This window comes from Rhinoderma darwinii, chromosome 8, assembly GCF_050947455.1.
Source record: "Rhinoderma darwinii isolate aRhiDar2 chromosome 8, aRhiDar2.hap1, whole genome shotgun sequence".
Classification (NCBI taxonomy): Eukaryota; Metazoa; Chordata; class Amphibia; order Anura; family Rhinodermatidae; genus Rhinoderma; species Rhinoderma darwinii.
This window is the reverse complement of record NC_134694.1, coordinates 92,262,373-92,406,551: the sequence shown is the minus strand read 5'-3', so window position 1 is coordinate 92,406,551 and position 144,179 is coordinate 92,262,373.

Here is a 144,179-nt window from a genome sequence, read left to right as displayed (position 1 = left end):
ACCCCTGCTGTACAGCTCCCAGCATGGCCCAAACAATGGTAAGTATCTCACTGCAGATTATACAGTGACTACAATACTGATTAGAGGCAGAGTAAACATTTACATTAAGTAACTCACCAGTGACGTCTCAGATTCTAGTTCTTTTTCTAGACCTCTATTATGGATTTCTCCTGGCCACGACCCATTTCTGCAGTTTTCCGCTCAGATGTCTTCAGCTTCTCACTTTTAAAACATTTCTGCACCTATAAACAAAGATAAAATTCTCAACACCTCTAAGTATAATAGCACCATACACTGTATCCCTGATTATAATAGTACCATATACTGTGTCCCACACACACACACACACACACACACACACACACACACACACACACACACACACACACACACACACACCGTGCCCCCTGTAGATAGTGATCCACATAGCCCCCTGTAGATAGTGACCCCCATAGCGCTTCTGTAGATAGTGCCCTACATAGAAGTCCCTATAGATAGTGCCCACATATGGACTCCAGAGCTGCAAGGCATAGTGCTAACCACTGAGCCACCGTGCTGCATTACATATAGCTTCTCCTATAGATAGTGCTCCATGAATAGCCCACCTCTGTAGATAGTGCCTCACATATAGCTCCCCCTGTATATAGTGTCCCACAGGTAACCCATCCCTGTATATAGTTTCCCACATATAGCCCACCCCTGTAGATAGTGCCTTACAAATATCTCCCCATATAGATAGTGCTCCACATATAGCCCACCTCTGTAGATAATGCCTCACATATAGCTCCCCCTGTATATAATGTTCCACATATAGCCCACCCTTGTAGACAGCCCCTGTAGGTAGTGCCCCACAGGTAATCCACCCCTGTATATAGTGTCCCACATATAGCCCACCCCTGTGGATAGTGCCCCACAGGTAACCCACCACTGCATATAGTGCTCCACATCCCCACATATAGACCCCCCATGTCGATAGAGCCCCCACTATAGATAATGGCACTCACAGTTTTAGTCGAAAAAAACAAACTTTATCTACTCACCTTGATCCCATTTCCTCGCCGGCCGGTGGCAATGCAGATCTGCTCTCTTCTGACCAGGTCTGCTGGAGCTGAATGACATGTCGTTGAAAGGCGCTGGTTGGCATGGCAGAATAACTTGCCCCGTCAATCAGCGTAATTGTAAGTCGCTGAATGCTTGGGCACGGTACATGCCCGGCCATTAAGCGCTAATGCATGTATGTGTACCTGCGTTCTATAGACGCAGGTACAATTACTGCAAGAGGGGGTGGCTGTCGCTAGCATCGTGGCCCCCTCCGGTGCTAGCGAATCCATCGGGCATGAGAGGGCCCGTGCCGCCCGTGCCATAAATGTTAGGGGCTCGGCAGCGCGGGCCCTGTAGCAGCATCGCTACCGCTGTAGCAGCCATAAAGGCTACTAGCGGCGCCACCGGGCATATGTGATGGTGTCCGGGCGGAACGGGTCCCCTCATGCCACGGGCCCGGTAGCCGCTGCTATGGCTGCTACAGCGGTAGTAACGCCACTGGTCCTATATAAATAGGCAGGGCATAAAGCTGAAAATGCTTGCACAATGCGCAATATGCCTGATGTCCCTCCTTCAAACTTATCAAGTATGTCTTTATATAAAAGACAGCAGCTGCAGATTGGGTATGGTGGTCGACTGCACAGACCTATGTATAAATACATAAACCGGCTTAAAGTATGTATCTATACATAAGTCTATGTAAGCCTCTGCACTGATGCTTGCTATATACAGGGCCGTTTTTAGAGTTGGTGCTTCCCTAGGCACTTTTACTGCTGACGCCCCATAACTTCCAAAGTTATGGAAACAGCATAGCTCGCTGACCTTGCGGCTTCAACGCTACATCCAGGAAAGGTAAGTATGATAATTGCTTTGCTTTTTTATGTGTTACTAATGTTTTTTGGCCGCAGGCTGGTATTATTAGACTGGGAAAGCCCAAAAAAAGTGTCCCTTTCACCCTGGTAATGCTAACCTGATGCTGCTATGTTGTATCTGGCTGGTTACAAAAAATGGGGTGGGGGGGGGGGACCCCATGTTGTTGTTTTCAATTATTTATTTAAAAAAAAAAACAATGTGTGCCCCCCCCCCATTTTTCATGACCAGCCAGATACAATATAGCAGCAGTAGACTAGCATTACCAGCGTGAAAGGGCCACGTTTTTTGGGCTTTCCAAGCCTAATTATACCAGCCTGCGGCCGCCCCAGTACCTGACCCTCGCTGCAGATGGTTGGGTACTGGATCGTACTGTTCTCTTCTCGGTACCCCTAGTGGCGGTGGGTACTGCCTTAATACTGGACGCTGTCTATCAGACGGCGGCTATTACTAAGGCAGTAGTAATCATTTTTTAAAAAAAAGCACCAACACATAAAAAATATTTTATTGAAATAAAACCCCCCACACAACCCTCATTAATCATTTTATTGAAAATAAAAACGCTGTCATCTAAGTAATCCTCGAATCCGAAGCAGTCCAACAACCGAACTAGTAAAAAAACAGCAAAACAATTATCATACGTACTTACCTTCCTGGCTCCGTAAAGGGGTTATCCGGGGACCAAAATTGCTTTGGATTTATATTTTATTGTGAAAACAAGTCACTTGCTAATGTACTTTCATTTTTAATTCTGTACGGAATCGTTCAGTTCAAACCCGGTGAATTGGTGTCGGAAGTTTTGTAGTTTTTCTAATATTGATGATGCGCTGACATGAGCCTGAGGGCTTGCTTCCTTTTCTGTTTGTGTCGGCACGTTATCAAACCATGACCAAAAGGGGCTGGCACATTGCCTATCGCTGGAGAGCCCGAGCATCATAAATGAACTACTCCATACTGTAGGCAACCGTAATCGTTCCCTGCCAAAACCCAGATTCATCCATCAGACTGCCAGATAGTGAATTTATTATTTCAGAGAACACGTTTCCACTGCTCCAGAGTCCAGGGCAGTGTGCTTTATACCACTTCTGCCGATGCTTGCCATTATGCATGGTGACCTTAGGCTTGTGTGTGGCTGCTCCACCATGGAGCTCCCGATGCACAGTTCTTGTGCTATTGTCACTTCCAGAGGCAGTTTGGAACTGTAGAGGTGATTTTTAAGCACCACGTGCTTCAGCATTAGGCGATCCCTATACGTGGTCACGTGCTTCAGCATTAGGCGATCCCTATACGTGGTCTACCGCTTCATGGCTGAGTTGCTGTTACCCCTAGATAGCACTTGTAGCAAAGCTGGCATCCTATGACATTGCCACGTTTTAAGCCACTGAGCTCTTCAGTACGACCCATACTACTCGTAATGTTTGACTATGGAGATTGTACGGCTGTGTGCTTGATTTTATACAACTGTTTGTAATGGGTGTGGCTGAAACACCTAAACTCAATAGTTAGGAGGGGGCCACATACTTTTGGCATATAGTGTAGCTGAAATGTGTGCACTCTGACACAGAACCATGTATGAATGAATTACTAGCAGAGAATAACAAAAAAATTAAGAATTCCTTTCTTTATTAAAAGGTGTTGTCATTGTCAATGATATGCCAATATTGAAATCTAAGATATGAGATTTTTTTTCTAGAAACATTGCCACCCTTGTTCATGGGCTTTATTTGATATTGCAGCTCAGTCCCATTCAAGTAAATACCAGACGATGGAGGTTAGGTGAAACAGTAGCTGGCACTTCTCCACTCGCCAAAACTAGGAGATGGGGTAAGATTCTCACAGAAGTGACGAGAAGGGTGGTGCTCTGCTCAATAATAGCAATGTAAAAACTGGTATGTGTTCAGGGGGAAAAAAGCGCCACTCACCCAGTAAGTCGTCTTGAAAAATTCCTTTGTTGCGATCCCTGTGGGTATAACAGTTGGAGAATGTGGGACTGCACATAAGGTGAAGGCCGTTTTGCATGAAGCACGCTTCGTCTGGCCTGGCAACGTCATTGCATAAGCACGCCATCTTTATGCGTAATGATGATTCTCACAATGGTAACCAAGTAACAAGCAATATACATAGTACAATTGGTATAAAAGATGTGAATAATGTAACATTTACAAAAAACACTCGTATTATTTCTATCATTAAAACCAAAAGCACTAATTGCATTGGTATGCAGGATCCATCTGGTCTCTCTTTGCAATAGAATCTTGTGATGATTCCCCCCCATTTTTGGGTCTCATAACCCATTATATGCCTGCAAATTGCAGTACCTTAGGGTTACCCCCATGTTCCTCTCCGAAGGGGCGTAGCTAGGGGGGGGGCAGACGGGGCATGTGCCCCAGGCGCAACTTAGAGGGGCCATTCAGCACTTTTCTACGAGTGAAGCGGTATCTCGCTTCCGTCGTTGAAATCCGCTGACTGACAGGGAAAATCATTCTGTCCAGCCAAATCGGCGCCTTTCATAGACGCTTCGTTCAACCCCAGGAGACCTGCGCAGAAGAGAGCAGGTCTCCATTGCTGCCGCCTGGTGTGGGAACGGGATTAAGGTGAGTTTGAATAGTTTGTTATTTTATTGTAATAAAAAATTGTGTGGCTTTTTCTATGGGGGTGGCTTTATCTACAAGGGGGGCTTTATCTACGGGGGTGGCTTTATCTATGGGGGGCTTTATCTATGGGGGGCTTTATCTACAGCGGGGCTTTATCTACGGGGTGGCTTTATCTACAGGGGGCTTTATCTACAGGGGGGCTTTATCTACTGGGGTGCTTTATCTACATGGGGGCTTTATCTATGGGGGGCTCTATCTACATGGAGGGCTATATACTGGGGTGGGCTATCTATGGAGCACCATATACAGGGGTGGGCTATATCTACAGGGGGGCTATATACAGGGGTGGGCTATCTATGGAGCACTATCTACAGGGGGGCTATATACAGGGGTGGGCTATCTGTGGAGCACTATATACAGGGGTGGACTATATGTGGAGCACTATATACAGGGGTGGACTATATGTGGAGCACTATATACATGGGTGGGCTATATCTACAGGGGGCTATATACAGGGGTGGGCTATCTGTGGAGCACTATAGGGGGAGCTACTTGCGGGACACTATATACAGGGGTAGGCTATCTGTGGAGCACTATATACAGGGGTGGACTATATGTGGAGCACTATATACAGGGGTGGACTATATGTGGAGTACTATATACATGGGTGGGCTATATCTACAGGGGGGCTATATACAGGGGTGGGCTATCTGTGGAGCACTATAGGGGGAGCTACTTGTGGGACACTATATACAGGGGTGGGCTATATGGGGGAACTATCTACAGGGGGCTCTATGGCAGGCACTATCTATAGGGGGCACAGTGTGTGTGTGTGAGACACAGTGTATGGTGCTATTATAATTAGAGGTGCAGTGTATGGCGCCATTATATTTAGGGGCATAGTGTGTGGTATAATGAGAACTTTATCTTTATTTGTAGGTGTAGAAATGTTGGAAAAGTGAGAAGCTGAAGACATCTGAGCGGCAAACTGCAGAAATGGGCTGTGACCGGGAGAAGTCATCATAAAGGGTCTGGACCGGATGAAGAAAAAGAACTAGAATCTGAGACGTCACCGGTGAGTCACTTAATGTAAATGTTCATTCTGCCTCTAATCAGCACTGTAGTCACTGTATGATCTGCAGCGAGATGATGGGTGGTATGATTATGATATGATTTATTTTTTGTGAAACAGCATCTCCCAGCATATACTTATCATTGTTCGAGCCATGCTGGGACCTGTAGTTTTACGCCGTACAAACCTATACGGCAGGGGTTGCACCAACTTGAGCTGTATTTGTGCTTGTGTTGTATTTATGTACTGAGCTTGGTTCTGGTGCTGTATTTATGTACTGAGCTTGGTTCTGGTGTGTATAGAACTATATTGCTTGTAAAATGTACAAATGTTTTTATGCTCGAGTTACATAAAAAGAAATGTGGAAAAGAAATGACACATCATTGATTGGTAGAGAAAACAAACATGTCGAGGGGGAAGGAGATGTCGGGAAAGAGGTTGGGGGGCGCCAAACTGAATCTTTGCCCCGGATGCTGGAGAACTTAGCTACGCCTCTGCTCTCCAACATGGCAAATAGGTGTGGGGAACCTTCACCTATAGTGATGGATTTAAATGTTCCCTGATTCTTTTATATAGGCAGCACATAGTCTTGCCTATATAAAAGAACCCAAACAGTCCAAAAAAATCACATATGTTGCAAACTGTGTTTTACAGCTGACAAACTGCTTGACCTGGTGTGTTACGCCCCCTTTTTTTCTTTTTTTTTTTCTTTACAAACAATCGTCTATAGATCTGGACCATTCTCAGTGATATGCCAATATTTAAGTATGGCAGTTTTTATGGCTTTATTCATAGGGCCATGCACAAAGCAAAATGGAAAGAATTTTGTTTGCGTTTTTATTATTTTTTTAACTTTTCTTCGCTTTTTATTCAGAATATCTGGAAGACTGATATTGCAGGAGTTTTCTAGTGAAACCTGAAACTGCCTATGAATTAGAGTGGGGCTGTTTTGGGAAAAACAAATCAAGGATAACTGCTTTAATTTTAATGTTGAGGAAAGGGCACCACTAAATTAGCTAAACATGTCTTCAAATTAGATATATAAAATGTTTGCCCAATTGCCAACAATCCCTGGTTAATATATATTTTTAAAATCTTATTTTTCTTTTGGCATATTTGTAGAATTTTATATAAAACAAATTTGCATTATCTGACACCTATTGTTAGTTATTACTATCAGTACCTTAATTACAATGGCAGATCCCAAATTTGGGGTACCATCCCTTTCTGAGAATACATAATTTAGTAGCTTTCACTACATACTGACAGCTGACTGGCATATCATGTGACTTTCTCACCGGTAAAGAATGGGATATGTCAAAGCACTCACTGAACATGTCTACAAGTTCTACCACATGGACTAATTTATAGAAAGACAAATCTCTATTTAAAATTTCCAGAAACATGGCACAATGGGCTGCTTCAAAATAATTTGCAGTGATAATATATCTTTTTACATTTTTTTTGCTTCCCTCTGCCCCCCTTGGTGCTACTGCTAATATGTGCTGCACAGATTACTTAAGTCTTCACCCTGTGGCTAAATTGTCACTAAACTGAAAAAGTGCAAGAAAGTTTGATAACCCAAAACCATGTCTTGTCATTTCTTTTTTTTTGCCAAATTGGTCATAATTTTCCAAAAATAAATTTATTGCAAATCTGCTTTCGGGCTCCAGCAGTGTAAATATAAACTTCAAAATAGCAACCTCTATTGGTTTATGGGGAAAAAAAACCCTTTAGTTTCATGTAAGTATTTAATTTCTTAGCCTTGGGGGTTGATTTAATTTATCAGACTCATTATACATCTACACGCATATTTCGCTGTTCCATATTTGAATATAATTGAGAACTGTCGTCTATCTCTTCATCAGCCGAGGTAAACAATGACACCTCACCAGTTCACTATAAAAAATGAGGCAAGTAGTTTTTTGTGCTAATCACCACTTTCAGATGAGTTGTCATCAGTGAGCAATAATTGAAATTATGAGCGTGTAATCATTCTACCATAAAAAGACATGTCTTGACAGATAGTTTGTTTGCTTTAATAGTTCAAAACCAGAACCATTTCTGTCTGAATCTTCTCTCATCCTAAATGTTTAATTAAGCACTGTGAGACTTGTCACTACTGATATACTTCTTTCCAGTACATTAAACAGCCTAATCCTTTACATTCCTTCTCTGTCTTCACTGCCAAGTCAAAAATCTATCCTCTAATACCATATCCAACTTCCTGTTTCATCACGGTCTAAAGAATAAAATGGTAATAACAGGATATATTATGCGGCTTCATCATTGCCAATTACATGTCACAGAACATTCAACATTCCAAAGCTTTAAAATTAATACTTTAGTAAACTGTGTGACACCAATAAAGTGTGTCGACGATTCACAGCGAGCAAGTGGAAATGAAGGGGAAGCAGCACTTGTACAAGAGCTGCACCGCCTACAAAACAGCTGATCGGCGGGTATCTCGGGAGTCGGACCCCGACCCATCAGCTATTGATGGCCTATCATGAGGAGAGGCCATCAATGTTTACTGGCTGGAAAGCCCCTTTCTCTGTGTCTATGCAGGGGATTTGGAGCTCAGTATCAGAAATCTTAGCTCTGACTTTTATAAAGATATTTTAGTAAATTAACCAGCACATAACTTAGGGACCCATTTTGATTAAAACAACCTAAGTAATGTTTCAGGGTGGACTTTATTCCTTTAGCACTTTCCAATACAGTAGAAAATACTGTGTAACCAAAAAAGGATGATGTTGTTACAAAAAGTTTTCTGTCTGGCTCATTGAGTGGTCCAAAGGATGCAACTGACCATTCCAGCTGGTTTTAATCCAATGCAGGCAGTAATGACAGAGAGGGTAGAGAGTAGAGATTCATTTTATGGCAATAGTTAAACAGATGAATAGTTAACTGGCAAAATGTGACTAATTTTATAGACTGCCCACACCTTAGGCTCGCAATTTTAGGGTATATTCCCATGCAGTCGAGTTAAGAATCCCTACATGTGCTGCAGAAATAGCACCATTCACATGAATAAACCCTAAATACAAGGCCATGTTCAAACTTGACAGATTTGTTGTAGATTTTCACTGAAAATTCCACACCGAAAATCTTTTAAAAAATTGAGAACATGCAGTATGACTTGCAGCTGTACTGTAGTTTTGATATTGTAATGGAGGCTCTCCAAGCTCATGTCTAGAGAGGATACTAAAGTGGTAAAAGTGACTTAGAGCCTCATAAGTTTGTAGAACAGTTCTTACCTCCCTTTTTATATATATATCAATAAAGGGGAATAAAGACCCATCAAAGCTCGACGTGGCTCCCACGGCAAGTTGGCCAAGAAGATTCTTGGGACCATGAAAATATTTGGAGGCGATTTTTGAAAATTGTATGTATTTATACATACATTACTTATGTAAAAATGTTTGCTGTAAATATTGTAAATATTTATTAGTGAGTACCCACCATAATGAATAACTATTTGTCCCCATTGTTTGCTAAGCAGCAAAGAAGGCATGTATCCCACATTTCTTGTTTTTATGTTTTTTTGGACAACTTAGCCAAAAATCATAGACCGTTAAAAGTATTACAGACAAATTGTAAAACCAAGGATGAATGATAAAAACTATAATTAATGTTTGTCTGTATCTCAAAATGCTAAGATGAAATACTTTAGCAGCATATACCGTATAATGAGAATAATTACTATCGCAATAACCTGCGTAAACACCCCCAGCACCCAAAAAAAATTAGGGACTATTTTTTATTCTGCATGCTGGCTGAAAGTTGCCTATTTTTATGAACTGTCTGTCTGTGAATTTCCAGTGACAAACCTGCTTTCGACAGGAGCAATGTTCAGTTTATCTTAATATGTATAGTATTATTGCCTTTTTCTTCTAATGTACAGTAGTTCTTGGGGGGAGGTTGGTGGGGGGGGGGGGGGGGTTATGGTAGGGATCTTGATGTCATTCTTTTGGAATTCTCCTTTAACATTGCTGCTTCCTATCTCCTAATATTACTACATACAAGGTAATTTGAAGAGTTTATAGAACATGTCCGTGTTATATTAAGTAATTTTAATGTCATGTTTTTTGATAATTTAAATATTTAAATATCAAGATCCAGTTTTAGACTATTACCAGTCAATATTGATGGCAGATGCAAATTAATATGATAATAATTTACCAGCTACATTCCTCATAGTAATGCAAGTGAATGACATCTCTCATCCACTTGCCAAAAGCAGCAGCCTTTCCAACAGAATAGGCACAACATTTCACATTAAATCAGCATTCACAGCATTTGCCAGCAGATGCTGCTGACATGAACCCAATGTAATCTCTTTAACCTTGTCCTGTAAGGAGTACACCAGCCATGACCACGTAATTCAGTTTAAATTAGATTTCATTTGTCATTTAAAAGCCTATGTTCAAGCTCAGTTCAATAAAACTTCTATACACTCTGTATATAATAACTGTTAACAGTCTCATAGACAATATTGCTTTGTATAAATGTCCCGTCTAGTCTGGTACTTTGCTGATTAAACACATTGGCAAGACAATAAAGCTCCCCAAAAATTACATTGAAGCCACTACAAGTCCCAAAAGTGTAACCACTTCAGGACCACCCATTGTAAATTTACGTATGCATTTGCTGGGCCGTGGGCCGAATGACATATATTTACATCCAGTCTTCTGATGATGATTGGGTCCCCCACAGCGGCCCCAATGCTCCGATCGTTCTGTTACTAACAGCCTTTGATCCTAGCGACAGTAAGCATCTGGCTGAAAGTAATGAATTACTAACCCTTTCCGCAAAACATGTAAATGAAGGCCTAAGGGTGCAGTCCCCGCCATTTAACATGTTCTGTTTGATGATACTGGTTGATCCTGCTCAACTGGGACTTTCATTTTGACAGCCCAATCTTGTACTGTGACAGCGAACCGAAATATCAGTTCCTTGTCGTTAAGATGTCTGAACAGAGCACTCATCGGAAGCTAAATTGGGGTCTTTGCTTTTCATATAACAGAATGTTCACATATTTGACATCTCTTTGCACGGGAGATTGAACAATTTTAGCTCAAATTTGAAAATATAAAAAGTTCTACGTGTGCTTTGAAAAAAAATAAAAAAAATTGGATACACTAAAAATCCGATACAAGAAAATTACCTTCAGAATGCAGCATTCCAAAATGGGATATTTTGCTCTGGGCACCAACCCCCACTTATGAAATAGTTAATAAAGCCACATGCTACCTACCCCTGTCCACAATGATTGTCAATACAGCAATCAAGTACATGATCCCAATGCAAACCAAAAATTAATAATGCTTTATTTATATTACTATTTAATATAGAAATGGTTACGTATGGATGGAGAGGGTTTTCAATGGTCCAATATTTAGCAAATGGGACATTATTGCTGTAATAGGAACATGACTTTAAATTTATAGGTGAAAACCAATAATCCTTACTGCCAATTGAAATTTAAATTGTGACTTGTCAAGGCTATAAAGATCTCAGTCAGCTATGGCTATGCTTAATGAACAGACCTAGATTGTTTGGAAGCAGTTGTCACCTTCAGCCCTTCCACCCACATGACCAAAGGTAAACCCACTTTCCATCATCATGGCATACATTCGGCTGCAGGTAGCATTTACCAGTGCCCAACTGGATAGGGGCACATAGTGATGCAAAAGTATTTGCTATATTCTCCTATGCAGGTGTCCACGGATGTGCAGGAACCTAGATGTGTCAAAGAAACACTTGTTATAGGAGGGATAAATGTAATAAAAAATTAATGTAAAAAAACTGTAAAAAAATTATGGGCCACAGTTGTCACACTTTAATCTTTTTGGGAGAAGTGGCCAATTTTCACAGTCCCATCTTAACTCTATGAGTCTGATTATTTTGTTTCGAACACTATGGTGAAACTAGTTATATTGTTTGTAGCCTCCAATGAACTTGTGTACCGCTATCTTTGGGGAATCTTTTAAGTGATTTTTCCAACTTTTTTCCATTTCATGATATTAATCAAACTTGTAGGAAGACTTTGACATGAATAATAGAAAGGAATTGTTATCATTGTCTGTCACCAAAATTAATACACAAAGAAACCTTTGTGCAAATTAAAAGCATAAAGGTAACATGGCTATGTATTGCTGTATTGCCTAATTAAAACCTAGAACATATTAGGTAAAATATGAAAAAATAACAAACAAGTCTAATTTCTTCCATTAATTTAGCAGGCTGTCCCAGTTAATCAAATGATAGCTTTTGTTGACAGTGACAAATCTCTGTGTCATGATAGGTATGATATGGAAGATAAAGGTCATATATTTTCACTTCACCAAAGGTCTTACTGAAAGAACCTTAATTACACAAGGTAGTGATGAAACATTAATTAAGTTCTGTCAAAAATAATTAGGTTCACGTTAAAAATGATTTAATTAAACATTTTCCCCATCTTTAGTTAAAAAAAAAACTAACGTTACTATATCAGAGTGCTGACAGGAAAATGTATAAGTCCAACTGTAACCTTGGTAACATTTTTATATTACACAATAGAAGGCATAGTTTAGCATTAGGAACATTTACTTCATTAAAAAAGAAAAGATGAAACATTTAAAAAAAATAATAATAATATATAAAAAAAACATGTGCATTTGGATTTTATCATCCAGATATTGGCAACAATTTTAATATTAAATATAACCTAAAGATTTTAGATTGAATATAATTATTTTTATTTATTCAGAAATTCCAAATTTTATATCTATTTAGATCTAATTATCTATCTAACCTTGCATATTATTTTTATGTATTTTTTCTAAATTAAATATTAAAAAATACTTGAGATATCTAATATGTAATATTTTCATGGTCTGTGAAAATAAAGACAAATACAATGACTGCACTAATAAGCTTTCATGGTATGATATGTGGTTATGCTGAATTTTCTGAATTTGAATTTATGTTAATAATTTCCAGCTTCATATACAATAAAACATGTCATGCACTATTATGACATATTTTAATAATAGAAAGTAAAATGTCAACGATACTATTTAAACTAATATTAATGTTCTATGTAATACTATGTATTGGTATTATTGTAAGATTTTTCTCATTTAGAAAATATTTAAAATTTGCATTAACAGAAAAATAAAAACTGCATTCTATCATTAAGTGGACAGATCATCTCAGGTACACGTGCTTAAAGCTGCACTTACCTATGTGTCACGCTGTGGTTAATATATGTCCTAGTAGGTTTGGCCAGTGCTGCAGCTTTAATCTAATGAGAGAGCTAGAAATTTGCCCCATTATCAGTCACACGCATTGAAGCAGGGTCCTGTACAGCACAGTAGATACAACCATAAGCTCTGGGACCTTCTCATTGAGCTAAGATTGCTTCATACAAAAGTTGACAATACACTAGTGAAAGCCATTGTTGATATTCAACATTTTTTAAATAGCTCAACAGAATAGACAATAAAGCCGGCATGAAAACTTGGTCAGGATAGGATGAGAACTGGAGTCTGGGTTTCAAAAAGAAAACATTGATGAAAATTTGTACAAAGCATAACATTAAAAGATTTAACTAAATCTCTAGAATTACTAAACTAAGTAAGGTTTGGCTGGTATAATAATAATAAAAAAAAATCTAATAAATGCAAATGTAATTATCTACTGTTATATGAAATGGACATGACAAAAGAATGATGACATTTATAATAATATGTATAATTTGAAATCATTTAAATTTCACAAAGAATAAATCAGACATCTTACATTTTAGTGTGCCCATATGTGTTACCAAGACATTTATTTAGAAATCTCATACATTTTTTGTTTCTTCATGTCAATGTATGTTTATTTGGAGAAGTGATTGTTTTATATGTATGTATGTAATTTATACTGAACAGGTTGTTACAGTTATATGATTATCAGGTAGGTTATAATATTTGCTGTCATGTGACTAATGTCAAAATGGAGCTGTAATACAGCACCTGTAGCAGGCACAAAATATTCATGCACACAATGATATCTTACCACAGGGATCATAAACACATTGATCTCGCAGCACTAGTGTTTAACTCTTTCGCGCAAAATGACGTGCCAGGTACGTCATAGTGCAGGTGGTGATGCATGGAGCGGACTCATGCGCTGAGCCAGCTCCATACGCCAGGAACAGTGACCGCGCTTTTCCTGGCCGTTCAAACACTTAAACGTGATCGCAGGGTTCCGATGTTTGTCATGGCAGCTCGGGGGCCTAATGAAAGACCCCAGGAATGCCTTCTTTCTGCCTCTGATGATCGTTGGTTCAAGTCTCCTGGGAGGACTAATAAAAAAGTGTAAAAAGAAGTTAAATACATTTTACAGTAGTGAAAAATAAATAAAACATTTTTATAATAAAAATTATTTTTTTTTCCCTTAAGTAATGTTAGAAAAAAATAAAAGTTAACATAACTGGTATCGCCACATCCGTTAAAGTCCTAACTATAACAATATAACAATATTTAAGCCGCTCGGTAAACAACCAAATTGCTGTTTTATGTTCACCTTAGCTTCCAAAAAAATGGAGCAAAAAGTGATCAAAAAAATCGCAGAGTAGCAATAAAAACGACAGCTTGCGCTGCAAAAAAAAAGCCCTCAGACAGCTCACTCGACAGAAAAATAAAAGTCACGGCTCTCAGAATGTGGCGACACTAAACAATTTTATTTTTTAACAAATATTTTTTTTTTTATAAAAGTGGGAAAACTTTGGTATAGCTGTAATCATATCAACCAATAGAATAAAGTGAACATGTATATTTTACTATACAATGGACGCCGTAAAAATGAAACCCCTCAAAAAAATTACGCAATCACTGTTTTTTGCCTATTTGACCCCACAAAGATTTTTTTTTCCAGTTTCCCAGTACATTATATGGTACAATAAATGGTGACATGAAGAACTACAACTTGTTCCCCAAAAATAAGCTCTCATATGGCTATGTCGGTAGGTGGGAAAGAAAAAACGGTGGGGAGGAAAAAACTAAATGAAAAAATGAAAATTGCCTGCGACGAAAGGGATTAATAAACACTAGTGCATAGTAAACACAATGATATCCCACCACAGGGATCATCAACACAGTGAAGTCACCGACCATGACCTTACAGTACAGAGATAAATGCAGTGATATCTAAGTACCGAGAGAATAAACCGTGATATCTCTACACAGTGATAATAAAGACAGTGATGTCACAGCACAATGGTAATGACTAAAGTGAATTCACAGCACAGGAATAATAGTCACAGTGATGTCACAGCACAGGAATAATAGTCACAGTGATGTCACAGTTCAGTCAGAATGTACACTGTGATGTCACAGTAAGGGAACAGCATACACAATGATGTCACAGAAAAGCCATAATGTCACAGCACAGGTATAATAAATAGTGATTTCACAAGTAATGACTATGGAGTAAGGTGATGGACAGCACAGGGTTAATAAACACAACGTCATCATAAAAAGATTGTACACAAAGTGACGTAACAGTACAGAAGAAATGAACAAAGTAATGTCAGAGTACAGGGATAATTAATGTAGTGATGTCACAGCACAAGGATAATAAACAAGGTGATGCACACAGGGATGTCACAGCACAAGGATAATAAACAAGGTGATGCACACAGGGATGTCACAGGAGAGGGATAATAAACAGTGGTTGTCATTGGTGATATGCTGCAAATGGCTTTCCTTGATTTATAGGCACCACTTAAGACATGGCATTCTAACATTTCTATTACAATGCTCAAGCTTGGACTTTGTTGCAAATGTAATTTGTGTCCATCATATATTTGACAAATTTATCAAGGCAGGGGGGGGGGGCATTATTTGTAGGCCAATTCAGGCTATTTTCACTATTTAATCATACAATAGTTAAAGGGGCATTCCCATCTTTGATATTTATGGCATATCAACAGGGACCCGAATCTATCTCTAGAACGGGGCCCCCTAAACCCTGTTCTAGTTTACTCTGCTCCCGCTGCCTCCCGACCACATCCTGGATTGGGGCTCGGGAGCTATGGAAACAGCTGAGCTCACTGAGCTACTCTGTTTCCATAACTCTATAACGTAGAAGTGAATTGGAGTTACTGAAAGAGCATAGCATGGTGAGCTACGCTGTTTCCGTAGCTATCGAGTTTCGGAAACAGCAGCAATGTAAAGGCTGAAATCTGCTGCAAATCTGCTGTGATATCTGCAACGTCTGAATTACCTGTCAAATATGCTAATTTTGCAGCGGATTCGTTGTGTAATTAGCGCAAATTTGCTGCAAAATCTGCCGCGGAAAATTTCTGCCATGTCTGAACATGGCCTTATAGTACTGATGTCTTAATGAGGACTGGGGTTCCTTGGGCCCACAGGAGATCAATGTATAAAGTGGATGTACAGTCCATGTCTTTTTCTACACTTTGGCGTACTTGCATATTCTGTCCCGCTCATTTATTTTATTTTGACTTGGTACCAGCACTTTACCTATATTGGTCCAGGTGCTTTCAATTAGGAGGATACTGCATAAGAGTTTCTAACTATTTGCTTTCAGTTTGTCCACTATGACCACATGGAAAGGTGAGACTTTTCAATCGGTTTACATGGTTGTGGTGTTGTGTGTTGGTTTTTGTTGCTGTGGTGCTGTACCTGTGGAAGGATGCTGTTGGGCTTCTGGGTTGCTCCCCCTACGGGTGCTGTGTTTTGCCAGCGCCCGTCATGCAATTTGGCACCTAACAAAGTAAGAAACCACCTAAAAGAGGTCGCCATGAATTGGCAAGTGGGTTTATACAGTTTGATTAAAGTATTAACAAGAAACCTCAGGTTCATTTTTATAAATTTTGCTTAGTAGCAAAACATCAATGTACATAAAGTGGATGTGCGGTCCATGTCTTTTTTTACACTTTGGCCCACCGAAGAAAATGATTCTGCGGGGCCATCCTCTATCTATACAGAACTTGTGCACATCCTTTTTTAATTGCTCTGTGAATGCTGCTGTTCGCATTAAACATACAGTACGTAAAATATGCTGATTTGGCCACTTTTAAGTTAAAGAGCCATTGTAAAACAACCCTTTAAAGGTTGCCGCTATTTTGGGACACAGCTATTTTTTTCGAGCCATAACTTTTTAATTTTCCATCAAGCTAGATGTCTGAGGGGTTATTTTTTTGTGTAACTGATTCAATTTCTTTAATGGCACCAGTTTGGAGTACATATAAAGTATTGCAAAATGATTTTGTGAGGGAATAGAAAAAAACAGCAATTCTGCAATTGTTTTTTTGCGTTTTTACTGTGTATACCGTGCGGTAGAATTGACATTTTTGCTTTATTCTGGATGTCATTATGATAATGGTAATACCAAATTGATATCTTCTTTAAAAATATTTCCTAGTGTTGCACAATAAAAACTATTTTCCGTAAAACCATTTGTTTTGTGTTACCACATTTTGAGAGCCTGGTGAGGCGTGCTGCTTGCATTGCTATGAAAAAGCACTGTTTTTATTCATGTTTGTGAATATAATTAGAACCCCCCTGTTTTAACTGTTCATCTGAAGTTGCAGAGTTACCCTACGTTTTGGCCATTTTAAAATGTGTTGCAGTGAGAGGCTACGGAGCAAACAGGAAGGAGATATGGCCTGAAAATAACATTTCTCTGCACTGCTAGAATAAGATCACTTACACATTTACTACAAGCTAGAGTTGAAGGGAGGACAGTGGATCATTTTGCAATGTATTAGTGGAGTGTAAGCGGAGGACCTCTTTTGCTTTTATTTTGTTTGGACAATTTTTGGACTATGTCTTTGGACATCGAACTCCGTTTTGCTTTTTTGCTTTTTTTGTGGTGTCCCATGGTTACTGGTTGCATCATATTGTGACCAGCCTATTTTAGGCCCTAATGACCAAGCAATTTTTTTCATTTTTCTATAGTCACATTCAAAGAGCTATAACATTTTTATTTTTCCGTCGACATAGCAGTATGAGGACTTGTTTTTTGCGGGATTAGTTGTACTTTTTAATGGCACCATTTTGGGGTACATATCATTTCAAGGCATATTGGTGGTCACTAAGGGGTTTTAAAAACACAGCAACATACGAGATTAATAGGTGCCATTCTCTCAAAGTTGCCCGACTACTGCACATGAAGACCGCCGGTACGGCCTAGTCTCTGGATTCTGGATCTAAGAGTGCACCTGTATATAAGGCTGAGGCTGCACATTTTTTATATACTCAACTAGCACAAAGTAACCTTTTCCCGCGGTGACTCCTCGCCCTTCGGCCAGAGGAGGATCGAATCCATGGACATCTGAAGCAACACTAGTGCTGTGCACAGTCGGCTCTTCAGTTCTAGTCGCTGTTGAATCAAGAATCTCTGGTTCCTAAGGCAGGTTCGGAGGTGGTGAAGGCCACCATTTTGTCCAGTAGCCCATTTGCATGCTGGACTCTTTGGGTTACACCAGCTGCCAACTTGTCATGTATCCCTTTGACTATCGTATATTCCACCTGCGTATCTGTCCTTAGATGTGGCAAGGGTTCAGGCATCCATATGTTATCATATAATGCGCCTACCTGTGTTGTAGCTATATCCACTGTCAAATTCTTCTATGCCATATTTCAAAGCTTAACAAGCTTTTTTTTTTACATAACATTTTTGTATAACTTAATTCACCTTTAATTTAATTCACCTTCTGTAGAATTAATTACTAAATTAATCCTGATCAAATCCCCAACACCATTTGTTCAAATGCAGCCCCAAACTTGCAATGAACCTCCACCATGCTTCACTGTCGCCTTAAGACGCTCATTATTCTACTGCTCCTCAGCCCTCCGGTGAACAAACTGCCTTCTATTACAGCCAAATATTTCAGATTTAGACTCCATCAGTTTAGAGAACCTGCTGCCAGTTTTCTGTTTCCACGTCGAAGGTATGGTGTTTTGGCCACAATTCTTCCATGGAGACCACTTCTGGTCAGACTTCTTCGAACAACAGATTGGTTTACCTAGGTCCCACTGGTTTATGACAATTCCGAGCTGCTGAACATCTTCCGATTTTGAAGGGAAGTAAGCATGATGTGTCTCTGATCTGTTGCACTAAGTTTCCTTGGCCAACTACTGCAATTACTGCCCTCAACGTTGCCCGTTCTTTGTGCTTCTTCAAAAGAGCTTAAACAGCACATCTTGAAACCCCAGTCTTCTTTAAAATCTTTGCCTAGGAGAGACCTTGCTGATGCAATATAACTACCTTGTGTCTTGTTGCTGTGCTCAGTCTTGCCATGGCGTATCTGTGACATGAAACGGTCTTCCACAATCTCACCTTTGTAGAAGAGTTTGGCTGTTCCTCACCCAGTTTTAAGCCTCCTGCACAGCTGTTTCTGTCACAGTTAATGACTGTTTTAAACTAGATATGAAAATTATGATGATTATCAACTTTTATAATTATTTAATCATACACCTGACTGTAATCCTAAAAAAATCCATGACTTTGTGCAAGTGTACCTAGAAGAAATGATGATGTTTTGAAGGCAAAGGGTGGTCACACCAAATATTGATTTGATTTAGATTTCTCTTCTGTTCATTCACTTTGTATTTTGTTATTTGATATTCTTACTTTGCAGCATTTTTACACAACTACCCAAAACTTTACTGTATATATATATATATATATATATATATATGTATATATATATATATATATATATATATATATATTATACACACACAGAAGAATCTATATGCATCTACCCTGTCACTCTATGGGCACCTCTGGGGGTTGTACTCTATCGCTTCCTGGAGACTTTAATGGTCTATGGTATTTCTTGGTCATTTAACTCTCATTTGTTGCAACTGCCAAAAATTACACACAACCTGCTGCACTGTCCATACACACAATACAGGAAGGATGTGTTTGGCAAGCATATTTTTCTTATACATACCACATACATAAATATTAAAAATACAAATAAATACATGCCGTTCCCCTTAAAACATTTTGACAATTTGTATTCATGTTTGTACTTAAAGAGGCTCTGTCACCAGATTGTGCAACCCCTATCTGCTATTGCAGCAGATAGGCGCTGCAATGTAGATTACAGTAACGTTTTTATTTTTAAAAAACGAGCATTTTTGGCCAAGTTATGACCATTTTTGTAATTATGCAAATGAGGCTTGCAAAAGTCCAAGTGGGTGTGTTTAAAAGTAAAAGTCCAAGTGGGCGTGTATTATGTGCGTACATCGGGGCGTTTTTAATACTTTTACTAGCTGGGCGCTGTGAAGAGAAGTAACATCCTCTTCTCTTCAGAACGCCCAGCTTGTGACAGTGCAGATCTGTGACGTCACTCACAGGTCCTGCATCGTGACGGCCACATCGGCAGCAGAGGCTACAGTTGATTCTGCAGCAGCATCAGCGTTTGCAGGTAAGATCGACTTACCTGCAAACGCAAAGATCGACTTACCTGCAAACGCTGATGCTGCTGCAGAATCAACTGTAGCCTCTGGTGCCGATGTGGCCGTCACGATGCAGGACCTGTGAGTGACGTCACAGATCTGCACTGTCACAAGCTGGGCGTTCTGAAGAGAAGAGGATGTTACTTCTCATCAGAGCGCCCAGCTAGTGAAAGTATTAAAAACGCCCCGATGTACGCACATAATACACACCCACTTGGACTTTTACTTTTAAACACACCCACTTGGACTTTTGCAAGCCTCATTTGCATAACTACAAAAATGGTCATAACTTGGCCAAAAATGCTCGTTTTTTTAAAATAAAAACGTTACTGTAATCTACATTGCAGCGCCTATCTGCTGCAATAGCAGATAGGGGTTGCAAAATCTGGTGACAGAGCCTCTTTAACAACAACGATTTGTGAAGTTCAGACAGTTCATCCGTCACTCTGATCAGCATTTTCATGAGAACTTTTGAAAGGGGGTTTAAAAAGATTACTCTATTTACTGAACTAGAAAGCTGGGGAACAAAAAGCTAGTTGTATTTAACATAAACAAGTAGTTACGTATCTATCCAACAAGTGCCGTTATTTATGTAGACAGGATATAGCAAAAAAATATGTATACATATACATACATAAAATGCATGTTTTATTTAGCCTTTAATTTTTTGTAATTCATTTCTTTCCACTCTTTCAGAAAATATCAGTTTGATGCTTACACATAAGGCTTCTTTCACACTACCTTGGTATACGTTTACCTCTCTTCCGTCAAAGGAAGAGAGGCTCAAAAGATCAAACGGAAAGCAACGTTTCAGTTAGAATTACCATTGATTTTAATGGTAATTCTTTTGTTTCAGTTGCTTTCCGTTTTTTCACAGAAACAAAAGTTCTGCCAACTGCACATTTGCTTCCGTCAAAAAAACGGAAATCTAGCAAACGGAGACAAACGGAAAGCAACTGAAACAAAAGAATTACTATTGAAATCAATGGTAATTCTAATGGAACCACTGCTTTCCGTTTAATCTTTCGATCCTCTCTTCCTCTGACAGAAGATAGGTAAACTTATAGTAACGGTAGTGTGAACTTAGCCTAACATGACTGGTAGAATAAATATTGTATGCTCACCTTTACAATTGTATTTAAATAAATTGTATCTATTTATATACCAAAACTTGTTTATCCCCAACATAGGCTTATATATGCAAAACCTCTAGAGCCGCAATTCAATTTGATGCTGACTAACCATGGAGCAGAGTCACAGAAGTATAGACTTTCCCTGTCAAAACCCCAGGTTGCCGTTCCTCGGAGCAGTCATCGATTTGTGGTAGTTGTATGCCGTCAGTATTAACACAGATGTGAAGCTCAGGATAGTAAACAGTGAATATTAGAAATATGGTCAGAGATGGCAAAAAGTACCACGGACAATCCAAGACGTAGCCAGAAGATAGAGCTAAAGTCATCATTAGAAAAGCCACCAGGTAAGGGGCAAGGCAGGAGTAAATAACAGGACTTAGTGAAAGTTCCTAACCAGGATCAAAAAAGATACTGCAAGCAGATAGGAATACTAATCAGAGTTTCAGGCGAGTTCTCTGCCATTTCTTGGTTCGAGAGATCTCTTTAAGAGGTAGAACCTTACTGCTGTTATGATGGTAGTTCCACTACTGGGTAGAGCTCACTTACTTGGGTCACCTGATTGGCACCTTGGAGGGTTTCAGTGGATATAATTGTTATAACTAGTGCAGCTTTGATATGGCACAAAAAAAACATCCTAACAGATTAATCTTTTAGGATTTGTTTATATCTTGTCAAAGCCTTTTTATTTAAAGGGAACCTGTCACCAGCATTTCACCTATTGGACTTTACATATCCCTCACTGTCCGCTGCTATAGAAAGTTCATTGCCGTTATCCCCTCTCCTAAACTCCTCCTCCGACTGTAAATAACGGTCTGCAAACATTTTGCGCCTTTTATCGTAATAATCCGGTGTCCCTTTGTGCGTATCACCAGAAGAGGACATCAATGCCCAAGCGCGGGATACTGTGTGCTGGGGAAAGGCGAGGAGCTGTCAATCAAAAGTAAGGAGGCGGGGTTAACTCGGAAAGACTTGAGGAATGAAGATACGACTCTTTTCAAACGAAGATTTGACTCTTTTCAAATGAAGATATGACTCTTTTATGCTCATTAGCATACGGTGTGGGAACACTAAAAACTGAATACTAAAGCTACAGAGCCAACTAAGAAGAGAATTATAGGTTATATAGAAATTATTTTTCACCCACTACCACCAGGTATTGCTGGTTTAATAGGTGAAATGCTGGTGACAGGTTCCCTTTAAGGTATATGGCAGGAGTATTTCCTGATGTATACCTCTGAAGAAAAGACTCTGATGTATGCCACTGTATAGACATATACTGCCAAACTTTGCCCATATGGTCCTATTGTAAAAAAAATAAGTATATTGTGTGGTAGTCTACTACAATATTCCATATAGAAAAAAAGGTATGCCGACGTATATCTCCACGACGTTTGCAAACTTCAGGTCATTGGGCCCCATGGATATGTTCGAGCATAGGGGCAGATTTACTCATGCAGTCTAAGATTTAGTCCGTGTAAACTTAGACCAGGCAGTCAAAAGTCAAGTAGTGAATGCTGTATGATAAATTTGGGGCATCTTACTTGACCTGCTAGATACTTTTCCCCTTCTTATAGAACCTTTGATTTGGCTTAGGTTGAAACAAAATTTTGTGCCTGTTTTTTTGGCGCAAGATGGCGCATCTTAAGGCATGCCCCTTTTCAGTTAAGCCTTTCCCTTTTTCTGAACACATTAAAAAAGTATCTAGTTTAACAAGAAATGTGCCAAACTGCGCCACAATGTGCCAGATTTTGGAGCAATGTACAACACATTTAAGCTGCAGACACATTTGTCCCAATGTTTTCAAACGTGTTATGAACAAGGCCTTACACTATTATAATATGGCATTTTGGATGACCTTCACATATGACTGGGATCGTGGTAAAAATGTCATACCTTATCTATGTGGATCTTACCATCATCCTTTTACATTTATATTCATTAAGGATTTGGTAAAATGCAGTTTCTTATGATCTAAATGTAATGTCAAATACTTTTGTGTCAAAAAAGAACAAAAGTATAGTAGTTATGATACCATAATACACAAGCTTTCAGAGCACACAGGCTCCTTCTTCAGGCATTTACAAATGAATGACTTAGAAAAAAGCACAACATTTAAGATGTTTGACAAAGACAATTAGTACATGAGGTGATACATCATTAAGATAAGCCGGGGCAATACAACTGAGGTTATAGGGGTGATATTTTAGGAGATAAGGGATCTGGAGTTAGATCTAAATAAAGACTGAAAGCAAAATACTGGCTACATGTTTCTCAGGAAAAAACACCCCAAACTGGAGGAAGTATACTGAATGGGTTAACCAGACAGCAAGTTGAGTGTTTGAGAATAGCATACAATGGGTTAACCAGACCAGCAGATGTGTTTGTCAGAGCCATCATAACCGTGTTCTCCATATCAATTTTATGATAATGTTACATGGCTTTCATTCTGCTTGTCTTGCTTGGAGCCTGTGGATTTGTGGGAAAGAGACATTCAATACCAATGTATCCCAGAACAAAGGAGAAAATGACAGATCTGCACTAGGACATACACACCTTGGTCACATTTCACCTGGATTTTACTAAATAGCTGCCAATTTCACCCTCCGTTTAAGTGTAGGGAATTGCACATATTGAATAGCAGTTTATTTTATTTTGCAGTTTTGGATTTCATGGTTAATTACAATTTATGGTAAAAGTGATTTCTGCCTATTGTTCAGATATCAGTTTGATGATTTTAGCTTGAATTAATGTCTGAGTTCAGATACTGCCGGAATCACTCCACAAGAAAGAGAGTAAGGAAGTGAGCTTTCAGGGATTAGGACTATATTGCCTATTTGGTTATATTTTGAAATTGTTATGAAAATAAAACCAAAAACACAATACCTAGACATAGCGCTTTATCAGCAAAATTTCTGTTTTTCTCTGCAAATGGCTGATTGATAGATTACGCATTAAAGTATATTTCTGAATGCAGACAAGACAAGATGGGAGTAGATTTTAATAGTGACTATTACTTTTCTATGTATGGCCGGCTCTAGGTGTATGTTGGTCCTTGGGCGACAGAGTCACAGTATGCCCCCTATCTTTGACCCAACACTTATTGGCATTGCTTACCAAGGTCGCCTTGCTCCCTTCCTTCCTCCCAAAGCTCAGTAGATTGGCATCTTACCAGGTTTACCTAGTTCTGAAAATAACCCATTTTTTTATGCTTACGAGCTGCAAAGAATTGTGAAGTATATTTGTCACCACTGTGCCTCCTATTAAATAAACTTAACAACCAACTAACTAACTAACTAACTAACTAACTAACTAACTAACTAACTAACTAACTAACTAACTAACTAACTAACTAACTATCTCTAAACAATACAAATCATTACATTTTATTTTTAAAGTGCCTTATATAGGGCAAACTGCAACTCGAAAGAAACTTTCCCGCAACACACCTACCGTTTATAAACAGAGGCCATGTGCGGAGTCTGGCTATTGATGTAACTAGCTTAAAAATAATGAAGGTAACAATTAATGATGTCTGTTTTCTGGAGATACTGTGGGGGCATTTCTGTCTTTTTCAACTACTGTTGGCTAAAATCTGGAGAATTACTTGGAAAATTGCTTTTATTTTGCACTGCCAGACACTATTGCACCTGTTGGATGAGGATGCTGACAGCAAGTTCTAGTAAATAGGAGGACAGCGTTAACAAATGCTGAAGTGCAACAATTATTGCTGATGCTGGGAAGTGATTATTTAATCCCTCATACATGCCATGGGACTGATAAAAATGCTGAGAAGGGCAGGATTGGTGGCACACATTGTTCACACATCACCAGTGTTACATAGTACACACATAACTAGTGTTAAACCAGTGATACATATATCACCGGTCTTGCATAGTACATACATCCCCAGTGTTACATAGTACACCCATCACCAGTCTTGCATAGTACACACATCACCAGTGTTACATAGTACACACATCACCAGTGTTACATAGTACACACATCACCAGTATAAGACCAGTGTTACACATATCACCAGTCTTGCATAGTTCACAAATCATCAGTGTTACATAATACAAACATCACCAGTGTTAGACCAGTGTTACACATATCACCATTCTTGCTTGAAACACATATCCGCAGTGTTAGACCAGTGTTATACACATCAACGTTCTTGCTTACTACACATATCACCAGTATTAGACCAGTGTTACACATATCGCCATTCTTGCATAGTGACACTGTGACTCTAGTTACAGGGGTCACTGTGGCACTATCTACAGGGGCACTGTGGCGCTGGATACAAGGGACACTGTGGCAATAACTATAAGAGGCACTGTGACACTAATTACAGAGGACTCTGTGGCATTAGTTGTAGGGTGCACTGTGGGACTAGCTACAGGGGTCACTCTGGCAATGGCACACCTGACGTAGCAAATGATCTCTGTATTTGTGCTGGTGCTATATTTATGTACCGAGCTTTGTTATGGTGCTGTATATATATGCACTGAGCTTGGTTCTGATCCTTTTATTTATTTATTTACCGATCTTCATTCTGGTACCTATATATGCACTGAGCTTGGTTCTGTTGCTGTATTTATTTAAGTAGCTTTGTTCTGGTGCTGTATGTACTTTATATATATATATATATATATATATATATATATATAATGTTATGAGCTCGGTACTGGTACTGTATTTATATACTGAGCTTTATTCTGGTACTATATATATATATATATATATATATATATATATATATATATATAAAATTATGTACTGAGCTCGGTTCTGTTGCTGTATATATGTATTTGTACTGAGCTTGGTTCTGGTGCTGTATATATTTGCACTGGGCTTGGTTCTGGTCCTGTATTTATGTATGGAACTTTGTTCTAGTGCTGTATTTATTTGCTGAGCTTCGTTCTGGTGCTGTATTTATATACGGAGCTTGTTCTGGTAGTGTATTTATGTACTGAGCTTGGTTCCAGTGCTGTTTTCAGGGCCGACCTTAGGTTGGATGGCGCCCTGTGCGGGATTCTCTATTGTTGCCCTCCACTAACCAAAAATTAACCACAAATAAGATACTGGAACATATATACTGTACATACATATAGTCACATATAGACATACAGGCCAATATATACATATATATATATATATATATATATATATATATATATACATATACACGCAAACGAGGCATGTACACACACATAATGGGTCATATACAAATACATAAAGGTAAATATATAGACATACAGGCAAAAATATACACAAACAAAGGCACATATACAAATACAGACCCATATATACCCACACAGGCACATATATACACAGTACAGATAATGTAGTAGTGTTACCTGCAGTCCTATGTAACACCACAGATAACATAGTGATAACTCTCTGATTACAGATAATGTAGTAGATGTTATCTGCAGTCCTATGTAACACCACAGATAACATAGTGATAACTCTCTGATTACAGATAATGTAGTAGATGTTATCTGCAGTCCTATGTAACACCACAGATAACACAGTGTGATAACTCTCTGATTACAGATAATGTATTAGTGTTACCTGCAGTCCTATGTAATACCACAGATAACACACAGTCGCACGTGCCATATTGTTGGAATGCACATCCGCCATAAATACACGGATAGCGTTAAGAGGTTAAAGTGGTTGTCCGGGTTTAAACTTTTTATGTAGCAGTTGGAGAGGAGGGCTTCAAATACAAAAGCAGCCCATACTTACCTCTCTTCTCCCAGACGTTCCTGCGCTGGGGACTTCTGTCATCTCTGTTCTGTGTGTACAGTGGTGGTGTACTGTCTACATGATGCCACCGCTGTATACAAACAGAGAACAGAAATGACGGGAGTCACCAATGAATGTACGTCTGAGAGGAGAGAGGCAATTATAAGTAATTTTTTTAAAATTTTAACAACCCCTTTAAAGGCTATGTAAACCTTTTGAATATTTTTTTTTATTAAAAATTATTTTAACTTTTTGAGATACAGCTGCTTTGTATTCTGTATACAGAGCAGCTGTATCATGCACTGAGACCTGTATCCGTCAGATCAGAAGCACTGACGGGTTCAGCGACAGCGGGTCCTGCGTTTCTCTGTATCTCTGTGTCTCGGACACTCAGGACCCGCTGACCTGACAGATTCAAGTCTCAGCGCTGGATACATCTGCTCTGGATATAGGATACACAGCAGCTGTAGCACAAAAAGTAAAAATAATTTAATGAAATGTAATTACAAAGTTTCACCAAACTCACAGATACCATTTTTTTTATAAAAAAAAACCGAAACAAACAATTTTAAAGGTGTACATAGCTTTTAACGTAATCTGAACAGGGTTTAAAAGGGCAAAAACTAGTCAATGTGCACTATGAAAACACTGAATTCCTTTCCCATTTGTCATTTATTAACAATTTAGCGTCATGCAGTTCCACCATGGCGCCCATTTGCCACTTATTGCCACTTTAGCGTCCTTCTGTTTGGTGGCCCCTTGATGCCCATTTGCCATTTACTGCCCCTTTAGCACCTAATGTCACTGCAGAACATTAAATGGGGAAGAGAATAGCAAATGGGCATCAAGGGGCATCAAACACTGAACTTGACACAGGCACCGGACACGGATATGGAAGTCATCACAAACACTGGACTTGACACAGGCACTGGACATGGATATGGAAGTCGTCATGGACACTGGACTTGGCATGGACACCGGACACGGATACTGAAGTAGTCACGGACACTGGACTTGACACGGACACCGGACACGGATATTGAAGTCATCACAGACACTGGACTTGATACGGACACTAGACACTAGACTTGACACCGTACACGGATACTGGATATAGGATACAGGATAATGCTAGGGAACCTTTGCAGACTAACACAGGGTTAGACACAACACCGCTCAGGCAATGTGGAAGTGGACAGAGCTCTTCTCAAAGTCCCGGGCGTGCTGGGATTAGCCAGGGGCGATGTTCCCGGCACCCCACGGGCATCAGCCAGAGGAGAGAGCAGCGTGCGCTGGTGTCTCTGGGGAAGGAGACGCCGGCAGGGCCTCAGAGTCCTGCAGTCGCGGCTGCCGGTAAGTTGGGAATGCCAATTTCACCGACATTACACTGAGCTTGGTTCTAGTGCTGTATTTATGTGCTGAGCTTGGTTTTGGTCCTGTATTTATGTGCTGAGCTTAGTTCTGGTGCTGTATTTATATACTGAGCTTGGTTTTAGTGCTGTATTTTTGTATTGAGATAAGTTTTGGTGTTGTATTTATGTACTGAGCTGGTTTCTGGTTCTTTATATATGTACTAAGCTTTGTTCTGGTGCTGTATTTTTATACTGCGCTTTATTCTGGTGCTGTATTTATATTTTGAGCTTGGATCTAGTGCTGTATTTATGTTTTAACTTTGTCCCGGTGCAATATTATTTTTGCAGTGTTTGGTACAACTATTTGCGTATTGTAATTTGTAAACTCATGTTACACACTTTGCCAGCGTTACAAACTACACACAACACCAGTCTTAATAGTACAAACTTCACCAACGTTACACACATCAACAGGATACATTGTGCACACGTCACCAATTTTACATAGTACATACATAACTCATGTAACCTTACACACATTACCAGTGTAACACAGTACATATCACCAGTGTTACATGGTACATACATCACCAGTGTTACATAGTACATACATCACTAGTGTTACATAGTACACACATCACCAGTGTTACATAGTACATACATCACCAGTGTTACATAGTACATATATCACCAGTCTTACAGAGCACATGCATGTCCAGTGTTACACAAGTGTTATACACAGTGGCAGGTCCCCATAGGTCCGTTATGGGCGGCCACCCAGGGCCTGAGGCTCCCGGGGGCCCATGGCCGACAGAAGACCACATCGAGTTTTGTCACGTTTCTGCGGTAAATCATGGCAAAAACTGCGTCAAATCTGAAGGTCGCTGGACTCAATTGTATCCGCGTCCTTTGGAAGCGGATACAATTAACTTCGCTGGCACGGCAAGGGAACATTCCTCTCCCGCCATTCAGCCTTTTTTGTGGTGCAGGCTGCGTGATGGCATCATCACGCCGCTTGCGTCACTCCGCTGGATGCGGCCTGGTCAGAAGAGACCAGGTCTACATCATCAGAGAAGAGGAGGTGGTGCTATCTACAGGGGGGTGGCGCTATCTACAGGGAGTGTCTGGCACTTTTTACAGAAAGGCTGTGTGACACTATCTACAGGGGGTTGTGTGGCACTATCTATAGGGGGTGTGGCACTATCTCCACGGGGGCTGTGTGTGGAGAAATCTACAGGGCTGTCTGTAATGCTACCTACAAGGCTGTGTGTGGGGCCCCATCTACAGGGGGGGGGGGTGTGGCACATTCTACAGGGAGCTTTGTGTTGCGCTGTCTACAGGGTGTGTGTGTGTGTGATGCTATCTACAGGGAGGGTGTTTGTGGCGCTATCTACAGGGGCTGTGTGTGGCGCTATTTACAGGGGGCACTGCATATGCGTGCTTTGCTTTACAGTGTTTGACACAATTATTTTCAGGGGCACACTGTTTCGTACTATTTCATTCAAGGGCACATTGTATGGTTATTATTATAATCAGGGGCACAGTGTGTGGCACCATGAGAGCCGAAGATATCTGAGTGGCAAATTCTACAGAAATACGTCATGGCCGGGAGTAGTCGTCATGAGGTGTGGAACGGATGGAGAAGAAGAAAGGAAAGAAAACTACTAAAAACTGAGAATACGTCACCTGTGAGTCACTGGATTTATAGAGAATGTAGCGTCCATGGCCGTGGGCCGTCGAGTTTACTCACCTCCCGACGCCCGCAGCCATGGATTCGTGAGCGCCGGTCCCCATCTCCTTCCTAGGAGACGCCAGCACTCACTTAAGCTCCGGTCTGCTGTGTCCTGTAGGAAATCGTCATCATGATCAACTGCCACGATTTCCTGGTCTATAAGAAGACCCCAGGCCTTCTGATCCTTGCCTGAGCGTTGTTAGTTTTCCCAGTCTGTCTTGCAAATGGTCCCTTAGTTTTTCCCATTCCAGTTGTTACCCGTGCCTTGTTACCTGTTCCTGTTTCCCGTGCTGTGCCTCTAGTATCAAGTCGTGCCACGTCCTGTGTCATCTGCCATGTCCGGAGGAATCTGCCACGTCCTGTGTCATCTGCCACGTCCAGAGGAATCCGCCATGTCCTGTGTCATCTGCCACGTCCGGAGGAATCTGCCACGTCCTGTGTCATCTGCCACGTCCAGAGGAATCCGCTACGTCCTGTGTCATATGCCACGTCCAGAGGAATCCGCCACGTCTGGCGCAACCTGCGGCATCTGTGTCATCCGCCACGTTTGGCGTTATCTGCTGCACACATCTCCATCAGTGCCAGAGCTGCAGCCACTGTATGGACTATCCAGGTACCCTTGTGCGGAACTTTGTTTTGCTGGGGTTTCCTGTTGTTTGGCCAGCTGCCTCCCCGCTACGGCGGTACAGCTTAGTGGGTCCACTAACCCGCTTCATGACAGTACGCTCAGGCCATGGACCCCGCTGGTCAACCTGAGACTGTGACGACACAAGCCTTGTCTCCAGTCACGACAAGACCAACTCCTCCTGTCGGTGAACACCATTGCCCATTGGCTGCTTGCTCCAACCACAGTCGTCACCGCACCCAGTCCTGCTATTCCTCCTGCTACACTTCCTGTCTGTACCGGTGCCAATCCCCTGTGTTTCTTGCCACTACCTCCACGCTATGACGGAGATCCGAGGTCCTGCAGGGGATTTTTGAATCAGTGCCTGATCCTCTTCGAATGACGTCAGGATCGCTTTCATCATCTCTATCCTTACTGGCAAAGCCCTGGCATGGGCTAATCCTCTGTGAGAACATCGGGGACCAGAGACCCGTGACTTGCAGTCCTTCTGCTCGATCTTTGAGGAACCTGGGAGAGTTTCTTCAGCTGCTGCAACCTTGCTGACCCTACATCCCGACTGTCTTCAGGGATCAAGGACGAGCTGGCTGCTCGCGATCTGCCATCTACCCTGGACGATCTTATCCTACTAGCCTCTCGTGTTGACATGAGGATCTGGGAGCATTCCCAAGAGGCTCCCCGGGAGAGAGAACTTCCTAGGCTGGATTCCACTTTTCAGCAATCCTCTTCAGTCATCCCACCAGAGGATCCTATGCATAGTAACTATGTCAAATTGTCTACCCAGGAGAGACAACGCAGACGCACTTCTGGACTTTGTCTGTATTGCGGCCTCGGAGGCCATATTGTGCGCCTGTGTCCCCAGAGGCCAGAGAGACCCCATTGCCTAGGACTGATTGGAGAGACAACCCTAGATGGAACGGTACCTAATAAAGCATTCTATTCCAAGCTATTCATATGACCCTAGTATCCGGCGAGAGGACGCATCAAGTTTCTACCTATTTTGACTCTGGTTCTGCTGCAAACTTCATCCAGGAAGAGCTTGTGGATCATCTTCAGTTGCCCACAGTCCCCCTAGAGACATCTTTGGCTGTTGCCTCAGTTAATGGACTGCCTCTGCCCGATCCCATCATTTCTAAAACCAAGCCGTTGAATCTCCAGGTTGGAGTCCTTCATTTTGAACTAATTTCTTTCCTTGTTTTGCCCAAGGCCATCAATCCTGTACTACTGGGCCTGCCTTGGCTTCAACTGCATGCCCCAGTCCTGGACTGGAATTCTGGAGAGGTTCTCCAATAGGGCTCCAAGTGCCATGGTTGTTGTCTGTTGCAGGTCCATCCTGTCAAGTCTCATCTGCCTCAGTCATTGGCGGGACTGCCTCCCCAGTTTGCTCAGTATGCAGATGTTTTCAGCAAAAGGGAGGCTGAGACGCTGCCTCCACATCGGACTTATGACTGCCCCATTGAACTTGTTCCTAATGCCTCTCTCCCCCGTGGTCAAGTATATCCTCTCTCCTTGCCTGAGTCTCTATCCATGTCGGCCTATATCAAGGAGAATCTGGAGAGGGGTTTCATATGAAAGTCTTCCTCCCCGGCCAGGGCTGGATCCTTCTTCGTTAAAAAGAATGATGGTTCCCTTCGACCCTGCATTGACTACCGTGGTCTCAACCAGATCACGGTCAAGAACAAATACCCGTTGCCATTTATATCTGAGCTGTTTGATAGCATACGAGAAGCCAAAATTTTTTCTAAGCTAGACCTGCGGGGGGTTTATAACCTAGTCCGGATTCGCCAGGGTGATTAATGGAAGACGGCATTTAACACCCGGGACGGGCACTACGAATACCTAGTGATGCCCTTCGGACTGTGTAACGCTCCCGCAGTGTTTCAGGAGTTTGTTAATGATATCTTCCGTGATCTTCTCTATGTCTGTGTTGTTGTTTATCTCGATGATATTTTGATTTTCTCCCCAGATCCGACGACTCATCGGAGGCATGTCCATCAGGTTCTACTACGATTAAGGGAGAATCATTTATACGCCAAGCTGGAGAAGTGCGTCTTTGAGAAGGTCAAGGTCTCAAGATGGATCCTGAGAAAGTGAGAGCTGTCTTGGAGTGGCCACGACCTCAAGGCTTAAGGACCCTACAGCGGTACCTGGGATTCGCCAATTTCTTCCGGCAGTTTATTCCTAACTTCTCTTCTCTGACGGCTCCCATCTCTACCCTTACCAAGAAGGGTGTGAACGCCAATGTGTGGACTCCAGAGTCAGAGTCCGCATTTATTAGCCTCAAGAAAACCTTCACTTCATCTTCGATTCTCCATCATCCTGACGTATCTCGGCAGTTCTCACTGGAAGTGGACGCTTCCTCTGTTGGTGCAGGAGCACTTCTTTTCCAGAGGAGCTCCAAAGGAAAGGCGGTAGTATATGGCTACTACTCAAGACTTTTTTCTTCTGCTGAGCGCAATTACTCTATTGGAGATCGGGAGCTGCTGGCCATCAAATTGGCTCTGGAGGAGTGGAGACATCTTCTATAGGGCGCTGCTCACCCCATCCTGATCTTCACCGACCACAAAAACCTTACCTACCTTCAGTCTGCACAACGACTGAATCCCCGTCAAGCCAGGTGGTCGCTGTTCTTCACACATTTCCAGTTTGTTCTCCACTACCGTCCCACGGACAAGAATGTGAGGACCGATGCCCTGTCCAGATTGTTTGAGACTGAAGACACGGTGGTGTACCTTCAGACTATTATAGACCCGTCCTGCATTGTCACTGCTAATCCTCTGCAGGTTAGAGACATCCCTCCTGGGAGGACTTTTGTTCGGTTGTCAGACAGGAGAAGAATTCTCCGCTGGGGACACAGTTCTAAACTGGCTGGGCACGCTGGTGTCCGTAAAACCCGAGACCTGATTGCTCATCACTTCTGGTGGCCTACGCTACCTAAAGATGTTCTGGACTTTGTCTCTTCTTGCACGGTGTGTGCCTCTAACAAAGTTACTCACTTCAAGCCTGCCGGCCTGCTTCAACCTCTGCCTGTACCCAATGCCCCCTGGCAGCGCATTGCGATGGACTTTGTCACAGACCTTCCCCACTCAGCAGGATGCAACACTGTCTGGGTGGTGGTGGACCGGTTCTCTAAGATGGCACATTTTATCCCGCTGACCGGCCTACCTTCTGCTCCTCGACTGGCGAGTCTCTTCACTCTACACATCTTTCGCTTGCATGGCTTGCCTCTACACATTGTGTCCGACCGGGGGGTTCAATTTACTTCAAAATTCTGGAGAGCCCTCTGTAAACGCCTGGATATCAGATTGGACTTTTCCTCAGCTTATAACCCCCAGTCCAATGGGCAAGTTGAGAGGATCAACCAGATCACAGAGAATTATCTCCATCACTTCATCTCTTCACAGCACGATAACTGGGTACAGCTTCTTCCATGGGTCGAGTTCTCATACAACAACCACACAAGTGAATCCACCACTTCCACTCCATTTCACATTGTGTACAGTCAACATCCTAGAGTCCCTCTCCCAGTATCGACCACATCTCAAGTACCAGCTGCTGACTCTGCTTATGGGGACTTTTTGCAAATCTGGCAACAGACCCGATCCTCTATTTTACTGGCAATCGATCGCATGAAGTGAAAAGCAGATACTAGGAGAAGAGAGCCGCCTCAGTATCTTCCGGGGACTAAAGTCTGGCTGTCCCCTCTGAACATTCGCTTGAAGGTACCCTCCTACAAGTTTGCTCCCAGGTTCCTTGGTCCTTTTGAGATTCTGCAACAGATAAACCCTGTCTCCTATAAGCTGCGGCTGCCTCCTACCCTCAGAATCCCCAACTCCTTTTATGTGTCCCTCCTGAAGCCAATGGTCCTGAACCTCTACAGCAAGACTTCTAGTTCCACAGTTGCTCCCAGTGGTTCTTCTGATATATTTGAGGTGAGGGAGATCCTGAACTGCAAGAGGGTAGGAGGAAGGACTTTCTATTTGGTGGACTAGAGAGGGTTTGGTCCTGAGGAGAGGTCCTGGGAGCCAGAAGAGAACCTCAGTGCCCCTGCGCTTATTAAGAAATTCCTCTCTCGCTCTGGCCCCAAGAAGAGCGGGCGTAAGAGGGGGGATACTGTAGCATCCATGGTTGCGGGTTGTCGGGTTTACTCACCTCCCGACACCCGCAGCTATGGATTCGTGAGCGCTGGTCCCCATCTCGTTCCTAGGAGATGCCAGCGCTCACTTGCGCTCCGGTCTGCTGAGTCCCGTAGGATGCGCGCACACGCTCGTGTCTGGCCTTAAAGGGCCAGCGTGCACACAAAGGAAATCGTCATCATCATCAACTGCCACGATTACAAATGAATGTGGCTGTCGCTAGCATCAGAGCCCGCATGCCCAGTGTTACACACATTACCAGTCTTACATATTACACACATCAATAGTTTTACATAAGTGTTCAACACATCACTAGGTTACATAGTACACACATCAACAGTCTTACATAATTCACACATCACCAGTGTTACACACATCACCAGTGTTACACACAAACATAAAATACCAGTAACAAAAGTTATGAGATGTCCTTCACTGTGTAGTGGTTACAATTCTATTTAGGTATACTCAGTATTTCCACCTTTACACACAGCCATGGTCACCCCTTCCTAGACTGCTGAATTACAAATCTGCAGTCCATTCTGCTATATAGCTGGAAAGATATGTCCTACAATACTTTAATAAAGGAGCTGAGGGATCAACCTTGTGACAATTCTAAAATCGTAGCAATATTACTTGCTCACCAGGTTTCCCAACAAAAAAAAAAACAGATATAGCTAATAGAAGTCTCAATTAATTTTTTAACAACTTGTCAATTCTAAGACCTATATTTACTGGTGATCTCAGAAAACCCATTTTTTAATACGCTATCGAGAAAATCAGAGTTAATGTAGGGGGTCCTTCATCAATTATCTTGAATGTAGAGCAGCCACAAAAATGTCTCTCACTTTGGAAAACACTACATGTCTATGCATCACACAAACAGCCCATAGATTTCAATTAGAACTAGGTAATGCTTAATTTCTTCTGTGGTGGGGCTGTCTCTTTCTCTCTCTCATCAGTGCGATACTGGCCTGTACATAAAGGGTTGCTTCACAGCATAACACACATCTATGGATAATTTTATTGTTTTTTTTACCCCATTATTATATTACCTGATTATGCCCTGATGTATGAAAAAAATTCTGTGTGGTCAAAATACTCACTTAACCCCTAGATGAATTGCTCAAGGTGTGTAGTTTCCTAAATGGAGTCACTTTTGGGGAGTTTCCACTGTAATGGTACCTAAGGGGCTTTGCAGATGTGACATGGTGCCTAGAAACCAATCCAGCAAAATCTGCACTGCAAAAGCTAAATGGCGCTCCTTCCATTCTGAGCCCTGCCATGTGCCCAAACAGCAGTTTATGACCACATATGGGGTATTTCCGTACTCTGGAGCAGTTGCTTTACAAATGTTGAGGGGCTATTTCTTCTTTATTCCTTGTGGAAATAGTATATGTTTTCTTTAGCTAAAACTACATCTTATTGGAAAAAAGTAACATTTTTCATTTTCACGTCCAAATTCTAATAAAATCTAAAAAACACCTGTAGGGTCAACACTACACACCTAGATGAATTTCTTGTGGAGTGTAGTTTCCAAAATATGGTCTTTTTGGGGGTGTTTACTTTGTTTTGGCATCACAACACCTCTTCAAACCTGACATGGTGTCTAAAATATATTCTAATAAAAAGGAGGCCACAAAATCCTCTAGGTGCTCTATTGCTTCTGAGGCCTGTTTCACTACAGTATCACACTAGGATATATTTCTAAAAACTGCATAATCTGAGCGATAAATAATGAATTGTGTTTTTCTGGTAAAACCTTCTGTGTAACAGAAAAAAAAGGATTAAAAATGAATTTCTGCAAAAATAAATTAATACTTTGAGTGTGCAGTTTTTAAAATGGGGTGATTTATGAGGGTTTGTAAAGTATGGGCCCCTCAAAGGCACCACAACAGAACTGTTCGCTGTAAAAATTGCCTTCAGAAATTTTTGGGAATATTTTAGACATTTCTGCTAAAGTTCTAAGCCTTTTAACGTCCTAGAAAAATAAAAGGATGTTCAAAAAACGATGCAAACATAAAGTAGACAAATGTGAAATGTTATTTAGCAACTATTTTGTGTGGCATTACTATCTGTCTTACAAGCAGGTACATTGAAATTTTTAAAAATGCTAATTTTTCAAATTTTTCACCAAATGTTAGTGTTTTTCACAATTAAATACTGAATGTATTGACCAAATTTTACCAGTAACATAAAGTCCAATGTGTCACGAGAAAACAAAGTCAGAAACGTTTGGATAGATAAAAGCATTCCAAAGTTATCACCACATAAGGTGACACATGTCAGATTTGAAAAATTTCCTCAAAACCAACCATAATCTTGCTATATATTCAAAACTGTCATTCCATATTCATCTTAAAACCTTATGAATAACTCTTATGACCTTTATTCTCCCCCTTCCAATCTTGTGTTTCGGCTCCTTTTGTACTGTAAACTCTTTCGCACATGCCCTATATTTTATTTCTATACATGTCTTGTTTTGAGTTTGTATCCCTCTATTGTGTAATGTATGGTGCATCAAATACGTTCATGGTTTGAAAAGGAGAATTATCTATCTATCTATCTATCTATCTATCTATCTATCTATCTATCTATCTATCTATCTATCTATCTATCTATCTATCTATCTATCTATCTATCTATCTATCTATCTATCTATCTATCTATCTATCTATCTATCTCATTAATTTATATCCATTGGCCAGTATATACACACACTGATAGCTGTATATGATAGCTGCAGTACAAACTAGTGACCATTACTTATTCCTGGACCCAATAAACACCCTCCTCTCCACATAACACTTAAGCCTCTTTGTTAAAAGCAAACATGCAAAGCCACATAAGCTTATATATGCATTACATTGTTGCAAGAATCTCCAAAAATGCCAAAGAGAGCAATATTTTGATTAATTTTGTTTCTTTTAATATTAAATTGTCAGGTAATCTCGTTGAGTAAAAATACTACAATTTAAAATTCCGCCTGGTGCTATCAGACCCAACTGGTTTTAGAGCTATCCTTGGTACCTTACTTGCACTGCTTGTCAAAATTTAATGAGAGTACCCGTTCTAAAATAATTGAATTTTCATATCAGAGAGGACCAGGATTTTGCAGACAATAAAAATGCTGAGTCTTGTACTGTTACTGGCAAATACCTTTTGCTCTGCTCATGAAATCAGTATGTAAATGTACAGGGTTTGTATTTAAGGCATCTTGCATTTTGAGTTGTAGAACTAGAAATAATTTCAAATGGTCCCATTGATAAGTAGCTGATTATAATGCTCCGAATGTAATTTGTTTGGTGAATCGGGAGAAGCGTTTGGTTTATGTATTATATAAATGTTAATGTGCACAGAGTTTAATTATGTTTCTTAACTTTTACCAAGGCTCTAGAAGAGTTTTGAAGGGCACAGTTCCATCAGATGATTTCTTTTCAAGAAAAGATTCAATGTGAATGGTTGATGACCTGGAAATCTTAAGTGCGCAGAAATTCAGCGCACATGATAAGTGCAGACAGAGTTAAACAATTATTCTGAATGATCCGTTACATCTTAGAGAGTGATGGAAGATCCGGTATTTTAATGAAATGGATTTAGTTAAAATATAAGTAGATATTTATTATTTTTGATAAAATAAGGTTAAAAGGAAGACAAAGGAAAAAGTAATATTTAGAAAATTAGGATTTGGAATCATTATATAAAATTGAAGGTTAATAAAAGGGTACGGCGCAGAGGGGTTGAAAATATAGGCATAAATAATTGATAATATCTAGAGATCATTAGGTGGATTCACAAGGTGCATATTTTTTTGCTATGGATTTGGCCACAGGAAATCCACTGCAAGATCTGCATGTTTTTAATGCGGAAAATTTGTTGCGGATTTGCTGCAGAAATGCTATGGTCCTTATTTAATCCACAACCAAATCTGAAACAAAATCTGCATATAAAACATGCAGATTTTCCTGTGGGTTCGCTGCAGCTAAAACTGCTGCGTAAAAATATGCAACATGTAAATCTAGCCATAAAGTGCTGACCACTGATATAGAGGAAAATAGGGGTATTATTTACTTGAGGCTCGTCCATATCAACTTTTATTGATATGATATGGACAAATCTCAATACTACCCTACTGTATAGTCTTTTGAGTGCACCAGTATATACAGTGCCATCACTGAGAACAGCGATTAAGACCAACTTTTAACATAGTGTATTATGGGAATTTTGAGTACTAGATGTGTTTTATAGCTGCTTTCACACAAAAAAAACAAAACTTTGATTTGTAAACTCATGAGAAATATGTTCTCATCACAGCAGAATAAATCCCTCATACCCTTATAAATGGGCTTCGGATTTGATCAGAATTCCTATGATACAGTTCACCCAGCTTCTTCTCTAGTGCATGCTCAGTCAGCACAGACAGGGAAATAAAACATGATGGACATAATCTAATTTCAACCCCTTGTGGGAATGTTTAGGGGGATTGCATGCTGGGTTTCTTCAGTTTGAAAGACACACTAGGGGAGACGTATTAATTGCCTATCTATGGGCAACTATTTTCCTTTGCACAATTTTTGATATATCTCCCCCACTCTTCTATGCAAAAATGCAAACTTTTGCTCTTGATGTTTTTGAATACTACAAACTGATATTTTTTTTTCATTTTAAGTTAAAGGCGTTGTCCACTACCGGACAACTGATGACCTATCCACAGGATAGTCATCAGTATATGATTGGTGCAGGCCTGACACCCGGGCCCCGCACCGATCAGCCGCTCCGGCTGCCTCTGGGTCCTAGATGTTTCGAACGATATGCAGTAGTTAGAGCCGGAAGCAGATTGCTCCAGTCACAGAATAGCGGCCAAGCTGCAGTGGTCTGAGCCATCTGCTTCCAGCTCCAACTAATGCTTACCGTTCAGGACATCCGGCGCCCGGAGGCAGCCAGAGCAGCTGATCGGCGCGGGGTCCGGTTGGGGACAACCCGTTTAAATTTAAAGGGAACCTGTCATGTTGAAAAAGCAGTCCCATCTGCAGGCCGCATGTTATACACAGGAGGATTTGAGCAGATTAATATATATAGTTTTTTAGCAAAAGATTTAGGATAATTTGTAATTTATTCAGTTAAACTCCTGCTTATTCTAGGCTTAGGAGTACAGTGGGCGGTCCTACACAGTGATTGGCAGCCTTCCCTGTATGAGTGTGAATACGGAGATAGCTGTCTATCAGTGAATGGGACCATCCACTGGACTCCTAAGCCTAGAAAAAGCAGGAGTTTAAATGAATAAATTAAGAGTTAAACTGAAACTTTTGCTACAAAAATATATATAAATATGCTCAGCTCCTACTGTTATATAACATGCTGCCTGCAGATTGGTCAGCATTTAACAAGGCTCCCTTTACAAATAGTTTTAATTCATGATAGGGGTTCCACAGAGGACAACCCAACCAAGCACTTATATTAGATTGGAGGGTATACAGTATATAGGAACCTAGTAGGGATGCCTTTGGTGAACATACACTAATATATTAGGACATTACTAAAATAGCAATTAACAAATGTAGTCTTTTAACCCCTTGGCGACTTGTCACGTACATGTACAGTGAAGGAAATAAGTATTTGATCCCTTGCTGATTTTGTAAGTTTGCCCACTGTCAAAGACATGAACAGTCTAGAATTTTTAGGCTAGGTTAATTTTACCAGTGAGAGATAGATTATATAAAAAAAAATAAAAAAAAATAACATTGTCAAAATTATATATATTTATTTGCATTGTGCACAGAGAAATAAGTATTTGATCCCTTTGGCAAACAAGACTTAATACTTGGTGGCAAAACCCTTGTTGGCAAGCACAGCAGTCAGACATTTTTTGTAGTTGATGATGAGGTTTGCACACATGTTAGATGGAATTTTGGCCCACTCCTCTTTGCAGATCATTTGTAAATCATTAAGATTTCGAGGCTGTCGCTTGGCAACTCGGATCTTCAGCTCCCTCCATAAGTTTTCGAAGGGATTAAGGTCTGGAGACTGGCTAGGCCACTCCATGACCTTAATGTGCTTCTTTTTGAGCCACTCCTTTGTTGCCTTGGCTGTATGTTTCGGGTAATTGTCGTGCTGGAAGACCCAGACACGAGCCATTTTTAATGTCCTGGTGGAGGGAAGGAGGTTGTCATTCAGGATTTGACGGTACATGGCTCCATCCATTCTCCCATTGATGCGGTGAAGTAGTCCTGTGCCCTTAGCAGAGAAACACCCCCAAAACATAATGTTTCCACCTCCATGCTTGACAGTGGGGACGGTGTTCTTTAAGTCATAGGCAGCATTTCTCTTCCTACAAAAACGTCGAGTTGAGTTAATGCCAAAGAGCTCAATTTTAGTCTCATCTGACCACAGCACCTTCTCCCAATCACTCTCAGAATCATCCAGATGTTCATTTGCAAACTTCAGATGGGCCTGTACATGTGCCTTCTTGAGCAGGAAGACCTTGCGGGCACTGCAGGATTTTAATCCATTACGGCGTAATGTGTTACCAATGGTTTTCTTGGTGACTGTGGTCCCAGCTGCCTTGAGATCATTAACAAGTTCCACCCGTGTAGTTTTCGGGTGAACTCTCACCTTCCTCAGGATCAAGGATACCCCACGAGGTGAGATTTTGCATGGAGTCCCAGATCGATGTCGATTGACAGTCATTTTGTATGTCTTCCATTTTCTTACTATTGCACCAACAGTTGTCTCCTTCTCACTCAGCGTCTTACTTATGGTTTTGTAGCCCATTTCAGCCTTGTGCAGGTCTATGATCTTGTCCTTGACATCCTTAGAAAGCTCTTTGGTCTTGCCCATGTGGTAGAGGTTAGAGTCAGACTTATTAATTGAGTCTGTGGACAGGAGTCTTTTATACAGGTGACCATATAAGACAGCTGTATTTAATGCAGGCACCAAGTTGATTTGGAGCGTGTAACTGGTCTGGAGGAGGCTGAACTCTTAATGGTTGGTAGGGGATCAAATACTTATTTCTCTGTGCACAATGCAAATAAATATATATAATTTTGACTATGTGATTTTCTTTTTTTTTTTTTATATAATCTATCTCTCACTGGTAAAATTAACCTAGCCTAAAAATTCTAGACTGTTCATGACTTTGACAGTGGGCAAACTTACAAAATCAGCAAGGGATAAAATACTTATTTCCTCCACTGTATGTGACAGCCGCCAAGGGGAAGTATGGAGCGCATTTACGGGTTGAGTGCGCTCCATACGAGCGGGTGTCAGCTGTAACGGGCAGAATCGAAGATCTCTTTGATTCCATCCATTTAACTACTTAAATGCTGCATACTCCTATCACAAAATACAGGCAGGATAACCAGTATAATGCAAAATACAACGTCTTTATTAGACACAAAATAAAATGCAGAACCGATGAAGCAGGTGCCGAAACACATGTTGGGCATCAGGGTCCCCCTCTTTTGGTCTGTATTCTATCCTTTTTTTTGTGCCTGTCTAGTCTAACTGTTTTCCCTAACTCGACACTTGTCAATATATGGCTGCTGCCAGGGGCGTAACTAGGAAAGACTGGGCCCCATAGCAAACTTTTGACTGGGACCCCCCCTCCCCTGGGTGTCACACAACCCCCCCTTGTAGATAGTGCCTTTTTTACAGCCCCCCTGTAGATAACACCATACAACCCCCCCTGTAGATAACGCCATACAGCCCCCCCTGTAGATAGCGCCATACAGCCCCCCTGTATATAACGCTATACAGCCCCCTCTGTAGATAGCGCCATACAGCCCCCCTGTAGATAACGCCATACAGCCCCCCTGTAGATAGCGCCATACAGCCCCCCTGTAGATAACGCTATACAGCCCCCTCTGTAGATAGCACCATACAGCCCCCCTGTAGATAGCGCCATACAGCCCCCTGTAGATAACGCTATACAGCCCCCTCTGTAGATAGCGCCATACATCCCCCTGTAGATAACACCATACAGCCCCTCTGTAGGGAACTCCATACTGCCCCCTCTGTAGAGAACTCCATACAGCCCCCTCTGTAGAGAACTCCATACAGCCCCCTCTGTAGAGAACTCCATACAGCCCCCTCTGTAGATAATGCCATACTGCCCCCTTGTAGAGAACGCCATACAGACCCCCTGTAGATAATGCCATACAGAGTCCCCCCTGTAGATAACGCCATACAGCCCCCTTTGTAGATATCTACAGAGGGGGCTGTATGGCGTTATCTACAGGGGGGCTGTATGGCGTTATCTACAGAGGGGGCTGTATGGCGCTATCTACAGAGGGGGCTGTATGGCGTTATCTACAGGGGGAGGCTGTATAGCTTTACCTACAGGGGGGCTGTATAGTGTTACCTACAGGGGGGCTGTATAGTGTTACCTACAGGGGGGGGCTGTATAGCGTTACCTACAGGGGGGGCTGTATAGCGTTACCTACAGGGGGGGCTGTATAGCGTTACCTACAGGGGGGGGCTGTATAGCGTTACCTACAGGGGGGCTGTATAGTGTTACCTACAGGGGGGCTGTATAGCGTTACCTACAGGGGGGGCTGTATAGCGTTACCTACAGGGGGTATACAGCCTGCCTGTAGGTAACACTATACATCCCCCCTGCTGGTAACGCTATACAGCCCCCCTTGTAGGTAACGCTATACAGCCCCCCTGTAGGTAACACCATGCAGCCCCAACCCCCCCCCCAAAAAATCTGACCTACAGTGTGTCCTACACAAGATATGTATCCCCCATACACAGGACAGGGGATACATGTGTGATCGCTGGCAGCGATAGGGAGAACGGGGGACTGAAAGTCCCCTGAAGTTCTCCATGACTAACCTCTGACTTCCGGCGTCTGCGCAGTTCAATAAAAATGAAAGGAGCGCTGGTCACGCATGCGCACAAGCGCGACCGGCGCTCAATTAATTTCTACAGAGCTGCCGACACAGACCCCAGAAGTCCGAGGTTTGTGATGGAGAACTTCAGGGGACTTGCTGCTGCATTTATTGTTCTGGCACTTGCACTTTGCTTTATTTACCTATGCATTTCTTTCTATAGGAGGTTTTTAGTATTTACATCTGGGGATCCTCGCATCATAGGCTTGTCGTTCCATTTTATATTATGTGTTTTATATCTAATAAAGACATTGAATTATGCATTATGCTGGTTATCCTGCCTCTTATTTTGTGATAGAAGTATTCCTCTGTTGGAGGAATTACTTAAATGCCGCAGTCAATAGCGACTACAGCATATAAGCCATTATAATACGGGGGGGGGGGGGCCCTCTGACATGCCAACGGTGCCCCTGTAATGCGATGAGGGGGCAATGGTTGTTCTTGCCCCAGGTCTGCCACCTTTGTACTCCTATGAAGCTCTGCCTCCAGCAGGACTTCATAGGAGACTGCCAGTATAGCGATATCCTGCGATACAGTAGTATGGCAGTATACCATACAAATGATCGCTGATTCAAGCCTCCTAGGGGGACTAATAAAAAAATCAAATACAGTTAAATAAAGTGTTTTTTTAATGTACAAAAAAAACTATTAAAAAATAAAAACGCAATTTTTTCATATTTTCCCTAAAGTAATGTTAAAAAAAAAGTTTACATAACTAGTATCACTACATCCGAAAAAGTCTGAACTATTACAATATAATGTTATTTAACTCGCTCGGTGAACGCCGTAAAAAACAAACAAAAGAAAATACAAATTGATGTTTTTTGGTCACCTTAGCAAAAAATGATCAAAAAGTCGCACGTACACTAAAATTGTGCCAATAAAAACTACAGCTCATCCCACAAATAATAAGTCATCACACAACTAAATAGACTAAAAAATAAGCCGTTTTTTTAACAAAAAGTTTTGTATTTATAAAAGTGGTAAAACATGAAAAACGATATCAATTTGGTATCTCTGTAATTGTATCAACTTGTAGAATAAAGCTAACATGTAATTTTTACCGCACCCTGTACGTCGTAAATACGAAACCCAAAAAACAAAGGTGGATTCGCAGTGATCTTCTCTCTGACATGTCTGGAATCACTGTGCTTTTCAGAAAACGGAACTCAAGTTCTCAATGCATTCCTATGGTAGCCAGAACAAGACGGTGAAGGTGGTATAAATGAAGGTGGTATAAAAAAGCAGGCCAGTGGGAAATAAAATTCTCCATAATTGCTGTGTGAATCTATTAGACTACCATTTACAATATCCTACATTCTGAATGGTGTATGCCACTGATAGGATGATCTTGTAGACATGGTTAATTTAATATAACATAGCTTCCCTGTGGTATTATATAAACAGCCATGAAGTGATTCTGATATATATATGGGAATGGCTATTCATGTCATTTCCTTATTTCTATCTAAGGTTCACCTAGGGAAACATACATTTTATAGCAGAAGTCCTATTGAAATAGAAGTGACATGTATTCTCTAATATGTTACATAACATTCTCTCCACTTCAATGAGGAGAATATTTTGTTTCATCGTCCACCCCCAGGCCACTTTGTTCCTGTTCTTTTGCTTTTGTTCTTTATTTCTGTTACTTTTTGTTTTAGCTTGTCTGGCAGTTTTGTATAGTTTCATTCTACTTTCACTTCAAGTCCTTTAAGTCGATTCCCTGGCACTTATAACAAATAACATATCTAAAGTGCGCCCGAAAACATTCTCATTGTAACGTGGAAGCGGAAAAGTATTTTTGAGCGGCTGTAAATATATAAGTGTGCTCGCGCCTTAATATTCTGCTTTGTGAATAGATATCGGGGACTGTTTGAACTAAAAGCTGTGAGCGTAATCTGACATCTGCTTTCATTATTAAACTATAATTATATAGAAAATGTAGATAATGTTATGTCAATCACATTTAACCTTCTCTGATCTCCCATGATTCCTTGCACTAAATACTCAAGGCCAGGTCCTTGCTGACTGCTTGATAACTGAATGAATGATTATCCTCCTTGTTAATAGACAATGATATAGAAAATGCATCAGTATGTACGGAATATTAATGAGGAGCTGGAGACGTAGTGATAACGCTACAAGACGCTAACATCTTCTGCTCAGAACACAGCCTGTCCTAGTCATTGGTAGGCACAGACAGAAATATTTCACAGTTACTTATGATGAGGGAATGCAGAACTGCCCTCTCACTGGCTTTTTTTATTAGAACTACAGATATATTGTATTCTACAGACAAACTTAACAAGAAATTCAAACTATTACATAATCTTATAACAATGAAATCTCTATAGGGCGCCAATAATGATAGGACTTGAACATTGTAAATGTATAAATCTCTTACTCTCTATTTTAGTTCGGACACATGATGCATCATTTCTCATCAAAGTTGCTGTAAATTTCACAGTCTGTAAAAATAGGGGAATTTTTTTCTAGTTTCCATAATAAAAATTGATGTGTCCATTAATAATTTTAAAGATGGCGTTTTTCGTGCGGGTTATTATGATTGTAATTCTCATATTTTACAGCTCCCAGAAAATGCTTTTAATGTGTTCATATTAGTATTTTGGGTTCTAAATACGTATTGCGTAAAGTGTATGTCTACTTTTAAAGAACAGCAGCTCTCTCCATTCAAAGATTAGAACGGCAGAGTAGGATTGCTGTTATCGCATTCGTCTGATGCTGAAGCCTCACCTGCAAAGCTCCTGTACAGGCGAGGCTCCGGTGTCTGGCGGTTTCTATAGTAATCATCCCACCTTGCCTCTCCTAAGGGGCAGACATACCATTGGTGCAACCTGTGCAGCTGCACAGGGGCCCAGTAGGTAGGGGGCCCACAGTCACCTTAACCCCTTTCCGCTGTGGCCAGTTATGACCTGCCTGGCAGAGTCTAATTTTTCAAATCTGACATGTCAATTTATGTGGTAATAACTTTGGAATGCTTTAACCTATTCAAGTGATTCTGAGACTGTTTTCTCGTGACACATTGGACTTTATGTAAGTGGTAAAATTTGGTCGATACATCCAGTATTTAATTGTGAAAAACAACAAAATGTAGCTAAAAATTGCAAAAATGTACATTTTTATAAATTTAAATGCATCTGCTTGTAAGACAGATAGTAATACCCCACAAAATAGTTGCTAATTAACATTTCCCATATGTCTACTTTAGATTGAAATTGTTTTTTGAACATCCTTTTATTTTTCTAGGACTTTATAAGGATTTAGCAGACTTTAGCAGAAATTTCTCACATTTTCAAGAAATATTTTTTGCGAAACTGACTGTAGCTTTTATTGGTACCATTTTGGGAGACATCCAACTTTTTGATCACTTTTTGTTTTATTTTTTCGCAGAGGAAACGACCAAATGTTATTATTTTTCTTTTTACAGCGTTCATCGTGTGGGATAAATAATGTAATAATTTTATAGTTTGGGTTGTTAAGGATGTTGCGATACCAATTATGTATAGATTTTTTTATTATTATGGGAAAAAAGGGTAATTTGAGTTTTTTAACTTCAAACTTTTATTTTTTTAACAACATTTTTATAAACTTTTCTTCAACTTTTTTTTGTCAAATTAGGGGACTTGAAGGCCTGAAGCCCTGATGACTATTCTAATACACTGAACTACAAACACGGAGGCCATTGTTAGGCCTCCTGTTGCCATACCAACCATCGGCACCCCTGCGATTGCGTCGCTGTTGTGCCGGTGGCTAAAAACATCCCAGATGCTGCGATCTCTATGGAGCGTAGCATCTGAGGGGTTAATCGGCCGGATTGGAAACTAGCTACGGTCCTGGCCATAACAGCAGATGATGCCTGGCGGTGATGGTGCGGGCTCAGCTTCTGACTATACTGTGCTCTATAGTGAACCCCTTCCCGACAGCGCCGTATATATACAGCCGATGTCGGAAAGGGTTTAAAGCAGCATTATTTTATCTATTAGATTGCATATAAATGCCTGATGTAATACAATTTATGGCTAACAATTACTAATGGATTGTTAGAGCGACATAAGGTGGTGATCTCTGATAAGATATTGGAGAGCAAGGGGTCAATATACTGTTCTTGCTCGGGGGCCCCGAGCTCTCTGTGTCCGCCCCTGCCTCGGCTGCAACTTTTTCTGTAGTTAGTGCCAAAGTTTGGGCAGGAAAAGTATTCTTTGTATGTGGAGCTATACTTTTTTTTGTCTGAAATTTTGGCTAATATGTCCAGAAGTAAAACAAATACAGAGATTGACAATGATGTTTACCATCTTTTCTAACATGGGTGGAACATGACTATCTGAATCCGGTGTAGAGAAAAGTAATTAGCATTATGACTGACACATATTGTGTCGTGAAAAAATAGTAAAATTTGGGAAGCTGTTCAAAAGTGGAGCTTCACTTTCTAATACAGTACAGATTCTTTCTATATTTTGCTATGTATGAAAGGCATCATACAGCACTTAAAGAAAAAAAAAAATTTAAACATCACTTCACCGATCCTCTTCGCTTCTCCCTTCGGGGTCCCCTCAGACTCCCTCAGCATGTTACAGTTCATACAATGTACTGACACCGAGCAGGGTCAGAAGGTTGTATGTGACACAGCACTCATGACATTGAGTGCTGTGTCGCATGTAAGGCCCTGACGCTGCTCGGTTTCAAGAGCTTGTAAACGCTCAAGGAGAAGCAAAGAGGAACGGTGAGGTGAGTATAGTTTAACCCCTTCCCCTTGCTTGCATTCTGGGCCCTAATGACCAAGCAATTTTTATAGTTTTTCCATCGTCACCTTCGAAGAGCTATAACTTTTTTTTATTTTTGCATCGACATAACTGCATAAGGTCTTGTTTTTTGCGGGACAAGTTGTATTTTTTAATAGCATCATTTTGGAGTAGATGCGACTTTTTAATCACTTTTTATCACATTTTTTTAAAGTCTAAATTCACAGAAAACAGCAATTTTTCCATTGTTTTTTATTTTATTTTTTACTGTGTTCACCGTGCGGGTTAAGTAATGTAATAGCTTTATAGTCAGGGTCGTTACGGACACGGCCATACAAAATATGTGTAACTTTTTTGCTTTCTTTTGTTGTTTTTTTTAATAGTAAATTAAACCCATTTTTTGTAAGGGGAAAAAGTGTTTTTTTTTAAGAAAAAAAATGAATTTTTTTTTATTAACTTTATTACACTTTTTTTTACTTTTTTACTAATCCCACTAGGGGATTTTTATTTGCGATCCTCCGATCGCATTTATAATACACTGCAATACTTTTATATTGCAGTGTATTATTGCCTGTCTTTTTAAAACGGACAGGCATCTGCTGGGCCATGCCTCTGGCATGACCTAGCAGGCGTTCACTACAGGCAGACCTGGGGGCCTATATTAGGCTGCCATCGGAGACACAGACACTCGGCGAGACACAGACACTCGCCGGGTATGAGTGGGATGAGAGGGAGCTCCTTCCCTCTTTCCAAAACCAATCAGATGCGGCGCTCGCTATTGAGCACCGCATCTGAGGGGTTAAACAGGTGAGATCGATACTAATATCGATCTCACACGTTCGAGCAGGGATGCCCCCAGCCCTCCGCTGAGAGCAGGGACATTTAACGGCTCTCTGCTCTGTTTATTTATCCTGATGCAGCGCCGTGAAAAGACGTATGCATCAGAATAAAGCCCACTAATGACCGCCGTGAAAATTTTATTTTATGACCAATGTGGAGGGGGGAGGAATGTATAGATAAATCTGTCACATTATTCCAACTTGTACGCTTGACCCCTCGAGTAACATTATAGGGTTTCTCCAGGAATATGTACATATTGGTAAAATTACAGCAGCACATGTAGTTTTTGATATACTAATACAAAAATAATTCCATCCTGCGTACTGATTCTAAAACTGTAGCTAAAAAGGAGTTTGGGATAGGTATGTTAATACACATATAACTGTCTGCATGCATTTAACCTTTGCTAGCAGTTATCAGGATCAGCCTTTGGGGATGGGATTATAGCAGAGAATATATTAGGAAGTATAAAGAATACATTTGCTCTCTCATTTTACCAATATACAAATATTCCAAGTGAAATTAAAATGATTTTTTATAGCATTTTTTATTGGTACTTAAAACTATAGAAATGAATAGTCAGTCTTTGTTACTATCGGGCTTGATCCACAGATGGAATCACAGACAGATATTTATTAGAAGGGATATTAAATCTGATGTAGATCTACAACGCCATACATGCTTTATGTTATGCTATTTCCTTTCCTTGCATTGGCTCAAGCAATGTGAATAGCTCCTAGTGATCTCACAATGATCAGTTATCAGGCACCTGAAACCAAGGAAACCAAACATACAAGAACATACTGTAGCAATTACATATGTGTCATATCCATAACCATGCCTAAAAGATATTTAGGAGGCTATGATCTTATTTATACGACCAAGAAACTTGTTTCTAAATACTATATTTATATTAGATTTGGAAAAATATGTAAATTGGTGACAAAATAAAGTGTTTTAGTAAGGCCCTGTCCTCGCAGAGTTTTTTGCAGGCAGAAAGAATCTGTCTCAGAATTCCTTTAGGAATTTTGAGGCAGATTTTCAACTGCCTGCGCCATTTTTCCATAGGTTTTTGCCTGCAGCAATTGTATCTCATGAAAGGACGGCAGGCAAAAAACTTTTTTTTGCCCCCATTGATTTCAATGGGTGGTTAGAGGCGGAGACCGCAGGAAAGAAATAACATGCGTTTTTTTTTCCGTGAGAGGCCAAAAAAAATATTTCCGCCTCGGCGACTTCGGAAGTTTTTTGGTTTTTCCACGTAAAAATCAGGGCCAAAAAACTCTGTTTGAACTGACTATAACTATTGGGGATTTCTTTTGTTTACATGTTTCTAATAAAACATTGCAATATTATTGTCATTGTGCACAGTAAGGCTGTGTTCACATCAGTGTTGCCTTTCCATTGAGGGATTCCATTGGAGGTCTATATATATATGTATATATATATATATATATATATATATATATATATATATATAAATTATATTCTACTCTGTTATTGATGTGGAAACTGGAAGAAAACCAAGTTGGCTGCCATTATGGCTCCTACACAGGTTGTCAATCAGCCTTTTCCCCACTCTTGAATAACCAGTCTGTTGTGCATTGATAAATTCCCACAAACTATAGAACTAGGCAGATTTTCTGATCAGGAGTCTGGGAAATGGTTAGTCCCTATGAGAACTATGAGAACTATAATAGCTGCCAGTAGTGGATGTCACTTCTCTAAAACAGAGATAAAAGAAACATATAATAAATAATTCAATAACATTTTTAATTGGACAACTCAAGACTTTATATTCATTTTTTTTAGAGGAAAAAAGTGCATTCCACATTGGCACAACAGAACGGACATCTAAAAAAAACCCTCAACAAACATAACATTGTTATGTATAAATCTATCTATCTATCTATCTATCTATCTATCTATCTATCTATCTATCTATCTATCTATCTATCTATCTATCTATCTATCTATCTATCTATCTATCTATCTATCTATCTATCTAATCTATACACAGATAGACATACAGATAGATAGATAGATAGATAGATAGATAGATAGATAGATATGAGATGGACAGAAAGATAAAGATAGATAGATAGATATGAGATGGACAGAAAGATAAAGATAGATAGATAGATAGATAGATAGATAGATAGATAGATAGATAGATCGATACTTATTTTTTTCCCTGTGAAATTGTCCATAGAGTGTTTGGGGTGTGTGAGAGAGTGACATTTAGATTGTTAGCTCCTATAATGTAAGGGAGCAATGTCACCAGTGGCATAGCCATAAGAGTTGCAGGGGTAGTAATTGCAACCATAGTTAATACAGTCACACAAACAAAGCTGGATTAGCCTAGGTCCACATTCATCAGGAGCATGTATGCCCCAAACATATACAAATATATTCCTCTACAGTTGCATATGTTTGCTATTGTGCACTACATGGTATACGTTTTATAGAACTACAGTCGGATTGCAAAAGCTTAGGTGACTGATTTAAAATACAGTTGAGGCAACAGAAGACCAATAAATACATATACCGAACATATGCCAAAAGGATACTCTTATGGCATAAGCCTGGCTATTGAAAGTCTATGGGCATATTAGACGTCTATGCCTCGAGTTTTTCTGGTTGTATAACCAAACGTTTACCCCAGACATGAAGTGAACCATGCCAATAGATAAGAAGGTGGTGCAATGACTTTTAAATGCCCAGTAATGTAATCATGCTATATAGATTCTACTAGATATGGTACCATTTAAAGACATTGATGGTTAGGTGCAGACCCTCGTATAGCTTTTATTCCAGGGCCAGCTCTGTATGTGAGTACATTCTCAGTACAGTAATGCAGAACATATGGCGATATATGAATACTGATTAATAAATCAAAGATATTTTGACTAGAATGTCGATAATGAGTCCTTTAGTACCCATTATTATTTAGTATACTATCAAGCGTGCGATCCCCCAATTTTCTCTCTATATTACGTTCCCACTTCATTACCAGACAATATCTGTGTTTATTTTGAACCACTAACTGGTTGAACCAACTAGTGGAAATCCTTCAGGCTCTGCACTGAGCCATATTTCTTGCAAATGAACCCTGAAGCTGGAGCATTGTTCTACTTGTTGACTAATAAAAGCCTTCGAAGCTCTGAATTAAAATTCATGAATATTTTTGAACTTCATCTAAGTGCGGGCTATTCATTCAGAATGCAGGTGTTATGCAGATGAAGGGAGTAGGTCTGACCACTGTGCCTCCTAATCTGTTTCCATTTATAAAGAAAATAACTCTTCCCTGCATTACAAAAGCACAGCCATGGCTTGAAGTTTAGAATAGAATGCCATTAACTCCTTTTCCTGTCTATTCTGATGCATTTCAGAGGTGAATGGCAAGGTGTACTCCATGCGGCAAGATAACTTGTATTACTGACGTTAGGAGGAACAAGAATAAGGCAGAATAAGACAATTTTCTTGCAAAATTATGTTCCAAATTATGTTCCAAAAATTATGTTTTTGTTACAATACAATTTATTTGGCCAAAATGAACAATACATAAAATTGAATTTGTAAAAATGTTGCTTGTAAACAAGAAAAATTGTTTTCTGGCTAATGTGAAATGTAGAATTTTTGATTGTTAAAAATGTGCAATTTTAATATTGTTTAATATTTATAGAATATCCTTTTGGGAATTTTAGCATTAAATATTACTTTTGCTAGATTAGCTCAGTCGTAAATATCTTGGCAGACAGAAAAGTTTACATACGCTCTATGTAAGCAGTTCAATACTAAAAGCCAGAGTGCGGTTCCCAGAAGTAAAATCCACGTAGAAGCCACAGTAAAATCCGTATATGACACGTGGATTTTGAAGCGGATAAACTGCAGACAATTTGCAACAAATCCACTATGTGTGTGGGTTTCCTAAGGGTACGTATACGTAGCGTAAACACTGTGGAATTTCGAACCGGATTTTTTTTGTGCATAAATTCTGCGGTGATTTTACGCAAGAAAAATGTACATGCTGCAGATAGCGAATCTGCACTGCAAGTCAATTTATGCACTTCTTTTCTGCATATTTTCTCCACTGTGTGGATCAGATATGCTAAATTCTCAACCACTTTGCTGCTACTGATTTCCATTGCGGAAAATCGGCAGCTAATCCACCCCGTGTGTACATACCCCAAGTGTATATTTACATACGGCAGCCAGAGGTGTAGCTAGGGGTTTAGCACAGGTGGGGTTGAAACACATCTGAGTGGGGCCCCCACACAGTATAATGATGCCCTAGTGGCCCACGCATTGTATAATGCCCCTATAGCATACCCCCACATAGTGTATTGACCCCTTAGTGCCCCCACATAGTCTAATGACCCCTTAGTGCCCCCACATAGTATAATGACCGCTTAGTGACCTCCACACCGTTTAGCTGTCCCAGACTGTATAATGTCCCTATAGTGCCTCCCCACAAAGAATAATGCCCCCATAGCTGCCCTCTATACAGTGTAATGCCCCTATAGCTGTACCCACACATAAATATCATTAGGTGTCCCCACACAGTATAATGCGCATATTGTGCCTCCCACACAGTATAATGCCCCATAGCTGCCCACATACAGTATAGCGCCCCATAGCTGCTCACATACAGTATAATGCCCCCATAGTGGCCCCTACACAGTATAATGCCCTCATAGTGCCTCCCACACAGTATAATGCCCCCATATCTTCCTCCCACACAGTATAATGCACTCATAGCTTCCCCCACATAGTATAATGCCCCATAGCTGCCACATACATTATAATTCCCCCATAGCTGCTCTGATACAGTATAATGACCCCATAGCTGCCCCATGCAGTATAATGCCCCCAAAGCTGCCCCTATACAGTATAATACCCCCATAGTTGCCCCATACAGTATAAAGCCCTCAAAGCTGTCAAAAGTACAGTATACTTCTCTATTGTGGCCCCCCATACCTAGTATAATGCCCCCATAGCTGCCCCATACAGTATAATACCCCCAAAGCTGCCCCATACAGTATTCTTCCCTATTGCGGTCACCCCATACCCAGTATAATGCCCCCTTAGCTGCCACCACACAGTATAATGCCCCATGGTACCTAATAAAAAAATAATAAAATAAATATTTACCTATCGATGTTCCTACGATGAGTGGCAGAGATCCCTCTGCTCCCCCGCTCTGTGCAGTGTGTGGCCCTGCGAAGACAGGTGCGATGACGTCACTACATCGCACCTGTCTGTGTCGAGCAGTTCACAGCTGCAGCTGCAATTACACAGTGAATTCTGGAGCAAGGAGCATATCAGCTCCTTGCTCCATAATTGGATTCAACTGTATCTGCGTCCTGAGGACACAGATACAGTTGAAACCGGAACACACCACCGCTGTGGGACTAGCCCTGGGCACTATCTACAGGGGCACTATCTACAGGGGCCTGGTGGCACTACCTACAATGGGCTGTGTGGCACTACCTACAGGGGGAACTGTGGATTTATCTACAGGGTGTGTGTGTGGCACTACATACAGAGGGCATTGTGGCACTATCTACAGAGGGCACTGTGGTACTATCTACAAAGGGCACTGTGACACTATCTACAGAGGGCACTGTGGCATCATCTAAAAATATATAGGAAGGCAAGAAAAAAATTGCAGTCTAATCACGGGCATCGGCAGTTATACATGGCAGTTGCACAGGGTCAGTGACAGGTAAGCTGCATTACCAAACCAGACAAACTAGCCCACGCTCTCAATATTAGATTTCTAACTATCTGTAAACAAACATGTTTGCCACCGCTCTCATCATTATAGCTGCACTTGGTTTTCAATCCTATCGCCCATTTAAGACTTGCCCAAAAACAGTCTACATCAGTCCCTCTCTCCTTGCCTCGCCCATGTACAGCTCCCATTCACTATTCACTTTCCTCAGTCAACTTAACCCATCTCATCCCACTGCCCAACATAAAAAACGCTCTCATAAATCACAGAACCATCTGCTGTCTCTCTCCATTCTCCTGCTACTCGCTGCAGGGGACATCTCTCCCAACCCTGGCCCTCCCTTTTCTTCTGCCAAGCTCAACCACTTACCTGCCACACATAGAAACCCTGCAAATCTTATTGCCATTCCTTGTATGTCTTCTCCTGTCTCTTTTAACCCCTTCGCGCTCAGGTCAGTAATAGTACGTCCTGCTAAGTAGAACGTTCGCGCTCAGGTCAGTACTATTACTGACCTGAGTAAACACGGCGCCATCTTTCCCCGGCGCGTGTCTGAGCTGTGATACCTGCTGTTTCCGACAGCAGGCTATCACAGCTTAGTGTGCAGGGACCGATCGCGGTGGTCCCCGCCGATTAACCCCTTAGAAGCCGCGTTCAATAGCGATCGCGGCTTCTTAGGGGTTAAGCTGCCATCGCCGGCCTGCTACACGATAGCGGGCCGTGATGGCTACTATGCATGTAGTGCAGTGTATTAGAATAGCGATCAGAGCCTCCTGCTCTCATGTCCCCTAGTGGGACAAAGTAAAAAAAGTGTGAAAAAGTAAAAAAAAGTTGTGTAAAAATAAGAAAATAAAAGATTTAAAAGTAATAAAAGTAAAAGTCCCCATTTTTCCCTTATCAGTTCTTTATTATTAATAAAAATATATAAATAAACAAATAAACTATACATAATTGGTATCGCCGCGTCCGTAACGTCCTGAACTACAAAACGATGTCGTTATTTATCCCGCGCGGTGAACGCCGTAAGAGAAAATAATAATAAACCGTACCACAATCACAATTGTTTGGTCACTTCACCTCCCAAAAAATGGAATAAAAAGAGATCAAAAAGTCGCATGTACCTAAAAATGGTACTGATCGAAACTACAGTTCGTTACGCAAAAAATAAGTCCTCGCACGGCTTTCCTGATGGAAAAATAAAACAGTTATGGCTCTTAGAATAAGGCAACACAAAAAATAAATTATATTTTACAAAATGTATTTTATTGTGCAAACGCCATAAGACATAAAAAAAAACTATAAACATCTGGTATCGCCGTAATCGTATCGCCCCGCAGAATAAAGTGAATATGTCATTTATAGCGCACGGTGAACGCTGTAAAAAAAATTGAATAAAAAACAATAGTAAAATTGCTGTTTTTTTAGTCACCACGCCACCTAAAAATAGAATAAAAACTGATCAAAAAGCCGCATGCACCCCAAGAAAACTACAATGGATTCCTCAAGGGGTCTAGTTTCCAAAAAGGGGTCACTTTTGGGGGGTTTCCACTGTTTTAGCACCACAAGACCTCTTCAAACCGGACATGGTGCCTAATAAATTAAATTAAATTAATTAAATGTCACCTCTACTTTGCTCTAAATTCCTGTGAAACGCCTAAAGGGTTAATAAACTTTTTAAATGCTGTTGTGAATACTTTGAGGGGTCTAGTTTCTGAAATGGGGTGTTTGATAAGGGTGTCTAATATATGGGCCCCTCAAAGCAACTTCAGAACTGAGCTGGAAACTAAAAAATAAAATAAAAATGAGGCAATACTTCGCTTCTTACATTATACTGATAATGAGCCGTGCCCACCCCGAGATGACCCCAGTTTTGACCGTTTGTATAAACGGAGACCCCTATTAGACCGTTTCAGTGCCCGGTTTGCCCAAGCATACACCCCCGAGAAGTGTATTTCTAATGATGAGTCCTTGGTACATTTTAAAGGGAGGCTTCAATTCCGCCAGTACCTGCCGGGTAAGAGGGCAAGGTATGGCGTGAAGATGTATAAGCTGTGCGAGAGTGCATCAGGGTATACCTACAAATTTAGGATATATGAAGGGAAGGACACCAGTTCTCAGCCCCCAGAATGTCCCCCCTTACTGGGAGTTAATACAAAAATTGTGTGGGATTTGGTGCACCCACTGCTGGACCAGGGTTACCACCTCTACCTGGATAATTTTTATACCAGCGTCCCACTCTTCAACTGCCTCGCTTCCAGAAGTCCTGCAGCATGCGGCACTGCTAGAAGAAACCTGAGAGGCCTCCCTACGACTCTGCTTGGGCAAACACTCAGAAGGGGTGAGAGCAGGGCACAATCTAGCAGCAACATATTGTGTCTCAAGTACAAGACCAGGGAGATGCCACACCAGTACCCATGTACCTGTACGAGGTACCAGTACAGGGACCCCCAAACTAGACTGCATCCTGGACTACAATAGGTACATGGGAGGGGTGGACTTGTCAGATCAAGTCCTGAAGCCTTACAGTACTTCTGGAAGCGGGGCCACAGGCATCATACCAGGGCAACACTTTTTAGGAGAAGTTCCCCAAACTGGCAAGAAGGGAAAAAGTCAAAAGAGGTGCAGAGTCTGCTATAAGAGGGGGATAAGGAAGGACACAATATATCAATGTGACGCGTGTCCCGAAAAAACCAGAGCTCTGTATGAAAGAGTGTTTTCAAATTTATCATCCATCCCTTTATTTTTAATTTACCCCAGTTTTACTCGCTCTGATCCACTTCGCACAGCTTACCCCTCCTCATCTTTCCCCTCTGAGCCCTGCTGTGTGCCCAGGCAGCTGATAACAGCCACATGTAGGGTATTGCCGTACCCGGGAGAGCCAACATTACAGTTTATGGGGTGTAGGTCTCCGGTGGCACATGCTGGGCACAATATATCGGACACTGACATGGCATATATATAGAAAATTGCAAATCTCACTCTGCACCATCTGCTGCGCATTATCTTTTACACAATACCTGTGGGGTCAAAATGCTCACTACACCTCTAGATGAATTCCTTAAGGGGTGTCGTTTTTAAAACGGGGTCACTTCTCGGGGGTTTCAACTGTACTGATACCTCAGGGGCTTCTGCACACACGACTTAGCACCAGAAAATTCCCAGTAGGCCACATGGTGGTCCTTTCCTTCTGAGCCCTCCCATGGGCCCAAACGGCAGTTTATCACCACAAATAGGGTATTGCCACACTCAGGACAAATTGGGCAACAAAATGCGGTATTTTATTCCTTGTGAAAATAAGAAATTTTGAGCCAAAACTACCTCTTATTGGAAAAAATTTCATTTTTTTGAATTCACAGCCCAATTCAAATAAATTCTGTGAAAAAACTGTGGGGTCTAAATGGTCACAACACCCATAAATAAATTCTTTGAGGGGTGTAGTTTCCAAAATGGGGTGACTTCTGGTGGGTTTCCATTGCTTTGATACCTTTGGGGCTCTGCAAATGCGACATGGCACCCGAAAACCAATCCAGCAAAATCTGGGCTCCAAAGAACACATAGCGCTCCTTTCCTTCTGAGGCCTCCCATGGGCCCAAACGGCAGTTTATCACCACAAATGGGGTATTGCGGCACTCAGGACAAATTGGGCAACAAATTGGGGTATTTTATTCCTTGTGAAAATAAGAAATTTTGAGCCAAAACTACCTCTTATTGGAAAAAATTTCATTTTTTTGAATTCACAGCCCAATTCAAATAAATTCTGTGAAAAAACTGTGGAGTCTAAATGGTCACAACACCCATAAATGAATTCCTTGAGGGGTGTAGTTTCCAAAATGGGGTCACTTCTGGTGGGTTTCCATTGCTTTGATACCTTTGGGGCTCTGCAAATGCGACATGGCACCCGAAAACCAATCCAGCAAAATCTCTGCTCCAAAGAACACATAGCGCTCCTTTCCTTCTAATACCTCCCATGGGCCCAAACGGCAGTTTATGGCCACAAATAGGGTATTGCCGCACTCAGGACAAATTTGGCAACAAAATGGGGTATTTTATTCGTTGTGAAAATAAGACATTTTGAGCCAAAACTACATCTTATTGGAAAAAAGTTTTTCTTTTTAAATTCACAGCCCAATTCAAATAAGTTCTGTGAAAAAACTGTGGGGTCTAAATGGTCACAACACCCATAAATAAATTCCTTGAGGGGTTTTGTTTCCAAAATGGGGTCACTTTTGGTGGGTTTCCATTGCTTTGATACCTCTGAGGCTCTGCAAATGCGACATGGCACCCGCAAACCAATACAGCAAAATCTGGACTCCAACAAACACATAGCGCTCCTTTCCTTCTGAGCCCTCCCATGGGCCCAAACGGCAGTTTATCACCACAAATGGGGTATTGCCGCACTCAGGACAAATTGGGCAACAAAATGGGGCATTTTGTTCCCTGTGAAAATAAGAAATTCTGATCAAAAATGACATCTTATTGGAAAAATTGTCATTCTTTTAATTTCACAGCCCAATTCAAATACGCGCTGTGAAAAAACTACGGGGTCAAAATGGTAACAATAACCATAAATTAATTCCTTGAGGGGTGCAGTTTCCAAAATGGGGTCAGTTTTGGGGGATTCCTACTGTTTTGGCACCTCAACACCTCTCCAAACCTGGCATGCTGCCTAAAATATATGCTAATAAAAAAGCACCACCAAAATGCACTAGGTGCTTCTTTGCTTCTGGGGCTTGTGTTTTATTCCACGAGCGCACTAGAGCCACATGTGGGACATTTCTAAAAACTGAAGAATCTGGACAATACATATTTAGTAGTGTTTCTCTGGTAAAACCTTCTTTGTTACAGAAAAAAAATAGAATAAAATTGAAATTCAGAAATAAAAACGAAATTTGCAAATTTCACCTCCACTTTGCTTTAATTCCTGTGAAATGCCTGAAGGGTTAAAAAACTTTCTAAATGCTGTTTTGAATACTTTGAGGGGTCTAGTTTTTAAAATGGGGTGCTTTATGGGGGTTTCTAATACATAGGCCCCTCAAAGCCACTTCAGAACTGAACAGGTACCTTAAAAAAAAGGCTTTTGAAATTTTCTTAAAAATATGAGAAATTGCTGTTTATGTTCTAAGCCTTGTAACGTCCAAGAAAAATAAAATAATGTTCTAAAAACGATGCTAATCTAAAGTAGACATATGGGAAATGTGAACTAGTAACTATTTTGGGTGGTATAACCGTCTGTTTTTCAAGCAGATGCATTTAAATTCTGAAAAATGCTATTTTTTCTAAATTTTCTCTAAATTTTGCAATTTTTCTCAAATAAAGACTGAATATATCGACCAAATTTTACCACGAACATGAAGCCCAAAGTGTCACGAGAAAACAATCTCGGAATCGCTTGCATAGGTTTAAGCATTCCGACGTTATTACCACATAAAGTGAAATATGTCAGATTTGAAAAATGGGCTCTGAGCCTTAAGGCCCAAACTAGGCTGCGTCCTTAAGGGGTTAACTGTGCTCTCTGGAACTCTCGGTCCGTGTGCAACAAACTCACCTTTATTCATGACTTATTCCTTTCTAACTCTCTCAACCTTCTGGCTCTTACAGAAACATGGCTACACCTGTCTGACACTGCTTCCCCTGCTGCTCTATCTTATGGTGGTCTCCAGTTCTCTCATGCCCCCAGAACTGAGAACAGGCAGGGTGGAGGAGTAGGTATACTTCTTTCCCCACACTGCACTTTCCAGGTCATTCCCCCGGTCCCCTCACTCACATTTCCCTCTTTTGAAGTCCACACCCTCAGACTCTTTCACCCTTTTCCCCTCCGAGTGGCAGTTGTCTACCGCCCACCGGGCTCACCCCGCCAATTCCTGGATCATTTTGCTGCCTGGCTTCCACAGTTTCTATCCTCTGAAACACCCACTCTCATCATGGGTGACTTCAACATCCCCATTGATAACCCAATCTCCTCATCTGCCTCCCAGTTTCTATCTTTAACCTCGTCCCTCGGTCTGTCACAACTTACTAACTCTCCTACACATGAAGACGGGCATTCGCTTGACCTGGTCTTCTTCCGGCTCTGCTCAGTTTCTGACTTTATTAACGCTCCTCTCCCGCTTTCTGACCACAATCTTCTCTGCTTTACTATCAAATATTCTCTGCCTCCTCAGGTCATCCCTACGTATCAGACATACAAAAATCTACATGCCATTAACACTGTGAAACTCATAGACAGTCTACAGTCCTCATTGTCCCCTATCTCTTCCCTCTCCTGTCCCAATCTGGCTGCCAAACTTTATAATAACACTCTCAAAAATGCATTGGATGAAGCAGCCCCCATTACACTCCGAACCACCCGACAAAGACGACGACAACCCTGGCACACGCCTCAATCCCGCTTTCTTCAGCGGTGCTTGAGATGTGCCGAACAACTGTGGAGAAAATCGCATTTGGATGCAGATTTCCTCCATTACAAATTTATGCTCAAAACTTACAACTCTGCCCTTCACCGCGCCAAACAAGTCTACTTCACTTCTCTCAACTCCACACTATCTAATAATCCAAAACGCCTCTTTGATACTTTTCACTCCCTCCTTAGTCCTAAAGTGCAGACGCCAATCACAGATCTCAGTGCTGAAGACCTGGCCAATTATTTTAAAGTTAAAATTGACAACATCCGGCATGATATTATCTCCCAGTCCCCTAGTAACATCGATCCCCTTCCCCCCCGCACTCCCTCTTCTTCACTCTCAGCATTTGACCCAATAACTGAAGAAGAAGTCTCGAGGCTCCTCTCTTCTTCTCGTCCTACTACCTGCCCTAGTGATCCTGTCCCCTCACACCTCCTCCAGTCCCTCTCCCCAGCTGTCACTAGTCACCTGACTAACATATTTAACCTCTCTCTTTCCTCTGGTATCTTTCCCTCCGCTTTTAAACATGCCATTATAAACCCATTATTGAAAAAACCAACACTTGACCCATCCAGCGCTGCCAACTACCGACCAGTCTCTAATCTGCCCTTCATCTCCAAACTCCTGGAACGCTTGGTCTACTCTCGCCTTATCCGCTATCTCTCTGCTAACTCCATTCTTGACCCCTTACAATCTGGTTTCCGCACTCTACACTCCACAGAAACTGCCCTTACTAAAGTCTCAAATGATCTCTTGGCGGCTAAATCGGACGGTAAATCCTCTCTCCTGATTCTTTTGGATCTCTCTGCAGCCTTTGACACTGTAGACCACAAACTTCTACTTAACATGCTCCACTCTATTGGCCTCCAGGACGCGGCTCTCTCTTGGTTTTCCTCCTATCTCTCTGACCGCTCATTCAGTGTGTCATTTGCTGGTTCCACTTCTTCTCCTCTTCCCCTTGATATCGGGGTTCCTCAGGGATCAGTCCTAGGTCCGCTCCTCTTTTCTCTCTACACAGCTCCTATTGGACAAACCATCAGCAGATTTGGCTTCCAGTACCATCTCTACGCTGATGACACCCAATTATATACCTCTTCCCGTGACATCACCCCTGCTCTAATACAGAACACCAGTGATTGTCTGTCCGCTGTCTCTAACATCATGTCCTCTCTCTATCTGAAACTGAATCTTTCTAAAACTGAGCTCCTTGTGTTCCCACCATCTACTAACCTCCCTAAACCTGATGTCTCCATCTCTGTGTGTGGCACTATCATAACTCCTAAGCAGCACGCCCGCTGTCTCGGGGTTATTTTTGACTCAGATCTTTCCTTTACTCCTCACATACAATCACTTTCACGCTCCTGTCATTTTCACCTCAAAAACATCTCCAGAATCCGCTCTTTTCTTACGGAGGAAACTGCCAAAACTCTCATTGTTGCTCTGATTCACTCTCGTCTTGACTACTGTAACTCATTACTAGTCGGTCTTCCCCTCACTAAACTCTCCCCTCTCCAATCTATCCTCAATGCAGCAGCCAGGCTCATCTTTATGACCAACCGCTACACCAACGCCTCTAATCTGTGCCAGTCACTGCACTGGTTGCCCATCCCCTTCAGAATAAAATTCAAACTTATTACTCTCACCCACAAAGCTCTCCACAGTGCTGCACCTCCTTACATCTCCTCCCTCATCTCTGTCTACCACCCTACTCGGGCTCTACGTTCTGCCAACGACCTTAGATTAAAATCCTCCATAATCCGAACCTCCCACTACCGTCTCCAGGATTTCTCTCGTGCTGCACCCGTCCTCTGGAATGTGCTACCCCAGACAATGAGATTAATTCCCAATATCCTCAGTTTTAAACGTTCCCTGAAAACACATCTATTTAGACAGGCCTATAACATTCCCTAATCTGACTCCTTTCCATGGCCCTCCATTTAGATTAGTCATCAGAATAAGATTCCCTCACACTCCTTCTCTTCATGTCCGTCATACACGGTTACTGGCTGGTGACCGGCTCATGCAGCTTTATGTTATCACCGCATGTGTATAAAAATGGCCGGACCATTGTACAGAACAAACACTATTACACTTTGTGTCTCCCTTATGTCCTCATAGATTGTAAGCTCTTGCGAGCAGGGTCCTCACTCCCCAGGTTTGAATTGTAAATGAACTTTGTCACTATGTAATGTCTGATATTGTTTGTTTCATGTTCCCTCTAAATTGTAAAGTGCTGCGTAATATGTTGGCGCTATATAAATAAAGATTATTATTATTATTATTATTATTATTATTAAGAGGATAAGGAATGGAGTCAGGTAAATATGATCAAGATCTTTAATTCAGAGGACGCCGCGTTTCTGGACCAGACTGGTCCCTTCGTCAGGTCAGTATACACTGGTTGCACGTGTAGTGTGCACATATATGTAGTAAAAAAAAACGGAAACACACCGGTACACACCCTCCGTGGCTTTAATCCAGTAACGGCTACTGAAATCATGAATGATTAGTGAACTGCTGTGTACCGGTGTTTTCCCGTTTTTTTTTACTACATATATATGCACACATTACACGTGCAACCAGTGTATACTGACCTGACGAAGGGACCAGTCCGGTCCAGAAGCGCGCCGTCCTCTGAATTAAAGATCTCCTTGATCATATTTACCTGACTCCGTTCCTTATCCTCTTAAACCTGGCGCCGATGCCGGTGATTAGACTGCTATTTATATCTTGTCCCAGGTACTAAGGAATTAGCACCGAGGGACCGCAGTGGGTGGCAGCCGGCAACCTGCATTTTCCCACCTCATATATAGTCTCGGAGGAGCGCCGCCATTCCCTCATTTTTTTTGCTGCACAACTCATTATCTACAAATGGCATTGTGGCATTATTTACAGAGGGCACTGTGGCATTAGCTACAGAGGGCACTGCATATATGGGGGCACAAACTTGGGGGGCCTAACATCTAAATGTGGGCATAAACGGGGCCTAAAGTCTATATGGAGGCAGAAACTGGGGGCCTAACTTCTATATGGGGACATAAACAGGGCTAACTTCTATATAAGGGCACAACTTCCATTTTCTGCCATTTTACTGCTGCCGTGAGTTCCCCCTGCAACGGGGCCCACTAAGTCTGTGTCACCCAAGGGCCCACATAAACCTGGACTCAGTCATGGCTATATGAATGCTATTTTAGCAGTATTTCAATTGCTGTTTTTGAGCGCACAACATTTGCAAGCTAATAGTATGCAACTGTACTTGCTGAAAATGCTCTTGTGAATTTAAGTGGAGGATGTTTTGATGTACTTGAACATTTTTACTGTTATATTGTAATGTATACTAACATTATATTATCCATGTTTTACAGAAGATTCAGATATTATACGTTCCCTTCTTTCAACTCAAATAGTTTTGAGTCCGATCCAATCGAATCGACTGTCTGATTCAAGTAGATCTGAAAAAATTAGCTGCGAATCGCAAGTGCCCCTTAAAGCTCATGCCTGACTTACTGAGGCCTCCTTCATGTCATGTCATTGCCTTCCATCGGATGTATACCTCCGATGGAAGGCTGCAACATATCCCACTCTATAAGCATACAGTGGGATATATTGCCAGCACGCTCTCCAGCCCGGATGTTGCCTCTAGCAATTTCTGTATGTCATGTATTTCTAACCTCATACAAACCCAATACATTTAAACTAAATACTATTTCTAGAACTAATTACTGTTTATACTCTCTACAAAGAATAGAGGTGGTATGGTAACATTTTGGTCTCTATTTTGTCCCATGTTTCATTCTGTCCTTTTACTTGCTCTCCTACTGATCTTCATTCCATTTCCCAGTCACCTTTCGCTCCTGCCTTCATTCAAGAGGCTCTGTCACCACATTATAAGTGGCTTATCGTCTACATAATGTGTTTGGCGCTGTAATGTAGATCACAAGAGTGGTTTTTATTTAAAAAACAATAATTTTTTACGTAGTTATGACCTATTTTAGATTTATGCTAATTACTTTCTTAATAGACAACTGGGCGTCTTTTACTTTTTGACCAAGTGGGCGTTGTGGAGAGAAGTGTTTGAGAACTGTCATTTAAAGCGTAATCTCACGAGATTACGCTTGCTGTGCTGTAAATCCCACATAAACGTTACCGAAGTGTTTGGATTGTGAATAGACATCATGTCCTGGCTGGAGGTGATATCTATTAACTCTCAAGACACTTCAGTAACGTTAATGTGTGTGTATGTGACTGTTCATAGTGATCTAGTAAGATCACTATGTGCAGAGTAAATAAATGGAGAGAAATCTATGACGCTGATTGGTCAGCGTCATAAACTTCTCTCCACAACGCCCACTTGGTCAAAAAGTAAAACACGCCCAGTTGACTATTAAGAAAGTCATTAGCATAAATTTAAAATAGGTCATTACTCCGTCAAAAATGATTGTTTTTCTAAATAAAAACCACTGTTGTAATCTACATTACAGCGCCAATCACATTATGTAGAAGGTAGGCCACTTATAATGTGGGTACAGAGTCTCTTTCATCTAGAGTGATCACTAAAATCACCTCACCTCTTAGTATCGGTGGGCCCTAAAAACTGTTGGGCCCTATAGCAGCTGCTATGCCTGCTACCCTATTAGTTATGTCCATGGTATCAGGGTCGATTCTAGCTTTTCTGCTGCTTGAGGCAAAAATTGAAATGGCGCCCCCCTGATTTTGACATCCCCCTGGCCTACATCACTAGCAGCCTCCTCCAACTCTTGCGGATGCGCCGTTGCCTTGTACTGGTATGTGCGGTGCAGCCGGGCAGAGTACACCTCGCTGCACAGTGTTTGCCCAAGTAGTACAAGGCAATGGCGCATCTGAGAAAGTTGGAGGAGACTGGTAGTGATGTATAACAGCTAGGGGATGTCAATCAAGCATGGAAAGTTGGGTTTGGAGGAAGGACTATGTAACTCTTCAGGATAGCTGCACCGCCCCATGACCCTTTAATGAGTAATTAGCCTATAGTGTGCACCGGTTTAAAAGTTGATTTTATAGATTTTTCTGCATCTGAAAACAACATACAGGGAAATGTTTGGAAATATTGTCAGGTCATGTATTACTGCATGGTGATGGTTCAAGGGGTTAAAATTACCTGACAGGTTCCTATTAAATATACGATGAATTGAAAAAAATTCCATCTGCCCCGCAATTTTGTTATTAGAAATATAATCTATATAATTACAGTTCCAGTGTAATGATGGGGGTAGGGAAACAGACAAGTGAGCCCTAATCTACCCGCCACTCAGTCCCTGCCTACTTGCAACGACCCGCCCTAGGCGACGGGGTACAACTGGGCGACGGTCCCTACGCTCAATAAGTGCACGACAGACAAACAGACAAGGGTACACAGAAGCAAAGGGAAATGGGGCAGTTGCCTACGGCAACACCGTGAACAACAAGAGTGGTGAACGAGCCGAGTCAAACCAGGAGTGTACGAGGTACAAAACGCAGAGCAGGAGAGTAGTGAACAAGCCGAGTCAAACCAGGAGTGTACGAGGTACCAAACGCAGAGCAGGAGAGTAATCAGTAAGCCAGGGTCATATGAAGCAGGGTCAAATAGTACAGAAGCTGCAGCAGGGCTAGGAAACCAAACAGAAGAATCACAAGCAAGGAGGAACAGGAAAGGCAGGTATAAATAGACAGAGGGCGGGAGCTAGCTCCGTCTGGCCAGGCTGTGATAGGCTCTCCCACTCCTAAACCTGCCATCCTGAGTGGTGGAAGATGGAGTCAGTCTCACAGACATAGAAGCAGGTGCAGACTGATTATCTATGGGCGTATACACAGAAGCTGTGCCTGGCAGATCCTTAACATCCAGAACCAAGCCCTGACATATACGGCTCCAGAACCAAGCTCAATACATATATACAGCACCAGAACAAGGCTCATTGTATATATACAGCACCAGAACAAAGCTCTGTACATGTATAAAGCACTAGAAACAAGCTCAGTACATGAATACAGCACCAGAACAAAGCTCAGTACATATATAGAGGTCCAGGACCAAGCTCATTACATATATACATTACCAAAACCAAGCTCAGTACATATATACCGCACCAGAACAAAGCTCAGTACATATATACAGCACCAGAACAAAGTTCAGTAAATATATACAGCACCAGGACCAAGCTCAGTACATAAACACAGAACTAGAACAAAGCTCAGTAAATAATTACAGCATCAGAACCAAGCTCAGTACATATATACAGCTCCAGAACCAAGCTCAGTACATATATACAGTACCAGAACCAAGCTCAGTACATATATACAGCATCAGAACAAAGCTCAGTACATATATATATAGCACCAGAACCAAGCTTAGCACATAAATACAACACCAGAACCAAGCTTAGTACATAAATACAGCACCAAAATCAAGCTCAGTACATATATACAACACCAGAACAAAGCTCAGTTCATACATGCAGCACCAGAACAAAGCTTAACACATAAATACAAGACAAGAACAAAGCTCAGTACATATATACAATACCAGAACAAAGCTCAGTACATATATACAGCACCAAAACAAAGCTCAGTACATAAATACAGCACCAGAACCAAGCTCAGTACATATATACAGCTCCAGAGCAAAGCTCATTACATGTATACAGCACCATAACAAAGCTCAGTACATATATACAGCACCAGAACAAAGCTTAGTACATATATACAACACCAGAACCAAGCTCAGTACTTATATATAGTACCAGAGTCAAGCTCAGTACATAAATAAAGCACCAGACTCAAGCTAAGCACAAAAATACAACACCAGAACCTAGCTCAGTACATATATACAGCACCAGATCAAAGCTTAGCACAAACATACAACACCAGTACCAAGCTCAGTACATATATATGGCACCAGAACCAAGCTTTGTACACATATACAACACCAGAACAAAGCTCAGTACATAAATACAACACCAGAACCAAGCTCAGTACATAAATACAACACCAGAACCAAGCTCAGTACATAAATACAACACCAGAACCAAGCTCAGTACATAAATACAACACCAGAACCAAGCTCAGTACATATATACAGCACAAGAACAAAGCTCAGTAAATATATACAGTTCCAGAACAAAGCTCAGTACATGTATACAACACCATAACAAAGCTCAGTACATATATACAGCACCAGAACAAAGCTTAGTACATATATACAACACCAGAACAAAGCTCAGTACTTATATATAGTACCAGAGTCAAGCTCAGTACATAAATATAGCACCAGTCTCAAGCTAAGCACAAAAATACAACACCAGAACCTAGCTCAGTACATATATACAGCACCAGATCAAAGCTTAGCACAAACATACAACACCAGTACCAAGCTCAGTACATATATATGGCACCAGAACCAAGCTTTGTACACATATACAACACCAGAACCAAGCTCAGTACATAAATACAACACCAGACCCAAGCTCAGTACATAAATACAACACCAGAACCAAGCTCAGTACATAAATACAACACCAGAACCAAGCTCAGTACATAAATACAACACCAGAACCAAGCTCAGTACATAAATACAACACCAGAACCAAGCTCAGTACATATATACAGCACAAGAACAAAGCTCAGTAAATATATACAGTTCCAGAGCAAAGCTGAGCACATAAATACAACACTAGAACCAAGCTGAATACATATATATATTGCACCAGAACAAAGCTCAGTACATAGATACAACACCAGAACCAAGCTCTGTACAGAAATACAACCCCAGAACAAAGCTCAGTACATATATACAGCACCAGAACAAAGCTCAGTACATATATACATCCCCAGAACCAAGCACACTACATATATACAATACCGGAACAAAGCTCAGTACATAAATACAACACCAAAACCAAGCTTAGTACTAATATACAGCACCAGAACAAAGCTCAGTACATATATACATCCCAAGAACCAAGCTCACTACATATGTACAACACCAGAACCAAGCTCATTACATATATACAGCACCAGAACCAAGCTCAGTACATATACACAGCACCAGAACTAAGCACAATTCATATATACAACACCAGAACCAAGCTCGGTACATAAATACAACGCCAGAACCAAGCTCAATACATAGATGCAGCACTAGAACAAATAAAGCTCAATTTAGTGCAACCCCTGTCGTATAGGTTTGTACGGCGCAAAACTACAGCTCCCAGCATGGACCCAACAGTGGTAAGGATATGCTGGGATTTTCTGTTTCACAAAAAAACCTGAAATCATACCACCCATCATCTCGCTACAGATCATGCTGTGACTACAGTACTGATTAGAGACAGAATAAACATTTATATTAAGTGACTCACCGCTGACTAACTAAAATTCTAGTTTTTCTTTTTCTCATTTCTTCTCTATCCGGTCCAGACCTCTATAATGACTTCTCCCAGCCATGGCCTATTTCTGCAGTTTGCCGCTCAGATGTCTTCAACTTCTCACTATTCAAACATTTCTGCACATATAAACGAAGATACAATTCTCATGGTGCCACACACTGTGCCCTAAATATAATACTTCCATACACTACACCTCTAACTATAATAGCACCATACACTGTGTCCCTGATTATAATAGCACCATACACTGTGCCCCTGATTATAATAGCACCATACATTGTGTCCCAACCACACACAGTGCTCCCCATAGATAGTGCCCCCATAAAGCCCCCTGTAGATAGTGCCTCCCATAGAGCCCCCTTTAGATAGTGCTCCTCATATAAACCCCTGTAGATAGCTCCCCACATATAGCGCCCCCTGTATATAGTGCCCCACATATAGCCCCCCCTGTAGATGATGCCCCACATATAGCCACCTGTATTTGGAGTCCCACATACAGCCCCCCTGTAGATAGTGACCCACATATAGACTCCCCTGTAGATTGTGTCCCACATATATCGCCCCCTGTATATAGTGCCCCACATATAGCCCCCCTGTAGATAGTGTGCCACATATAGCCTCCCCTGTAGATTGTGTCCCACATATAGCCTCCACTGTAGATTGTGTCCCACATATAGCCTCCCCTGTAGATAGTGTTCCACAAATAGCCTCCCCTGTAGATAGTGCCCCACATATAGCCTTCCCTGTAGATTGTGCACCACATATAGCTACCCCCTGTATATAGTGCCCAACATATAGCCCCCATAATGCCCCACATATAGCCTCCACTGTAGCTAGTGCCCCACATATAGCTCCCCCTGCAGATAATTCCACTCACACTTTTAGCACCATGAAAAAAAAAAACTTTACATACTCACCTTGATCCCGTTCCCACGCTGTCCTGTGTCAATGCAAGGGTGCTCTCTTTTGAGCAGGTCTGCTGGCGCTGAACGATGGCGCTGATTGGCAGGGCAGAATGACTTGCCCCGTCAATCAGCGACTTTCAACAACGGAAGCTGCGTGATGTCATCATCGCGCTGCTAGCGTCGCTGAAAGGCACTGATTGGCAGGTCAGAATGACTTGCCCTGCCAATCAGTGCCTTTCAACAACGTAAGCGGCGCGAGGACTTCATTGCGCCACTAGCATCGTTGAATAGCGCTGATTGGCGGGGCAAGTCATTCTGCCCTGCCAATCAGCACCGTCGTTCAGCCCCAGCAGACCTGCTCAGAAAAGAGCAGGCCTGCATTGACACAGGACGGCGTGGGAATGGAATCAAGGTGTGTATGTATAGTTGTTTTTTTTCCACCTAGTGGGAATGGGATCAAGGTGCCATTCTGCCCTGCCAATCAGCGTCATTGTAAGGAACTGAATGGTTGGGCACGGAACTTGCCTGGCCATATAGGCGCAGGTACAATTAGTGCAGGAGGGGGTGGCAGTGGCTGGTTTTAGTGGCGCCGCCACATGTAAGCTCATCTCGCCTCATGGACTGTGCGGCCCTGCATGGTATTACACATAAATACTCTACAATGAGCAGTATTTTAGAGCAATCATAGAGGACACATGTTCCTTTTATACCCAAGAATGTGCTGACAGATTAAGAAACTAGACAGACATAAAATTGTAATGCAGGACATAAAATGTATTGAGTATGGAAAAATCTTTATCGGCTATCAGGTTCCGAGTTCCAAGTATTTTATTTTTTATCCCTCAGCATTTGTTATGATGATACTTTGTCAAATATTATATTGGCGTAAGGTTATTGCTATACAGCTCCAGTAATGGCAGGCACACTATTTGATCTGGGAAACTATCTCTGGTTAACAGAAATAACAATGAAAAACTGACATGCTGAAAAATAAATCCTTTCCAGAAGAGTTTGTAATAGAAATGATATGGTGGCGGAGAGAAATAGGCATCTGCAGTAGTATGAATAAATACAGGACAAGAGGAATATCAATCTGAACAGAGCAAGATGCAATGTGAGATGGAGACGTATACTGCAGTGCTGAGATACATATTTGAAGACTGTAGATGAATGTAAGTGCTTAGGCTAGGTTCACAGCATTTTTATGCCCTATATCAGATGGCACTTTTTTTGGTATACAGTTTCATACAGTTGACATTAATCTGACAGTGCTGTTTTTTTTTTTTTTTTAAAGGGAAAGTAGATTCTTTGGCCCACATTTACTAAGACTGGAATATCTTACGCCAGTCTAAATAAAGAATATAGTTGGAGTGATTTGTGCCAAATTTATAAAAAGTTGCGTGCCTCTTAATTAAATTAATTTAAATTCTCTGACTTGCACAATTTCCACCTATTTTTCTTAATAAATGTGGCATAAACTACATCTCTTTGGAGACCACGTCCACTTTTCTATTACTTTGCAAAATTAAAAATTTCACTATTTCGAAAACTGCCTTGTAAATGTGTGCCTTTGCCCTTTTCCCCCCTACTAGAGGGATGTAACATACAGTATGGTGTGCAAATGTATGCCCATACATTTGGATCCATCTACCATTGACTTCATTGACAACAAAGTTCTATACTTATACATATACATTTTTGTGGTCTACTGTTGACTTGAAAAATGCAGCAGCCTATGCTTTTCAGTACTGTAAAAAAAGGTATTCAGAAGTAAACCTACCAGACGTGCAAAAAGGACACATACATCCAAGATCAAACTGTACCATGGGATCCTCTGGTGGTCCTAGGCCCTGTCACATTAATGGGCCCTAAATACTGCAGGGCCCCACAGGTCCAGCAGAAGACTTTGGAGTGAATCTATTTTTTGTTTCTAATCTACTAGACCTTGTTTATGATGCAATTAATAGTGGACGTGATGGGGGCGTGGCTTGCACTTCAGACCGGATGGTCTCATAAGTTTAGAGCTCGGGTGTATCGAGGCTACCTTAGCGGCAAAACACCGACGATAAACGGCCAAAAACTTACCCTAACTAGGGGAATGATACCGGCAGAGATGCGCAGGAAGAAACCCCAGAAATCGGGGACAGAAAGATCCTTGGACAGCTTTTTCTTCCCCGACGGCGGGATCAAAGATGGCGCCGCCGACTCACAAGCACAAGCAGCAAGGGAGTGGGACCGCCCTGCCTCACCCCGGAGAAGCGAGACAGAGCACTCAGGTATGCCGGCTGATATCCCTGGAGCTCTGCAAGCTAGCTAGTTCTCTCTGAACGATGACTGGAGCTCGCCAGTAATGAAACTGGGGACTGGGGCACCTCTGCCTCAAAGAAGGGATTCGATCCCCGGGATACACACGCCCGTGGCCATGAGAGACAGCACCTCACCTACCTCTCCCCCTTGCAGATCTCAGTCACCGATCCAAAGCCCAGAAAAACACAGACAGCGGCTCTCAAATCCGGTAGAGGAGGAGGTTAATTCACCATCCCCAGAGATTGCAGACATCTTCACTGCCTTTCAAACTTCTGACAAAATGATGTCAGAATCTATTCTTAAAGCCATGCTTCTGGCGCTGCGCAGCTCCTTGCACCAGGACTTTACAAGAGTCATATTGCCGTTTCAAAGCACCGTGACAGAACTAGGGGACAGGATCTCCACTGTGGAAAATAGGATGGACTCCTTTGCATCATCTCATAACGCAGTGGTGGACTCCCATAACTCCATGGAAGATAAACTTTCCAAACTACAAGCTAAAATGGTGGACTATGAAGATAGGAATCGGAGAAACAACATTAAATTCAGGGGGATACCGGAAAATGTTCCCCCTGCAGAGTTGCAGCCCTATTTGAAAAATTTCATGCAGCGATTATTGCCGTCATGCGCTGAATATGAGCTCAGTATCGACAGGGCGCATAGAATTCCTAAGCCCAGAAATCTTCCGGACTCGGTGCCCAGAGATGTACTGGCTCGGTATACCTTTTTCACGACCAAAGACCGTCTCATGGAAAAAGCCAGAAGACACCAACCACTTCCTCCTCCATACACGAATGTCAAGCTATTTGCTGACCTATCAGCGGCGACTCTCCAGGCCAGGAGAGACCTGGCAGACATCACGAATCCACTTCGCAAGCATGATATTCCCAACTGATGGGGATTTCCCACGAAGCTCGTAATCAATCGGACGGGAGCCATCCACGTCGTCTCATCTCTCGGAGAGGGTGTAGCCCTTTTGAAGAATTGGAACATTCATGTGGCACAAGCGACCTCCACCCCAAGGGTTGGTCCCCCTCTGCGTCGATTGACCGAAGAATGGACTGTAGTCGGTGGTTCCTGATTCTTAGCTGACTCGTTTACATGATTTTCAAGGGTGGCCCAAACACCGAGCACTGTCATGTCTAAATAGTTATTTCTCCCCCCGAACTATTGGTTCATCCTGATACCAAGGCACTACGGTGCGGTAATGTATGTGCTTTGTTTCTGTAACTTTGGTTTACATGTTTGCTTTAGTTATGTAATGTTTAACCTGATATGCACTGCATCTTGCTCACTTGGGCAGAAGGTACGATTTTCAACCACAACCTGTTTGTATAGAAACCCTGAACCATATACATTCCATTTAGTACATATACACTCGCAGCATTCAGTCTCCAATAGATCCAATGGCTCTTAAACTTCTATCTCTTAACGTGAAGGGTCTGAACAGCCCCTTTAAGAGATCTATGTTATGGCGGGAACTCACTAAGCAAAAATGTGATGTCGCATGTATACAGGAGACCCACGTCTCCAGTAAGGGGCCATCGCGGTTGAGCCACAAGGTCTTTCCCACCATTTTGTATTCTTCATTCCCTGAGAAAAAGAGAGGAGTCCTTATCGCTTTCCGCAGCTTTCTTACTGTACAAATCCACCAGTTGGTGGTAGACCCGCTTAGCAGATACATCATAGTACACTGTTCTATGAATGCGGTTGAATATACTATAGTGAACCTGTATGCCCCCAATTGCAACCAACATAGATTTTTGAATAAGCTACTGAAAAAAGTGAACGCCATCAAGAAAGGCCTTTTGCTCGTGCGTGGGGACTTCAACGCTATCTGCGATCCCTTGCTAGACACCTCATCCTCCCAGTTGCCAAGGAGAAACCCGCTTGGCTCACTGAAACTTAGAGAGAATTTATATGACATATGGCGCTTACTTCATGACAGTGAAAGGGACTACACATTCTACTCGGCTAGGCATAAATCCTACTCTAGGATAGATATGTTCTGGATAGACCAAAGATTGATAGATCAAATATTCTCGGCCGACGTGGGTGTGATCCACTGGTCCGATCACGCTCCTATATCTATTACAATAGCGACACAACACCCCCAAGTATCAGATTACGTGTGGCGGGCTAATTCATTTATAATCTCGCACACAAAGTTATCGAAAGAACTACAAGAGTCACTATCGGAATACTTCAAGTTTAACGCCACTCCAGATATTAATGCATTTACACTCTGGAACGCACACAAGGCGTGTATTCGGGGGACCTTTATCCGTCTGGGAAGCAGGTTAAAAAAACAAAGGGATAGGGATATCAGGTGGCCATGGACCGCATCCAGGGCCTGGAAGTCCAAAACAAGAAACAACAGTCGTTCCATGCTACTGCTTCCTTGGCGAACGCCCGTCTCCATTTGAAGCACCTGCTTCTCCAAAAACACGACAAGGCTCTAAAGACAATGCGCACTCGTTATTATTCTCAAGATAACAAGTCCGGGGCATTACTCGCAAAACGGCTGAAAACACTAGCCCTCAAATCGCGCATACCATTGATTAAACACCCCATTAACTCCCAGCCTGTCCACACACCTATGGGTATCGCTAATGCTTTTCAGGAATATTACAAATCTCTATATAATCTCAGAGACGATAGCACAACACCCCAGCCCACTAGTGAGGGAATCAATTCCTTTCTCTCTAAAGTAAAACTGCCTTCCGTCTCACAGGAACAATTAACTACATTGAACCTACCAATGACCAGGGAAGAAATAAGTACAACTATCAGGAATCTTCCCCTCCATAAGGCCCCTGGTCCAGATGGTTTTTCAAATGATTATTATAAAACCTTTGAGGCCACCCTGATAGACCACATGCTACCAATGTTTAACCTGGCAATATCAACTGGGTCATTTCCTAAGGAGATGCTGACAGCTCTTATTGTCACGTTACCCAAACCTGGGAAATCAACTGACTCCACCTCGAATTATAGGCCTATTTCATTACTGAATGGAGATGTGAAAATCTATGCTAAAATACTAGCAAATAGGCTACTGTCCATAATACCATTGCTAGTCAAAAATGACCAAACAGGTTTTGTTAAGGGTAGACAGGCACCAGATAATACTAGAAGACTGTTATCCCTGTTGCAAATAGTAGAGAAATCTATCTCCCCCGCGGTTTTTCTATATTTAGATGCAGAAAAAGCGTTCGACAGGGTAAATTGGGAATATGCGTTTTCGGTCCTGGAAAAATTTGGCTTGGTTGGCCCGATATACTCAGCAATCCGGGCTTTATACTCCAACCCCACAGCCAAGGTGTATGTGAATAATACCCTGTCGGCCCCATTTGACATCACCAATGGCACCAGACAGGGATGCCCGCTCTCCCCGATATTTTTTATTTTGTCCATTGAACCCCTGGCGGAAATGCTACGGAACTCCACCGATATAGCTGGGGTAGTAGTGGGAGAGTCCACACATAAAGTGGCATTATTCGCCGATGACGTCATGCTGCTGAGCACAGACCTCCCTTAGGGCGACATTTGAAGTCCTGGATAAATATAGTCAGGTCTCATATTACAAATTGAACAGGGAAAAGTCCCAGATCCTCCCTATACACGTGCCCCCGTCTCTGCTCTTGACTTTAAAAGATGACTTTACACTAGACTGGCGCAGTGAAGAGATCTCTTACTTGGGCGTCCACCTGGCCTTTCCCTCTAGCAAGATGTACCAGACAAATATTTCCCCTATGCTGTCAGTCATACGAGAGGACATCACCAAGTATTCGAAATACATCATTTCTAGGTTTGGGAGGGTGGCAGCGTACAAAATGCTGATTCTCCCCAAGCTACTCTACCTCTTTAGGTCTTTACCGATTCATATACCGCAGTCCTTCTTCTCACAGGCACATAGTATGCTCTTAAAATTTATATGGAACAATAAACGTCCTCGGATAGCGGCCAAGCTACTCACTAAACATAGGAGGGTTGGGGGACTTGGTTTGCCCAGTCTTAAGGACTATTTCAAGGCCTGTATTCTGGATCAGAAAGCATTCTGGTGGAAAAACACAGGGGATAAGAGATGGGTGGAGATTGAGACTCACATAATTGGTTGCACATCACTACAATCTCTTCTAGTTAACAATTTATGGCACCGATCTAATAGGCCTACATATCTCACACCCATCACAGTAACTAACAGTATTTGGCTCCAATTCACATCTACAATGGGACGGGACTAGCAGCTCCCGTTAACTCAGGTTCCTCTAACTTTTTTAGAAGATCAGATCCCAGACCTAGATCTGACCACCTGGTTCGATCCATGATCTCTACGATAATCATAACACTCTCCACTTCCAAAACCTTAGGGATAGATTCGGCCTCTCACATAGGGAATTCTACAGGTTTCTTCAGGTGAGAGACTTTCTCCAAAGATCGGCCCCCAAGTCCGGATATGTTGCAAGGGACATTGTTAGACATCTGGTATCATCGGATGGGAAGGGTAGGGGGATCTCGTTCTACTACAACCTTCTGGGGGGAAAAAGTGTATTTGTTAAAACTGCGGCCATGCTGAAATGGGAAAGGGATCTGAGAGTAACCTTCACTGAGGATCAATGGAAGAAAACATTCCACTGTATATATAAAATATTTAGGTGCACTTCGTTTCAGGAGGCCATCATTAAAACCAACATGAGATGGTACTTCACTCCCTCCAGACTTAATTTAATGTTCCCAGCCACCTCAATATTTTGCTGGAGAAAATGCGGGGATCCAGGAACTCTTTTACATACCCTGTGGTCCTGCCCAATCATCCAGCCACTATGGCTGGCTGCACATCAGGTAGCACAATCAGTGACTAAACTGAGCTTTCCTCTTACACTGGAACTGGCATTACTGTTAGTGGGTATAGGAGATATCCCGACCACCGCACGGCCGATAGTGGCACATATCTTTATGGCTACCAAACTAATCATAACCCGGCACTGGAAATCCCAGGTGCAGCCCCATATGCTAGAAATCACTAATTTAGTTAATACAACATGTATGTATGAGAAAACGATCGCGTCTCAACATCTCCAGTATGCCAAATTCCAGATGTCTTGGTCATGTTGGATTCAGAGTTCTCACTATAGGGAATAGGAGGTGATGAGTTAGAGGACACCTTTTGTTTTTATGGGGGAGGGCGGGGTGGAAAGGGGGGCAGTGGACAGGGAACACGAGATGCTGGGTGGAGTTCCTGGACTGGAAGGGTCTGCCTTTTGTCAAAATGAGCCGAGGCCCTGCTCTGTTCAACATGTAATTAAACTACCAGTAGCCATATATGGAAAGTGAATTGCAGGATGTAGTGTAATGTAATAACTCTTGTAATATCATCAGGTACTTCTGTTTGCTTTGTTTTTATGTTATACTCGTTTCTTGGATATGTGAATATTGTGTTCAATGTACATTTCCTCAAAATTGAAAATAAAAACTCTTTTGATTAAAAAAAAAAAGTGGACGTGATATTCTGTATAGATGGCAGGTGGTCCTTCAGAATAATTTAGACGTAAAAAACTCCAGTCCAACACTGCATCAGCCCCATTAAAGCCTATAGATACTGTACCTATGACAACCATATGATTTTATTAGTGCTGAAGTTACTCTTAAAGGGTACCCCCAATGATAATGCCCGCCACATCTCCCGCCAGAAGTTTAAAAGTGATGGCGGAATATGCAGTAAGGAGTGTGGGCAGTCCAATTGATTAGGCAACTGTACAACAAGGAGCTTTGCAAGAGATACCTTTGGTATTGTACGGATGCCTAGGCAACTGGACCACCCTGCTCTCTCGCTTTAATCTTCTGATAAATGAGACAACTGACATTACCATTGAATTTACCCTTTAAACTTGTATTCTTCTGGAAGGATGGGGGAACCTTTATTTGTTAAGGCTGATAATGGTAATTGAAAAAATTGGCCAAGGTAGGAGGGATGCAAAAAATATAAAAAATCCATTACTCATCGCACTGATCCTTGTTGTTCCAGCGCTGCCGCTCCGTTCCTCCCTGTCGCTGTAGCGATGACGTGCCAGAATACACATGTGATCGCTGCAGCCAAGCACTGGCCTCAGCGATACTGTGCCGTATATCCACTGAGACCAGTGATTGGCTGCAGCGGTCATGTGGGTATACAAGCACATAATTTCTGCAAGCGGCGGCACGGGAAAGACTGGGATCTGTGAGGTGAGCAATAATTTTTGATTTTTCTTTGCATCGCTCCAATTTTTGAAAATCGGAAAACCCCTTTAACTAATGACTGTCTAGAGTATGCATTTTAACCTATTTATTTAACAACAACTGTAATAATGCCCATACATGGGGCACTGTTGTTTGGTGCGTATAAGGGTGGTTAACACCCTTGTTGACTTACCTGTCTTGGAGTCGCGCAGGAACACAGTAACCAGGAGTTCGGCTCCCGAGCGCAGGAGCAGGGGGTTGCCATTGCATCAACGGGCAGACGCCGGCTGTCAGAGTGCGCATGCACTGGGGGAGAAGTGAAGCCTCCGGCAGCGAGGGAGGAGGACAGAAGTGACACGCGGACCGGAAGGAGAAGAGAGCGCGCGAGGAGACGAGAGAGAGAAAGAGCAGAGGTCGGAGGTGCGGGAGTGAGCGCATGGCGGAAGAAGAAGGAGGGAGACCGGAGGAAGCGACGAGTCTGTGCAGCAGTAAAGCAAGGTGGGGTTGTGAATGGAGTCCCGGTGGGCCACCAGGAACAAGTGGCAAGCAGCAGGAAGGAGAGGGGACCGAGTGGCACTGAAGACCCAGCCACACTGACCAGGACACAGCCAGACCCCAGAAGCTGCAGGAACACCGCATCAGAAGAAGCCAGCAACCAGAGGCAGCAGGATACCAGACCCTGGACGCAGGCAGTGGAGACAACTGATCTGAGGAGCCCAGGTACCGTACTGCTCTTCTTTTTACCTTAGCCCCTCGAGTCACCATAAGGAAACGGGATCTAAGATCCGCATCGCTAGGGCCAAGTCTCCATAGCCTCTAACCATACTCAGGAAGAATATGGACTTTGAGTCACCCTGTTGAAATATCTAATCTGCCGCCATCTCTTGCATATGCCCGTGTCCCTGCGCTGGTCCATGAAGATGTATGTTATCCGAAGTCAGATGCTTGTGAAGATTGTTGACTGTTAACTATATCAAGTATAGGAACTAGGAGCAGACAGTAGAACTAGCAGAGTTACAGAAACCAGTCTCGGACTAATTGTTGGACAATTAACATAGTGCATCTGTCACCTGTACGGTTCGGTTGCACAAGAGGCGAACTGTGAAAATTAGCCGCCGACTGAGGGCGAGAGAGGGCGGTCATGAAATGTAGCGGACAGCTCCGCGAGGACCCGTGACGGCGCACAAAGACTGGTTAGTTCACTGAACCCCACGACGCAACCCGTGACCGAGAGCATAGCTCTTACCTGGGGTGACGCTGACAGTAGTGGGTAGCTCTCACAGTGACTGTCAGAGGCGTGCATGTACCAAAGGGTGGTAACGTGGGGGTTAGGCACGACCTCTCTCAGGTGGACTCCTAGGGATTCCTACGTCCCCAACCTCAGAGTTGATGTCTGCTCAACAGAAGAAGAGAAGTTACCATGCTTTTGTGTTTTCAGTAAATGGTTGTACCTAAAGCTGTGTTGCATCTATTGCTCCGCCGCAACGACCGTACCCCACCTAATATGCCTAATAATCAAAATCAAATAAATTTGGATTGCAAAACTGAATTAGAGTCAGATTTTTAGTTAAGACTGCATAGACCACACTGGTTTGACATCCTTATTCTTTTTTGCTATTTTTTTTTTCTTCCAAAACGGGAATGGAACCTAAAAGGGAAGGAAAGTTTTGGCAACCTCTGTGAAGGAACCCTGCCCAAGCCTGGAATCACATATGAAGTTTTTGTGGCAGTTTTTCAGCCAAACACAGAAGTGGATACAAAAAGCGAGGAAACATAGCCTTTATACTTTTCCTTGTTTTATATCCACTCCTGTGTTTAATAAAAAAAACTGCATTAAAAACTGTGTGTGTGATTCCAGCCTAACATCATTATTACTATAGCCACTTCAAGTCTACAAACTCAACAATGTATCTTTGCAGAGGTAATTTTATATGAATGCAAAGTGAGATATTTATACTTGGCGAGTAATTATATGCATGGAGTGGATAAAAGTTCTGCTAACTGAAGCAAACCTTACGGATTATCAAACCACTATTAATGAATTCCACTAGATGTCAGCACAGTACTAGAAACTAGAGTGGCAGTATTGAAATTCCCTCTGTACTACTAACTGTTAAATTTGTTTCTATACAGTCAAAATTTTTCATTTGAACATGTAAATCATAGAGGTGCTACAGTTTAAATCAGGGCATAATAATTTTATTCTAGCCAAAGCCAGGAATGTATCCTGCAGGGAGGAAAAGTTAAAAGGAAAAACTTTTAGCTTTACTCTTTTTCTACGTTTCGACTAAAAAAAACATGCTTAAGTAACTGCACTCTGTGAACCTGGTCTTAGGAAATGGAATACTCTGCAACTGGATATTGTGATTATTTATTTATTTATTTAATTAATTAATTAAATAATAAGTTTCGATGTCTTTCCTGAAAAACTTAATTTCCCAAGTTTTCTGTAAGAGCAAAGACTGCCCCCTTGTGGCAATGGATTTTATTACATTGAAAATTATCTAAGAAAAACATTTGCACTTTTCTTACATCTCAGCGGAATATGCTGCATTTGTAATAATGATCTAAGGTCTGGATGGATGATTTAAAATGTTGTCATACAGAGGCAATGTATCACACAGTCCCTTTAAGATCATATCTATGCACTTCATGGTATGTGGACAGTGAATAGAGTTAATTAGGAAGTAATGTTTAATTCATTCATTTTAATTGTAAATGTCTGGTATGTTAATAAGGTGATTAATATTTATTGATTTATTACTTATTTATAGTATTATGTTTGTCATCTGGTGGAAAAATGCAATTTCTAAGTAGTATGCTTGCGTTATAAGGAAACTATAAAGGGGAACACTACCAGAAGAAAATTTACTAATAAAGTAGTAATATGGTTTAAACAAGCCTCTTTACCATATTTCTGTTCTCAACTCAGGTTTGGTGGTTCGCTAAAAACCTAATCTGAGAAATCTGAGACAAACTGGTTGCTAGGGAAGTGCTGTCAGACAACCCTATTTAAAAGCCTATATCCCTAGCAACCAGTCTGTCTATTCAGCTCAAAGGTTAATTTACATTTTGCTGACAGTACAGAAGGGAAAAGCATTCACCTCATTCAGCATTCCTAGAAATACATTTAGCTGGAGAACCTCATTTTTGTTGTCGTTGCTTAAAGAGGACCTGTCACCTCTCCTGACATATCTGTTTTAGTAAATACTTGCATTCACCAGGAAATAACAATTCTCGAGCATCTTTTCTTAGAACTCTGTGTTGTGCTAATCTCCTGTTCCTGGAAAAGTATGACTACATTGACAACTGGGTGTTACAATGCTCCCCGTCTATGAGATGTGTTCCTACACAGTCTAAGGCCCCCTGTACACGACCCTGCCGGTAATCATGGTCCGTGAATACGGGCACGGCCTCGGACAGCCACCTTTATTTGCGGGCCGTGCTCCCATATAAAGTATGGAAGCACAGTCTGTAAAAAGCAAAAAATAGTAAAAGTCCTATCTTTTGCGGAGCCTTTCTACGGCACGGACACCTTCCCGTAAATAATACTGTCCCTGCTGATTAAACAGTACAGGTACACACCCTATTGAAAAGGGAAATGATAACACCCAGGTGTCACTTTATTCATACATGTCTAGGAGGAATAACAGAGGAACGGCATAATGCTAAGTTATAAGAAAAAATTATCCAGAATACAAATATTTACTAAAACAAACATGTTAGGAGATCTAACAGGTCCTTTTTTGATGAGGACAACATTGACTACAAATGTAGAAGAGTGAAACTTGGCTCGACTTTATCTGACACACTCACCTCTGCTACATCTCTTTGTATACAGGCTATGTCACATTATAAATAATATTGTTTTCAGACAAAATTGCGTTATTCCTAATTTTTGCAATTTGCATATGACCCCCACCTAAAGAAAATAATGTGAAATTACAGTTATTAAAGTAAAATGAGGTTCTATGATTTTTCTGTTATTGCAGTTGAAAGAGATAATGATGATCTACCAAACCTATATTAGATAAACGTGCACACTGTATTAATTACGTTTCTTAAAAAGTAAAGAAAAAAATGGAATTACATTATTTGGCAGAAAATCAGAGCCAGGTGTTCAATCTGCAATTTTCTCAAGGACTTCACAGACTTGATTATCACATGGTGTAAGTTTATCTTTGATCTAATGCATTTTATGAAGCCTATCTGACAAATTACACTGCAGTTTATGGTAATGTAACATTTTGTATGAATGGAGAAGGGCGGCCATGTTGCATGCTAATGCGCTACACAAAGTAGCTTCTCTCCTATCTGCAAATGACCCCAACCTTTCCATTAGTAGATTAAAATCTGTTCAAATTTATTTAGTAATACATTAAGAGAAGCTTCAAAATAACCCTAAGACCCATATTATGCTTCAAACAACCGTAGTAGTGCGAGTAATTAATTAAACCTAATGAAACTTCTGTTTATTTTTTTGACCATGACCAAAGTTCACCTCCACATTGTAGAAACATGCTCCTGTTAGAACTTCCATTTTTCTGGGGCTTGTTAATTAAAATACATCTCATGTTAATCTTCAGATGTGTGAATACTATGCCCAAACCTGGTGAAAATGTTACATTATATGGTGAAACAGCATCCATTCACCTTTCCCGGTGATCCTCATCTTGTTAACATGTCCTATTACTATTCTGTGAACTTCATGTCCATCTCAAGCAAACTAGAAGCCATTTCAAATAAAAAGGGGTTATTTACATAAATGGAGTAGTACATTGGAAAATGAGAGTAATTTACAATGCTTGGCATGGTGCACAGCCAAGGAGGAGTGATTGACAGTAATGAGCTACACGGCAGACCTAATGAGCTCATAGACATCACTGCGAATATGTACAGAATACTGGTGGACAGTGGAAGTTCAAGATTGGTAAAAGTGACTAACACCCAAGAACCTAGTACATGGCATTGAGCATGAAACACTAATCCAATATGATAATTTTGCTCTTGCTGAGGCATAACTTCAAGCTTTTGAGTCCCATCGCAACATCTATAACAGCTCATCTCCCCCCACCTTGTGTGCCATTTACAATACGGGTGTCTTCTAATGTGCCAGACCCATTCAGGCTCCAGAGCCGGGGTTCAACTGCTAACTCTGCACCCATTATAGCTACACTGCTGTCTTCTTGATATTTCAATCATTTTACAAATAAAAAAATATTTTTAGTTCAAAATAATGAGAAATATATTTTTGCCTTTACATGTGAGATGGAAAATCTTTAGTTAGAGACTGCCCATTTTAATCGATTCCCCTTCTGTTCCCAAATCTTGTTTACTTGGGTTTAAGATATGCTCTGGAATTGTCTAAAGTTGGTTATATACTGTTAAGAACGTCTGCCACTTGTAGATTCTCATAACTAATAAGATGCAGAGCCAATCTTATTTCTCTGTCTTCAACCCATCAGGGCCAAGGGTGGAATATTTGAGTCTGTTCAGTTTCTGTAAGAAACTTTGTGTACATTTATCTTTCTCTTCTGCATTTCACCCTGAGACTAATGGTCAAACCGAACGCTTTAATCAAACCTTAGAACAATATCTTAGGTGTTATATTTCGAATAACCAGGCTAAAGGGGTCTCGTATCTTCCATTAGCAGAATGTGCTATAAACAATCGCCACCATGTTTCTCTTGATACCTCGCTGTTTTTCTGTAGATATGGTTTTCATCCTCGTTTTAGTTCATTTTTCGCCTCTTCTAATGACAACCCTGAGGTGGAAGTTGAATCAAATAAAATGTGCACAGTTTGGGCCCAGGTTCAATCGAACCTGAAGAATTCCCAATTAATTCAAAAGAAAAATGCTGACAAAAGACGTACGGTGGGTCTTGTGTTCAGTGTGGGACAAAGGGTGTGTCTTTCTCCTAAGTTTGCTCCTAGGTTTATTGGTCTATACGAAATTGTTGAAGTTATTAACCCTGTATCTTTTCGCCTGGCTCTTCCTCCTTAAAATTGCTGATGTTTTTCACAAATCTCTCCTTAAAAAAATTCTACCACCATCTAATCCACTCAAGAAACTTCCTCCTCCAGTTCAGGTAGAAGGAGATATAGAATTTGAGGTTCAAAGGATTGTGGATTCCAGAAGAGTCAGGGGTACACTCCAGTACTTAGTGCACTGGAAGGGGTATGGGCCAGAAGAACAAACTTGTGTACCTGCTTATTCAGTTCATGCTGATCGTTTAGTTAAAGTTTTTCATTAGAAGTTTTCTTTGAAACCTAGCCCGAGGTGTAAGGGTCCGGTGGCCCCTCGTAGAAAGGGGGGTACTGTTAGGAAACGTCCGGCACTTGTAGGTTGTTATGACTACTAGCCAAGCTTCTTGGTGGCCCTGGTTTGAGATGCAGAGCCAATCTTATTTCTCTGTCTGAAACCTATCAGGGCCAAGAGTGTCGTAATTGAGTCTGTTCAGTTTTTTCATGGTTGCTTGTGATTTTCTTGTGAATGCATGTATTTGATCAAGCTCCTGGTTACACCTTGAATAAACTTGACTACTTGGACTCATTGAAATGGACTTAGGCTTTGTCTTTGCATTTATCCTCTGCTCACTTATTTGGATATTCTGCTCACAGCTGATTTCGACCTCTGCAACTCCTGGTATTCTTCTGTTTTGTGATTTGGGCTTTTAGTCTATCCTGGTTTGAACTCTGCTTGTTGATCACCACTCTGGCTTTCAGGTTATCTGTTCTGATATTGCCTGTAAGTGCACCTCAGGTCCAAAATCTTGGTCTGTAAAAGAAACCTGGGTTCTATGCGGCCAAATCCAACCTGCCTTGCGGTTGGTTCTGGTGAAGACCATAGAGTAGCCTTAGACTCTGCTGACCAGAGTGGTGACGGACTTGAGGTAGCTGATTTACTTTTACGCTTTATCCAGACAGTCTGCAGCTTCCTTTGGGGAATTTCTCATATAGCAATTTCATAAACTTTCACTCTGGGGAATTGCTCAAGTAGTGATTCCTTGACATATACATTAGACAATTGCCAGCAGATCCAGCCCATTTTGGCGTAATGTTTATGGAGCAGACTAATTTCTAATGTCTGCTATTGGGATAAAAATGCATCAGACACCCTTCTCCCGCACACATGTGACTGTCCTGAATAATCACCAGGGTCTTGTCCCCCTTTTTTTTTACCCTCTACTGCCAGAGATGCAAATTAATAGATGCATAAAGAGAAGTAGTCTGTGAGAGGGAGGGGGCATGGGGAGCAGTCTATGTGTCAGAGGTGGGCATTGGGAGCAGACTGTGTAACAGAGGGGGCATGGGGAGCAGTCTGTGAGAGGGAGGGGGCATGGGGAGCAGAAGAAGGAAAAGTAGGAAAACAAAGTATATCCTCGCAATCAGTGAAAAGTCAACCGAGTGAGATGTATTGCATCAGGTAAGTCAATAAGCCAAATCAGAGCCATATTTCAGTGTAATCTAGCTAGACTAAGTATGGATAAAAGTAGCAACCATCCAGAATCATTTGCTAGGTTATTTTTCTTGTGTAAAATATAATTGACCTCGCTCACCCATTCTTCAATAGTCGGAGCTATAGTCGACATCCAGAGTCTAAGAATAACCAAACTGGCAAACAGAGGCATACCAAGAGTGTGCCATGCCCTATTTTCAGCTCTATGCCCCCTCTCCCCACGCATATCGGACTTAGTACTCCCGTCTTCTCTTGTCCAGTAGCTGATTCAGGTTCCCTCAGGCTATCACATTAGACTGCGCGACGGCGCACATTCAGGTTCCTGACGTCAGGCAGCACACAATGCCCTGACACTGCCAGGCATCAGGACCTTATATTACCTGATGTAGCAGCCTGAGGGGATCCAAATCCCTTTTAATGTGAGAAGGGGAGAATCAGGGATAATGGATAGCAAAACTATCTGTGGTGGGGCATTCAATACACTACCAGTGACATGAGTATGGCTTTAAATTATTATTTTTTACCCATAATCATTAGATCATCAGACAGTCGCACAAAATATGAAGCATATAATCTATGGAGGACTGAAAATGTCAACATATCTCAGGAACTGAAGGGAAAAATTTTGTGTAAGACTTAGGCCCAGTTCACACAGTTTTTTTTTTTTAGTTTTTTTTATGCTGATTTTGACCTGGAAACCGCGTTGGAATCAGCTCCATAAAACGGGCGAAACTGCCTCCCACTAATTTCAATGGGAAACAGGGGCTTTTTTTTTCCTGGGCAGCTTTTTGACGCTCGCGGGGAAAAGAAGTGGCATGTCCTTTCTTGTCGCAGTTCCGCCTCTGACCTCCCATTGAAATCAATGGGAGGCAGAAAAAGTGTTTTTCACTGCGTTTTATGCCCCCGGTGCTCAATGGCCGTTGGCGAAAAACGCTGCGGAAACCGTGTCAAGAAAGTGCAGACAGGTAAAAATCTGCCTCAAAATTACTGATGGAATATTGAGGCAGATTTTTTCTGCCTGGAAAATACTCAGTGTGAACTAGGCCTTAGACAATGATATATCTTGTTAATATTTTGAAGTTCTTCACCTGTGCAGAACAAGAACAAGCTGTTAGCATTATGTTCACTAGGAGAAAGGCTTTGTTACAAGTCTCAGAAGCAACCGAGACCCCCAATTCTTCCTCCTATACCTTTTGAAATCCCAAACGACTGGTTTGCTCAGTAGCAAAGATAAGAGCTTGCAGTGTCTAAAGGAGGCAAGTTTGTGGAGATAATTGTAGTAATATAGATTCAAATGAGATATAAGACCTGCAGATATCCTGTAGGGATGTCAAGGTACTCAAATAGGAGAGTAGTTGTTTGTAAGCAAGCCGCGATAAACACCTTCCCAAGGGAAGCCAAGGACGGGAGCGCGTGATTCTCTGACAGTACCTGGGAACCTGTCACCAGCATTTCACCTATTGAACTTAACTTATCCCTCACTGACCGCTGCTATAAAAAGTTAATTGCCGTTATCCCCTCCCCTCTCCTAAACTCCTCCTCCGACTGTAAATAGCATTTTGCACTTTTTATCATAATAATCCGATGTCCGTTTGTGCGCACACACCAGAAGAGGACATCAATGCACAAGTGCAGGATTGTGTGTGCTGAGGGAAGGCGAGGAGCTGTCAATCAAAAGTAAGTAGGCGAGGTAAACTCGGAAAGACTTGAGGAATGAAGATTTGACTCTTTTCAAATGAAGATGACTCTTTTATGCTCATTAGCATACGGTGTGGGAACACTAAAAAGCTGAATACCAAAGCTACAGAGCCGACTAAGAAGATAATTATCGGTTATATAGAAATGATTTTTCACCCACTACCACCAGGTTTGCTGGTTTAATAGGTGAAATGCTGGTGACCGGTTCCCTTTAAAGGGGTTTTCCCATAAAGGACATTTATGACAAATCCACAGGACCCGCACCTATCTATAGAACGGAGCCCCCTAATCCCTGTTCTAGCTTTTTGTGCTCACGCTGACTCCCGCCACTTCCTGATTACAAGGTCGGGACATGGTCAGGAGTTACGGAAACAGCGTAACTCGCTGAGCTACGCTATTTCCATAACTCCTATAGTAGTGAATGTCAGTTACGGAAGCAGCGTAGCATGCGAGCTACACTGTTTCTGTAACTACAATTTTTTTCTATGGGAGTTACGCTGTTTCTGTAACTTCCAATCATGTAATCACTAATTGGCAGGGAGGCAGCGTAGCACAAAAAGCTAGAACGGGGTTTAGGGGGCCCCGTTCTAGAGATAGGTGGTGGTCCCTGAGGTGGGACATGTATCTATCTGACATTTATGACATATCCTGTGGATATTCAAAAAAGTAGTAGGACAACAGCACACGCCTTCAAATCATCAAAGTGGTTTTATTGTCGAGACATCCACAAACGACAGGCCTGTCGTTTGTGGATGTCTCGACAATAAAACCACTTTGATGATTTGAAGACGTGTGCTGTTGTCCTACTACTTTTTTTAATTTAAATCGTGCCGGAGTGGGTTTGCCTGGCTTGACAGCGTGCACCGCATCATACTCGGGATTAGTGCTGCTTCAAAAATCCTTTTTCTCTTGATATCCTGTGGATATGTCTTAAATGTACCTTCATGGGAAAACCCCTTTAATGCGGTTTCAAAGTCAGAGTTGCTAAATAGAAGTGTCATGGTGGTCCATGTGGGTGAAGATATATCAGTTTATCCCACATTGTCAGAAATTGCAGTCAGCATAGGCAATGAACGTGAAAAGTATAGTTTGTGTCTGTCCACCCAGGGTAGGGAGGTAAGGGCTATATGGCACAGTTCCTCTATCAGTCTGACCCACTATTTGACATCCCTGAAACAAAACCAATCCACCACTCCTATGCAAACCGCTGCCTGATAATATTTGCGAAAGTCTGGAAGTCTTGCTCTTCTTAATGTTTTAGTACAAGAAAGTGTCTGAATGCTGATCCGAGGTTTACTTGTTCTCCAGAAAGAGCAGTTCTTTTCTGTATTCAGATGAAATATATATACTGTATATACTGTATATATAGGAAACAAAGTAATACATTCATTTTTAAGGTATTGATTCTACAAAACCAATATAGGTGTTTTTTTATTACAGTCTATCAGGTCTTTAATCATCTGTTGTAGAAGGGGAATATAACTCAGACAGCTGTTTGGGAATCTGTGTCCCCAGGTATACAAGGGAGTGTGACTGCCAACAGAAAGGAAAAGCGCTGGAGAGGTGTTTCACCTCAGCAGATGGGAAGGAGATATTAAGTGTCCGTGTTTTACTGTAATTAAGCTTGAAAATTACTAATTTGTCCATATCTTTCGAATTCCTGAATCACAAAACGGAGAGAAGTTACATAAAGAAGCAAATCATCTACATAAACAGCCTAACTTGTATACCTTAGGCCCCAGAAAGACACCATGTACACCAAAACGTCTGTGAGATGTTTTATCACAAGGGTGTGTAGTAGGGGGGGGGGGGGGAAAGGAGACATCCATGTCTTGTCCCATTAGGAATCTGCAGTGTATCAAACAATATGCTATTTACACTGACCTGTGCCATGAGCTCTCGATACATAGTCATAGTTCTGCCACAGAAGCGCGGGCCCACACCAACCTGCCTATAAGTGCCTTTTAAAAAGACCTAATATACTCTATCAAATTCTCTTACAGCATTGATTAATAACAGATAGACTGGTATTTTCCTGTCCTGTGCGTTTGACGTTAAAGCAAGGTATTATTGGTGTTGTCTCTTGCCTTCCTACCACTAACAAATCCTACCTGATCCTCAACAACCAGAGAAGGGACCACTGGTAAATGGTACAGTATTTTTATGCAAGCACTTTATATCATTTTATTCTGGTACTCCAGGCACTTTTATATGAGACTTGTTTATTTTTTACCATATAAGCATGGTATAGCAGTATTATTTTGAGAATTGTATACCACTAGTGTTTCTGCACTGTATGGTGATATGATTTGAGCACTGGTGGTGTTATTATTATTATTATAATTATTATTATATTATTAAGCAATAAATGAAAGTATTATTTTGGTATTACAGTAACATTTCTTTAATCTGGCACCAAATATTAGATATTGTGGGTTATCACACAGGTATAAAAAAGCATATAGAACTCATGTGAAAGCATATCATGCTTTCTGGAAGAAAGTAAAAATCTGCTGCTATAAAATCTGCCATGTTATGTTTTGGGCATTGACTGGCCCAGCTATTCAAACAGTGTGTGGTGGTATCATTTTAAAACTCTATGGTATAATTATTTTGGAATAGTATAGCACTTTTATTAAGTCACTATATAGTGAAATGATTTATACACTATTTGGCAGTACTATTTTGGTACAGTATTATTGTGAGATTACATTATATGTCGATTTTAGTGGATTAATAACTGTTTATGCAAATCCCTAATATTTACAGTATCTACACACAATGGTTAATCTTTACACATACAGTACTTGTCAATATCGGTAGGTTTTCCTCCTGGACAATGGTTTTAATAATATAAACATTTAGTATGATTTAACATTCGTATTTCCTTAATTTTGAAATTGTTGGGCAATTGTTGATAGATGCAATGAAAAAAGCAATAATGATCATAGATATTGAGATTATCTGAATTCGAATCCTATTGTGTCTACTATAGGCTCTGAAGGAAACTGCTCTTCAAGAAGCATTTTGGTAGAAAGGACCATATTATCCCTATGGGCTCTCCAGCAGAGAAACAGGCATTTGATGCTTTTATTTCACTATTGGAGGAACAGGAGGTCAAGACTGACCCCAGACTTCCCATGCATCTGTGCCGCCGTTCCCAACATTTCCCCCCCTTCGCGCTGTGTCCTTCAGTGGATATTTTCTTTAAACTAGTTAAAAAAGATCTATAAACTATTTCTGACTCTGACATCCTGTAATCTTAATTACAAAGAAAGACAGGCAATTTTAGAACTCAAAAAACGTAAGGATGTGATTATCAAACCAGCCGATAAGGGGGGTAATGTTGTGTTATGGCCAGCACAGATGTATGAATGTGAGGCTTTTCGCCAACTTGATATGAGCCACTGTTATCGTAGGCTACCATCCGATCCCACTCTAGTTTTCAAAAGAGAATTAGATACTTTGTTACAAAGGGGTGTGGACGCACAAATTATTAATTCTAAACTGAGGGAGGGCTTGTCGGTGGACTTCCCAATTAAACCCACGTTTTACTTATTGCCTAAAGTGCATAAAAATGCTACTAACCCCCCCCCGGTCGTCCAATAGTATCGGGGATTGGAGGCTTGTGTGAGAACATCTGTAGATTTGTGGACTTTTTCCTGCAGAAATGTGTGGAAACCCTGCCGTCATACATTAGGGATACCACAGACATGTTACAACGACTTGATGGGTTGCATCTTGAGGATGATATGTTTCTGGTCACGTGCGATGTGGAGTCCTTGTACACGTCTATATGCCACGACCACGGGGTACGAGCGTCAAGAAATTTCTTACAGATGACTAATCATGACCCTGGATCTTATTGAGTTTGTATTGTGTCTTCTTAACTATGCATTGACACATAATTTTTTTGTATTCAAGGACCGCCTCTTCCTACAGCTCCAGGGTATGGCAATGGGGGCGACTTGTGCACCCTCATATGCCAATCTCTTCCTGGGGCTGTGGGAGAGGGATACTGTCCAGCAGACTCCGGGTCATGATTCGGTGCTCCTGTGGTCGAGGTATATAGACGACATTCTATTCATCTGGCAGAGCTCCACGTCTAATTTGGAATCTTTTCTCAGCTCCCTCAATGTGAATGACATTAATATTAAACTTACGTGGCATTATAGTCAGACTCGTGTTGATTTTTTGGACATCTGTATCACCAAAGATGACAGTGGTTTTATTTCCACCGACATTTTTAGGAAAAAAACCTCCAAAAATGCCCTCCTCCATGCCACATCCGCTCATTACCCGAAGGTCACAACGTCTATACCTGTGGGCCAGTTTCTAAGGGCAAGGCGTATCTGCTCCAATGACAGCAACTTTGAGCGCCAAGCATTGGATCTGACGGCAAGGTTCAAAAGTCGTGGCTATAGTCAGAGGGATATTAAAAGAGGCTACCTTAGAGCTAAAAATTCAACTCGTGATGGACTCCTGGTGAGTAGGCCTAAAAAGAACAACACTGATCAGAATGTTAGATTTATTACCACCTTTAATTCTCATTGGACCAACATTCGTGATATCCTACAAAAACACTGGAGGGTTCTTCTTACTGATCGTGATTTGGCAGGGATTCTACCAAGCTACCCCTCCATTACTTGGAGGCGATCTAAAAACCTGAGGGACCTTCTGACAGCAAGTCACTATATCCCCAGTGCCCCCCCTAATCCGTTTGGTAGTAGGGGCCCTCCCTGGGGATCATATAATTGCGGTAGATGCTCTGCATGTAAATATATTCCACGTGCCCTTAACTTTTACAGCTCGGATAGAGGCAAAGACTACAAAATTGTTTATAATATCACATGCAACACAGCAGCTGTGGTATATTTTGCCACTTGCCCTTGTGAGCTCATTTATGTTGGCATGACCAGCAGGCACTTGAAGGTGCGGGTGTTGGAACATGTCAGCAAAATCAAGTCAGCTTCTAGTGCTCTAGATTTGGATAAACTCCAGCCTGTTGCTCGACATTTTCGTGAGTTTCACTCTTGTAATCCTAAGGGTTTTGAGGTACGTGGAATTGATAAAATTTCCCTGGGATGTAGAGGTGGGGATGTACGTCTGCCATTATTGAGAAAGGAAATGAAATGGATCACGTTACTCAATACTGTGGCGCCATTTGGTCTAAATGAAGCCACCAGTTTCAGGCCCTTTCTGTAATTTTCAACTATGCGTGAATTTTATCTTTTCTAGGTTTTTTTTCTTGTTTTTTATATTTATTTTTTAATGTTCTAGTGTATCCCTTCCAGTGAGTGGGTTTACCTTCCTATATGTTGGAGAAGATTGTGTATGGTCTTAAAGAGGCTCTGTCACCAGATTTTGCAACCCCTATCTGCTATTGCAGCAGATAGGCGCTGCAATGTAGATTACAGTAACGTTTTTATTTTTAAAAACCGAGCATTTTTGGCCAAGTTATGACCATTTTTGTATTTATGCAAATGAGGCTTGCAAAAGTACAACTGGGCATGTTGAAAAGTAAAAGTACAACTGGGCGTGTATTATGTGCGTACATCGGGGCGTTTTTACTACTTTTACTAGCTGGGCGTTCTGACGAGAAGTATCATCCACTTCTCTTAAGAACGCCCAGCTTCTGGCAAATCACGCTGTGACGTCACTTCCCCAGGTCCTGCATCGTGTCAGACGAGCGAGGACACATCGGCACCAGAGGCTACAGTTGATTCTGCAGCAGCATCAGCGTTTGCAGGTAAGTAGCTACATCGACTTACCTGCAAACGCCGATGCTGCTGCAGAATCATCTGTAGCCTCTGGTGCCGATGTGTCCTCGCTCGTCTGACACGATGCAGGACCTGGGGAAGTGACGTCACAGCGTGATTTGCCAGAAGCTGGGCGTTCTGAAGAGAAGTGGATGATACTTCTCGTCAGAACGCCCAGCTAGTAAAAGAAGTAAAAACGCCCCGATGTACGCACATAATACACGCCCAGTTGTACTTTTACTTTTCAACACGCCCAGTTGTACTTTTGCAAGCCTAATTTGCATAAATACAAAAATGGTCATAACTTGGCCAAAAATGCTCGTTTTTTAAAAATAAAAACGTTACTGTAATCTACATTGCAGCGCCTATCTGCTGCAATAGCAGATAGGGGTTGCAAAATCTGGTGACAGAGCCTCTTTAATCTAAGTTCAGTTTAGCTAGAGAGCAGGGGGTACAAATTTTGGGCCAGTAATACAGAACCTGTAATGCGGCCATATTATGGCCATGTAAAGCTGGTGACAGAGCCTCTTTAATCTGAATTCAGGAGCGGAGGAGATAAAGATGTCTATAATTCTAGTTGTATTGATGTATTATGATCTTCATATTACTGCTCGTTACTGTACTTATTGTATATCTGTCATATCTGCTGAGCATTGTAATGTGGAGTCTTATATATATATATTTATATTGTATTATATAATATTATACCTCTAGTTTATTTATTTGTCTTTTTTTATATTATATATCATATTATCCATTCTCGGCTTCTGTTTGAGGTTTATTAGTTTTTATGAGTATTATCTAATTTGCTATCATATCGTATTCTGACGGTCTTGCTTATATTTTTCTTGTCTATTATCTCACATGTGTTTGTACACTTATTCCTTTGTATATATTCATATGGTCTATATATATTATATAATTATATATTGTGTGTTTTTTTATCACCATCTCACCTTACCATATATTTATATATATATGTAATTGTATTTATTAATTCTTATATATTTATTTTTGTCTCACTATCTATTTATTTATCACCATTAAATATTTATTAGTATGGTGCACGTTTTTTCTTGTTTTTTCCTTTGTTCTGTTTTCTTACTATTTATTCACATTGCACTGAATTTTTTTCACTTTGTGTTGCACTGTTCATGTACGTTCTAATATATGTGCCGCCGTTCTTTATATTCTACATTCATTTGTTATTTTTGTTTCTGTCAAAACATTTCCGACCTGTCTTATCTCCATAGTAATCCCCACCTCTGTTATTGTCATTGTTTTAGTTCTGTCTTTCCTGTTGCCTCTCCTGTGATGTTTGCACAGACGCTCGATCGCGCGTGCGTGGTGGGGCTCGCATCCGGGAGTGCCGCTTAGCGTCTAGCGTTGCCATGGTGATGCTGTCATCATGCGGCGCCTCTCCATCTGACTCGCGGCGCGTCCTGTGATGTGTGCGTCACCCGGCGGGCGTGTCGAGCGCCGATTTTCATCCATCACAGGTGAGTCTAACTTCATTCTACTTCTATAAAAACCCTTAGAGTTTTATTACATGTAGCCTCCTGACGAAGCCGGTCTACAGGGCGAAACGCGCGTCGAGGCGTTCACTCATCCATCCGTCTTTGATCTCCACCGCTCCTCACCATGTCCCACGGTATGTGCTGGCCTCTAGTTTCCACATGATCGTTCTATTGTGTCCAGCTATTTTTAGTCTTATCTTTCTAGCCATTTGAGCCTGTATGTTTCCTTAGGACGCTCTCAGCTTTATTCTGCTTATTGTTATATTCTGCAGGCAGCAGTAGACTTTCTAGTCTATTTCTGTATATTGCTATACTTAGTAGGCAGCACTATATTTTATATAGGTTTCATCACTCTATACCTATGGTTTAAATTTCCTGGTCATCCTTGGATGGTTGACTCTGTTTGTCTATGGTCTATTTCATCTGACCTTGCTGTATATATCTCCGTGTATGATGTATCCCTTCTTTTATTCCATTACATGTTATTGTTGAGTATATTTAATAAAGATTTTTTTGTACTTTTGTATATTATTCAGTATACTATTTCTTTAAGGGCTATGTCCCTTTTTGGTTCGCTTTTAGGTTGTCTACTTACAATAAGGGACCCCAGCATGCGCCATTTCTTTGGTGAGAGGTTTGTTTAGGTTGTTTGAATCCTATTGTGTCTATTTGTCCTATTTGAATTCCTTATTGTATTGTGCTATACTGTTAAAGTCACATTCACTGCAATTCACCTACACCCACTATTGCCATTGTGGTTGACATTATTACCCTGTAAGTGGCTCTTCCAGGTATATATATATCTTGTCTTATCCTGCAGACATGTTAACAGAATGCAGACTGTTATTCATGCCAGCCTGTATTCTGTCAATGGAATTCATATAAGAGTGCAACTGCCATTAGTTCAGCAGCTCCCCAATGATGAACTGCTTGCTGGGGTCTCAGCAGCTGGACCATGCTGATCAGCTCATTAGCTGGCAGTACAATGGTGGTCCTGATACTGCTAGTAGAAGCTCACATGTAGTATTATACTTTGTCTACTGGATGCTCTTGCCAGCGACTCTCAGTCTGGTTAATGGAGGGGAACCCACTGCTATGACATTCATATCCCCTAATAGGGCAAATGCATTTGATGGGACAATCTCTTTAAAGAAGTTTGGGCCTTGTATCAAACAGGCTCAGAGAAAAAAATATATTTTTATTTTGAGACAGCATTACCCCTTTGGAGACACAGCCAATTTTCGTTTTTTCCTTCGTTGCATTCCTAGAGCCATAACTTTTTTTAAATGCTCCATCGGTATAGCCATACAAGAGATTGTTTTTTTGCTGAATGAGTTGTACTTTTTAAGGACACCATTTATTGTACCATATAAGGTGCTAAAAAAAAAAATCGCCCAAAATTTGTGTGGGGTGGAATAGAAAAAAAACAGCAGCAATTCCTAAATTTTTATGCCGTTCACCGCGAGGTTACAAGCACATGTTAACAATATTCTGCATGTAAATACAGTTATGGCAATATCAAATTTATATACATATATATTTTTATCTTTTACTACTTTTACGAAGTAAAAACATTTTGTTTAAAAAATAATAATAAAATAGTTTGCGTCGCCATATTCTGAGATCCAAAAACGGTGTCAGGGTTTTTTTTTCTCGGGGTGAGCTGTAGTTTTTATTGGCACTATTATAAAGTAGATATGACTTTTTAATCTCATTTTATTCTGTTTTTTTTGGGAGGTGAGGTGATTAAAAAACATATTCCGGCATTGTGAATTTTTTCCCAACAGTGTTCACGCTTTTCAGCGGGTTAAATAATGTGATTTTTTAATAGTTCAGACTTTTCTGGCCATGGTGATGCCAAATACCATTACTTTTTATTTTGCATACATTATTTTTTTTGCGAAAAATGGGAATAGATATTTTTGATTCTACATTTAGTTATTTTTTAATGTTTTTTTAGTCCCCTTAGGTGACATCCTCCCTCTGTCTAACTGCTCAAATGCAGCTGTCCCTATTGACTGCGACATCTGAGGGGTTGAGCAGCCAGATTGAAGTTATCTTTGATCCAAGCTATTGCAAAAGTGTGTCAGCTATTTGAAACAGCTAGCACTCACCATGCATGGTGCTGGCATAGGTCCTGAGCCTGCATAATATTGGGTTTGCGCACATCCGTACATGTAAGGCAGTTTTCACTAAGGGTTTATTAATAAAAATAATGATAATCTTTATTTGTATAGTGCAAACATATTCTGCAGCGCTTTCCAATTTTGGAAATCAACAAGTAAAATGACAATAGATCAAAACAAATGAATAAACAATGAGACAAAAGGAAAGAAGTCTCTGCTCATAAGAGCTTGCAATCAAATGAAGGAGTGACACAATAGGTAGAAGGTGCGAAGTATGTCCTGGGAACCAGCCCTTTGTGTTGGTAAGGGGAATGTAATTGAATGAATTACTCACTCAGCCAGTATCTGAGCCGACCACGCATGCATATAAAGTGTTGAGTGATGTTTCAAGAGAAGCCAGTTGAGGGATGGTTTTAGTGGAGAAATCTGCAACTACGTCAGGTTGTGTACAGGTAATGTACTATGGTTATGTGACATAGGCCTCCTTCAAGACAAGGATTTTCAAGGCACGCTTAATACTGGGAACATTGGAAGCAAGTTTAATGTTCCAGGCAGTGAGTTCCACAAAATGGGTGCAGCATGAGAGAAGTCCTGCCGACGGGAGTGAGAGGATTTAGAAAGGGAGAATGAGAGTTGTAGCTTATTGGCTGAGTGAAGAGTATGGGTGGGTTGGTAAACCGAGGTGAAAGCGAAGATGTATGACAGTGCATGATTGTGGAGAGCTTTGTAGAATAGTAGGAGAGTTTTAAGTTTAACTCTGTAAGAAACAGGAGGCAACCAATGTAATGAACGATAGAGAGCAGCGATGTTAGCATAACCACTAGACAGAAATATTCACTTGGCTGCTGCATTCATGATGAATTGAATCAGAGTTAGTTTGCCTTGTGTAATACCTATTAGTTGTGAGTTACAGTAGTCGAGGTTAGAAATTATAAGGGCCTGGATAAGTATTTTAGCAGTGTCAGTGGGGCGGTAGGGACGGATACATTGACACATGACGCCCGCTGTGCTGTTGGACAGTAATGGGAATTTTACATTTTTATCAGAACTGCGTATTATTTTGAAAACTATCCTACAGCAATAAGATAATAGAGAATTGATTGATATTTGTTCGATCTCTTAGTAAATAATTTACAACAGCTTTGAGACTCAGCTTCTCTTTAAAAGCAATAGACTACTAAAATTAAATCAAACACGGCTATTACCAATGCTACTAATGCTTCTAGTAGACTAATAATATTATTTTAAGATCTTAAAGGTTCATACTGTATTGTCCCAATGAGATAGAAAGTTACAGAGCCCTAAAATGAGGATTAAACAGGAACGTAGATAGGTGGGGCAAGCCACTCTGCCTTGTCCAGGGAATTTAAATACAGTGCTAGGACAGTGGGCTCGCTCGCATCTCTACCCACGCCACACATGATTCTATGTTTAGTGCATTGTACATGAATGACTACATTAGCTCTGCAAAGCCCCTGACAATTCACTGCAGATTAATAAAAGTAAAGAAATGCGCAGGGCTAACAGGGTTTGTACAGATACAGTATCTTGTATTTCCCTTCATTAAATAAATACAACCCTCCGGTGGTCCTTCTTAAACTCGATCGCCATCAAGCAGCTGTGAGAGATAGTCGCAGATAACTGGATGACTGGAGCCAATGAAGGGGGAATAACTTCATCAGGCACATTGACTAGTGGATTTACCGGTCTCCACTGCAAATAAAAATATAAATAAATAATTATACGCATCTGGTCTGTCCAAAACACCCAACAAGATAACACTGTCAATGCAATTTGTGGAAGCACAATATATTCACTTGTATCAAAATTGTATCCTAAGGTGATATTCAGTCCTAGGGAAACATATATATATATATTTTTCTAGTTGGTGAAAAATCAAGCAGTGCTAGGACAGTGAACTGAATCTTTGCCCTGAGTAAAGCAAAGCCTCGCTACGACTAAGGGTTCAGATTTTTATTTTATAAAAGTGTAAGAATCAGCTGGTTGTGGACCCACTGTGCTACTCAACCGGTTTGGGCATTATCTAAGCAGCCTCCCCGGTATTCACCCTTTAACTCCTATACGGGGATCGGGATAAAACTGCTAGCAGCTATCGAGGTGCAGACTTGTATCAGGGTGCAAGCAGGAAACTTTGCAGAACACAACTAGGTTGCACCAAAGTTGCTCAGGCACCAGGTGATCAGAGGAGGTGTCCTGAAGAATCAGGGATTGTATAGGGAGGTATTTAAATGCTCTAAGGCAGAGGTGGTCGCAAGCAGGAGGAGAGGCAGGATGGAGACGCCGGCGACCACTGCCACGCACGGCAGGGCAGGTCGGAGACCCCGCAGGTAGGAGAGCGCCACCGGCGTTACAAAAAGTTTAGAAATTCTGAAGTATAGACATATCTTCAAGGCTTTGTACCTGCATTCTGTCCAAACGGGCAAGATAACAATCTGCCAGATCCTCGAATGTTTGGGACCAAATTTTGTTCTCGAACATGACACAAACTCTATCATTTAAATAACAATTACATGTAGCCCTACTATTTTGTATATCTTTTTATTTTAGAAAAGTTTATGCTACTCTGTGAGCCCCAATGGGGACAGAGTCTTATGTGAATCTCAATACAGTGCTGCAAAATATATTGGAGCTATGTAAGCAATATAAATACATATTATTTACATGACAGGTAAACATCCTTTATAACACATCCTAAAGACTATTTACTTAGATGCAATATTATAGCAAAAAACAATCCCCCACCCATACAAAGTTTTTGCACAGCATGCTCTTCAGTAAATTTGTGTTTTATTTTATTATTGCAGTACATTTTCACAACAAGATTCCTTAGCATTAAATGCATAAAAAATACAATTTGCTAGAGAGCTGCTCTAGACTATGAGCGATATGTTAACTTAGCATGCCTTTGGGAACGTGTAATGGTAAATCTGCATAATGATGACACCTCCTGGCCACTGGGAACTATTACAGTAAGAAATATATATTATAACACACTTTCTGCCAGAACTTTCAGACTCTTTATTTCTGATCCTTGTTCTTTTCCTATAAAATATTAAGGAGCTAATTCATCATGAGAAGCTGAGAATTTCAGTTTGTGACTCAAGAAGCATGAAGGAAAAATACCAGGTTATACCTATATCTGTGCTTGACTAAAAAGCAGTAAAAACATCCTAAAATGAATCCATCTGTCCCTCTATATATCTATCTCTCTATGCTATGTATATTTATTGATATAATTATCCATCTGTCTTTCTATCTATCTGTCTATCTATCTATCTATCTATCTATCTATCTATCTATCTATCTATCTATCTATCTATCTATCTATCTATCTATCTATCTATCTATCTATCTATCATATATCTAACGATCTATTTAGCCATCTATCTTTCTATATAGAAAAGCCAGAAGGACTAGCTGCACAGTCGCCAAACGTGGATGGGTGCAAGCCCACCAGGCAGGGGCGTAACTAGGAAAGACTGGGCCCCATAGCAAACTTTTGACTGGGTCCCTCCCTCCCCGGCGTGTCACACACATCCCCCTTGGAGATAGTTCCCCCTGTAGATAGTGCTCCCCCTGTAGTTAGTGCCATACAGCCGCCCTGTAGATTGTGCCATACAGCCCCCCCATAGATTGTGCTATACAGCCCCCCTGTATTTAGTGTCACCCTCCTTGTACATAGTGCTACCCTACCCCCTTGTAGACAGTGCCAAATAGCTCCCCCTGTAGATAGCGCCATACAGCCTCCATTGTAGAAAGTGCCCCCAAACAAATAAAACAAAAAAAATTATACTCACCTAGGCCTCGTTCCCACGACGAATGACGGGATCCAGTGAATTCATCACGCCGGCCTGCGCAGGGATCCTGTCCCTGCGCCTGATAGGCTGCAGGTCGAATGTTGCCTGTAGCCTAGTAAATAGCAGAGCAGGGAGATGCCTTCCTGCTCTGCCATAGTGTTCAATGGTATCTGTGTCCTAAGAATAGAATCTGCGTCCTAAGAATGCGGCTGCTAGCGGCGCCACCGGGCATGGGGGGGTGGTGCCGCTTTGGCTGCTACAGCGGTAGTTACGCCACTGCCGCCAGGGTCAGGACCAAAGAACCAAACAAATATATCCAAAATCAGGCAGCACGCCAGAGGATTTCAATGAAAAAAATGTGGTCGTTTATTTGTCCATAAGTCCAACGCAAGGTTTCAGCTCCTCCATAGTTCCTTTCTCAAGCTTGACATTTCCCTATGGAGAAGCTGAAACGCTGCATTGGACTTATGGAAAAGGTAAGTACCACACTTTTTTCATTGAAATCTATCTATCTATCTATCTATCTATCTATCTATCTATCTATCTATCTATCTATCTATCTATCTATCTATCTATCTATCTATCTATCTATCTATCTATCTATCTATCTATCATTCTTTAGAAAGGCACATGACCATGAAATCTGCTGTATGGATGTGGTATGTTCAACAATCTCTTTCTACATGTTAGGCCTCGTGTATGGTAATTAGCACAGAAAGAAAATGGAGCAATTGGTATGGGCCACTGCTCTGCTATTTCTTTGCTCCTTGTACATATGAAGCCCATTTTATCCATATAGCATCTAGGGGCGCACTTAAGGGAGTTTAATACCTAATAGAAATAATGAACAAAATGGCTAAAACTCTTTTTGTTGCCACTGAGATGAGCTCACTGCATATGAATATTTTTCAGTTCAAGCTGCATAAATTCCTATGCAGCGAGCTCCCTCTAGTGGCAGCTTCAGGTAGACAGAATTTTTCAATGTTACTGTGACTGTGTGTAGGTAAGCCACAGCGGAAATCCAGAGCTTCATTCACCTATAAATAATTCTGGACCTATTTACTACCACTATGATCCTCTTCATTATCCTAAACAATATAATGAAAAACATACAATGTAATATAACATTAACGGTTATTCCTATCTAAGACATATATGGGATTTCCGCTAGATATGTCACAAATGTCTGATAGATGCGGGTCTCAGATTTGGGTCCACACTTATCTCCTGAACGAGGGTCACCCTACCCACATACTGCCTGGTGCGCCAGCCGCAGGCCACACCAAGGCGGCAATCCAATTACTCATAACTTGAATAAGAATCAATGAAAACGCCACAACCACCTCCCCAGGGTGATACCCCTTTATGTGTTACCCACTAAACCAGCCTAGACCTCCAGGTATTTTAGATACTAACCCATAATCATCTATATATGAATATTAACCCTTTCATTAACTTAGACCACCAGAGAATCTGCTTGACCACACTTGATCGACATGAGTATGACAAAAATACTATCACTATATCTTTTTAAAATTCTATTTAAAATTGTGTCAAAAATCAGGGGAGTTTTGCTTTCTCCATTATGGAAAACCTCTGCCCCATGGCATCCTGGGGAAGCTGCCCATAGTGACCAATCACATTTCTGCTTTCAGCAATTGTTTGCTATTGACAACTGCTGCAGTTTTCCTTTGTTCTATTTTTACCTAATTTTATATCGAACTGCCCCCTGCACTAATGCCCTTAAAGGCTATGTAAACCCGTGATAGTGTTTTTTTTCTTCTATCTATCTATCTATCTATCTATCTATCTATCTATCTATCTATCTATCTATCTATCTGTCTGTCTATAAATATATATATATATATATATATATATATATATATATATATATAAAAATGTCAGTCAGTGTGTTTGGTGCAACTTTCAAATTAGTTTTTATTAAAAATTCTTCTTACTTTTTGAGATATAACTGCTCTGTATCCTGTATACAGAGCAGCTGTATCTTTCACTAAGACCTGAATCCGTCAGTCCCGTGGACCTGACGGGTTCTGTATCAGTGGCTCTTGCGTGTCTCTGACACACAGGATCCACCTATAATCTATCACATCTAAGTTATGATAACAGGTGGATCCTATGTATCAGAGACACATAGGGCCTGCTTTCACTGAACTTGTTAGTCCCGCGGACCCAATGGGAGCAGGATTTAGCGAACGATACAGCTGCTCTGTATAGAGAATACAAAGCAGCTATATCTCAAAAGCTAAGAATAATTTTTAATAAAGACTAATTTGAAAGTTGCACCAAACTCACTGACTGACATTTTTATTTAAAAATAAATAAAAAATTACTTTCAAAGGTGTACATAGCCTTTAACCCCTTCCCGCTGCAGCCATTTTTCAGATTTTCATTTTAGTTTTTTCCTTCCCACCTTCCAAACGCCATAACTTCTTTATTTTTCTGTCGATATAGTCCTATGAGGGCTTGATTTTTGTGGGACGAGTTGTAGTTATTTGTAGCACCATTTATTGTGCCATATAATGTACTAGGAAACGGGAAAAAATTATTTGTGGGGTAGAAAATGAAAAAAACGGCGATTCCTTCATTGTTTTTTGCGCTTCGTTTTTACGGAATTCACTGTGCAATTGTTTAACTTTATTCTGTGGGTCAATACGATTATGGCGATACCAAATATATATAGTTTTTAAAATATTTTACTACTTTTACAAGTAAAAACCTGAGTGTAAAAAATAAAATTTATTTTGTGTCGCCAAATTCTGAGAGCCATAACTTTTTATTTTTACGTTGATTAAGTGGTATGAGGACTTATTTTGTATTGCAGGGGGCATGAAGAGCTGTTAGGGGGGTTGCTCCTTCTATCAATTTAAACGCTGCGGTCGCTATTGACCGTTGCATTTAACGAGTTAAACACTCTGAAGTGTTGGCTGTAACATACAGCATCGTATGGAGCGGGTGCACTCCGTGAGCCCGTTCCATACTTTCCCTACCCGACTTTGGCGTATGGATACCTCAAATGTCGGGAAGGGGTTAAGGGCAGCAATTGAGGAGCAAATTTTAATTCAGTCTATGATTGAGAGCTACAGCCCAGTAGTGTAGTTTTGGGACATAACTGGATGGAGACGTGTGGTGTTTGTTATGTGTGATAGTACCCGCCAGCTCTACCAACACAAATGGCGATATTCATTTGTATCTATAACTTTCAGCGTGAGTCAAGTGAAACTAATTTTACAAAATAAAGAAAAATATGATGATGAACAATGTCAGGTACAAGAGTATATATTTTATACAAGAGTATATAGTTTAGTAGCTAAAAATAATAGGTGTCCTTTACCCCTTACCTGCAACTGAGGTAGCTCGAAGACCTTGGTATATTATTACGTCAAGGTGATAATGGGGGCACTACCAGTGGACCTAAGTGATCCCTGGTGGTAGTGGGGCTGTAATGCGCAACTGTACTCCCACAATAAGGGTTTAAGCCAAAAAATACAAACAGACAATTGTACTCCCACAATAAGGGCTGGTCCACACGTAACAAAATTTTCTGAAGCAATTCCGTTGAAAGTAGCAACAACGCTGCGAAAAAAACACTATTTTCTGTGTTTTTTACTGCAGAAAATGGATCGTATTTTGATGCGTTTTTCTCAATGCTGTGAGATGGTGACATCCCCTATGAAAAACGCAGCAATTCTGCACACTTTCCGCAGCAGGAATTGACGTGCTGTGATATGAAAAATACGCACTGCTGGTCAATTTCTGGATGGAATTTTTATGCAGCGTGTGGATGAGATTTGTTAAATCTCATCCACCCTGCTGCTGCTGTATTCTGCTGCGTATTTCCCGTCCGCAATTCCGGATGGAAAATACGCAGCAGGTCCGCTATGTGTGGACTAACTGCTAAGAATGGATAAAACTCTGATCCCCCTGAACAATCCTGCAGTCCGACGAGCTAATATATTGCTAAGACAATAAATTAATATAACTTAAAAATCAAAGTATAAAGTTAAAGTTTCTTTATAAGACAGAACAAAAGTAAAAACAGAACCTAACAAACAACACAAAACACAATAACAATAACATAAATTTAACAGACAACTTATAAAATAATAAAAAAAAACACTAACAACATAACTGTAACAACATAAATACCATAAATATATATACTTATTTTGGGTGCTCAACTAAATGCATTAAAAAAAGGCAAAATCTATTATTTACTTTTTTTCCCATTAACATTAGACTCATAAAGTTTAAGTTTTTATAGATTACATATTAATGTCTATTTATCCCAAAATGATCCATATAAATTCTACAACATTAACTTGTTCTGCAAAAACCTCATACAGCCACGTCAATGCAAAAATAAAAAGTAATACATTTTGAGATGGAAAAACTGGCAAAAATGGCATTGTCCGTAAGGGAGTTTATTATATATATATATATATATATATATATATATATATATATATATATATATATATATATATATATATATATATATATATCTGCATGGTACACCAAACCAAATCAACTACATGTTAAGATTGCAGCCCCCTGGATTTGGGGTCTGAAAGCAACTGTACAGTGGAATCAGATGGTGGGGTGATAAAATACCTTGCACCAACTCCCCTTCAATCAACATAGCTGAAGGAGTCGATAGATATAATAACTTAATAATCTACATAGACTAGGATAAAATAGATCTGTTTAAACTTCCTCTAAACTAATTTCCGATAGTCATATAACACAATGTTCCATCCTAGTTCTCCAAGCTCGTCTTATTTAAGAAAGTAAGTTAGAAACAATTATTCCGTGCCCTCTGAGCATCATCTGAAGAACACTTTCATAGATATAATTTTTTATTATTATTTTCAGTAGAAACCATATAATGTACAACCAAATCAATAGACTGTAAAATACATTAGTTCTTGTAAAAGAAAATTGCACCATGGGGATTACAAGAACAGATTAAAAAAATGGGTCAAATGCTTTAGTGTAGAGGGGAAAAAAGTTTGTTTTATTAGGAAATAATAAAAATATAACAAAATTGGTATTCTAAGGACTGTAAGAGCTAAGACTACGTAATGGACTGCTTTTAAATGGCTAATTTACAGTAGAATAGAGAAAATGCTTCATGTTATTAAATTAGACATTAAGTCCACCAGAGGGAGCACTTTACAGGCTGCGACTTAGAAATGGAACGAGGTTTTGTTGTATAGGGATTAGAGGCAGACATAATATCATATTATGAATTGTTTTTATTATTATTATTATTAATCATAAAGTGAGCCTCTGAATTATCACAACTTCCACTCAAGTAGGCAAATAATAGTAATGTATGTAAACTGCATAAATTCACTGTAATAAGCCATAATTTAACAGGGACGTGATAACTGTGACTTTGTAGGAGTAAAGCACCAATTCTACTCCTGGACCTGAAAAAACTTTCCAAGCAAGGTATAAAGGGAGCATTAAATTGTTTCTAGCACCTTTTACCCACAATCACTGTACAGAATTAGAAATGTTAGAAAGTCCAGAATTTACCTTGTATGTCATTATTTCAATAGACCCTAGGTTCTCAACTTATACTACATGTACCCCAAGGGGCATACATCATATCTTTCGGGGTTACTAACCCTGCCCTCATGCTGTGCTTTTTATAGGTGCTGTACAGTGTATCAACCAGGGATGGTTTTTGGGCGTGAGCAATTGCCTAAGGAGCATACTGGGATCACCCAGTATCATAGATTGGTGTATGATGGTATTATTTAAGAATTCAATTGCATTATTATGGCAGTATTATAGTGCTGCCCATACAAAGTGCTGCCCATTGTGTTGGATTGTCAATGCAACCCTCTTCTCCCACTCTTCACACACTTATAGCAACACCACAGCAGAAATGCTAGCACAGGCTTCCAGTATCCGTAGTTTCAGTTGCTGCACATCTCGTATCTTCACAGCATAGACAATTGCCCTCAGATGACCCCAAAGATAAAAGTCTAAGGGGGTCAGATCGGGAGACCTAGGGGGCCATTCAACTGGCCCACGATGACCAATCCACTTTCCAGGAAACAGTTCATCTAGGAATGCTTGGGCAGCACTTTGAACACATTTTATAAGTGGTCAGAAACTTGTAAATAACTCATGAAAGAATAAAGTAACGTTAAAACCAAGCACACCAGTGTTTTTCTTGTGAAATTCTAGATAAGTTTGATGTGTCACATGACCATCTTCCCATTGAAAAAACTAAAGTTGGATACAAAATGGCCGACTTCAAAATGGCCGCCATGGTCAACACCCAGCTTGAAAAGTTTCCCCCCTCCCATATACTAATGTGCCACAAACAGGAAGTTAATATCACCAACCATTACCATTTTATTTAGGTGTATCCATATAAATGGCACACCCTGTAGTATAATTGTTAGGGATCTGCCAGGTACTACGTCTAGGTATACTCCTGGGATTAATCAATCCACACCTGAGGCCAGACCTGTTCGACTGACACCATCTCCCACCAACCAGGGTGGCAGGCTCAGGAGTGGGAGAGCCTATCGCGGCCTGGTAAGTCGGAGTTAGCTCCGCCCCCTGTCCTTTATTACCTGCCGTGTTCTCCTCCTCAGTGCTTGTAATTCTTCTGGATTCCTGGCCCCACTGCTGCTTGCTCCAGCCTGCTCCTGCCGTGCTTCTGCCTTGCTGCAGTTCCGCTTAACCTGCTTTGCTTTGCCTCTGGCTTGCTTCCTCCTCCGTGCTCACTTGGGTATACTCCACTTCTTCCTGGTCCGGACTACTCATTCACCGCTCCGTTTTTTCGCGGCGTTCCGTGGGCTACTGCCCCTTCCCTTGCGTGTTCCCTGTTTGTTCTCCCGTGCACTTAGACAGCGTAGGGACCGCCGCCCAGTTGTACCCCGTCGCCTAGGGCGGGTCGTTGCAAGTAGGCAGGGACAGGGCGGTGGGTAGATTAGGGCTCACTTTCCCTTCACCTCCTTCCTGCCCTTACAATAATGTTGTATTATTATAGTAATGTAGTATTATTATAGTAATGTAGTATTATAGTAATGTGGTATTGTTATAGTAATGTAGTATTATAGTAATGTGGTATTGTTATAGTAATGTAGTATTATAGTAATGTGGTATTGTTATAGTAATGTAGTATTATAGTAATGTGGTATTGTTATAGTAATGTAGTATTATTATAGTAATGCAGTATTGTTATAGTAATGTAGTATTATTATAGTAATGTAGTATTGTTATAGTAATGTAGTATTGTTTTAGTAATGTGGTATTATTAGAGTAATGTAGTATTGTTATAGTAATGTAGTATTATCATAGTAATGTAGTATTATAGTAATGTAGTATTGTTATAGTAATGTAGTATTATCATAGTAATGTAGTATTATAGTAATGTAGTATTATCATAGTAATGTAGTATTATAGTAATGTAGTATTGTTATAGTAATGTAGTATTATCATAGTAATGTAGTATTATAGTAATGTAGTATTGTTATAGTAATGTAGTATTATCATAGTAATGTAGTATTATAGTAATGTAGTATTATCATAGTAATGTAGTATTATAGTAATGTAGTATTGTTATAGTAATGTAGTATTGTTATAGTAATGTAGTATTATCATAGTACTGTTGTATTATAGTAATGTAGTATTGTTATAGTAATGTAGTATTGTTATAGTAATGTAGTATTATCATAGTACTGTTGTATTATAGTAATGTAGTATTGTTATAGTAGATCAATTAACTAATTAATTAGCAATAATTTTGTATTGTATCAAATTTGAAAGTAATTCAGCCCGTCAACTTCACATTTTTTCTATGTGCAGCCCATTTACCCGGCCGAGTTTGAGACCCCTGCTCTACAGGCTTTATTTCCGTAGTTCTGATTACTGCTTCTGATTCTTGGCTCTGTCTTCTGATCTTTAGCTTTCATTCTTGGCTCTGGTTCTGATTCCTGGCTGCCCCTTACACCTGAGATAACTTTATCACCCAGTTCCTATCCTGTCTTTGACTCCACACTTTTTCATTTTCCACCAATCTCAGTCTAAACTGAAGGTGTAACCGAGGAATCCCGCAGGACTGGAATCTATACCTCCTTATCGCCTTGTATGTCCATAGATCAACAACGCATCAGTTTTGCTTGCGTCATTCTGAATTTGGTATAGAGGGTTCTATATCTATGAGTGTTACACATGTATTGGATACTACAGGTCATATATAATAAAATTGCCTAAATCCTTGTTTAAAATATTCCCTTACGATGTGTGAGTCTGTGGGGTTGGCAGGTCTCAATGTATGGAAATGCTTACAAATAGACATGTTAGCCATAGCCCTTTTCAAATGGAAACAGCTGATGCTACACATCGGGGGGCCCAAGAGGGAATATCTTAAAGAATGTCAGGTATTATGGATTGCTCTAGCAGGAAAAATAGACTGTTCAGTCTATAGTAATGTATCATAAACATGTCCCAAAACCAAAAGCTGTCAGCAGTTTGACAAGGTATTAACAGGAACATATTTGCTAACATATTCCTAGTCAAAACCTTGGGTAGAAAACAATCAGCAATTCAATGTGACTGCCCTTGTGCAATGTAGACCATAAAAGCTCAAATCTGATAGATTTCTATGAGTGACCGATCGCTATTGAGCTCTTATAAAATGAACGCCCCTTGCTAATTTCATAGGAAAACCCTCTTTTCCACCATACAACATAAATCTCATCCTTGATAAAGTCTTTTCTTCCAGTCAATAGAAATGATTTTCACCCAAGGTTGCACTGTATCCTAACTTACAATTACTAACACTTAACAAGAGTATCTTTATGGGCAATTACACAATTTAATTATATTCTTCGTGTGGTAAAATAAATTTGCAGTTAAGAATTTAATTGTACTTTGCACTTATTTAACTGACAGTAATTAGATCATTATCTAAATTTAATTGGACCTAGGTCATTACTTTATGTTTTCTTCATATTATATATAATTTTCACGAACAACATGTTTGAAATTTGACTTAAAAAAACGACAGGGTGTAAAAGCAGTATGTGGCCACTAGGTGGCACTATAGTATTAATTTTTTTTTTAAGGACCACTACATTCCTGGCAGTGTATTGTGCTGAATCTGACATACTTATAGGTTGGAAATCATAGTCGTTCCTAAAGGAAGCTGATTGCTTGGTTGCTTGGACACAGACAACAGAGGTGTGTATTGACCTGCGAGCGGAACAGTGTAATTCAGAAGCTTATTGCTATTCTGGCAGTAACCGCTTTAAAAAGACTTTCTTCCTGAGAAAAATATGTGCTTAAAGAAATAACAATAGCAACAAAGAAAATGCTAATCAGAAACCTGGCATTTTAAGAACTAACAGGCTACTGATAAGGACAAAGAATGGAAATGTTCTGCGTTGGAGGTATTAATAATATACCATTAGCTCAATTATGATTGTCAAAAGGACTATGCGTTATAATGCGATATCCCTTTGACAGAGAAAGTTTTATGACAAAAAGTACTCATGTTCTTCAATAATTGGTTTGACAGAAGATGTACAAAGTAATTTCAGGTCAGGGGTTAGACAAACATTGCTGGCTGCTGCAAGTGAGGAGCATTTGTAAATCTGTAACTACAGACCTAATGACAATCATTGACCGGGTCCTTTCCCTACTTATTAATCCCTTTTTTCGTTTTTAGCCTTTGAACAAATGAACAGTTATGAATTTCATGGTTTTACTCCAAACACTTTAATTAATGTCTTGCACATGCAATTTAATTGTATTATATTATACTCCAGCAAGTTCTTGCCAACAGTTATGTAGATTATATATTGTAATACAGTGATATTAAATAGTGGACGAGTTCGCTAGCGATTACTAAACAGAAGAGAAGACACAATTCATAATAATGGGGGATATTTTCATAGGGATAAAATTGCACATAGAAATCAGAATATACAGCTCTATGTTGGAGACTAAAAACACAAGCTGGACAGGTTAATATAGGCAGCTAATGTCGTTTTTAATCTGCATTTGTTTTCCTAACTCTTCCAATGTGTTTGATATGCACAAAACCTGTAAATGAAGCAAGGCCAGGAGATGGCGACAGAGAGCCACCCCCTTCTGGAGTTTCCTAGGGTCTATGTGTGTGTAGTTTCACAGTTACATGCCAGTTGATATAGTCATTCTGTATCAATGTCTCCTGGGATCTAAATGGTCACATAATTATTTTGAAGATAAGGCTATAAAAACCTTTATACAATCAAGAGACTATAAACATGAACAGACCTACCTCTGTTCTCAGCTGAAATAGATGTTTCCACCGTTATCAGTGCTTGAATTTGGTTAAGGACTCCAATTTCTCATGAAACCTGTTCAATACAATATAGCAACATGCTGGCAAAACCCTTGACAGGCTGCAATTCCCATCACAACCCTTGGGTGGCCACACATAGACACACATAGCATAGACATCTCGTGACAGAGTATCGCGAAAAGCTGGTCATCTCGTTCCACACATCTCTGGCTATGTTGAGATAAGAGGCAAGGTAAGGAAGGACACAGCTGTACAATGAATGCATTCTGGGCAATAATCTGAGAGCTAAAGGGTGTATTCACACACGCAGGTTTTGTCGTGTTTTATTACACAATTATCACAAATTCAACGTTGTTCTATTTGGCCGCGGAAATAACCCCCCACAAAACCTACCTGTGTAAAATACATGTAAATAATATTTTACAGAATTCTCACGCTTGTCCTGATAGTTTGCAACAATGTATTAGTGAAGGTAAAATGTATCCACCTAGAGTCTGGACTTGATGCAATTGTTCCTGGCTCCCCTTGTCTGTTTCTGTGATGATGTTTTGTCAGATGTGACTTCTGCGGCCTGCTGCATACTGTGCAGCGTTTACATCTTACAAAACTTTATCACAGAAGGCCAGGGGATACGTTGCTACAGGAACGCCAGGAGGAATTATTTTTTTACTCTTGGCTATTTTTCATAGCGGAAAATCCACTACAAAATCTGCACCAATATAAGCAGATTTTCTGTCAGCTTTCCCTGCGGATTCTGGGTTAGATTTACTTGAATATGTTGCGCAGCAAATCTGACACGTGTGGACAAACCCTTAGGGCTCATTCAGACGAGCGTGATTCTCGTCCGTGTGCTGTGTGTTGAAACAATGCACAGCACACAGACCCATTGATTCAAATGGGGCCATTCACACATGCGTTGTTTTTTACGCAACGTGTGTCCGTTGCGTGAAACGAACTGCATGTCCTATATTGGTACGTTTTCATGCATCTAGTCGCCCATTGAAGACAATGGGTGCGTGAAACCACGGACAGCACATGGATGACATCCGTGTGCTGTCCGTGTTTCACGCATCAATTACATTGAAAAAAGAAGTGCTTGCCAGTGTGTGAAAAACACATGCCACTCACAAAGCACACTGATGCAAAAACGCAACGCACACAGACAGATTTACGTGGGTTTTTTACACGCATAAATCTGTCACGCTTGTGTAAATGTAGCCTAAGTATCAAGTGTGCAGTATCTGAACTTTTTAATGTAATTTTTCATTGTGAATGATAACCAAACCAGGATGGTGGCTCAGTGGTTAGCACAGTTGTCTTGGGGTCCTGCATTTGATTCTAATAACGATACAACATCTGCATGAAGTCTGTATATTTTCCCCATGTTTGTGTAGGTTTCCACTCATACTCCGGTTTCCCCACAATCCAAAAAGATAATGATAGATTAATTGCCTTCCTATGAATCTACCCATTGAGTGTATCTGAGATAGAGAAATTAGATTGCGAAACTCCATTGGAGACAGGGACTAATGTGAATGCCGACAATCTCTGTACAGCGCTGTGGAATATGTTGACAATATCGAAGCAATACAAATAAATAAAGTGTAACATATAATTTGTTAGAAATATAAGTATTTATTGTGAAAGAGTCCCTTAGGGGGTATATACATATCTTTTGTATCCAGTGTCTTTTTTTCCCACCTGTAGACTGATAAATACATGGTTTATAGTCATATAATAATGTAATGCTAAACAAGCAACAAACTCCAACAAAACTATACACGACTATGCCAGTTAAATATGTACACAACCAAGGAGAAATACAATTGACAGTTTTGAGTCCGAGAAGAATTTTATTCCCCGTTGAGGGAAAATTGGTTATGTCATCAGCAGTGTTTGTGTTAATCTTCCTCTGGATCAACGCAAAAGACATTGGACAAAACCTGAATTTGATTGATTTGCGTCTTCTCTGGTCTGACCTGAGTAATTACGCATTTCCTATGACTGCTCATTATTTTGTGACTTAATGCTTCACACACGATGATCAGCTCTCTTCTTATAAACCAAGGATCCGTGAAAAAATATTGCAGGAATTGTTCAGGGAGATAAATATTTCTTCAAATAAACTAGACGGTTTCATTACATTTTCTTCCCAAGAAGCAGAGGAATAGGATGCAGAACAGCAGTGTTCTAAATGAAATTACTGCATCTTGTTTACACACATTGCCTCCCAGTTTTAATATTTTTTCTTCTTTTTAATCCTTAAGTACTTTATTTTCTATGTACTTTCCATACACTTATGAATATGCCTGCCTTGTAGAAACACATTTTTATGGTCATTTTTTAATTCCAAATAAATTTGCACATTTTCTAGTAAGAGTCTTTATCTACCAGAACTAAGTTGTATATAAGAAATTTGTTTTATATAAAGCATTACGTAATAAGCTCAACGTAACCATTTGGCTGAGATTGGAATGAAGAGCAGTTGCTTATTGGAACATATTAAAGTGACTGCTTTTTTTCCCCCCAGAAACAGCGCCACTCTTGGGCTGTGTCTGGTGTTGCAGTTCTGCCCCAATTGAACTATGTACTGGCACAAGAGATATTATACTTATTTTTATCTATAGATGGAGTATATTATTTAATTAAAGATATATTATGACTATGTAAGCACATAGGCATGGGTGCTTCTACCCTTTTCGCTGCCTGGAAAAGTGAAATGCCACCCCACCTTTTCTCTAAATTAGAAATGGGAAAGTGCAAAAATGGATTGCGAATATGCCAAAATGCTACCCCTTGAAGTCTGAGAAGTAGTTCTCACAATTGGCATCTAATATATTACAATGCTTTACAGGGGATCTTTCAATAATTAGGAAATTGCTCGTTAGTTATTGTAAAGTCGACCATTCACATTGAGATGTAGGGAATACCCAAAAAAATAATAAGAAGGAAATGTATATATAGTATTGCGTTCTGGCCATTAACAAATGACCAACCATGCAATACACATATGGGCCGGGTCCTCCAGAGCGAGAGCTGCTTTTTTTAGTGTCTCTCTGCTCTGGCTAATAAAGGGGTTCCCGAGCTGGGGAACCCTTTCTATGACATGCATATGCCTTATTAGGGCATATGAGAAGGGGCTGCCTTCATGAGACAATTCCTTATATCCATATAAGAGGCAGATATGTTGTAGGAGGAATCCCTATTTGGTGACATTTTATTGGAATATTGTCACATGGAGAGTCATATTTATCCAGTCATATTTATTGCCAACAACAAGGAGTGGAGACATGCCATGGACATATGGCAGAAAGTTTTATATTAGCTTTTATTGTGTAGGGTTATCATGAGTGACATTAAGTCATTAAGCTCTGAGTGACTTCATGGTAGTTCCTCAAGTAATAGTAGTTCAGTGGTTACCATTACTGTCTTGCAGCGTTGGGGCAATAGGTTTATATGCAGACAAGGAAACATGTACATGGAGTTTATATGGTCTTCTTGTGTTTAAGTGGGTTTCTTCACAATACTCTGGCTTTCTCCCACACCCTAAAATTATACTCATAGCTTAATTTTCTTACATGTTCATGTTGGAGTGTATTGACACAGTGTGATTTTGTCCCGTGGCCGAAACCTGCACCGGAAAAACATGCGTTTTTATAGCGATTTGCAAAATTGCGTCAAATTGCTGTAAGTATGCATGCATATATTGGTACGGTTTTCACCCATGTGGCAGAAAACACAGTAAAACCGCACCGTGTGAATACACGCTTAGATACAGAAATTGGGCCATGAGCCCTGATGGGGGGAAGGGGCCGATGAAGTGTATGCCAGTATATAAGTAATGGGAAATAAATACTAATAACATTAGCATCCATGGTGCCCATTTAAGACTTGGGGTATGTGCACACGGTAGCAGGCTTTTACATCTGAAAAGACAGACTGTTTTCAGGAGAAAACAGCTGCCTCGTTTCAGACGTAATTGCTCCTCCTCGCATTTTGTGAGGCTTCTCTGACAGCCGTAAATTTTGAGCTGCTCTTCATTGAGTTCAATGACAGGTTGTCTGCACAGTACGTCGGCAAACCCATTCAAATGAATGGGCAGATGTTTGTCGACGTATTGTAGCCCTATTTTCAGACGTAAAACAAGGCATAAAATGCCTCGTTTATGTCTGAAAATAGGTCGTGTGAACCCAGCCTTACGCTTCCTCTTCTCTGGCAATGAATTATTTTGCAGCATCTGTGTCCTAGATCTGATTACCTCAGTTTTCCATGCATATATTTGGCTTATGAAACTAGCTGATAAACATAGTATTATTTACTGTGTTCATAAATTCAAGTGAATGCAATCAGCTTTTTATAGCCATGTTTGTATAAGCTTTGTCTAGCAATTGATGCAAAAGTGCTGTAAATATTTTCTGTTATAATTGGTCTTTCACTTTTAAATGAGCTCAATATTTCATAAAGCCTCCGGAGAACTATCACATGACAAAACATGCGTTCCTATGACTTCTTCTCGCCATAATCTTAATGTCAATCTGGAAAACTCTGATGAATTCTGTTCTTCTTATGAACAGATTATTAGGAAACAATTATTTTTCCTTGGCCAATTTTAGGAGTATTTTTTAAAAATACGCATAATTGTAAAACATGGTGTATCAATATTCAAAAGCCAAGTACGTAGGTACCATAGAGGCAGCCCATGCCTCTGCTATATGGCCCCTGGAAATAGGGGGCTCAGCCTTATTTGTCTGAATGACTTATTTTAGTGCATGGTGAGAATCAGTGCATAGATATGAGAAGTGTGAGAGAATTAAGTAAGCCAATACCAGATAGGGGTGGCATTTTAATGGTTGCTTTGGACCCCTGTCCTCTATGTACAGATGTAGCCAAGTTTATCTTGACTCTGATAACTTGCTGCACTGTGATATCACACAACACAAGCCATTGAAAAGCCATTGAAAAAGTCAAATTAAAGTTTCTTGACACTGTGTATTTAATGTGTTAAAAGTAAAGATAAAGATGGCTGCATCTGTACGCGCCTATCAGGAGATAGAGTGTCATCAAACTTTAATATAAATGCAAATGTTACATATGTTTTGATAGGAGAGTGTATAATATATGACTATATTGGCTTACCGTACAAAAGCTTTACCTGGACCTTCGAACTAACTACAGATAACATGCAATGGAAATGACGTTTATGCGTATAATGAGATATAAGCTCCATATATTATGCGTCATTATGCAGTTAGCATTATATGTCATTGAACATCCACAGGTCCACTTACAACTCTTGTTTTGTTAGGATGTGGGACTGCTTGTGATTGTGAGCCCCCAAACACAGGGTTCAAGCTACAAATGCAATTCTACCATGCCTACTTCTGTGCCACTGGGTGTAAGGAGGGTCACTGTAGAAACTGGTACAACTACGTATGACAAACTTTTAAATTAGCATAGAAGTATGGATGGACTATCTGGGAAAAAGAATAAAACAAAATACAATTTCTGCCAGCGTACAAAAATACCATGCACTTCCATTCCATTTCTAGCGTGGCTATAGTTCAACCCATCAAATGATCTGAATTGTACCCTGTTTGAGGGGAAAATACGCTCTTCTGCTTATTTGTAAAACATGCCGAATAATTATTTATTGTGTTACTTATCTTTGCATTTATTTTTTTTAAACTCGGTTTATTGTATACAATATACATATGACAAAATAATCATAATAAACACGGCAATAAATACAAAAATAAAAACCAAAAGGAAAGAACATAATCCTATAACAATAACAGTCCTGCGCAAAAGCATCCAATCATTGCTACTTCACAAATTATCCAAATGAAATACAAAGAGGATGTGATGAGGCATGTGTAAAAAATTATACATACAATATCACCACACGCAGGTGTGTAAGCGTTACATGAGATTATAAAAAGGTCAGATATGAAACAGACAGAATTGTACATTGCAGAATCCCATATAATTCATCAGTCAACCAGTCAACCAGTTTGTCTTGCAGTAAGGAAGCTCAAAGGTCACCCACGCTGGAGAAGGTATGAGCGGACGAACACCAACTAAGTGGTGTACCCCAGGGTTCAGTGCTGAGACCACTATTATTCAACTTATTTATTAATGATATAGAGGATGGGATTAATAGCACTATTTCTATTTTTGCAGATGACACCAAGCTATGCAATATAGTTCAGACTATGGAAGATGTTTGTGAATTGCAGGCAGATTTAAACAAACTAAGTGTTTGGGCGTCCACTTGGCAAATGAAGTTTAATGTAGATAAATGTAAAGTTATGCATCTGGGTACGAAAAACCTGCAAGCATCATATGTCCTAGGGGGAGCTACTCCGGGGGAGTCAATTGTTGAGAAGGATCTGGGTGTACTTGTAAATCATAAACTAAATTTCAGCATGCAGTGTCAATCAGCTGCTTCAAAGGCCAGCAAAATATTGTCGTGTATCAAAAGAGGCATGGACTCGCGGGACAGGGATGTAATATTACCACTTTACAAAGCATTAGTGAGGCCTCATCTAGAATATGCAGTCCAGTTCTGGGCTCCAGTTCATAGAAAGGATGCCCTGGAGTTGGAAAAAATACAAAGAAGAGCAACGAAGCTAATAAGGGGCATGGAGAATCTAAGTTATGAGGAAAGATTAAAAGAACTAAACCTATTTAGCCTTGAGAAAAGACGACTAAGGGGGTACATGATTAACTTATATAAATATATGAATGGCGCATACAAAAAATATGGTGAAATCCTGTTCCATGTAAAACCCCCTCAAAAAACAAGGGGGCACTCCCTCTGTCTGGAGAAAAAAAGGTTCAACCTGCAGAGGCGACAAGCCTTCTTTACTGTGAGAACTGTGAATCTATGGAATAGTCACCGCAGGAGCTGGTCGCAGCAGGGACAGTAGATGGCTTTAAAAAAGGCTTAGATAATTTCCTAAAACAAAAAAATATTAACTGCTATGTGTAGAAATTTTTTACTTCCCCTTTCCCATCCCACTTCCCCTTTCCCATCCCTTGGTTGAACTTGATGGACATGTGTCTTTTTTCAACCGTACAAACTATGTAACTATGTAACTATGTATGTAACTCCCCAAAATACTCTTAAACTTATGTTGGCATCCACGGTGTGTGTACACCAAGTTTTCATATAGGAGCACAGAATTAGCCAATTTCTTTCATTGAGAGAGCACAGGAGAGGGCTTACCCACCCAACAAATCGCTTTCCTGGCTAGAAACAGGGCCTCACGCAGGAATATACCCTCATAGTGGGACCGTGCGTCCATTGGAATCAGACCCAATAAACAAGAGACCTGGTTCACAGGGAATCGGGCGGTCCAGTATCAAGGATAAAAGGTCACTTAGGCCTCCTCAGAAGTTTGCAATAACTGGGCACAGCCACATCATATGATCAAAGTCTGCTCGATCTTGAAAGCATCTAAGGCAGTGTGAGTTAGAGGCTCTGCCCATATTTACTAACCTATTGGGTGTGATATAGCATCTGTGAACAATATACTGTGTGCAGTTAAAGTAAAATCCTCTTAATTTACCAAATGCTGTATGCTAGTCAGTTCCCGGGCTATCCAAAACACCGGATCATTCAAACCCAGAAAGTGAGACATACCGTGATGAGACCATAGAGGTATCTCAGCAACAATGTCCAAGTAATGCAATAATTTTTTTAGCATGAGACCATAACTGTTTAGTTAACTTAATTAAGGGTAAGGAATGCCTGGGACTAAAACCATGAGGTTCGAGAATGGGCCACAAATTGGGGATATGAAGGAAGTGGGCTATATGGTGTTCTGCCTTATACAAGGGAGGATCGAAAATCCATAGTCTAATAAACCGCAGCTGACCTGCCAAATAATATAGGAACATGTCCGGTAGAGCTGCGCCAGCTTGATCCTTAGGTCTTTGAAGTGTACTTAGCTTGAGCTTAGGTCTCCCCGAGCCCCACACAAAAGGAGAGAACAGAGAGTCTATTAATTTAAAGAAACGATTAGAGACTAATATGTCAGCATGTTCTAATATGTGTAACTATTTGGGAAGCACTACCATTTTAAGTAAGTTTATCCGTCCCGCCACAGAGATGGGGAGCAGTTTCCAGATAGCAAACTTATCTTTCAAATAAGGTAATAAGGGGTAAACATTTAAATCATAAGAAAGTGAGCTATCTCGCGAGATCAACATACCCAGGTATTAAAACAGTGAACCACCTGTAAACCTTGAAGATTCAAATCCCAGCCGCAATTATCAGTATGTAGGGGCATAAGATACGATTTTCTCCAATTCATATGTTATCCTGAAAATCTGCCAAATGTGTCCATAAGTATCATAGCTCTAGGAAGGGAGGCATTCGGATTGGTCAGAAACAGTATCATGTCATCAGCATATAGACCGATACGATTCTCGCACGGCCCTATACGAATGCCCTGGAAGGCCGCATCTTGCCGGATGCGAACAGCCAGGGGTTTCATAGCTGGGGTGAATAAAAGAGGTGACAACGGGCACCCCTGCCTCGTGCCCCTATGGAGACAAAAGGAAGGGGATGAGCCCAATAACCACCACCGAAGCTCGAGGATCCTTGTACAGAACAGTAATCCATATAATGAATTGTTCTCCAAAGCCAAATCTATGAAGGACTGTAAAAAGGTAAGGCCATTCCACAGAATCGAACGCCTTTGCCGCATCTAATGAGGCCAGGGCTATCTTTGCATTTCTATCACATTACCACATTACATGTACCCCTAATGAGATCTATGTGTTCTCATTGGTTTTGAATAGGTCTTCTCAATACGTACAGGTATCTTGTTGCCACCATTATAATATATCTGACAGTTTAAAGCCACTTTAGAAGTTTGCTTCATGTGGTTGTCCATCTTTCAACACCATGTCGGTTTTTAGGTCCAACATTCTGAGCCAATTCATTTATAGCAGTTTGTGCTCTATTTTCTGGTACATAGCTCCAAATAACCTGTTTTGATATAGGGTTAAATGCTAAAATTCTGGTTACTGGCAGCCACCACAATGAATGAAGCTTAAGTGCTTACTGCATACTGTTGTCTTATTGATTTTGATGAATTACCAGTATTCAGTAAGCTCCCCCTAGTGGACAATCACTTGAAACCTTGTTTGGATAGACTGCTAGGTTCTTTACAGCTACAATCACTTAACAGTGATTGGAAAAATGTAGAACGGGAAAAGTAAAACGGTACCAAAAGATCTACATTCACACACGTTGTAACTAGACAATAGTCCTGGATTTCAAAAGAAGGTGCTTGGTGTCTATGTATAACACAGTTGTAATCCCAACGTCCCTATCGAAATTCAATGAAGCATGGTTGTCTATGGCAATTTTTATTCAGCCAAACTACAACTCCCAGCAAGCCCTGGCAGTTAAATGCATGCTGGGAGTTGTAGTTTTACAACAGTGGAAGAGCCACAGGTAAGAGATCACTACTCTTAAGGGACAGACAAAACATGATACTAGTGTAAGATTCTGTTAGCCAGAGTCCCTGACATTGTATTTATGTAATCTTGAAATGCCAAACAATATAGAGGGGTTAAGGCAGCAAACTAAAAAGCAATGTGGTTAAACATATGGGTCAGCAATAGCTGGAGTAATATCAGTAAAGATTAGAATCGGTATCAGAAAGTAGGTTAACACAGTTAGAAATATGTCAGAAACAACGTCGCCGACTAAAAAAAAATATGTAGGTTCTGGTATTTGATTGTTTTTCAAGTATCTCCTATTCTCGTCTCTGTGAAATAAGTGGATTGTGTTAAAACTATTCAAAAATGATCATGACATGAAATAGAAATCAGCTATGAAAAAAAAAATCACTTCCTTGAGACAGGTGGGAATTTACGTTTTCTGCAATCTGAGTCAGAACCCTTCACTTTATAAATTGAAAATTGTAAAGAGGGACTGGTACACACAGTATTCTGGGACAAGTATTGTCAAATATAAGCCTCAGGCTTTAATACTATAGTCACAACATCTAAACCACCCCTAGTCACACCATCAAGAGAATACAGATAATATTCAGAAATAGAATTGCCTGGATTGCCAGCCTTATGTAATACCCCTTAGGGCTCTTGTGCTGCCCAAGTCCGGTCCGTTATATGTGGAAAGATAGGACATGTTCTATCTTTCCCCGGATCGTCGAGTCAGGTCCATTTTCACGGACCTGATTTACCCACTGAAGTGAATGCGTCCGTGACAACTATTGGATGAGACTCGGATGCCTTGAAAAATGGCCCAAATGGCACTCGGTCGTGTGCAAGAGGACTTATGCTAGTAGACACCATAGTGCCAGACTCATCATATTGACCATTGTGTAGTACTATCATAATAAAGCACAACACACTTATCAGTTTCCTCTATTGTCAGCATTCAGATCACATGCAAGTAGCCTATCAATGGTTGCTCCATGTAGCTTCCTCCTCTCATGCTGATATCTAAAGGGGTTGGTTTAGGAGAAGGACCTCATTACAGTAGGAAAACTTAAGGGCCTTTTACACCGGCCGACACTCGGCCAGTGCAGCGAGCGCAGATGAATGAGAGATCATTTATCGGCTTCTTGTTTGCTCCTGTCACCCGGAGCTATGAATGGGGACGAGCGATCATTACTCCGATCGCTCGTCCCCATACATTATTATCATGTCAGCAGCGTGTCTGCCTGTTTACACAGGGAGATGTGCTGTCGAGAACGATAATACTTCAGTTTTTTTAAAACAATACAATCGACAGATGAACAAGCGTTTGTTCGTTTATCTGCTGATTGCTGCCCTGTATTCCCAGGGAAATTATCGGCAACGAGCGTTCTAAGAACGCTCGTCTGAACTATAATTGCCCAGTGTAAAACCCCCTTAAATCCTGACCACTCTGCAATGTTTAGTAAAGAGATGAATGACATATCTATCGGAGATACCAAAATGCTGTTAATGCTAATAATAAGATACCAACATTAAGATACCTGTGGCTTTCTTCTTTCTAGTCTAAGTTTAGGGAAATAGTTATTTGTTACTGATTTCCAAGTTTCCTGTAATCCTTCTGAGTCACCTTGACAGTCCTATAAATATTACAGACCGGTGGACTCCTTAGACAATGATTTATAATCTCCTTTTAGGGTATGTGCACACACACTAATTACGTCCGTAATTGACGGACGTATTTCGGCCGTAAGTCCCGGACCGAACACAGTGCAGGGAGCCGGGCTCCTAGCATCATACTTATGTACGATGCTAGGAGTCCCTGCCTCGCTGCAAGACAACTGTCTCGTACTGAAAACATGATTACAGTACGGGACAGTTGTCCTGCAGCGAGGCAGGGACTCCTAGCATCGTACATAAGTATGATGCTAGGAGCCCGGCTCCCTGCAGTGTGTTCGGTCCGGGACTTGCGGCCGAAATACGTCCGTCAATTACGGACGTAATTAGTGTGTGTGCACATACCCTTAGAGTGATGTTTTGGTTTTCAAATAGCCTTTGACTTAAAAAAGGCACTTCAAGAGCTCAAACGTCACTATGATGGGTAAATAGTCCCATCCTCTCTGGAATGTATTAGGGCTGCAGTTTTTCCGCTATTGACAATTCCCTAATTGGAGCTTGGTACTGGGCTTTATTTATATGTGCTGCTGTCTCTATTTTGTGAATCTCTCTTAGGGGAAAAAAATAAAAAATACAAAAATCTCTTTCCTATCGCACATAATCAAAGCTTATTTTACATGTATACATGTCTCAACACTGCTGAGACATAGGAGAACTACAACACTCTTCTCCCGAGTATTCTAAGCTTTACAATTATAAATAATTATTAAGTTCTTTGGTGGGGTAACAGCCTCTTTATCTTTTATCTTTCTTCTCTTTCTCATCCTCTCACTGACCTTTAATTCTATGAAACTTTCCTTGTTTACTCATCTTTTCCTTTACTATCTCTAAGGCTTTTTTCACATCTATGTTGTAACTTTGTTCACGGGTTCCGTCTGACCTTTCTGTTAGGGAACCCATGAACGGAATCCAAACTGAAACAAACGGAAACCATAGGTTTCAGTTTGTGTCACCATTGATTTCAATGGTAATTGATCCAGTGGTTTCCATTTGTCACCGTTGTTTAAGACTTCTTTCGTTTTGACTGAATGAATAGCGCAGTCGACTATGGTATTGATTCCGTCAAAATGACAGAACCCTTAAACAACGGTGATAAACGGAAACCATTTGCACCGGATCTGTCACCATTGAAATCAATGGTGATGCAAAAGGAAACCTATGGCTTCCATTTGTTTCAGTTTGGATTCCATTCATGGGTTCCCCTGATGGAAAGGTCCAACGGAACCTATGAACAGAGTCCCATGATGTGAACAAAGACAAATTTCTCCCATTCTGGTGGATTCAGTTGAGGAGCAACAATCATTTGTTTGTGGCCATGCACATTATTAGCTAAGGCGGATCTGAGAACCTCTATAATGCTTACTTTTTGACGCATCCTAAAGAAGAACCCAATTTTTGCATTATACATTTAAATTGATCCTTTGTGAAGAGTGAATGGTCAATTCCACTTTACTGCAAAGTAAACACCACTTGTATTACAATATGTTGAAGGTACATCTTTTTTACTCTGTGATGTGACTTCGAATTGTGTGTTGTAAATAAATAAATATATATATATATATATATATATATATATATATATACAGTATATATATATATACATACATACATACACACACACACACACACACACACACACACACACACACACACACACACACACACACACACACACACGTGTGTCATAAGTGTTCACATTGATGAACATTGGTTTTTACTGTCCAAGACTTTTTTCGATAGTTTCAAATTTTTAAATAATTGAAATAGCTTTCGAAAATATTTCACGCACCTGTGAATTAACTTTACTGTTTTATATGTCAACATCTATAATTCATATCACATTGACAATAGGAAGAGAGAGAGAGAGAGAGAGAGAGAGAGAGAGAGAAGGAAAGGAAAGACACAGTTATTTATTTTGGCCATAACGTAAAGGAGTTATCCCTAAATATCATACTTATTGTACAGGTCATACAAAATAACAATATTTGCTATTTATATGCTGTTAAAAAACAAAGAGTTATGACATTCAATTAAAAAGTATAGTATATATGTTCACCTAATGAGCTGAGTGCTGGTGGACACGCATGCTCAGTCACTTTCATAGCCAGGTCTCTGCATAGTGAGCCTCCGTTCACGGCAGAGCGGCCATAAGAAATAGTTTTCTGCCCTGCTTGTCATGGAAGGAGCAGAGCCTCTGCAGTAGAATGGCATGATTGCTGAGTAGACTCCTTCTTTTCAGCTTGTAGGCTGTGCATCCTGACAGCAGATATGCCCACTCAGTCTTTGTTTTATTTCATTATATTTTCATTGGTTTCTAAGGGACTGGATATTGTGCATGTCATGCAGTATATATCTTCACTACTCTGGATTCCATGTTATCTATCTGCAGGGAAAGTAAGAAAGAACTATATTGTCAGCTGCCAGAGGGGTAAGGAGACTGATTTAGCTTAGAGCCCGTCCCTCAGCAGCACAGATTAGCTGGAGCACAAAGGGGGACACTTTAAAGCAAAAAAAAAGAGATGAGATAGGTATTTTTATATGCTAGACACGCTGCAAATTACTTTCCAACAGATATTAACAGCATTTCTGGACTTTTGGTATGTAAATGATTTATAGGATAATGGCGTTAATCCATTTAAATCTACTGTAGATCTAATATAAGCAGTAACTTGACTCTTATTAACCATTTTTCTGCCAGGGCTATTCTAAAATGCTGGGTAAAAAGTGTAAAAATCTAATGACAATTGAATTCATATCTCCATATCCAGCAGAGGTCATACTTGTTCCACTCACCATGGATTTGAATGAGGATAACATAATACATGTTTTTTTTTTTTCTAAAAATGGGCCTCTTTTCTTCTTAGTATTCAAACTAGCACGATTCTTCTAATATCTTACTGAGTTCATACAAGGTAAACAGGCTTTCAACAAATAATGCTAAATATGCATAGAACAAAATAACCTATTTTGTATTGCGAATATTAATACTAATATAATTACAGTAACATTAAAGGGGTATTCCAGGTTCCAGAATTTTTCTCTTATCTATAGGTGAAAAAATGCTAGATTGGCAGAGTTCCGACCGCTGGGACGCATAAATATATATATATATATATCTCATAAGAAAAAAATAAAATATATTGCTTTCCCTATGGAACAACCAGCAATACCCTTGTGTACTATACCATATGAATCCTTGTTTCTTTTCCAACCCAATGATATAACTGACTCACTAATGCTTCGTTCACATCTGCACTAGGGCTCCGTTCCGACGTTCAATCTGAGCTTTCCATTGGAATGGAGCACTGACAGACACGAACGGAACCCATAGGTTTCCGTTTCCATCACCATTGATTTCAATGTTGATGGATCCTGTGCCAATGGTTTCCATTTGTATCCATTGTGCAAGGGTTCTGTCATTTTGATCAACGTATTTGACCCCTTCCCTTCATCCGTCGTATATATATGGCGCACGTCAGATGAAGGAGTATGTGAGCCATAGAACGAGCGTGTCGGCTGCCAGAGGGGAAAGGAGACTAATTTAGAGCACACACATGTTGTGCGTTTGTGTCCCCAGAGGCACCAAATAAAAGGTTCAGTTCCAAGCTGACCCTTCCTGTGACCATAGTGTCCGACGAGAAGACGCAACGGGTTTCTGCCTATCTGGACTCCAGGTCCGTGGGAAACTTCATCCATAAGCATGGATCATCTCCAGTTGCCCACAGTTCCTCTGGAGACAATGTTGGCTGTTGTCTCGATTAATGGACTGCCTCTGCCCGATTCGATTGTATCTGAGACCAAACCGCTGAGGCTCCAAGTTGGAGTCCTTCATTCAGAACTGATTTAGTTTCTTGTTTTGCCAAAAGCCATCAATCCTGTTCTGCTGGCTCTGCCTTGGCTTCGACTACATGCCCCAGTCCTGGGCTGGAATTCCAGAGAGGTGGCTCCAAATGTCTCGATCGCTGTCTGTTGCAGATCCATTCTGTCCAGCCTCCGCTGCCTCAGTCATTGACAGGATTACCCCCTCATTTCACTCAGTTTGCGGATGTCTTCAGCAAGAGGGAGGCTGAGACACTGCCCCCACATCGGACTTATGACTGCCCCATTGAACTGGTTCCAAATGCCTCTCTTCCCTGTGGACGGGTATACCCTCTCTCCCTGCCAGAGACTTAATCCATGTCTGCCTATATCAAGGTGAATTTGGAGAGGGGTTTCATACGAAAGTCTTCCTCCCCGGCTGGGGCCAGGTTCTTCTTCGTTAAAAAGAATGACAGATCTTTTTGAACCTGCATTAACTACCGTGGTCTCAACCAGATCACGGTCAAGAACAAATACCTGTTGCCACTTATATCCAAACTGTTTAACTGTATACGAGGAGCCAGGATTTTTTCAAAATTAGACTTGCGTGGGGCTTATAATTTGATCCAAATCCGTCAAGGTGACGAGTGGAAGCCGGCGTTCAATACCTGAGATGGGCCCTACAAATACCTGGTGACGCCCTTCGGACTGCGTAACGCTCCCGCGTTCTTCAAGGAATTCATCAATGATATCTTCCGAGATTTCCTCTATGTCTGTGTTGTAGTCTATCTCGATGATATTTTGATTTTCTCTCCAGATCCGACGACTCATCGGAGGCATGTCCGTCAAGTTCTACTGCGATTAAGGGAGAATCGTCTATATGCCAAGCTGGAGAGGTGCGTCTTTGAAAATAATTCTCTGCCCTTCCTAGCCTATATCATCTCAGATCAAGCTCTCAAGATGGATCCTGAGAAAGTAAAGTCCGTTCTGGAATGGCCACGTCCTCAAGGCCGGAGGTCCATACAGCGTTTTTTGAGATTCGCCAACTTCTACAGGCAGTTTATCCCAAACTTCTCATCACTGATGGCCCCCATCTCTAACCTTACCAAGAATGGTGTGAATGCCAAGGTGTGGACTCCAGAGGCAGAATCTGCATTTAATAGCCTCAAAAAAGACTTTACTTCAGCCTCGATCCTCCATCATCCTGACGGGTCTTGGCAGTTCTCATTGGAGGTGGACACTTCTGTGGGTGCAGGTGCACTTCTGTTCCAGAGGAATTACAAAGGAAAGGCAGTAGTATCTGGCTATTACGCAAGACTTTTTTCTTCTGCACAGCGCAACTACTCTATTGGGGATCAGGAGCTACTGGCCATCAAATTGGCTCTGGATGAGTGGAGACATCTGCTAGAAGGTGCAGCTCACCCCATCCTGATCTACACCGACCACAAGAACCTCACCTATCTCCAGTCGGCTCAACGACTAAACCACCGTCAAGCCAGGTGGTCGCTGTTCTTCACCCGTTTCCAACTTGTGCTCCACTACCATCCCGCTGACAAGAATGTCAGAGCCGATTCCCTGTCCAGGTCATTTGAGATGGATGACATGGTGGAGTCCCTTCAAATTATCATAGACCCTGTAGCGCCTCACCTCCCGACGCCCGCAGCCATGGATCTGTAAGCGCTGGCCTCCGTCTCCCTCCTAGGAGAGGCTAGCGCTCACTTCCGCTCCGTCCGGCTGGGTCCCGTAGGGTGCGCTCGCACGCTCGCGCCCGCTCTTAAAGGGCCAGCGCGCACACATGAAAATAATGATCATTAACCCACATGACTTCCTGCTCTATAAGAATGCCCCAGCCCTTCTGATCCTTGCCTGAGCGTTGTTAGTCTTTCCCAGTCTGTCTCGCAAATGGTCCCTTAGTGTCTCCCGTTCCCGCTGTTACCCGTGCCCTGTTACCGTTCCTGTATTCCGCATTGTTCCTGTGCCTACCCGTGTTCAAGTGTCATCTGCCACGTCAAGTGCCATCTGCCATGTCAAGTGCCATCTGCCACGTCAAGTGTCTTCTGCCACGTCAAGTGCTATCTGCTCATCGGATACTGCCCGCCACGTCTGGCGCCACTTTCCGCACCTGCCTCCATCCGTGCTGAAGCCACAGTCACCGCCCGGACTATTTCAGGTACCTAAGCATTACTTTCTGCCATCTTACTTTCACATAGACTGTGACCTGGTCAGCTGCCTCCCCGCTACGGCGGAGCGGCCTAGTGGGTTTACAAACCCTGTGTCCATGACAGACCCATCCTGCATTGTCACTGCCAATCCTTTGCAGGTTAGAGACATCCCTCCGGGGAGGACTTTTGTTCAGTTGGCAGACAGGTGAGAAATTCTCCGCTGGGGACACAGCTCTAAACTGGCTGGGCGCGCTGGTGTTCGTAAAACCCGAGACCTGATTACTCGTAATTTCTGGTGGTCCACGCTACCCAAAGATGTTGTGGACTTTGTCTCTTCCTGCACGGTGTGCACGGCTAACAAGGTTGCTCACTCCAAACCTGCTGGCCTTCTCCAGCCGCTGCCTGTGCCCAATGCTCCCTGGCAGCATATAGTAATAGACTTTGTCACTGACCTGCCTCCCTCTGCTGGTTACAGTATGGTCTGTGTGGTGATGGACCGATTCTCGAAGATGGCTCATTTCGTTCCGCTGACCGGCCTACCTTCTGCTTCTCGACTGGCCAACCTCTTCATCCAACACATCTTCTGCCTGCACGACTTACCTCTGTATATCGTGTCTGATCGGGGGGTTCAGTTCACCTCAAAGTTCTGGAGAGCCCTCTGTACACTCCTCGATATAAAGTTGGACTTTTCCTCAGCCTACCACCAGCCCAGTCCAATGGTCAAGTCAAAAGGATCAATCAGATCATTGGAGAGCTAGCTACGACACTTTATCTCCAGGCAGCATGATGACTGGGTGCAGCTTCTTCCTTGGGCCGAGTTCTTTTATAACAACCATACTAGCGGGTCCACAAGAATCACACCATTATTCATTGTTTACGGCCAACACCCACAAATTTCTCTCCTGGTGTCAGTTATGTCGCAGGTGCCCGCAACTGACTCTGCATTCAGGGACTTCCTACAGATATGGCAGCAAACCCGATCCTCTATTCTGCTAGCGGTCGACCGCATGAAGCGAAAGGCAGACACGAGGAGAAGAGAGCCTCCCCAGTTTCTCCCAGGTACAAGGTCTGGCTGTCCTCAAGAAATATCCGGCTGAGGGTGCCATCGTGCAAATTCGGTCCCAGGTTCCTCGGACCCTTTGAGATCCTCCAGCGGATAAACCCGGTCTCTTATAAGCTTCAGCTGCCCGCTACCCTCACTCCCCAACTCCTTTGATGTGTCTCTTCTGAAGCCTGTGGTCCTGAAATGCTATTCTAAGACTCTTATCCCTGCAGTTGCCACCACCATTTCTTCCGATGTATTCGAGATCAAGGAGATCTTGGACTTCAAGAGGAAAAGCCTTTTACTTGGTGGATTGGAAGGGGTGTGGCCCAGAAGAGGGGTCCTGGGAGTCAGAGGAGATTGTCCATGCTCCTTTCCTCATTAAGAAGTTCCTCTCTTGTTCTGGTCCCAAGAAGAGGGGACGTAAGAGGGGGGATACTGTAACGTCCGCGGTCGCAGACCGCAGACTCCTATCATCCTGCAGATGTCTTCCTCCCCAGAGATGCCAGCACATGCGGCTGTCCTGTCCTGCAGTGACCACTAGGGTGTGTGCTCAAGCTCATTCTCGGCCTTAATGGGCCAGAGCACACACATGTTTTAGATTTGACTGATTGCTCCCAGATCACTCTGGACTATAAGAAGGGCCCTGCCCCTTCACTCATTGCCTGAGTGTTGTTAATATTCCCAGGTCAGTCTTGCAAATGGTCCCTTACTGTTATCCTGTTCCTGTTGTTACCCGTGCTCTGCTACCAGTATCCTGTATCCCGTGCTGTGTCGTTGTTCCTGAGCCTGTTAGTGTTGGAGTCGTGTCCTATTGCACTTGCTGTCATCTGCCACGTCCAGTGTTATCAGCCACGTCTGGCGCAACATGCTGCACCTGCTGTCATCCGCCACATCTGGCATAACCTGCTGCACCCACCTCCATCCATGCTAAAGCCTCCTCCACTGTCTGGACTATTCAGGTACCCTAGCGCGGGACTTCATATTGTTTGGGTGCTCTATTACTTGGCCAGCTGCCTCCTCGCTACGGTGGTGCGGCCTAGTGGGTCCACATACCCGCAGACTGTGACATGCAGTATATCATACAAGCGATTCAACAATCGCTGGTTCATGTTCCCTAGACAAGTAAAAAAGTTAAAAGTTACAAAAAAAACTTTTTCCATTTTCATCCAAGCACAATGTAAAAAAAAATAAAAAAATGAACATAACTGGTTTTGCCGCGTCCGCAAAATCCAAACTCTTACAATATACCACTATTTATCCCGCATGGTAAACACCGTAAAAAATGAGAAAAGCCAGAATCACTGTTTTTGGAAACTTCACCTCCCACAAAAATGAATAAAAAGTGATCAAAAAGTCATGTACCCCAAAATGGTACCAATAAAAACTACAGCTCGTCCTGCAAAAAATAAGCCCTCATACCACTCAATCGATGGAAAAGAAAAAGTTATGACTCTCAGAATATGGCGACAAACCGCAAATGTTATTTTTAGCAATCAATTTTTTCCTTGTAAAAGTAGTAAAACATAAAAAAAACCTATATAAATTTGGTATCGCCATAATCGTATTGACCCGCAGAATAAAGTTAACATGCCATTTTTACCACACGGTGAACGATGTAAAAGCAAAACCCCCAAAAGATTGTTTTTTTTTCCTATTCCACCCCACAAATATTTTTTTCCAGTTTCCCAATACATTATATGGTACAATAAATTGTGCTGTGAAAATCTACAAGTCATCCTGCAAAAATACAAGCCCTCATATGACTATATTGATTGAAAAATAAAAAAGTTATAGCTTTTAGAATGTGGGGAGGAAAAAACAAAAGTTACAATCCAAAAAATGGCTGTGGTGTGAAGGGGTTAAAATAGTTATGATGCTACAAAAAAACGTGCTGAATAGGCATGATTTGGCAAAAGAACAATTATTTTATCATCATGACTAACAATCTATATTAAAATGCAGAGCATCACATACAATAGGGCAAACAGTGATCAGGCTGTATCAAGTCCAATATAACATAAAGTCAAAGTGCAGATGTGCTTACTGGATAAAACAGTATCTACAACACATCATAATGTCAAAGCCATCAATAGGAATAATATTCACCTCGAGAATACATAAATAAAAATAGGTAGGAGATGCATACTAAACTCCTGACCGCAAACATGGGGTATGCTCTGCATTTTAATACTTTTTAGATTGTTTGTCATGATGATATAATAAAATGATTGTTCTTTTGCCAAGTCTTGCCTATCCAGCAGTTTTTTGTAGGATCATATATACTAAGTATTTATGTGATTGGCTATATACGGACCATGGTGGCTGATTATCTATATATATCCTTATATTTAAAACAGTGTAATAAGATGTCTACCTTAAGGTCACCTTGGGACGCAAAATACATTCTGGAGAAAAAATAAGTTTAATATCCAACTGCAAAATATGTTTTTTTGACTGTAATAGTTGTTAAGCTGTGGAATAGTGTTCCGCAGGAACTGATGTTACCAGAGAGTCCATATGATCTTCTCTGCAAGTTGTGGAATCTATATTTGACTCTTTCAGAATTACTTAGGCATCATGCACACTTCTGTTGGCCGTCGTACGGCCGCTAATGGCGGATCCATGAAACACGGACTGCACATGGATGGCTTCCGTGTACAGTCCGTTGTTTCAATGGACCAAATTAATAGAAAGGCCGAGACTGTTCCGTCGAAAAACGGACAGGAGTAGGACCTGTCCTACTTTCGTCGGAATGGCCACACGGTTCCGTTAAAACAACACAAATGTGCATGTCCCCATTGAAATTAATGTGTCAGGGTGCTGTCCGTTAACAAAAACGGATAGCACGCTGAAGAAAATAACTGGGCATGAGGCCTTACATATATGACAAATAAGAGGACAACCTTTGGCTCCAAAAACTTTAAGACATCAGGAAAGTTTGTTATGTTTTCCTGAAACAGGTTAAAATGGGATAATTAAAGAGGTCTTCAAAATAATTTTTGGAAAGATTTTATTAATACTGCAGCCTGATATTTCATGTCATATATTGGCTGCTACTAAGTGGTTCGTCTTCTATTCAGTTGTAAGTCCAAAATGTTGCGATGTCAGACTGAATTTCCACTGTACTGGTACAAAAGGAACAATTAATCTTGGCAGGATCACACAATTCTCAATCGCTGGCTGCCACATCAACCATATTTTTGTAAACTTTTAATATTTTTCCATTACATCTTTGAGTGGGAAGAATTTTCACCTCAATTTTTGTCTTTTTTATTTGCTTCCCTTCTAGTGGTTAAAATTGATGGACAAACAAGTGTTACCATGCAGGCTTCAAGCAGAATGGTGATGAATTTGTTGTGCATGTTCATCACACTTCTATTAGAATTGCTAATATTACAATTATCAGTCCTGTAGCATAAACATGTAACGGAAAATAGCACATTTATATTAAATCTCCCTGTAACACATTTGTTCATGCCAGTAAATGATAAATGGATATCATCAGTTCTGGAATCTCAGAGTAGGAGCTGCAAAAATATGATTATCTAGGCAGCTGTATAAGTTGATTAAAACAGCCATGAAACAGGCATGATTATGCCACCATTTTTTTTCCTTTTCTATGTCCCCACTTTCCTACGGATGTTCATGAGAAAGATTTTTCAAACATGGATTCTCTCTCAGAAACAAATCTTGACAATATTGGTTGGTGTTTTACCTGTTTACAAACAGCTCCGTGTTCTTGTAACTATCCTGAATTAGAGGCTGTTAATGTCAGTTCTGTTTGGTTTTAGGGCATGACCACACGTGGCAGATTTCCTCCGCAACTGTCCGCATCAATGCTGCACCTAATCCGGGTTGCGGATTACGGCTGCGGATCTGCCCAAAATGTGCAGTAAATTGATGCGGACTAGCTGCTGCGTTTAATATCCAACTGCAAAATATGTTTTTTTGACTGTAATAGTTGTTAAGCTGTGGAATAGTGTTCCACAGGAACTGATGTTACCAGAGAGTCCATATGATCTTCTCTGCAAGTTGTGGAATCTATATTTGTCTCTTTCAAAATTACTTAGGCATCATGCACACTTCTGTTGGCCGTCGTACGGCCGCTAATGACGGACTAGCTGCTGCGTTTAATATCCAACTGCAAAATATGTTTTTTTGACTGTAATAGTTGTTAAGCTGTGGAATAGTGTTCCACAGGAACTGATGTTACCAGAGAGTCCATATGAAGTGCTTCCCTTCTCTCTATCAGTGCAGGATAGAGAGAAGGGACAGCACTTTCCCTAGTGAAAATAAACGAATTTCATACTTACCGGCCGTTGTCTTGGTGACGCGTCCCTCTTTCGGCATCCAGCCCGACCTCCCTGGATGACGCGGCAGTCCATGTGACCGCTGCAGCCTGTGATTGGCTGCAGCCGTCACTTAGACAGAAACGTCATCCTGGGAAGCCGGACTGGAGACAGAAGCAGGGAGTTCTCGGTAAGTATGAACTTCTATTTTTTTGACAGGTAGCTGTATATTGGGATCGGTAGTCACTGTCCAGGGGGCAGAAACAGTTACTGCCGATCGCTTAACTCTTTCAGCACCCTGGACAGTGACTATTTACTGACGTCACCTAGCAACGCTCCCGTAATTCCGGGAGCCCCATTGACTTCCTCAGTCTGGCTGTAGACCTAGAAATACATAGGTCCAGCCAGAATGAAGAAATGTCATGTTAAAAAAGCAAGACGCATCCGCAGCACACATAACATGTGCATGACAGCTGCGGACTTCATTGCGGAACTTAGAATCTCCATTGAAGTCAATGGAGAAATTCCGCCATGAGTCCGCAACCAGTCCGCCACTGCTCCGCAACAGACAGAGCATGCTGCGGACACCAAATTCCGCTCCGCAGCCTATGCTCCGCAGCGGAATTTTACGCATTGTCTAAACGAACACTTCTAAATAGAAGTGGAAGTCAATGCAGAAACGGCTCCGCTGCGGATTAACGCTGCGGAGTGTCCGCAGCGGAATTCAAGTGAAATTCCGCCACATGTGAACCCAGCCTAAACATTGGTTAAAATGGAGGAATTTTCAATCAACTTCTAATAATATTTAAAAAGTCTGAGCTAAAAAAGTAGAGATGAGCAAATTTCCCAAAGTTCATTTAGGTCGAACTGGCCTTCGGGATTCGATTCGCTTAAAATATATTTGTCGCTAATAGAAACTGTCCCGATTGCCCTGAAAAGAAGCTTTTTTTTTTTTTTGCGGGATAAGCTATAGTTTTTAATGCTACCATTTTGAGATATATGCAAGGTTTTGATAACTTTTTATTACATTTTTTGTGGGAGATGAGGTAACCAAAAAATAGTGATTCTGGCGTTTACATTTTATTTTTTATTTTTTTTACAAGGCTTTAGGGGGAAAATGGGAAAAGGTAGTTTTTTCAACTTTTAATTATTATTTTTTTTTACATAGAAAAAAACTTTATTTTGCGAATTTTTACTTTTTCTATTAGTCCCCCTAGTGGACTTCAACCAGAGATCGTTAGATCGCTTACACTATATACTGCAATGCTAATGTATTGCAGTGTATCATCTTTCTGACCGGCTTCTATTAAGCCCTGCCAGAGGTAGGGCTTAATAGAAGCACAAAGATGGCTGACCTGGGGGCCTTCATTAGGCCCCCAAGCTGCCATAGCAAACATTGCCACCCCGCGATTGTATTGAGAGGGGAGTGATGAGCTGCCAGAGGGGGTCACCCCCCCCCCTTTCTAATGATTTAAAGGCCGCGGTCGCTATTGAACGCGGCATTTAATGTTTAACGATCCGGCTCGTTACTGTGAAGTGTCGGCTGTAACAAACAGCCAACACCCGCATTGTATGGAGCTCCATACTTCCCCTAACTGGCTATGACGTAGCCATATGTCAAATGTTGGAAAGGGGTTAAAGCCAAGACAGCATGAGTAATGTCAAAGTGACGGCAGCATATATGGCTATAGGTAAACGGATTGTAGCCGGTGGTAATGTACAGCCTGTTTAAAAAAGATACTGCCCTGTTGTATTTTTTATGCTCTTTAAAATGGAAAAAAGGCCCAAAACGTATCCCTTTTATGTGGCTGGTGCCAATGTTTATACGCACAGGGTGGTATCGGAAGAAGCAATGGCTTTTTTAAACAAGCGGTCCAAAAATTATCTGTTTTTGGGGAGTAGCAACAGGTTTGGTGTTATTTTAAAGAAGAAGAAAAAATAAGAATATACGAATATATATGGTGTATATATGGAATATATATGGTGCAACTAATAGTACTTATAAAACAATAAATTGCATCGCGTTCATTACGTTTTTACCGGCAGGCAGTGACACTCTATCAGCACAGCTATCTATGTATTTTGATCTACCAATACATGCGTGTGTACATCAAAGCATGGAGGGCAGTTGGTTGACTTAAAAGAGGACATCCGTGGAACTCAAGCAAGTAACTTTTTTTAAATATTTTATTTAATTATTTTTACTTTGACATTTTCCCAATAAGAAAAGATGCACTTCCTATACATTAATATTTTTCCCCTTATCTTTCCCTCCTTCCCAGGAAAGTTGAAAACAAAACAAAGCAAAACAAAATAAAAAACACAACCCCCTATCTCTATGCTCTCAGTCCTTGGGAATTTCAATTTATAAATTCTAGAAAGCTTCTGAATCCAGGGGCCCCAGATCAGCTTATAAGTTAACAGACAATTATCTCTTACAAAGCAGCCATACTCAAGATTAATCACTTATATGATACTATTCTTCCATTTCCCCATAACCGGACCTGCCTTTGCCACCTATTTCTTTGCAATACCCAGCCTTACGGGCATCTGTATCCGGTCACAATTACCCAACAACCAGATTGATAGGGAATCTGGAATTTTCAAATTTAATACCCGTCTTGACCTCACTAATAACCTCTGACCAGAACCTCTTCACCAAAGGACACCAACAGTATAGATACATAAACCCAGCATCAGATCTACCACACTTAGTGCATTATTTTTTACTCCATAAAAGTTCTCTAATCATTCCTTCTATGATCTTATACCATCTTTTCCCTATTTATATGGGTATATTAATGAGGGAATAATGAGACATTGTTGGAGAATTATCATTGTCGTCTAGACAGCGCTATCCATCATAGACAGCGGAAGTTTTACCCAGACTTTAATATTAGCACCTAATTTCTGGTTTAAAAGAAATGTATTAAGGTCAGTTATCTCGTTATATCTTCGGAGATGTGCACCCCCAGATATTTATATTTTTCACAGCACCCTTAACGTATGATGACTAACTTTCCCATCCAAGGGCATCTTTATTGTCTTATGCCAGTTTATCTAAAGCCCTGACAATTTCCCAAAATTTGAATCAGTTTTATAGAATCTTCTACGGCTTCCCCTTTGTTCTGTCTAAGTACAATAGAGCATAGTCGGCATGCAGGGAAAATTTGTCCCCTGTTCCCCTGCATCTAAACTCGCAGATCAGATTTTCTTTTCTGATCTTGGCTGCTAATGGCTCTATGAAGAGAGCAAAGATGAAGGGGTAAAGTGTAAAGTGAACAACGCTGCCTCGTACCCCGTGAGGAAGAAAAAGCCCTCTGTCAACATTCAATTTACTAACACCCTTGCCCGTGGAACTCTATACAACCTCTTTAACAAACTGATAAATTTATACCAAAACAAAATTTTTCTAGTAACCTCTAAAAGAAGGGCCACTTCACAGTGTAGAGGCATTCAATGACAAGATGGAGTACCCCCTACCCACTTCACACCCATACTGTATATTCCCACATAGTTTATGGATATTTGTCCCCGTAGACTCCCCAGGCCTAAACCTGCAAGAATCTGCGAGTCTATCTTCTTTTCCCTTTAATAATACCTACCAATGTTCTCCCCGGCCTCCGATATCCCTGAAGTTCATTTCATCTGCAAAAAGTGTTGTGTTTTGTACGAAACTGTTTTCCTACGGGTGAGATATGGTTATACAAAAGACCCCTTAGAAAAGCCTTTAAAGTATCCCATACTACTTTGGAGGCTGACCCCACATTCATTTCAAGAAACTCCTGGCGTTGTTTTTGTACCTCCCCTTTATGAACCGTAAGTAATGTAAGCCAATATCGATGAATAAGACACATGGTTTTCCCCAGGTAATTTTCTTCTAACCTTAAAGTCAGCAACAGAGGGGAGTGATCTGATATTGATCTTGGTTCATAGGAAATTTGCTTAGTTAATGAATATGAGCTGGGAGAACCTATGACAATGTCTATTCTGGAAAGGGTCGACAAACCCTTCAACCGATTTATTTAAGCAAGCAATGGAGGTTCAAGAGCAAAATGTGGCCCAAGACTGAGCAGGGCACGAGCGCCGATCAATGAGGCATCTCGTTGATCGGTGCTCGTTTGCTCCTTTAAAAAGGAGCAATGATCAGTAATGTATGGTGACAAGTGGCTGAAAAACGGCCAAAAAATTGGAAGCAGAATGCCTCCAAACATCTCCCCATTGATTTCAATGGGAAAAACTGTGTTCTGTTTAGACGGGCCGTTTGTTTATCCGTCCGTTTTGAAAAACGGCCACGTAAAAAAAAACGGCCCGGAAAAAGAAGTGCAGGTTACTTCTTGAGATGTTTTTGGAGCCGTTTTTCATTGACTCTATAGAAAACAGCTCCAAAAACGTCCATACAAACGCATTTAAAAACGGCGCGAAAATTGCGAGTGGCTCAAAAAACGTCTGAAAATCAGAATCTGTTTTCCCTTGAAAACAGCTCCATATTTTCAGACGTTTTTGAGTTTGCGAACATACCCTTACACTGGGAGATGAGCTGCCGAAAACGATAATATTTCTTGCTACATAAACGATAAAATCAGCCGATGAACGAGCGTTTGCTTGATCATTGGCCCGTGTAAAAGGGCCCTAAAAACAGCTTTAGACCGTATTTAGAAGGTTTTTCTTGATTGTTAGTCATATTTTTCTTTGCAAATGATTGAGAACTGACTGACAAATTTTCATCTGTTGTGCTGGATTTTTTTGTGTGGCAGTGGCCCATAACCTGAAGTTTATTTAAAATTTAGATATTATAACAGAGTTGTTTATCTTTCTTTCTACTGCATAACGCGGTGTATTGCTATAGGTGTAAACCTATAGGTATGGTCGGAAGGTATATTGGTTGTTCTTCTGGTTTAAATATCATGTCTATTGTTAACTTTAGTTAGATGTTTTATTAGATCTGAGGTTTCTTATTCAGTAAATAATTGATTGGCTTCAACATTTAGATTCATGACTCAGACCAGAATTGACCATGTACCCTTACAAAATAAGTATTTGTGAAATGGTTAGAGCAGTGGCATACAAAGAAGAAAATCACAGCAAGGATCAAAATGGAAGTGTTTGTTTTCCATGACCCTTACACCAATTCCTTACTCCCTTGTTCGCCCCCTTCTTTGCTCACAATGCAGTTCCCTTGGAGAGCGGAGTCCATCACAGGTTTTCCTGTCACCCAAAAGCAAAGAGGTTGGACCAATAAGGACTGGGCCACCTCTATCCAAAGACTCCATAGCAGCCACATGGTCTACATCTATGGTATGAGCACCATTGGGGTAGAATACTCCTTCCCATATCGTGGTCCCTCCAAAATGGCAGGTAGTGTGATAAAATAAAAGATTAAAGGGAGAGACATTAAGGCGTTGTACAGTTGCAGGACCATAAAATGTAACCTCTGGTGGGAGCAAAGAATTAAAGGTAAATGTACAGTGAAGGAAATAAGTATTTGATCCCTTGCTGATTTTGTAAGTTTGCCCACTGTCAAAGACATGAACAGTCTAGAATTTTTAGGCTAGGTTAATTTTACCAGTGAGAGATAGATTATATTAAAAAAAAATAAAAAAATCACATTGTCAAAATTATATATATTTATTTGCATTGTGCACAAAGAAATAAGTATTTGATCCCTTTGGCAAACAAGACTTAATACTTGGTGGCAAAACCCTTGTTGGCAAGCACAGCAGTCAGACATTTTTAGTAGTTGATGATGAGGTTTGCACACATGTTAGATGGAATTTTGGCCCACTCCTCTTTGCAGATCATCTGTAAATCATTAAGATTTCGAGGCTGTCGCTTGGCAACTCGGATCTTCAGCTCCCTCCATAAGTTTTCGATGGGATTAAGGTCTGGAGACTGGCTAGGCCACTCCATGACCTTAATGTGCTTCTTTTTGAGCCACTCCTTTGTTGCCTTGGCTGTATGTTTCGGGTAATTGTCGTGCTGGAAGACCCAGCCACGAGCCATTTTTAATGTCCTGGTGGAAGGAAGGAGGTTGTCACTCAGGATTTGACGGTACATGGCTCCATCCATTCTCCCATTGATGCGGTGAAGTAGTCCTGTGCCCTTAGCAGAGAAACACCCCCAAAACATAATGTTTCCACCTCCATGCTTGACAGTGGGGACGGTGTTGTTTGGGTCATAGGCAGCATTTCTCTTCCTCCAAACACGGCGAGTTGAGTTAATGCCAAAGAGCTTAATTTTAGTCTCATCTGCCACAGCACCTTCTCCCAATCACTCTCAGAATCATCCAGATGTTCATTTGCAAACTTGAGACGGGCCTGTACATGTGCCTTCTTGAGCAGGGGGACCTTGCGGGCACTGCAGGATTTTAATCCATTACGGCGTAATGTGTTACCAATGGTTTTCTTGGTGACTGTGGTCCCAGCTGTCTTGAGATCATTAACAAGTTCCCCCCGTGTAGTTTTCGGCTGAGCTCTCACCTTCCTCAGGATCAAGGATACCCCACGAGGTGAGATTTTGCATGGAGCCCCAGATCAATGTCGATTGACAGTCATTTTGTATGTCTTCTATTTTCTTACTATTGCACCAACAGTTGTCTCCTTCTCACCCAGCATCTTACTTATGGTTTTGTAGCCCATTCAAGCCTTGTGCAGGTCTATGATCTTGTCCCTGACATCCTTAGAAAGCTCTTTGGTCTTGCCCATGTTGTAGAGGTTAGAGTCAGACTGATTAATTGAGTCTGTACGGGAGTCTTTTATACAGGTGACCATGTAAGACAGCTGTCTTTAATGCAGGCACCAAGTTGATTTGGAGCATGTAACTGGTCTGGAGGAGGCTGAACTCTTAATGGTTGGTAGGGGATCAAATACTTATTTCTCTGTGCACAATGCAAATAAATATATATAATTTTGACAATGTGATTTTTTTTTTTTTATATAATCTATCTCTCACTGGTAAAATTAACCTAGCCTAAAAATTGTAGACTGTTCATGTCTTTGACAGTGGGAAAACTTATAAAATCAGCAAGGGATCAAATACTTATTTCCTCCAATGTAAATAAAAAGATAATTTAGGGAAAATAATCTTTTAGGAAACAAGATATTACCCATGCAAACATGGGTGGATATTGGAATTATCCTGTTCTTCCTGTAAAATATTGGAGTCTCCCAATATAATGTTAGAAATGGTGATCAATATGAACCCATAGCCACCAACTGATTGTTCAATAATGAAGCATTGTTCAAGGTTATTGCACATGATTCTTTCTTTAACATCTACCGGGAAGTATAACAGTGCAATTGTCCATCCCAGTTACTGCTAGGTTTATAGGCATTTCCATTTGTTAGTGACAGTTAATGACATAGACTTGGTGAGAACATGTCACGGCAAATCTTTGTGAGTAATAAAGATTTACACAACAGTATCTGTTATTTGGTTTGTGTCATTCCTTCTGCTGGTAGCTGATCTAAGAAAGCTAATCAGCAAACATAATTATTTATTTGTCCTCTGTGCTGGAACATTGACCTTGAGAAGCAAGATGTAAAGCCGGACTGCTAAGGATGTATGATCACATGTATATGAATGAGAAATAAATAGTCTTTTATTGATTAGTGTGTAAACTATATAGGTATGCTAACATGATTCTGGAAATGAGCAGCAATGCTCCTGCCTGTCACCATCATATCATTCTTGTTTATTAAGAGATCCAGAATTGGTGCACATGCTCAAAAAAGCTGTTGTTAAACTATAAATGCCAACAGGGATTACCAGTTATTGTCAAAAGGAATGTGTGTTCATTAGCAATGATGAAACGTGTAATTATTACACAGTTCCCAATAAGCGATGTCGTCTGTCATTGACAAACAATCTAATTTTAGATAATAGCTCTTCATCGGTTAGGAGAAAGAATATTTTTAAGACCATATTCCTCCCTGTCTATCTATGTACACTATATGGCCAAATGTATGTAAATACCTGACCATCATGATTATATGAGATTGTTAGACATCCTATTACAAAACCATGTACGTTAATATGAAGTTGGGCACAATTTTGCAGCTAGAACAGCCTCCAAACACATCACATCATGTCTTTATGGAACTCGCTTTGTGCACAGGGGCACTGTCATACTGGAACAGGAAAGGGCCTACCCCCAAACTGTTGTCATAAAGTTAGATGCATACAATTGTCTAAATTGTCTTTTTTTTTTTTTTTTTACTTAATCAGTGTGATTGGTGCAACTTTCAAAATAATTTTTATTAAAAATAATTGTTATTTTTTGAGATACAGCTGCTTTGTATCTTGTATACAGAGCAGCTGTATCTTGCACTGAATCCTGTATCTGTTGGGTCCACGGGATTGACGGGTTCAGTGCCAGGGAGTTGCTATCGATCACATCTAAGTTCATAACTTAGATGTGATCCATTACAGGTGGATCCTGTGTGTCAGGGACCTGACAGATTAAGGTCTTAGAGCTTGGTACAGCTGCTCTGTATACAGAATACAAAGCAGCTGTAACTCAAAAAGAAAAAATAATTTAGGTATTTTGAAAGTTGCACCAATCACTTTGAAAAATTTCACAAACACACTTGTGGCAAAAGTGGCATCCTATGTACGACCAATACTACTAATGCTTCCCATAGTTGCCCTCATACAGTATAATGCCCCCATACAGTATAATTCTTCCCATAGTTGCCCGCATACAGTATAATGCCCCCATAGCTTCCCTACAGAGTATAATGCCCCATAGCAGACCCCATACAGTATAATGCCCCTCATAGCTACCCAACACAGTATAATGCTCCCCATAAATGCCCCCATACAGTATAATGCCCCATAGCAGCCTTCATACACTATAATGCCCCTCATAGCTGCCCAATACAGTATAATGACCCTCATAGCTGCCCCCACACAGTATATTGCCCCCACAGTATAATGCCCCCTTTAGCTGCTCCCACACACTATAATGCCCCCCATAGCTGCCACCATACAGTATAATGCCCCCACACAGTATAATGCCCCCATGGATGCTCCCAAAGTATAATATACACGCGACTTTTTGAGCACTTTTTATTTCATATTTTGGAAGGGGTGGTGACCAATATATAGTGATTCTGGCATTGTTTTTGATTAAATTTTTTTGCACTGCTAAATTTTTATAGTTTGGGTCGTTATGGATGCAAATTCAACATGTCGGCCAAAAACCAATCCAGTAAAAATCTGCATGCCAAATAGCGCTCCTGTCATTCTGAGCCCTGCCGTTTGTCCAAACAGCAGTGTATGACCACATGTGGGGTATTACCGTACTCAGGAGAGATTGCTTTACAAATGTTGGGGTGCTTTTTCTCCTTTATCCCTTGTAAAAATGAAGAAATTCTCCAATTTAGTGAAACAAAATGTAGATTTTCATTTTCATGACATAATTCCAATAAATTCTGCAAAAGACCTGTTGGGTCTAAATGCTCACTATACCCCTAGATAGATTCCTTGAGGGGTGTAGTTTCCCAAATAGTCACTTTTTGGGGGTTTCTCATGGGCACCCAAAAAACAATCAAGCAAAATTTGAGCTCCAAAAGCCAAATAGCGCTCCTTCCCTTCTGAGCCCTACTGGGGGTGGAAACAGCAGTTTATTACCGCATATGGGTTATTGCCATGCTAAGAAGAGTTTGCTTTACAAATTCTGTGGTTCTTCTTCTCCTTTATCGATTGTGAAAATGGAAAAATCTGAGTTAAAACAACATTTTATTAGAAAAAACATAGATTTTCACTTTCAGTGCCTAATTCCACTAAATTCAGCAAAA